Source organism: Kogia breviceps, chromosome 2 (assembly GCF_026419965.1).
Source record: "Kogia breviceps isolate mKogBre1 chromosome 2, mKogBre1 haplotype 1, whole genome shotgun sequence".
In the NCBI taxonomy this organism is placed as follows: Eukaryota; Metazoa; Chordata; class Mammalia; order Artiodactyla; family Physeteridae; genus Kogia; species Kogia breviceps.
The window spans coordinates 172,788,528-172,932,706 of record NC_081311.1 but is presented as its reverse complement, the minus strand read 5'-3'; the positions used below and the strand labels follow the sequence as shown (position 1 = coordinate 172,932,706).

Genomic DNA, 144,179 nt, shown 5'->3' with positions numbered 1-144,179 from the left:
CCTCCCGACCCTGTAGATTCTTGGAAAGAATATCAAGGTTGTTCTTTCTTTATTATACCACATTGTCTTACTCTTGATAAGTAAAAGCCCTCTGCCACAGTTGCTAAGAGATCAAGAAATACGATGAACACTATTTTAATTATAGTAGTCTTCTTAATAGCTTCCTTTTGTGGTTTTCTACCAGGAACAGTGCTGTTCTCCACTACGGGGCACTTAGAGATGTGTAGGCACATTGTTTGGTTGTCATAGTGACAGAGTAGCACTACTAGCATCTCATAGTTGGGGACCAGAGATACTAAATATCCTGCAATGAACAGAAGAGTCCTGTGTAGCAAAGGATTATTCCAACCGATGTCAGTAGTGCCCTGTCTTAGTCTTTTCAGGCTGACATAACAAAATACCATAAAATGGATGGTTTAAATAACACGAATTTATTTTCTCATAGTTCTGGAATCTATAAGTCTGAGAACAGAGTGCCAGCATGGTTGGGTTCTGGCAGCCTTCTTCCTGGCTTGCAGATGGCTACCTTCTCACAGTGTCCTTAACATGATGGAGTGAGAGAGAGGCAGAGAGAGAAACAGAGAGACAGAAACAGAGAGACAGAGAGAGGGAAGAAGCTCTCTTGTTCTCTTCTTATAAGAACACCAATGCTCTCAGATTGGGATCCCACCCTTATGACCTCATTTAACTTTAATTACTTCCTTACTACAAATGCAATCACATTGGTGGTTAGGGCTTCAACATATAATTTGGGGGAGAATACAATTCAGTCTATAGCACACCCCTATTGAGGACAGACATTAAAACTAACATTATTCCCTTAGGTTAAAATGAAATTGACACCTTCAAGATAAATCTTAACTCCTGATCATGGTGGTCAAGGCCCTTTCTATCCTGCCCCCAAACTCTTTTTCCAGCCTCATTTCTGGCCATTTCCCCAAATTTCTCAATATTTCCCAAATTCCTTTCTCACTTCCACACCTCTGCTTTTGCCCATGTTGTTCTCTCAGCCTGGAATGCTTTTCTCTTTTTAGTCTGCTTAGGAAGTACCTACTCATCTTTAAAAGGCTTAACCCACATGACCCCCTCTTTGCAACTTTTTCTCACCACCATCACCACTATAAGAATTAATTTCTTCTTTAGATTGTATTGAAATTACTTACAGCCTGTCTCTTTTGACAGAGTTTGATCTTTATAGCTGCAGCATCTAACAATACAAGGTATACGCTCAACAAATATTTCTTGAATCACATTCAAATTTAATTGATGTCAATTGTGACATCACAATTTTTTGTGAAAATAAGTGTGACATCACTTATATTTTTCTTGTAGATAGACAGATAGGTAGGTGATAGATAATTTTGCTCTACCAACTGAGCTAGCTGGGCAATTTTTTTCTTGTCTTGGACAAGTTATGTCATGTTGCTCAAAACCCCTCACCACTAAAATTTAAACAATGTTGGTAAATCCTCTCTGAATACCACTTTTGACATTCTCAAAATCTACAGTGATCCTTTTGTTGAAGGATGATATTCTCAATCACTTATATGTGAAACAAAGAAGCCAAATTTATTGCTTATTAAGCAACAGAGAGCTCTTCTTATGTCTTAATCTCTCTGTACAAAGCAAGACTTGATATCATAAAGGGTTTTAGGAACCACGGAGTTTGAGGATTGGCAGACTTTCTGAAGCAGCAGTGTTTAGAGATTGGCTGACTTTCAGCTGTGGAGTTTAGGGATTAGCTGACTTTCAGAAGCAGTTCCTGGAGTGATGCTGTGGCTGGCTGGCTGAACTTCAAAAGCGTGAGACTATCACTAATTGATTAGTATGGGTTTAATACTTGTTCTATGGTTACTTGTTTATTACTTTGGACTAGGACCAAAGAACAGTCTTTCAGTCCTCAATTTCAAATTAAGAGGCAAGATTTTTCCAGTTAGGGCATGCACCAGGATCACCTGGAGTGCCTGTTAAAACACAGACTGCTAGGCACCACCCCAGAATTTATTATTCACTAAGTTTGGAGTTGCACCCAACAATGTACATTCCTGACAAGTTTCCAGGTGATGTTTCTGCTCCTGAGGCAGAGACCACACTTTGAGAACCACCAAGTTAGAGAATGGAAATGTTCCAAGGGTAAACAGTAACTAGAGTTAGCCAGGTTGAAAGAACTGTTTGGTGGTGGTAACCTACAAGATGAACGGGGCTGTGGTTGGACGGAGGAATGTCAAGGCAATGGCTAGAGGCACGGACAGTGCAAAGGCTAACTGTGGGAGCTTTCTCAGGGGCTCATAGAACTATTGGTGTGGAATATCGGCAAGAAAGACATCAAAATGATAGCTTTGGGACTTCCCTGGTGGTCCAGTGGTAAAGAATCCACCTTCCAATGCAGGGGACACGGGTTCCATCCCTGGTCAGGGAAGTAAGATCCCACATGCTGTGGGGCAACTAAGACCTGATGCAGCAAAAAAAGAGGAAAAAAAAAAAAAAAACGATAGCTTTGACTTTCCTCCTTCCACAGGATATATGAATGTCTTTCATTTCTAAATTGTCAGTTAGACAAAGGAAGTCACTTTACCATAATTTATTTTTCTTTTTTGTAAACATAAAATACCTAAATAAAATAGAATTTTAATTTCCCCTTTCTTCTCAATGTATGCACATAAGTGTTGCCCTTGATAATTAGCAAATCCATTCCAGGCAATGGATACTTTATACATCTCAGCAGGCAATTTAGTGCCTTAAGAAAAGGAAGATCCCAAGGGGGAAATATGTGCATCATCAGTTCCTACCACATGAAAGATGTATGTTGAAAAATCAAGGTCCATGCCCAAATGTGCAATATATTTTTGTCTCAAATCCATTTCCAGCACAAGAAATATGGTTCCAACTAGACTGAAGATTTTTCTTTTCTTAAGAAATGTGATAGTTGCCAACTAGTGATGGAGTTTCCAGAATTCCTCTCCCAATGCTTAACAGATGAATTTATTGGATGGAAAAGTAAGAGCAAAACCGAGCCTCTTTGGAAGCATGCCCAAACTCAGCAACAGCGATATCAGTAAGTGTCACACAGAGGCATGTACAAAAGACAGGAAAAGAGTGGAGCAAGCATGAAACCACCAAAAAGGCAGCAAAGTAGAGCATCTCTAACCTTGATGGAGTGCTGGAGTCAGGGTATGGGCCTCTCAAGTCATCAGCATTGCTTGCTGGCTCATCAGGGTAACCATAAGGAATAACAGTGTCCTTACTGAAGTAATGAATGCTCAAGAACATGGCATGTTGTCCTCTCTATTCTCTACAAAGCCTATGACAGCTCTTACCTTCCACAATACAAGTTTCCTCTACCCAGTGTTACAGACCAATCATTTTTGAAAGCACCAACAGATTCAAGAGAAGTTCCCCCAAATCAGTGACTATAAATCTCTACATTTTGAAATGACAGAATCTTTTGTAATGGTGGGAGAATGAAAGGAATTGGGCACAGAAATTCATAACCCTCCCTACTTTCAATTCTAAGCATTCGATCAATAGTTGATGGCTTGCCCCAATGTGCACATTTTCAGCCAGAGTGACATCTATTTTAACAACATTTTATTTTCAGTTTTTTTCACGGAGAGTGAGCGAGCACTCTATCAGTAGGATGTGTTTTTTTAAAGTTTCTCAAATGAGTCTTCCAGACAATTCCAGAAGGTTCACAATGACACAGATTTTCTGTGCACATGCAATTTATATTCTTTCTTTTCACGGAGGGATATACTGTTCTGAGTTCATTCATTCAACAAACATGTCTGTGTACCTACCTTGTGCTGGGCACCATTCCTGATGCTGAACTTCCTAAGTGAGTCAAGTCTGTGGTCACCTCCAACTATGGTCTCCTGTTTCCCTACTAGTTTCTTAAACCTGGCAACGCACAATTAGAGTTCTGTTCTTTTGATTCAAAATAAACAGAGGATATGTTCTTTGTTAAAAAAAATGCTAGAAATATTTAACAAGTAACATGGTCATTTAAACATTTCTATCATTTAGCGCAGGAGCGTGAATGCTCCCCGAGGAAGATTTTGGTTGGGGGAAGATGAAGAGCCCGGAATCTAAAGGGTAGGAAGAAAAGCAGGCAGGTCTGGAAGAATGGGGCCATGTAAGCCTCATTTCACTTCTACCCTATTCAGGGCTTTAGCTGCAGTGCTCCATTTTTTGTGCATTGTTCAAATGTCTAGCCTTTCTTCTCAAAGTGTGGTCCTTTAGCAAATGCTATCAAAATCACCTGGGAGCACTGGTTTAGATACGCAGAATGCAAAGAATAACAGACATGTGGGAAATCTATGTGTGATTAACTGCCATCACAACCTCTATAAACCTAGCTCTTTGTTAGTTCTGCCACTAAACATTTGCAGAATGCCTACTACGTCTGCTAAGTGCCAGGTGCTAGACACACAGTAGAATAAAACACACATGTCCCTCATTCAGAGTTTATATTTTAGTGGTGAAGGTAGATGTGAAAAGTCGTCACTTCACTATTTTGTGATGAGTGTTTTTTAAAAATAAGAATATGCCTGTATAATAGGACATAATTGGGGCACCTAAACTAGTCTAGGGAGGGCTGTGAGGGAAGACAAGTAGGAATTAGCCTGGAGGCAGGGATTTAAGGTCAAGAGTGAAAATATCATTTGAGGCCGAGGGAACAACACTATAAAGGTCTAGAGTGAGAATGGGTGTGAAATAATAAGAATATATTTGTCTCTGCCCCGGGTTCTTGCTAATGTTTGCTCTTTGACCCTGGTTCCTAACACAAAGATCCTAAAGTCTTAGTAATTTCCCAAGTATTGGGGGTGATCGGAGAATCTTACACAGGACTCCTAAATCCCTAAAAATTTCCCGGCTGCTAGGAGCATCTTTTGTTCTAATAGAGCAATTCTTAATAAGCTCCTGGATGGCAGCTCATCACCAGAAAGACCAATCATGACTAGAAGCTTGGAACTTTCAACCCCACCTTCCAACCTCTGGGGAGGGAAGAAGGGCTAAAGACTGAGCTAATAATGGATCATGCCTACATGATGAAGCCTCCATAAGAATCCCTAAAGTACAAGATGGGCCATATTCCAACCCATCTAGAATATACCGATTGTATGCACAGAGAGATGTTTAGAACTTGATCATCATAATAAACCCACTTTGTAAAAAATCTACTTACCTTATAATTTTGAGGTCTCAGAGAAGAAATTAAAAGCTATTTTATTATTTTTGGAGGGGAGGCTGTTACCTCTTTGCTCTCTAGCCCACATGACTTTCCCATCTCCTTGGCCATCTAACAAGTCTTTAGAATTTCTAATGGAAACTAATCTGCATTTCTAGAAAACTGCAATAAAAACCCAGCTGAGTTCTGCCAACCTGGCCCCAACCATGGACTGTTCTTCCTCCTACGTTTCTTCTTCTTTCCGGCAATGTGTGTTTTCCCTAAAAATGAAGGTGAATAATACTAGGTAAAAGTAAAGTCTAAGAAAAAGTATCTCCTCTTATCGGTAGGGTCCAGTTAGAAGACAGCAATCTCAACAGTTATTTTAAAAGGAGTTTACTATTAACAATTGTACATTAGATAAAAGAATTGTTAAGTGAAAGATCAGAAAGGTGAGATAAAGTAACAACTGCAGGAAGCAGCTATCACTCCTTCTTGTTTAAAAATAAACATAAATAGGGACTTCCCTGGTGGTCCAGTGGTTAAGATTCCCCACTTCCAACGCAGGGGGCACAGGTTTGGTCCCTGATGGGGAAACTAAGATCCCACATGCCACACAGCGTGGCCAAAAATAAATAAATAAATACACATAGTATACATTTTTTTATTTTAAAATTGAAAGAAGTTGGAATTATTAAAGCATAGGTGCTTGAAGCAGGGGCTCTTCTGAGGTCGCGGTGCTACTCAGCTAGTGCTGGGGGTGTTGGAAGCACTACAAACTAGATTCAGCTGCAGCTACTGGGATGGACTGCTAGCGCTGAGGTAAAAAAGCTTTGCTGGGTAACTCTCACAGGAGAGGGAGCTGAAAGGAAACCCACAAGAAGCAAACAGCAAAAAGAAAGACCATACTTCCTGCTCTAGCCTTACAGGCCACTCTAGCACCCCCTACTGGCAAAGCCAAGCAGGGACTCAGCGGGCAAAGCACAAATGTGATCTGCAGAGTCCGAGTCTCAGCAAGAGAAAGAAGCATGTAGAAGAGTGAGTTTAAAGTTGAGAACAGATGACTCCTCTAGTCCTTAAAAAAAAAAAGGAAGTCTTTAGCGAAAAATGGACTGTAACTGAATTCCAAATCAACATCTGTGTCCAAAAGCACAGAAAAAAGTGAAACATCAACTCTAAGTACAACAGATTCTATGTGTTAGTCACCCCTTGTACAGGCCCAATAAATGATGATATAGCTCAATTTTCTTAGAGATGGTGACTATTTAAGCCAAACGTGGTAAATTTATTTAATTAGTGTTTCCTCCCGTGTAATAAAATCATTCAGCCACATTCCTGCCTGGCTTTATGGTGGGCAGATAAGCTCCTGATTTTGTGCTCTGACATGTGACTTGCTTTAATCAGTGAGATGTTAGGGAATGTGACCAGGCTGGAAATGAACTTGCATAGCTGAGCTTCTGTGCTTTGGTGATCTACCGTGAGAGTAACCTGCCCCCAGTGTAGCTGCTGCCCTTTCAACCTTGACCCCAGAATAAGATGCATGGTTCTTATCCTATGCTCTGAGTAGCCACAGGTCCTAGGAAGAGGAGAGACACATGGGACAAACCTGAACTCAGCCAGAAGCCAGGAGTTCAGTCTAACCCAGCCAGGTGACATGCAACCTGCACATCCATCAACGTCAGAAGAAAATCTGTGACGTTAAGCTCTTGAGTTTTGGAGCTTGTTATGCAGCATTGTTGTGGCAATAGCTGACTAAAACTTTAGGTTTCCCAGGCTTCACTGATGTATCACTAGATCTAATCAGGAAGCAGAAAACTCTCTGATTATTTAATAAAGAGAATTGTTATATGGTTGTTAGAAAAGGCCAAGAGGTCCACTAGAGGACATTGAAACAAGCCAGAGACTGAGAACAATAAGAAACTGCTTCTACCCCTAGGCTGCAGGGGAAAAGGGGAGAGGTGGGGATCACTCAGTGGCAACTGAAACCTTGACAGGCTTCCTGGTGCTAACTGGAGACAGAGAAGATACATGGCTAACTGCCAGAGATGCCACCTAAGGCACAGAGAAGATAACAAGAAATAGACAACCCGGTCTTATAACACTTTGAGATGATAATCATTCCCCCCTCTCTCCTCTAAGCCTAAAACAAATCTGTTGATACAAAGGTTTAAAAAATCTGATTAGGAAAACTGTATTAAAGAATAGAGTTTGGGGCTTCCCTGGTGGCGCGGTGGTTGAGAGTCCGCCTGCCGATGCAGGGGACACGGGTTCGTGCCCCGGTCCGGGAAGATCCCACGTGCCGCGGAGCGGCTGGGCCCGTGAGCCATGGCCGCTGGGCCTGCGCGTCCGGAGCCTGTGCTCCGCAACGGGAGGGGCCACAACAGTGAGAGGCCCGCGTACCGCAAAAAAAAAAAAAAAAAAAAAAGAATAGAGCTTGGTCTTGAGGCCAATGTAGGCTTCCAAATAGTCCTCCCTCCGCAAGACGTCAGGCCTACAGAGCAGACACTCACCTCTCCAGCTCCAGCTGTGTGGAAGATCCTGGCCTGCCTCGCCCCCTTTGAACGCAGATGTCCTACTAACAGAGACAAAGCAAATGAGGCCACCAGTGCACGCAACGCTTCACACGTTAACTCCGCCCAACAGCCGACCGTGGACCGGCCGACCCGCACCACCACACTGCACAGGTACATACCACCCCTCCTTTTGTGAGAAGGGGCCAGAAGAGGGGAAAAAAATACACACACAGAAACCCTTCTTCCTCTTACCTCAGACAGGCTGGAAATGTCTATTTTATTGGCCAGGGAGAATAAGGAGGGAAGGAGAGGTTTCCTCCATAGGTTCCCCCCTCCGAAACAGTCCTCCCAGGAACCCCGGCTACAAGGAGGCTCCGGCTGTGGGTGTAGCGTGTGCTACTTTTAGCTGTGCTCACTGCAGCTGCTCCGACAAGGCACCCGAGTGCAGAGTGGAGCTGAGGCAATGGAAATGATGCTAGTGGCTGCCTGAGCCTAGGCTGACCCCGCCAAGGGAAGACGGGGCAGTAAAACCGAGAGGGAAAAAAACAGCTGACCAAATAGCAGATGTCTAGGGACTCTAGTCATTTCCTCTGTGGTTAACTGGAATTTGGGGTTTGGAAATAAAGGCTTTTTTCCCCCCTTTTTTAATAGATAAGAGAGTGGATCTTCACGTTATTCAGAAGGGAGCAGCTGCATGTTTTGGCAACCATCTAGAGGAAAAGAGTGAATATGTGAAGTATTACTGCAAGAATATAAGGGAGAAATTTGAGTAGACAGCCAAGAAAGAGTGAAGAGTGGAGAACAGTAAATTTAGGAGATCTCCATATGATGTGGTTTCTCCAACACAGTGTGTTTAAAACAAAAAAACAGGGAGCAGGGAGAGACGGGTAGAAGCAAAAGGCTTGAAACAGTGAACACCAAATTGAGGAAAAAATTTCCTGCAAGACACTTAAAAAGTAATCAGAGAAACAAGTTAATGACCCAGAAAGGGCAGTTTATATGGAGCTTGAAATGGAAAGAATCACAAAGAGATTCTCCTACTATATCAAACTCAATGGATGGAGAAATCTGCTGTGCTAATAGCTCTGAACCAATTGCTTTGCATGAGATCCGGGCTACTCCAAATGACTGTCAAACTTCAGTTTCCCACTCTAAACACAGACCAAATAATTTCAAGGTGTATATAGCCTATTAGGCTGACTCATTGCCAAGAAGCCAAGTGAGTTTAGACACGCAAGAGTTTTCTCCTATGATTCTGAGAAAGGCTGGATTAGCCACCTCGCCACATGCTTTTCTGACTTTGCCCTTCTCACCTTCAGGGTGCGCTTTTCCTCATCTCATAGCTCATTGCTGGAGAATGCTGTGTCACCACTTCACTGTTCTTCTCCCGTATCTGGCGTATCCACCGATAGATCTGACATGGCTACAGAAAATTAATTGTTGATATAAATTTAAAAGCTTCTGTGGCTTTAGATAACTCTCTGTTCTAGACGTAAGCCGACTACTTATCACATTTGGATAAAAGCTGTGCCAATCCTTAAATAATCAAGTGGTATATTTTGCTGAAAGCAACCCTTAAAACTGTCATTGGGACCTGAAATTAAAACCAAATCAAATCGCAGCTGATAAAAGCAACAATTATTAAAAGGTATTACCACTGAACTATGACTAGGGGATCATTTAATCAAGCCTTAAATATCTGAATTTCTAAACGACAACATCTGAAATAGATTGTCCTCTGCTGCTCAGCCAGGTGGAGGGATGGAGAGGCAGACTGGTCAAAATATTCTGGACTGTCTTCTGGAAGCAATGGAAAGAAACTACAATTTAATGTGAGTCTTCCAAATACCATACACTTTGCCAACTGATTTTGTACTCTTTATCTCATTGTGGCATTGGTGTCACTACTTTTACTTTAAAGATTCATAAACTTAAAATCAAAGAGTTATAGGGAGGGTGGGAGGGAGGGAGACACAAGAGGGAAGAGATATGGGAAAATATGTATACGTATAACTGATTTACTTTGTTATAAAGCAGAAACTAACACACCATTGTAAAGCAATTATACTCCAATAAAGATGTTTTAAAAAATTAAAATAAATAAAAATAAAATCAAAGAGTTTATGTCACTCATTTAAGTTTACACAGCAAGATTTTTGTTTGTTTTTTTTTTCACAGCAAGATTTTAAACTCTAAATTCACTTCCATTTCATTTTTCAGAAGTTAGTTCTTAAAAGTTGTCCTCTTTAAGCCACAACTCCTGGTCTCATCTTATTGGACCTCTGAGAAAGAAGTCACCACCCACTGAAAGAAGAGACACCTCTCACAGATGTAAAAAAAAACCTTATGGTTACGTGGGGGGAAAGGGATAAATTGGGAGATTGGGATTGATATATATACACTACTATATATAAAATAGATAACTAATAAGGACCTACTGTATAGCACAGGGAACTCTACTCAATACTCTGTAGTGACCTATATGGGAAAAGAATCTAGAATGGAGTGGATACATATATATGTGTAACTGATTCACTTTGCTGCTCAGCAGAAGCTAACACAACATTGTAAATCAACTCTAATCCAATAAAAATTTTTAAAAAAGGAAAGAAGAGACACCTCTGTGAACCAAAAAGAATTCAATTAAGTCCAATGGGCAACATATCTAAGACTTTATAATAGGTGTTGGGGGCAGGGAGCAGAGAATTAGGAACAGAAATACAAATATGACATGGCTCTAGCCCTTTGTCACAATTTTTCTTCCTTTGAAGTCTTCTCTGCCCCTCCCTTCCTAGAATTGACTTCTCTCACTTGGGGTCCTCACTGTACCAGGGACATCTTCTCCCATAGCACCTATAATGTTTCATTAGACTTTGACCTTATTTAACAAAGGAGAATTCAGCAGTTGATCCTCCTTACGCTGGAGGAAAGGAAAAATTTGTAAATGAAGTTAACACATTTTCTCCCTGTATTTCAGTGCCAGCTTCTTCAGGACAGGAAACACATCTGTACCGAGAGTCTAGTACAGGGTCTGGAGCATGGTCAGGGTTCAGCCTGAACCAGAATGAACCAAACTGAATGACTTAAGTTAATTAAGTAATCCAATCTAGTAGTCTCAAGAAATAAACAACTAAGAAAGAAACAGGGCAGATTAAACTAAGGGTCAGCTCAATGGATAAGATTTTTCCAAATAGGTGTGTGCTGCTGAAAAAAAATAATAATGCTAAAACAAACCCCCCAAAGGTGAAATATCACAGAGAAGAATCCATAAAGCATGCAATATAATATTATCTTTTGCCCTTTTCAGGCTGCCTTCTAAAAGCATCCTGTAGATAGCACAGTTTATTCTGCCCAGTGTTCCACAATCACAGACTGCAGGCAAGGTACGCAATGTTCACTGTAACAAATTTGTATTCTAATCTCTTTCCTTCAGCTCATCTTCTGTTATCCTGCTTCACATCCTCTGATGCTGCACACGGGAATGCCACCTGAAAGGAATTAAACACCTTATTTTATTCATAGCAATATTAATGGCCTCTGTTTATTGAGTACGTACTGTTGGTCAGGCACCCAACAGGCCCCTGACAGATTTTTCTTGTTTAGTCTTCACAACAACCCTAAAGAAGTGGGCATCAGGTTTCCACCTTTTACAGATGAGAGTTCTGAGACCAGGTTAAGAAATTTCCCCCCAAACTCCATAGTAAGAGGAAGCAGAGAGAAGATGCAAATTTGGGTTTTTCTGACTTCAGGGCCAGGACCCTTAAACACCCACCTAAGCTCAGTGGCCTTAGAATTATTTGGTAGGAAATAAAGGATATCAAGCACTGACTCAAATTCTTCATTCCCAGAGAAAAGAGATCCTCCTCCTAGCGTGTGATGCTGCTCTATCCGCCCTTATGGGGTAAAGCTGCAACTTCGGTACACAATTTCAGCCCAAGTCAGCTACCTTCGGAAACAGCATTTGCCCACACATACAGCTGGGAAGATGGGGCTGAAATGAAGTCTCACTTTATTTTGGAGGGTCATATTCTGTGTCAGAGAAAGGGGGCTTACGCTTTGCACCAGCAACACAGTAGGTAATACTGAATCCATGGCAGCCTCAGGAGGAAGTGTTTTCCCCTTTCACCGTTGCAAATGCTCTACCCAAATGCAGGCATCTAAATAACCAGAATAACTAGAGTCAAACTCAAAGTCTCCAGGGAGGGAATTCATAAGCACTGTGCAAAGTGGTTTATAAACGTCATATTATTATTTCTTAAAATGGGTTAGGCAGGTGTTTATCCACGCTTTCTTATAGACCAAAATGATTTTGCATTCTCGAATCTTTCTGCTGTAGACTGGATATGGTTACAGGCTGTCTCCAAAGAAGAAAATGAATGCGTGAAAGCACATGGCATGTTAGAGCTGGCAGGAGCCTCAGAGTGCAGCTCGCCCAGTCATCATCATGCTATGGCCAGGAGAGCTGGTGACTTGCCTCGGGACACATCCTGGACGCATCAGTAGATGAGCTTGGCTGGAAACCCAGCTCTGCCCGCTCTCAGTCCAGGATGATATTTTTAACGCCCCGAGGGAAGCAATGTCAATTCAGGGAAGCAAGAGCCAGCGTGTCATATACTGACTTGGAACGCAAATGCCAAGTCAATATGCTACAATATTTTTTTAAAGTAAATATAAAGATTTTTACTTAAACAGTACAGGTTGATTTTTTAATTTAAAAATATAGATAAGGAAAAAAAATGAACGGATGCAGAAAACCCAAAATAACCATCTTATCACCAAGAGATAGTCACTAATCAGTAAACCTTGGTATCTATGCGTCTGGACATTTCTATGCTTACGTGTGCTTATAAAGTGACTCTCTTACACACATGGGACCATGCTATAAACATTCTTTGATAATCAGCTTAGTAGCATATTTCAGACATCTTTCCAAGCGGATGTATCTTCATTTATGTCATTTTTTATGGCTGACTAGCATTCCATGGCATGGCTGCTACATAATTTATTAAGCCAGTTCCCTAAGGTGAGACTCTGACATTTTCTTCCCTACCAAAAGCAACAAAAACATGATGCAATAACTAAATGAGCTCAGCCCCCTGCCAGTGCTGTTCCCTTAGAGCTGTGTCAGCATGGACAAGTTACTAACCTCTCAGCCACTTCCTCAGCCAGCCATCATGCCTCTCTTGCAGGGGTTGTGTGGTATCTTAGTGGAAGGAACACAGCCAACACATGATAGTTGCTTTAGTTGTTATTATTTAGTTGTATGGCATGTTATTACTATTAACAATTCCACAAACATCTTTTTTTAAATTGAAGTATAATTGATTTACAATGTTGTGTTAATTTCTGCTGTACAGCAAAGTGATTCAGTTATACATATATATATATATTCTTTTTCATATTCTTTTCCATTATGGTTTGTCACAGATATTGAATATAGCTCTCTGTGCTCTACAGTAGGATCTATTGTTTATCCATTCTATATATAATAGTTTGCATCTGCTAATCCCAAACTCCCAGTCCTTCCCACCTCCACCTCACCTCCCCTTGGCAACCACAAGTCTGTTCTCTATGTCTGTAGGTCTGTTTTTGTTTCATAGAAATATTCGTGTTGTATTTTAGCTTCCATATGTAAGTGATATCATATGGTATTTGTCCTTCTCTTTCTGACTTACTTCACTTAGTATGATAATCTCTAGGTCCATCCATGGTGCTGCAAATGGCATTATTTCATTCTTTTTTATGGCTGAGTAGTATTCCATTGTGTACCACATCTTCTTTGTCCATTCATCTGTCAATGGACATTTAGGTTGTTTCCATGTCTTCACGATCGTGAATAGTGCTGCCATGAACATAGGGTGCATGTATCTATTTGAATCATAGTTTTGTCTGGATATATGCCCAGGGATGGGATTGCTGGATCATATGGCAACTCTATTTTTAGTTTTTTGAAGAACCTCCATACTGTTTTCCATAGTGGCTACACCAATTTACATTCCCACCAACAATGTAAGAGCTTTACAAAAATCTTTTTAGCTAAATTTTTGTGGACACTCTCAGTTATTTCCTGAGAATAAGCCTTAGAAATTGCATGACTAAATCAAAAAATGTTCATGTATTTTCACATTTATTGCCAATTGCCCTCTTAAAAAACTGTGCCCACTTACTTTTCCATTAAAAAAAACAAAACAAACAAAAAAAACAAGAGTGCTCATTACCTCACACCTTCTCCGTAACTGGCATTATGATTCTTTTTAAATAATCGTTGCCAAGTTGAGTAGGTATAAAGATAGATCATTACTGTTTTAATTTTATTTCTTTGTGGGTTGAGAAATTAACCAGTTTCCATCTATATTTGGGGCATTTACATCTCTCCTCCTTGCACTTGCTTTCCCCTTCCTTTTCCTTCTTCTTCATTTTTTAACTTGTCTCTGGCACAGTTTGATCTCTCTGAAATTGGTCATGAAGTTTGCTTAGCAGCTGCCTTTATCTGTTGAATTTTAAAAGTGTCCACTAGACTATTAAAAACACCATGAGAACAGAGACATGGACGGTTTCCCTCCCTGTTATCACTCTCCATAATGCCTGGTTGTGAAATGTTCCCAGTAAACCCTGATGGAATGGCTGACTGACTGACTGAATGAATGGATGGATGCATGGATGATACGTGGAAGACCAGAAGAATTGTTCCCTCGAGCAGCCTGCAGTAGCTGCCATGGCATAGGCCCCCAGGTTTGCCAAGCCTTCCCTTCAATCCATTTAAAGAAGGATACCCAAGCTGGGGCCACACCTCTGGTGAAGCTCTCACTACCAGAAACTCCTTCCCAGCCCATCGGGTGAGTTTTCTTGTTATGAGGCCACGTACATCACCAGGCATGCAAGTAACTCAGATTCACTTGATCTGAGGAGGAGAGCCTGAGTAAGCAGTAAGTATTCATCAGCTAGATGATATTACCTTTGATTTTCATCAATAAATCTATATTGTGAGCCTATCAAGTGAAGAAGTGAGGGCCCTGGGAGAAACAAGTACGGGAGGAACAGGAGGGAGGGACAGGATGTGATGCTGTCCCCATCCTCAAGGACAGGAGTACTTCCAGATGTTGCAGGAGCCAGGCAGGTGAGTAATTGTGGTAATGCAGCCGCAACTGATGGAATATGAACTTGATCTAAAGAGGACAGTTACTCCACAGCTCTAGCCAATTGCTGCTGTAATAAGAGTGTGGGTGAAGAGTTGCCAGAATCTGGAATGTTATGTGAAATACCCTGATTCAATGCTGGTTTAGTTTTGCAACCATTATGCAGGTCCAAAAAAAGGTTAGATCTGTGGCTCATTTGCAACCTCTGCCCAGGAAGCTGACAACTCAGAAAATAAAGCAGCCATGCTGCAAATGAGGGGTGCAGGTGGTAAAGAGCAGGGAACGCCAGGGAGGGAACAGTGTTTGTGGGGCAGACAGCTGCAGACAGAAATAAGGCAGGAACCTCATTTTGTAGGTCGACGTTCAGAGAGGTCGAAAGGACCACTGAATGAATCCCTCAATCTTTCAAAAGCTATAACCAGCAAAGAATTGGTGTGCAGGGCATGGAGGCAGAGTTAGCAGAGTTGCATTAAGCCAGGTGGATATATAACCATTGTGAATATAGGACCTGGCGGATTCAGTAAGACACTAGAGAGCTACGGCTGGGGAAAGATGGCAAGCCCAAGTCTCCGCAGAACAGAAGGACCTCTGCAACCTCCACGGCATCACAGATGCACATCTTACCCTATTTTTTCACCTGAAAGTCACCCAGGATACCACCAATTTTGGACACCCACAAACAGGCGTGCCATGGCAACTTCAACCAGCATCACAAAAATCAGAAGACTCATGAGCCTGACATTGCAGAATTTATACTGCAGACTCCCATTTTCCAAGCTGCTGCCCATCCTCTTTCTCTTTAAAGAGCAAACTCGTGTATGATGCTCTATTTTTCCGTTTGAAAATGCCCCAGCCGAACACTTGCATGGTTACCATGGCAACTATCAGGTAGCATCATCTTGTGTTTGAAGCTGAGACTGCCAGCAAGAAGGCCAATACAGTAGTATATTGTTTCTTCCTGGACTAATCTTTTAACCTATAGCCTATAGAGTTCCCATAATATATTCAATCAGAAGCTTGGGTGGTTTATTGAATTTAATGTGCCATGGCTCTCCTCTGATGGAGCCATCCATTCAGTAGTGGGCCTTTATTTTGAATTTTCTCCTTGGCAATGAAAAGTGCAGAGTCTACTGTGGGGCACGTTTTGTGATTTCTACGAGTTTAAGAAAGAAAATGGATTTGTATACACCAACAGACTCTGTCTTTTTAATCTCACCCCAGTTGAGGAATTATTCATCTTATTTTGACTGGACCCAGGTGGGCTATTTCCCAAACATCTGATTTCTAGATACTGTATATATCACCAGGGGAGAGCTAATATATTTCTGTGATTGGTGAACACTATAAGGAGGCAAGAAGTAAAAGCCAGCTGGTTCAGCCAAACAGTGGCTATCAATTCCAAGCCCTCTGAGGTGCCCCCTCCATCTGTGTTCTCAAGGAGTGGTCATATCCCCCACCTCCCTACCCCAGCCTCCTGGCTGAGAGGGAGATAAGATTAGCAGAGGATGGTGGCATATTTTACTGTGGAAAGGGCCAACGCAGTGGTTCATCATGCATGGAAGTGTTCTTTGGGGTTAGTAAAATGAGAGGCTCCATTGTTTCAGAAGCTTGCAGCATAGATGAGAGATTAGAATAGGGGATTTAATGAGCGGTTGTCCACTTGCGCTTGGACCTTTAAATGTTTGAGAGAACAATGCTCTGTAATGGCCTATGTGGGAAAAGAGTCTAAAAAAGAGTGGATTTATGTATATGTATAACAGATTCATTTTGCTGTACACCTGAAACTAACACAACATTGTAAATCAACTACACTCCAATAAAATTTTTTTATTAGAATATCTGCAAGAAGTGTGGGTAATCACTGGAATCCCTTCGTGGGCTATGCTTCTTTGAGTGTGAAACCACTCAGGATGGGATTGGACTGCACAGACGTAGCTTTGTACACATGAGAATTTTTTTAATTGAAAATTAAATTTTTCTAATAATTTAATAGTTTTATCAAACTACTGACTAGTTATAAAATCTTTAATATTAGGCTTTTCATTCAATGGATGTTACCTGAACACCCCCTCTGTTTTGATTTTTTTCTAATTGGACCTAAGGCACACACACTCTCGTCATTGGTCCAAGCATGAACCTTTTTGGTAATTTACTTATTTACTTACTTATTAATAACTCATGAACCCCCATGAGCCCATCCCCCTCTTTTCACAGCTCTAGATGTTGTGGGCAGTACAGAGATGCAGGAAACAGATTACTCCTTTCAAGAAGCCTCTAATTTGGTGCGATAGGCTGATAGAGGCTCCCAAAGACATGTCCAAATCCTACGACTTGGAACCTGTGACTGTCACTTTACTTAGAAAAAGCGTCTTTGCAGATGTGATTATGGTAAGGATCTAGAAATGAGTAGATGGCTGAATTCACTGGGTGGACCCTAAATGTCATCACACGTGTCCTTATAAGAGAGAGATAGAGCTCTGACTCACCTCGACAGAAAACAAGGCAACGTGAAGACAAGAGGCAGAGATTTAAGTGATGTGGTCACTAGCCAATGAACACCAAGCAATTCCAACAGACATCAGAGGCTGGAAGAGAGAGGGAGCAGTTTCTCTTCTGGAGACTCACCTTGGCTTCAGACTTCTGGTCTCCAGAACTGTGGGAGAATACATTTCTGTTGTGTTAAGCCAGCAAGATGGTGGCTTAAAACGACAGAAAGCCACAGGAGACATACGTTTGGTAGGACAGTAGGCACGCATATGAGCAGCTGCCACAGCAACAGCTATAGTAACTAGCATTTACCAAACACCTCTATGATAAGCATTTTATGTGCATTATTTCTTTAGTTCTCCAAACAATACTATCAAACAGGGACCATAATCACCTCCATTTTATATATGAAGTAGTTGAGTCTCAGTGTGTTAGAAAACCTTCCCAAAGTCTTAGATCTAATTAGGGGCATTCAAGGGATTCAAGCACTATATACTGAAAAGTACACCCTCTAACTCATCCCTTACATAGTGAAAACATACACACACACCCTGACCTCTAATGCACAGATCATTCATGTGTGCTGAAATCAAGACAGTTTCTTTCTAGATTTTCTAATAGAAAAATTCTCGATAGTTTAATTGAAGCTTCACTTTTCTCTGTCCTTTGGGCCTTTATTATACTGGTACTCTAAGCCATACTTCACCTGCCTAATAAGAAAACTGCTATGTCTGCCTAACACAAAAATGTGTAAAATGCCTTCAGGAAACATGGAGTCAACCAGTTTTGCTGTTTACATCAGAGTCACCAGAGAGGAAAGCAGAACTTTGGTCCAAGCCCAAAGATGGTGGAGAACAAGGGAAATTGGATCTGGACTTGATCCTGTAATCAGGGGTTGGTGGAGGTGACTAAGAAAGGATAATTGGACTAGCCACTGGAGGTCATTGGTGACTTTGAACTTACAGGGTTTGCGGTGAGGATAATGGTGCGTTGAGGGAATTAAGGAAGAATTGGGCTGTGTGGAAATGGAAGCAGCTGGAATAAGCATCTCCCTGGAGGTGCCTGGCAGCAGAAGAAAGGAGACAATCAGAATGAGGGTCTGGGGACATGTGGGTGGTGGGTGGGCATTGGAGGGTCAAGCCTCTCGCCTGCAGGAGAGAACTGGTGAGGGTGGGGACAAAGGAGACTGGAAAGGAAGCCAGTGTTTTCTTTCAGCCCCAGGGTGAAAGCACAGGCTCTTCCTAGACTCCAGAGCAAATGGATTAAACTCAGGGCAGTAATTCTCAAAGAGTGTTCCAGGGAGGCATTGGAGGGCCCTTTGGAGAGCCTACAATCAAATATCAGAAACACTAATGCTTTGATGATGTCTGTTCTTTAGTTTTTGCATAAGTCAACACCTTCATTCAAAAAATATCTTACTAATATTTAAAGTAGCTGAGAACAGAAAATACGTATTTCCTTCTCACCCTGGCCCAGCACAGAGGCCGTGTTTCATAAACATGAGCTGAATGAACGAATGGTGTCTAATAGCACATGACTCTGCCATGTGAGCTCTGCGACCTTGAGAAAGTTACCCAGGCCAGTTCCCTGATCTCCAAAGTGTAGATAATAATATCCCAGTCACAGAGTAGTTAGAACATTAATAGAGATAACAATGTAAATCATGTAGTCTAACTGCCGGCATGTAATACCTAATGGTCCTATCAAGTTGGCGAGACCATGTTTTGAGAAGCCGTGCAGTAGATGGTCAGGACAGAAATTGTGAGGCAAGTACACCTTACCTCCAATCCAGGTCAGCTGCTCACTGCCTTCATGACCACAGACCATTGACTTCACCTCCCTAAAGATATCTGGTCTTTCATTGATAAAATGTGGATTAATAATATTTACTCTATTAAGGGTGTTGTGAGGAGTGGATGAGATCTCATATGGAGAGCTGGCCTCTCTCTCCTTTGACATTAATATGCAATTTTTAAAATACTGTTTCACTTTTAAATGGAAAAAGAAAAGTGAGATCTCTAGTAAAAGCTGTTTGGATGTGTTCTCATATTTTTTTAAATAAAGATTGCTCTGACTTCTTTCTGTAGTTTAAAAGATAAACAGTTACGTACTGATAAATTTAATATCACCCCCCCGCCCCGCCAGATTAAAAAGTATTCCCAACGTCTCAATTCTGAACGGGGTGGAACTTGATAGGTTTTCATGCATCTGTGACAACATGCATCTGTGACAACATGTGACAACATAATGCTCCTTAATCTAGTCTCTCTGGTTGGTTTCAGTACCTGAAGGTGAGTAAAACGAAAAAGGTTCACACTTTCTATGCCCCTGATGACGTGAGACGAATGGGAAGGATAGCAAGTAAGATTTGAGATGATTTGAGAATGTAGATTCTCACAGTTCACACAGCCCTTGAGTGCCAGTCCATAATATCACTTCTGGATGATTATTGAAGACATGAAAAAGAAAATATAACAATTAGATCTGACATTTCAGGGTCTAAAATCCCACGAGATTCTGCTTGATTAAAAATGGTCCATGCAGAAACTTTCAAAACCTGAAATTAGTTTGAATGTATGAAAAACTCTTCTCAAAAAAAAAAAAAACTCTTCTCACACATACTAATAACAGACAAATGAACTTGATACCAGACCATGAAGATAGTCACAGAAAATGTGTTGATTCAATGCTCTAAGTAATAAATTGGAAACAGCCATGTGTCCTAACTTCCACTCCATGAACATAGAGAGTACATAGTGGTTGAGTGTTCATGAGACTTGGAAATGTTTAAAACAAGATCCCTGACATACAGAGGCTTAAGGAGCAATGGTGGAGACAAATACGTAGGCATTCAAGTGCTGTAACAGAGAGATGGATAATGGGTGATGGGAATACACAGTTTATGGAGAATGACGATCTTAAACTGGATTGACAGGTTTAGCAAAATATTTAATTATTTGGCTCTTAATTCACTAGCTACAGACTGGAAAAAGACAGTTGATGGAGCTCGATTTTTAGCTAAATATTAAGCTCTAATTCCCCACTTTTCCTTTTTAAGATATCCATCTCTTCTGCCTGTGATCAGATATTGAGTTCTTTCTTTCTTTCTTTTTTTTTTCTGGCTTATGGGATCTTAGTTCCCTGACCAGAGATTGAACTTGGGCCCTTAGCAGTGAAAGTGCTGAGTCCTAACCACAGGACCGCCAAGAAACTCTTGGAAGTTGAGGTCTTGATGCTACAATGTATTGAAAAATCTATTGAAAAATAGATTTGAAAAATAAATCTGTCAAAAAATAAGAAACTCAGACAACCTATTGTTTATTTGTTCTACACTGCACCAAAATATTAATTTAAGTGATATAATGTTGCTATGTTTGTTTCTCATTAACTTGGCAAGTAGGTCACATTAGTTACAAAATGTAGAGACAGCAAAAGGCTGCAAGAAAATAAATCTCTCAAGAATTACAAGAAAAGTGATGTTATTGGTACAGAGGAAATAGTTAAATGGAAATTTCAAAGAAGTCAGTAACTTATTTTTTTTTTTAATTCAAGGTTTAGATGTATTTTTAAAGTCTTTGAACTGGTAAGCTCAGAAGCTGGTTCTAGTTCTGCCTCTGACTTTATCTAGGTTTGGACAAGTCACCACACTTGGTGTCAGTTTCCAAAGCCTATAAAATGAGTGGTTGGTATTAATCAGAACTCTTTTGGATGCCGGTAAAAGAAATCTAATTCAAACTGGCTTAATTTACAAGAGGGGAGGCTTTATGATTTAGATAATTGAAAAGGGTATACCAGCTTCAGGCACAGCTGGATCTGGGAGCTTTAAATTATGTCACCAGGGCACTATAGCTCTCCATCTGTTAGCTCTGATTTGTATTGTGTTGGCTTCATCCTCAGGGCTGTTCTCCCAGTGATGACAAGATTTCTCCTCGCAGCTCCAGGTTTACTTCCTAAAACTTAAAGCCCAAGAGAAAAAAGTTTTTCCTTTACACTGCAGTTCCAGAAAAATTCCCAGAATTGAATTTCATTGAATTTGATTGACTTGAGTTGCATCCCTAAACCACTCACTGTGTGAATAGGGAATGCAGTGTTCCAATTGGCCAGACTTAGGTAAAATGTCCTGCCCTGGAGCCAGAGGTGGAGTCAGTACATATATAGCCCGAGAGTGAAGGAAGATTGATTTCCAAAGGAAAGCCAAGAGTCAGCTAACACAATAAAGGGGAAATGGAGTTTAGAAGTCCAAAACAACAGATGTCCACGGTAGGACAGAACACATTGCCTCTAAGTCCCCTTTTAACCCTGAAAATTGGCCTCTTGAAACTTTTTCTTCATTAGATAAGGAAATTGTTACCCAGAAAGTTTCAGTGATTTGCCCAGGTCTCACAGCTAGTTAATGACAGAAACTGAATCCTGATCCTTTAACACGCTATACTGTGTTCCACAGCTTTTCAAGGGTTCTAACTCCAGGGATCACAGTGGATTCAACAGTAAATGGCTCACAAAGTGTGAACCCTACCACTTCAGTTGAGTATTATAATGAAGAATATTTTCTATATTTCTTCTGAAGATGCTATCAGGAACATCTGATAACTTATCATAGGTATAGTGGAAAGCCTCAGCATTGCCTAATTTGGCTGGCTGAGCCTACTTTGAACATGTTTACAGTTACCATAGCAACTGTCTAGAGGTGACTCCTGTGTGGACTTGAGAATGCCAACCACAACACCTTTCTTTTTCTTGATCTAGACTAGTGCTGTGATGGACCCAGGCAAGGGTGAATTTCTTTTTTAAGCCTTTTAGATGATAATGTATGGCCAGCGTTACGAGCCCTGACCTAGCCCTTTAAATTCTTATTAAAGCAGGTTTAGCTGAGAATTCTAATAGTTCATTCAATCCCACACCTCATGTTTCCCTTCAGAGCTTCCCATAGTGCATATCTGGTGACCTATTTTAAATTGCATTTTTTTCCTCTCTTCTCAAAGGAAAGGATATTGTCCACTCTGGGACATTACATGATTTCTGGCTTTCCAAGGTACAAACTCATGAATATTCTTAATTAGAACTGTGGTTTCTCCATCTCTTTCAAATTGGGCTATGTTGGAACTTAATTGCAGCAAGGGACTAGGAACATCTGGCTGGTCTAAAACAGCCATGATCTGTGGTTCAGAATATACCATACGAATTACCAGCAGAGTGCTGCGTCACTGTGATTGCTGATACACTGTGGAGACGTGGAGGAAGAAGGAAGCAAAGCAAGTAATGGCTTCTCAATTAAGTTTTCCAAAGGGCTCAGATGATTAACTTGCTACAGGCAAAGTTTACTCCTCAACTGAAAACATAAGCAACAATATCAAACAGGCACACCTGCCATCTCAACAATTTAGGGATAGTGAAAAGAAACATCTCATTTTTTTACATTAGCAGACTGTCCAGTGTTTGGCAGCTCTTTTCCAAATGATTTTTATTTTCCTTCCTTCCTTCATTAGTGTGAAGCTTGAAATAAGTTCTATTCAATCTCATGTTACTGACTTGATCTGTGTCCAAACATTGTACTGGTGATGACCTAAGCAGTGATAGACATCTTCAAGGGAATATGTCTTGCTATTTAAGATGTGATCCTTGGAAACTGAGAAATATTTAGTAGAGAAATTCCACCTGATTTTTGAGACTTTAATGGAATAAATTTAAATGTTTATGATTGAAAAGCATGTAGAGCGTTTTGGTAAAAAATAATGGAGAATTTATTTAATAAATATGGAGCATACACTATCTGCAAACTCTTTAGATGCTACAAGGGATATAAAGATACATGTTCTTGGGATGTTTACAATCTACAAGAGGAGAGGAGAGAGTCGTTAATAACTAGAATGTTAGGCCAGATGTGATAAAGTATGGTAGTATTTCAAAGTAGGTAGACTTTGAACTTGGCAAGGGAGAGCAAGTCAGGTGAAAGGACCAGTAGAAGCAAAAATTCACAAGAGATAAAGGGGGTTGGAGATGAAACTCATTGAGTGTCTACAGTGTGAGAAGCAGGTTACAGATTTTTTTTTTTTTTTTTTTCGGTACGCGGGCCTCTCACTGTTGAGGCCTCTCCCGTTGCGGAGCACAGGCTCTGGACGCGCAGGCTCAGCGGCCATGGCTCATGGGCCCAGCCGCTCCGTGGCATGTGGGATCTTCCCGGACCGGGGCACGAACCCGTGTCCCCTGCATCGGCAGGCGGACTCTCAACCACTGCGCCCCCAGGGAAGCCCCACGGATTTTTTTTGTAACGCATTATCCCATTTAATTCCTGGAAAACCTTATGAGATTATTCCCAGATAATTTCCAGATAAATAGAGTGAAATTCTGAAATGCTAAATAATATCCCCTCCATCTCTCAGGCAGTAACTGATGGTACTACTGGAATTTAATATTCACGTTCATGGAAAGATGACCAGCACAGTTGGGCTAAATTGAAAGTAGTTCTGGGAAAAGGAGGCTGGAATGCAGTCAGTCAAGGCAAGATCAGCCAGGACTGGAATGTCAGGCTGACAAGTGCAAAGTCAACTCCACAGGTAATGTGAACCATTCACGGTTTAACCTAAAACTCAGCCAGCTTACCCATGCCCTGAGAGCTTTGAGAAGCCCAGCGCCACAAGCTGAGACTGTTAAAAATCCCTCCCCACATTGTCCAGGCTTTCTTATGTTTACTTCCCAACATCTCCATGCCCCTGTGCCATACATATCCATGTAGATGGGATACACAGCTCCATCCTAGGTTTCCACAAAAATCCACCACCTTCAAGTATTGTATGAGCTTGGTAACTTCTTTCTAAAGATGAATGGGGGGGTCAAGGGGAAAGATTATGTCAAGGAGAGAGATTTCTTCCTTTTGCCATCACCTGGGCCCATTCCTTCTATTTCCCATTCCCAGGTTTTTGTTTTCTACTCCCTTTCTTTCTGACATAGGCAAGAAGCTGCTCTTATTTGTCTTTCTCATGGAAGTTCCACCCATGCCCTTGGGTGGGTCCTTGGTGTTTGTCTTCTTCCCCAATACCTTGTAAGATATCTCTCCTAAACAAATGCAGGGTTCTCCTTGGAAGGAGTTCTAGTAGGATAGATGGATGGGATTGGGGTGAGCCTGGAAGCAGGGAGTTATGAGCTGAGGCCATGGCCCAGGTGCAGCATAAGCTGATAATGCCGACCCAGATCTTGGCAGTAAAGGTGGGAGAACAAAGGGTAAACATGAGACATTAAGTAGAAACTTTTTTTTCAAATGACAGGAAGGAGAGCTTTTCTATTTTGTAGATTTGTTTGCTCCACGAAAAACACTTACACTCTTAATGAGGGTTAGGGTATTTTTTTGCTTTCTCTTCAAAAAGCTGTAGTTCTATCTAAGTTTTGGCCATAAGGCTGTATTCTCTCCAGTTATAAAATAGACTATCAGCAGGTGGTCTCAGAAAAGAATTTTCCTAACATGCTGTACACTTTGTCAGGAAAATTTTTTCATACTGCTAGATTTTTTCTTTCTTAAATCATGATTTCATTTCCAGATATTTAAACCTTTATTTCTATTTAGTTTGCTTTGAAAAGCAGCAGATTAGCTGGAGCCCAAGATTGTCTATGATCAGCTGAACGTCAGAGAACATGGCCACAGTGAGAGAGCAGGGAACGAGAATCATTTGTCTTTTCAGCAAGCACACACAAATGATCCTTTCCCTGCCATATGTTCCAGAGAATTCTTTTATTTCCCTTCAGGTATTTGACCCTCTATTGAATAGAGGCATTGATCAAAGTTGAAGCTGCAGAGTGACTGATAGAATAGCTTCAGTTTTCAGTAAATCAAATGTTAAAAAAGAATCAAAAGCAGAATTCTTGATGTTTAATTCCTATTCCTGAGTCCCTGGCTTATGTGAACATGAGGATATTGCTTAACAATCTTGTGTTTCTGGTTCCTTCCCTTTCTTTCTTTCTTTCTTTCTTTCTTTCTTTCTTTCTTTCTTTCTTTCTTTCTTTCTTTCTTTCTTTCTCTCTTTCTTTTTTTCCTTTTTAAAAAATATACACAGCCAAGAAATTCTACAATGAGAAATTGTTTTGACTTCCACTGACCTTGGAGATGGAACTCCTTAAGTAAAAATGGTGATTTGAAATAAAACTCCTTGTGTCTATTTCTAAAGAATTATGATTTGGAAGGTTCATGTGAGGTGAAGGAGAACGAGAAGAAATAGACATCAAGTTGAGATGCTGTGCCAAACATCTGGAGGAGAGAATGAGAGCATTATGGGAAAACAGATGGAGGGAAGCTTGGCCAGATAAAATTAAAGGCAACACCACTCGGCATCTGATTAGCTAAGAGAACTCTCTTTAAAAGGAAAATATCTGTAAAACCTGTACTTTGAATAGTCTCTTGACACGAAAATGCTTTAAAAAAAATTAGAGTTCTTATCAGGCCTTGAGGTTTACTTTGAAGGTTTTCATTTATTAATTACTGTGGGCATTGTTTTGTTTTATTTTTTAATTAGAAACAAGACCCTAATTGGTAACCAAAAGGCTTATAGATAAAGACCTACACTAAAAATTATTTCTATGCTATTTTAATTAACCTACTGAAATCCAATTTGGAAAATCAGGGTCTAAGTCATTTGTGGGTGTGAGTTAAATATCCGTGTTTGTCAGAGGAAGCTGATAACGCTTCTTTGGGAATTGGCTTTATGTCTTCAAGAAAGAGCTTACTTTCATGTATGAACATTTTATCTATTAGCTATATTAAGCACAGGGCTAAAGGTTCACAAGCCTTGCAGAGGTACATGAAAATGTTTAAAATCTGCTCTTAAAAAATGTGTTGGGTCCAAAATAAAACACTCTAAAATGGAAATTATATCAAGAATATATAATAATATCAAAAGCAAGTTTATACAAATGATTTCACATTTATACAACAAAATACTGTGTTGTATTTAATGTGACAAATGTGACATGAGCCCTCTAAAGTCAAGATGCCCAGGTCTTAGAGAGGTCCTAAAATAGCCCTACTAGTGGGGAGAAGCGTCTCCTGCTAGGAAGAAGCATCTCCTTTGGGCTAAGAAGCCCAAAAGGAAAGAGGAGCCCTTTCCTTTAATAACCAAGTTAAAAGGTTGGAGTCTCCAATCCATGAACTGGGAGATGTACAGCACACTCCTCAAGATTCCATGTTATCCCCCAGAGATCTGTTGACATCCTAGTTACCTCTTACCCAGACTTCCTGCTTCTTCTGAATTCTTTTTTTTTTTTAATTTATTTAATTTATTTATTTTTGGCTGCGTTGGGTCTTCATTGCTACGTGTGGGCTTTCTATAATTGCAGTGAGTGGGGTCTACTCTTCGTTGTGGTGTGCAGGCTTCTCATTGTGGAGGCTTCTCCTGTTGCGGAGCACGGGATCTAGGTGCTCAGGCTTCAGTAGTTGCAGCACACGGCCTTCAGTAGTTCTGGCTCGCGGGCTCTAGAGCACAGGCTCAGTAGTTGTGGCACAGTCCTTCAGTAGTTGTGGTGCATGGGCTTAGTTGCTCCGCGGCATGTGGGCTTTTCCCGGACCAGGGATCGGACCCGTGTCCCCTGATAGGGCAGGCAGATTCTTAACCACTGTGCCACCAGGGAAGCCCCTTCTGAATTCTTGATGCCTGCTTACTTGTCCTTCTCCTGTGACTACTCTCCTCTTCCCATGCTATGTGCAACCACCTTTGTCTTCATTTCTTCCAAAATACACCACCAACAAAAAAGCCATTGTGTTCAAAAGACTTATCTGATTGTTTGGAAAGAGTGAAGAGGGACTAGCGTCTCAGTGGGATAATAAACAACTGAATATTGAATGCAAGAGGATAGTGTACTTGCAGTGCCTCAGCCAGCCCCCCAGGGGAAATTTTTTACCAGCACTTTCTTGTCTTGGGGCTCTGCCTGCCCCCAAATCGCTGGGGCACACCATCCCTATCAAGATTCCCATTATCCAACTCTCCTTCTCTTCCAGCTCCCAGTACTCTGCAGAGAAAACTGAACATTCCTGTTACAGACCACCTGGCTCATCTCACCTGGTGCTTTCTTTTGCACACCTAATGATGCCCATTATTGGACTCTCCCAACAAAGACATCTTTTGCCCTTCATTAAATTCTGCTACATCCTTGAAATGTGGAAAATGCTAAGTAATCTTCCTTTTTTTGGATAGTAATCTTTACCTTCCTGTAAGACTTCTAAAGAAGACCCACGTGCTCAAATTAACAAATGACATATGTTCCAGCAAGCCTTCTTCCTCAGAATTTTTTTTTTTTTGGCTGAGGTTGAAAAAAAGTCCTTGGAGATTCAAGTCCTTTGTTGCTTAACAGAGAAGACAGAGTGAAAAAACCACCAGACCCGCTTTTCTACCCTGGATCAACATATTTCAACTCAAAATACTGATTGAGTCCAGGGTAAGGAATTAAGGAACGGATTCTACAGTAGAGCCAATCGTCATTAGAAGAGTTAAATAAAAGAGACAAACATGGGAATGAGAAGCCAACAAAAGCCCCAGGGAGAAGATACTGTATGAATTGGACCTTGAAGGAGAAGTAGGTTCATTTCCCAGAAATGCTAGGGAACCATTTTCTTCCGTTTCATTTGACTCTGGACATCTTGACTGAAAATATACCCTAAAAATGTCCATTTTGTCTCGATGTAGTTTAAAGGACAAAACCACAATGTTAGTTTACTCCACAAAGAATGAAGAAAATGTTCACTGATTTTCACCAAATTTGCTCAACTATCAGTGACTCAAGATACTCTTTGATTCTGACTTGGGCTCAGTGCACTAATTTTTCCCAGTTAATCAATGATGATCATTTACAACCTGCCAAGGACAAGCACTGGGCTAGGAGATAGGACCAGACATGAGGGAACATACTCTATAAGACATGGCCTTTCCGACAGCTGAGTGAAGGACGATACAGATGCAAATTAAAAATTGTAAGGACTTCCCTGGTGGCGCAGTGGTTACAAATCCGCCTTCCAGTGCAGGGGACACAGGTTTGATCCCTGGTCGGGAAGATCCCACATGCTGCGGAGCAACATGAACCCGAGCGCCGCAACTACTGAAGCCCGTGCATCTAGAGCCCGTGCTCCGCAACAAGAGAAGCCATCGCGATGAGAAGCCCGCGCACCACAACAAAGAGAGTAGCCCTGCTAGCCGCAACTAGAGAAAGCCCATGCGCAGCAACAAAGACCCAATGCAGTCAAAAAAATAAATAAATAAAAAACATTGTAAAACAATGTAGTAAATGGTAAATTAGAGATGGGCAGGGAGAGCCATGGACACAGAGGGTGACCAGCTCTCCCCAGGGATGTTGCAGATGGTTCTAAGAGGAGGTGACATCTGAGTTCCTTCTCAAAGGATCAGAGGAGATCATTGGAGAGAGAGGAGGAGGAGAGCATTCCAGAAAGAAGAGGTAGCCTGTGCAAAGGTGGAGAGCACAGTGAGTGCTCTGGAGTTGAAGCTGCACAGAAGGAGAACTGAGGAGGAGGCTGGAGAAGCTGGGCCATATGCTTTAGGATGCTTGTGCCCAAAATGGGTTCTAAAGGATCCTGTGGATGCCACTGAGAGGACTGAGACTGGTCAAGGTTAAGGGGGCAAAAAACACTATGAGACAGGGTGAGCATGCAAGGACTCTGCCTGCACCCAGACCCACTTCCACAGGGCAGGTCTGCTTCAATGTTTTATGTAACATTCCATATTACATTTCATTGGGGAGAAAAAAGAAGTCAAAGCATACCCAAAAAATCTGGTGACAATGATGATTGTAGATGTGTGATTGAGAAAGACAATTCTAGCATCAGTTACAAAGTAGAGGGGAAGCCATAAAGATTAACAAGGTGCTTTTTGCAGTGGTGCAGGTGAGAGATGATGAAACCTTGAACAAAGGCATAACAGAGATCAGAAACAGAATGTAATCACTACAAGATTGTCAAATGTACTTCAGGGCCATTTTGCAAGGTAGGAAAATGTTCTAGAGGTCTAAGACTGTGCTGGGTGAGGAGGGAGAAATGCATAGTGCACATTTCACTTAGACCTGTGTCCCTTACCATAGCAGGAGGGGCCACATGGCCTCAGGGTCAATGGGTTAGAGGGGTCCATTTAGGTCGGTCTTGATGACCCAGGCTTCATTATTGGTGGAATCCAGCTGATGGCTGGTAATTGGGGAGGGAACAACCAAAAAGTATCCAACACGGACTGGGAATCCCAAACAGGTTTAGTCGCTTCTCTACCTCAGATGCAAATAACGTTCTCCATGCAGAACCAGGGAATAACGTGCTTTGGTGAGTGGCTTCCCAAGTCGATTTAGGAGCCCCTGAGTTCACAGGAGTGGCTGTCCTCTGCCCTGCTCCAGGTGCACCAAGTGCCTACCCATAGCCTGCCCCATGCCTGCACTCTCTCTCCCACGGTCCCTTGACCTTGCTCATGCCTGCTTCCCTTGCCTCCCCTTCACCACGTCCCTAGTCTTTTGTGTATTACCAGTCATCCTCTCCCACACAGTCTGTTAAAGACTCCAGAACTTGAGGATAGAGAAGGAAAAGGAGAGTGAGCCCATCGTTGTAGGTGAGCCTAAGATTAGAAATGTGAACTATAATTAGACACTCAGTGAACTACAAAGATGAAACTCCCGCTAACTAGTCTCCTGTAACTCATAATGCTAAAGAGTGCTTCCCAAACTACCATTATATTTCAATATAGATATAGATTCAGATATATAGATATAGAAATTGATACACATATACAGGTACATACAGTCGCTCTAGTCCCTTAACTTTGAAAGGATCCCAGTTCTCCCAAGAAGAATAGAGGTAGTACACCCTTCCTTCCACATTGATAACTACGGTTCTAACTTAAATAAAATATTTACATAATTAAGTGCTAGCATGTCAAATTTTCTTTCTTAAAGTCACATGCACATGAACAAGTAAAATCTAAACTAGAGCAAGAGAAATCTGAAAACAAAATCGCTATGCTATACACCTGAAACTAACACAATATTGTAAATCAATTATACTTCAATAAATATATATGCATATAATCAGAAAAAAAAATTTTAAGTAAAATACAGTCAAAGAAACCAAGACCCAGGGTACTATAGGAGATTCATGGAGGGGCAGGGAACATTTTTGACCTTCAGAGCACCTTTAGTGGTGGGTATTTCAGCTGCTATGTCTCCTTCAGTGGAAGGAGAGTGAGTCTGGCTGGCAAGAAAGAAAACCCAGAGGTGGGATTTGGTAAAGAGGGACATTTTGTTAACTTAAGAGATCTTCCTCCATCAAAGCCAAGAGGCTCTATTTCTTTTACAATAATTTCTTCTCCATCCTTCAGATGTTCTCACATTCTCTGTAAATCTTCCCCCTTTTCACACTAATCCATAATGATTTACTGCTCTCTGAACTACCATTATGCTGGAGTGGTTAAGATCTGCGGGTCTTGGGATCAGTCAGGTTTGAGTTTGAATTCTCGTCCTGATATAAATTTATTGAGTGAATGCTGGCAAGTTATTTAACCTCTCAGAGCCTCAGGATCATAAAACCTAATAATCATAGGCCATTGACTCCACATCAGGCACTGTTTCAAGCACGATACTTACATTTTCTCATTTAATATCAACTCTATAAGGTAAGTTTTTCTGTGATGATTTTTTTAATTAAAAATATTTTAATTTAATATTGAATCTTTGAATTTATAGACATATGGAAAAAGGCTAATATACTGGAGTGAAAATAAGCCAGTATCTCAAAGATTACTTGACTTTTTAATTTTTTAAAAATGCAAAAAGTCACTGATACATACAAGGAAAAAACATGGAACACTTCACGAATTTGCGTGTCATCCTTGCGCAGGGGCCATGCTAATCTCCTCCGTATCGTTCCAATTTTAGTATATGTGCTGCCGAAGCAAGCACTCCATAATGATTCTTATTTCATAGATGAGGAAATGGAAACAAAGAGAGGATCATCAATGCTCAAAAGTCCTATGGCTGGTAGCAGAGGCTGGACACACCGTCTCCACACACCTGTGCACTTGTGGGTTGTAGTTCGGATTGATGACATCCTTTGCATGGTGCCCGGCACAGAGCAAACACTTTATACATGGAAATTATAACTACTAAGGGTCTATGTAGATTTTATTATCAACTGCTTAACACTTAGATGTTCCCTTAGCTCTGTATATGTCCCCTCTTCTACTGTCTTATAGTGTCCCTGGAGAAGGAGCCAGTCTCTTATCTAATTCCTCATAGCACGATGCTGGGAACCTATGTGCCAGTGTACATGGACTAGTGATAATTCTACATTGAAGCAGTGGCAGTGGCTGTGGGTTTTCCCCAGTGTAAGCCAAAGGGACCAGCAGCATGGCGGAGCATGTGCTTATACACATTCTTGTCTTGTCATAATATGTGCTAGCTTGAAAATATGGATGAGTCACTGACCCTGCCATAAACCAGGGAAGGAAAGAAGGAAAAAGAGAAAGACAGAGAACAAGAAAGGAGGCAGGAGTGGGGGAGGGAGGAAGAGAGGGAGGTAAAGACAAAGAGAAAATCTGTCTCTTTTCGGAGCACCTTTAAACATCCTTAAGAGAAACTGGGATATTCATCTACTTGATGACATTTCCTCTATCTGTGCCAAACCCCACCTTCCAAGGGTGATTGCAGTTTGTATTAAGCACCGTGTAGGGAAAACTTGTATCGCTTTTAAACGTCAGACAGTGACAAAACAACCAAGACTGTGGCAGTCATGAAACTCCCATTCTGCTCTAACAGTTGGTATTGCCACGTCAGGAATCGGAGATGGAAGTCCTCTGGGAAGTTGTCAAGGAGGTTCTATTTTTGGCCCCCAGTCTGTTTCCACAGTGATTAGAAAAAGCTGTCCAGAACACAAGAAATGGTTGAGGGCATCTGAAATACCCATGAAAGGGACATGGAAGGCACTCGCATGTGTCAGATGGAGAAGACAATTTGAAACAAAAGGAAAATCTGGAGGCAGATTATTTAACATTCATTTATGCATTCATTCAACAAATATTTGCTGAGTGGCTATTTGGTGCAAAGCCCTGCACGGGGTGATCCTATGGAGGATATAAATATTTAACAGGCTCAACTCCTGCCCTTATCTTACAGTCAAGTGGGGGAGATAAGACATGCACATATTTATTATTTAGTGGTGTCATGTAAACGTCTGAGGTGGAAATCTGTGGGCTAAAAGGTTATATTAGTCATTCCACAGAGACTGAAGACACAAATCAATCTGGCCCACAGCACATGGCATCAGCCTTCTGGCCTTTGCATAAACCAATAGCACACAGGTCCTGTGCTGCAGACCCAGACTCTCAGGAAATGCAGTTACTCAAGTCCTCTCTCCTTCAAAGGGAGCAATGGCTGCATAAATTACACTGAAAAGCCTGCATTCAATGGCAGAGGATTTCAAAACCCTAAAATGGGCAGATTCAGAATTTCAGGGAGGCAGTGTCCCAAGGTGGTTTAGCACAGAGGCTTTGGATGTGCAGTCCTGGATTTGCTTCTCAACCCTGCCTGCTGGCTCCTTGACAATGAACCTCTCTAAACCTGTTTCCTCCTCTTTAAAATGTCAGTAGAGAAGATTCTCTCATACAACGTGCTCTGAAATAGAGTACACAGGAAGAGACTTTGGTAATAAATAGAGTGCTCAAAAGACAGACATTAAAGTTGACAAGGTCATTCGGGGTTCACAGCATTCTGTACTACCATACTAGGCTCTAGTCCTGCAGCCTGTCCTCGATTCTTCCTTTTGTGATGTGTGATACTTGGTTAGCCATTTAATTGTTCTCTTCCTCACTTTTTTTTGTTGTTGTGGTGGTAAAATACACCTAACATAAAAGTTACCATTTTTACTATGTTTAAGTGCATAGTTCGGTGGCATTAAGTACATTCACATTGTTAATGCAACCGTCACCACCATCCATCTCCAGAAACTTTTCACCTTCCCAAACTGATACTCCATACCCATTAAACATTAACTTCCCATTCCCCTCTTCTTCCAACCTATAGCAACCACTATTCTACTTTATGTCTCTATGAATGAGACTGTTCTAGATACCACATATAAATAGAAGTATACAATATTGGTCATTTTGTGCCCAGCATATTTCACTTAGCATAATGTCTTCAAGGTTTATCCATGTTGTAGCATGTATCATAATTTCTATCCTTTTTAAAGACTGAATAATATTCCATTGAATGTGTGTATCACATTTTGTTTATCCATTCATCCACTGATGGATCCTTGGGTTATTTCCACCTTTTGGCTACTGTGAATAATGCTGCTGTGAACATCAGTGTATAAATATGTCCAACCCTTTTTCATTTTTAAAAACAATGTCTTAAAAATATTATGCTGTATTTTTAAAACATCTTCTTATCCCTCAGACTGACAATATATTGACTGATAAGTTAGTTTCTCTTTAAGCTATTCTGTGATCATGGTGGGAATATCAAGAAAGTTATTTTATTTTGGTCCTATAGAGTGTTCTTCAGCAAATCTTTATCATTGTAAAGCAAACACCCTTATAACCAGCATAAGTTTTGTTAATACAGATTGGCTATATTTTAAAAGAAGTTACTAAATATAGAAAAAATTGGCACATATAGTATTGTTGAACTTTAAAAAATATTACATTTTTCCTATAAGTAAATAAGACATATAGAAAGAGGAGTTGGCTAACAATGGCCCATGGGCCAAAATTCAACCCACTGTCTAGTTTCTTTATGGCCTGCAAACTAAGAATGGGTTTCATATTTTTTTAATGGTTGAAAAAAATCATAAGAAGTCTAAAATGTCATAACATATGAAAATTATACAAAATTCAAATTTCAGTGTTCGTAAATAAAGTTTTATTGGGACACAGCCACACCCACTTATTTATGTATTGTCTGTGGCTGCTTTTTTTTTTTTTAAACATCTTTATTGGAGTATAATTGCTTTACAATCATGTGTTAGTTTCTGCTTTACAACAAAGTGAATCAGTTATACATATATATATGTTCCCATATCTCTTCCCTCTTGCGTCTTCCTCCCTCCCACCCTCCCTATTCCACCCCTCTAGGTGGTCACAAAGCACTGAGCTGATCTCCATGTGCCATGCAGCTGCTTCCCACTAGCTATCCACCCTACGTTTGGTAGTGTATATATGTCCATGTCTGTGGCTGCTTTTGAGCTACAGTGACAGAGCTGAACAGTTGTGATAGAGACTGCATAGCCCTCAAGTCCTAAATATTTATGACCTAGCCCTTTAGAGAAAAAAATTTGCCAACAGCTGATATAAATCATTGATCTAATTTCACTTCCTCATCTATAGTTGAGAAGACCAAGGCCCAATAAGCATCCTGTCAGACTGGAGATCACAAAGCATAGAGTCACTAAAAGAAACCCAGCTGTCCCAACAGGCCACCCTGAGTCCCTAAACCATATCCCAGTGTATTCCTGGGTTAAAGCACAGTGGCTTACCTTCCAGCTGTACATCATGAACTAAAACCATCATTGCTTCACATTAATAATGCAAAAAAGTCTGTCTCTGTTCTTAATTTCCTCTGCTGAATGCTAGGGGAAAAAAAGAGATGTATGCTTAGTTGTTAACTTCTTTGTGAGGGTCACATTGGTTCATATCTTTTTTTCTTCTGCTTTTTAAAATTTTTATTTTATGTTATTTTTATACAGCAGGTTCTTACTAGTTATCCATTTTATACATATTAGTGTATATATGTCAATCCCAATCTCCCAATTCATCACACCACCACCCCCACTTTCCCCCCTTGGTGTCCTTATATTTGTTCTCTACATCTGTGTCTCCGTTTCTGCCTTGCAAACCAGTTCATCTGTACCATTTTTCTAGATTCCACATATATGCGTTAATACACAATATTTGTTCTTCTCTTTCTGAATTATTTCACTCTATTGACAGTCTCTAGGGCCATCCACATCTCTGCAAATGACCCAGTTTCGTTCCTTTTTATGGCTGAGTAATATTCCATTGTATATATGTACCACATCTTTATCCATTCATCTCTCGATGGGCATTTAGGTTGCTTCTATGCTCTGACTATTGTAAATAGTGCTGCAATGAACATTGGGGTGCATGTGTCTTTTTGAATTATGGTTTTCTCTAGGTATATGTCCAGTAGTGGGATTGCTGGGTCATATGGTAATTCTATTTTCAGTTTTTTAAGGAACCTCCGTACTGTTCTTCATAGTGGTTGTATCAGTTTACATTCCCACCAACAGTGCAAGAGGGTTCCCTTTTCTCCACACCCTCTCCAGCATTTGTTGTTTGTAGATTTTCTGATGATGCCCATTCTAACTGGTGTGAGGTGATACCTCATTGTAGTTTTGATTTGCATTTCTCTAATAATTAGTGATGATGAACAGCTTTTCATGTGCCTCTTGGCCATCTGTATGTCTTCTTGGAGAAATGTCTATTTAGGTCTTCTGCCCATTTTTTTTTTTTTTTTTTTGTGGTACGCGGGCCTCTCACCGCTGTGGCCTCTCCCATTGCAGAGCACAGGCTCCGGACGCGCAGGCTCAGCAGCCATGGCCCACGGGCCCAGCCGCTCCGCGGCACGTGGGACCCTCCCGGACCCGGGCACGAACCCGCGCTCCCTGCATCGGCAGGCGGACTCCCAACCACTGCGCCACCAGGGAAGCCCCTGCCCATTTTTTAATTGGGTTTTTTAATATTGAGCTGCATGAGCTGTTTATATATTTTGGAGATTAATCCTTGTCTGCTGATTCATTTACAAATATTTTCTCCCATTCTGAGGGTTGTCTTTTCATCTTCTTTACAGTTTCCTTTGCTGTGTAAAAGCCTTTAAGTTTCATTAGGTCCAATTTGCTTATTTTTGGTTTTATTTCCATTACTCTAGGAGGTGGGTCAAAAAAGATTTTGCTGTGACTTATGTCAAGGAGTGTTCTTCCTGTGTTTTCCTCTAAGAGTTTTACAGTGTCCAGTCTTACACTTAGGTCTTTAATCCATTTTGAGTTTACTTTTGTGTATGGTGTTAGGGAATGTTCTAATTTCATTCTTTTACATGTAGCTGTCCAGTTTTCCCAGCACCACTTATTGAAGAGACTGTCCTTTCTCCATTGTATATACTTTCTTCCTTTATCATAGATTAGTTGACCATAGGTGCGTGAGTTTATCCCTGGGCTTTCTATCTTGTTCCATTGATCTATATTTTTCTTTTTGTGGCAGTACCATATTGTCTTGATTACTTTAGCTTTGTAGTATAGTCTGAAGCCAGGGAGTCTGATTCCTCCAGCTCCATTTTTTTCCCTCAATATAACTTTGGCCATTCGGGGTCTTCTTTTGTCTCCATGCAAATTTTAAGATATTTTATTCTAGTTCTGTAAAAAATGCCATTGGTAATTTGATAGGGATTGCATTGAACCTGTAGATAGCTTTGGGTAGTATAGACATTTTCACAATCTTGATTCTTACAATCCAAGAACATGGTATATCTCTCCATCTGTTTGTGTCATCTTTGGTTTCTTTCATCAGTGTCTTATAGTTTTCTGAGTACAGGTCTTTACCTACATAGGTAGGTTTATTCCTAGGTATTTTATTATTTTTGTTGCAATGGTGAATGGGATTGTTTCCTTAATTTCTCTTTCTGATCTTTAGTTGTTAGTGTATAGGAATGCAAGAGATTTCTGTGCATTAATTTTGTATCCTGCAACTTTACCAAATTCATTGGTTAGCTCTAGTAGTTTTCTGGTAGCATCTTTAGGATTCTCTATGTATAGTATCATGTCATCTGCAGTGACAGTTTTATTTCTTCTCTGCCAGTTTGTATTCCTTTCATTTCTTTTCCTTCTCTGATGGCTGTGGCTAGGACTTCCAGAACTAAGTTGAATAACAGTGGTGAGAGTGGACATCCTTGTCTTGTTCCTGATCTTAGAGGAAATACTTTCAGCTTTTCACCAGTGAGAATGATGTTTGCTGTGGGTTTTTCATATATGGCTTTTATTATGTTGAGGTAGGTTCCCTGTATGTGCACTTTCTGGAAAGTTTTTATCATAAATGGGTGTTGAATTTTGTCAAAAGATTTTCTGCATCTATTGAGATCATCATATGGTTTTTATTCTTCAGTTTGTTAATATTGTGTATCACATTGATTGATTGGCATATATTGAAGAATACTTGCATCCCTGGGATAAATCCCACTTGATCATGATGTATGATCCTTTTAATGTGTTGTTGGATTCTGTTTGCTAGTATTTTGTTGAGGATTTTTGCATCTATATTCATCAGTGATATTGGTCTGTAATTTTCTTTTTTTGTAGTAACTTTGTCTGGTTTTGGTATCAGGGTGATGGTGGCCTCGCAGAATGAGTTTGAGAGTGTTCCTTTCTCTGCAAATTTTTGGAAGAGTTTGAGAAGGATGGGTGTTAGCTCTTTTCTAAATGTTTGGTAGAATTCACCTGTGAAGCCATCTGGTCCTGGACTTTTGTTTGTTGGAATATTTTTAATCACAGGTTCAATTTCATTACTTGTGATCAGTCTGTTCATATTTTCTATTTCTTCCTGGTTCAGTCTTGGAAGGTCATACTTTTCTGAGAATTTGTCCATTTCTTCCAGGTTGTCCATTTTACTTGCATAGAGTTGCTTGTAGTAGTCTCTTATGATGCTTTATACTTCTGTGGTGTCTGTTGTAACTTCTCCTTTTTCATTCTAATCTTATTGAATTTAGTGCTTTCCCTCTTTTTCTTGATGAGTCTGGCTAAAGGTTTATCAATTTTGTTTATCTTCTCAAAGAAGCAGCTTTTAGTTTTATTGGTCATTGCTATTGTTTTCTTTGTTCCTATTTATTTCTACTCTGAGGTTTATGATTTCTTTCCTTCTACTAACTTTGGGTTTTGTTTGTTCTTCTTTCTCTAGTTCCTTTAGGTGTAAGGTTAGATTGTTTATTTGAGATTTTTCTTGTTTCTTGAGGTAAGATTGTATTGCTATAAACTTCTCTCTTAGAACTGCTTTTGCTGCATCCCATAGGTTTTGGATCATTGTTTTCATTTGTCTCTAGGTATTTTTTTGTTTCTTCAGTGATCTCTTGGTTATTTCATAGTGTATTGTTTAGCCTCTATGTGTTTATGTTTTTTACGTTTTTTTTCCCCCTCTGACTTCTAATCTCACAGCGTTGTGGTCGGAAAAGATGCTTGATATGATTTCAATTTTCTTAAATTTGCTGAGGCTTGATTTGTGACCCAAGATGTGGTTTATCCTGGAGAATATTCCATGTGCACTTAAGAAGAAAGTGTAATCTGATGCTTTCAGATGGAATGTCCTATAAATATCAATTAAATCTATCTGATCTATTGTGTCATTTAAAGCTTGTATTTCCTTATCAATTTTCTGTCTGGATGATCTGTTCAGTGGTGCAAGTGAGGTGTTAAAGTCCCCCACTATTATTGTGTTACTGTCAATTTCCTCTTTTATAGCTTTTAATATTTGCCTTATGTATTGAGGTGCTCCTATATTGGGTGCATATATATTTATAATTGTTATATCTTCTTGTTGGATTGATCCCTTGATCATTATGTAGTGTCCTTGATCATTATGTAGTGTCCTTCCTTGTCTCTTGTAACATTCTTTTTAAAGTCTATTTTTTCTGATATGAGAATTGCTACTCCAGCTTTCTTTTGATTTCCATTTACATGGAATATCTTTTTGTGTGTGTGTGGTACGCGGGCCTCACTGTTGTGGCCTCTCCCGTTGCGGAGCACAGGCTCCGGACGCGCAGGCTCAGCGGCCATGGCTCACGGGCCCAGCCGCTCCACGGCATGTGGGATCTTCCCAGACCAGGGCACGAACCCATGTCCCCTGCATCGGCAGGCGGATTCTCAACCACTGTGCCACCAGGGAAGCCCTACATGGAATATCTTTTTTGATACCCTCACTTTCATTCTGTATGTGTCCCTAGGTGTGAAGTGGGTCTCTTGTAGACAGCATATATACGGGTCTTGTTTTTGTAACCACTCAGCAAGCCTGTGTCTTTTTCTTTTTTAAATAAATTTATTTATTTATTGGCTTTGTTGGGTCTTCATTGCTGTGCACAGGTTTTCTCTAGTTGCGGCGAGTGGGGGTTACTCTTTGTTGCGGTGTGCTGGCTTCTCATTGAGGTGGCTTCTCTTTGTTGTGGAGCACAGGATCTAAGCCCACGGGCTGCAGTAGTTGTGGCACGTGGGCTCAGTAGTTGTGGCACATGGGCTTAGTTGCTCCACGGCATGTGGGATCTTCCCAGACCAGGGCTCAAACCTGTGTCCCTGCATTGGTAGGCTGCTTCTTAACCACTGTGCCACTTGGGAAGTCCCAAGCCTGTGTCTTTTGGTTGGAGCATTTAATCCATTCACATTTAAGGTAATTATTGATATGTATGTTCCTATTACCATTCTCTTAATTTTGGGGGGTTTGTTTTTGTAGGTCTTTTTCTTCTCTTCTGTTTCCCACTTAGAGAAGTTCCTTTCGTATTTGTTATAAAGCTGGTTTGGTGGTGCTGAATTCTCTTAGCTTTTGCTTGTCTGTAGAGCTTTTGATTTCTCTGTCAAATCTGAATTAGACCCTTGCCGGATAGAGTAATCTTGGTTGTAAGTTCTTCCCTTTCATCACTTTAAATATATCGTGACACTCCCTTCTGGCTTGTAGAGTTTCTGCTGAGAAATCAGCTGTTAACCTTATGGGAGTTCCCTTTTAGGTTATTTGTTGTTTTTCCCTTGTTGCTTTTAATAATTTTCTTTGCATTTAACTTTTGTCAATTTGATTACTATGTATCTTGGCAGGTTTCTCCTTGGGTTTATCCTGCCTGGGATTCTCTGCACTTCCTGGACTTGGGTGGCTATTTCCTTTCCCATGTTAGGGAAGTTTCAACTATCAATCTCTTCAAATATTTTCTCAGGTCCTTTCTCTCTCTCTCTTCTCCTTCTGAGACACCTATATGTTGGTGCATTTAATGTTGTCCCAGTGGTCTCTTAAGCTGTCTTCATTTCTTTTCAGTCTTTTTTCTTTATTCTGTTCCATAGTGGTGAATTCCACCATTCTGTCTTCAAGGTCACTTACCCATTCTTCTGCCTCAGTTATTCTGCTATTGCTTCCTTCTAGCGTATTTTTCATTTCAGTTATAGTATTGTTCATCTCTGTTTGTTTGTTCTTTAATCCTTCTAGGTGTTTGTTCTTTAATTCTTCTAGGTCTTTGTTAAACATTTCTTGCATCTTCTCAATCTTTGCCTCCATTCTTTTTCCAAGGTCCTGGATCATCTTCACTAGCATTATTCTGAATTCTTTTTCTGGAATGTTGCCTACATCCACTTCATTTAGTTGTTTTTCTGGGGTTTTATCTTGTTCCTTCATCTGTTACATAGTTCTCTGCCTTTTCATTTTGTCTTTCTTTCTGTGAATGTGGTTTTTGTTCCACAGGCTGCAGGATTGTAGATCTTCTTGCTTCTGTTGTCTGCCCTCTGGTGGATGAAGCTAACTAAGAGGCTTGTGCATGTTTCCTGATGGGAGGGACTGGTGGTGGGTAGAACTGGGTGTTGCTCTGGTGGGCAGAACTCAGTAAAACTTTAATCCACTTGTCTGCTGATGGGTGGGGCTGAGTTCCCTCCCTGTTGGTTGTTTGGCCTGAGGCAACTCAGCACTGGAGGCTACAGACTCTTTGGTGGGTCTAATGGTGGACTCCGGGAAGGCTCATGCCAAGGAGTACTGCCCAGAGCTTCTGCTGCCTGTGTCTTTGTCCCCACGGTGAGCCACAGCCACCCCCCACCTCTGCAGGAGACCCTCCAACACTAGCTGGTAGGTCTGGTTCAGTCTCGTATGGGGTCACTGCTCCTTCCCCCGGGTCCTGATGTGCACACTACTTTGTGTGTGCCCTCCAAGAGTGGAGTCTCTGCTTCCCCCAGTCCTGTCAAAGTCCTGCAATCAAATGCCACTGGGCTTCAAAGTCTGATTCTCTAGGAATTCCTCCTCCCGTTTCCAGACCCCCAGCTTGGGAAGCCTGACGTGGGGCTCAGAACCTTCACTCCAGTGGGTGGACTTCTGGGTCTAAGTGTTCTCCAGTTTGTGAGTCACCCACCGAGTGGTTATGGGATTTGATTTTATTGTGATTGTGCCCCTCCTACCGTCTCATTGCAGCTTCTCCTTTGTCTTTGGATGTGGGGTATCTTTTTTGGTGAGTTCCAGTGTCTTCCTGACAATGATTGTTCAGGACTTAGTTGTGGTTCCAGTGCTCTCACAAGAGGGAGTGAGTGTATATCCTTCTACTCCACCATCTTGAACCAATTTCCCTGACTCATTCTTTATATGTGGACCTTTGTCTCTAATTTCTTAAGCACCATTTCATATGATGAAATAATTCCCAAATTGCTTTCAGCATAAAGCCTAAATGACTGAATATGTTATAAAGCTCTTCTTGACTTGGCTTCAACTTACCTCCCCGGTCTTACTTCCCCATCCTTGCCTTCCTCCCTTCTTTCTTTGTCCTCCTTGCTCACAGGAATTCTGTAAACTCTCAGTACCCACTGCAGATGAATCTTACCTTTAAGTCTTTGTTCATGCTGTCCCCTGACCAGGAAGTGTTAGTCTCCTCATCCATCCAACAAGGTCCTCTTCATCCTCCAAGATCCACCCCAAATGCCTCACCCTTTGAGTAGTCTCCCCATTCCTGCCACAGGCAGAAGTAATAACTCCTTCTTTCACTGTAGATTTTGGCTAAAATCATTTGAGGAATTCTGTATTAAAACATCTGAATTTATTATGGGACTAGACAAGAAGTTATTTCTATAAATTAGCAGACAATATGACATCAAAGGGGAAGGTCCATAGACATTTCCCAAGCTTTTAATTCACAGAGATAAGAATCAATGCCATTTGGTCATCATAAGTCACAGAAGCTTATACTGTCTTCATGTGCTTTTACAGCAGGTTTTGCCATAATGTGTAGACATGGTAACTACAATTTCTGAGTTATGGTGCTTTTCACTAACATGTACAAAGCATTATGTTATGAAAACAAAATATTTTGTAGTGTTTATTTTGAGCAGACGTTCTAAAAACTAGAATAATAAACTCAGAGCCTCATTTTGATTGGTTGTCACCCAATAAAAAAATCTTGACAGAAATGAATTCTGCATTTGAGTTTTCTTCACTCTTGTTGGACTGATAAGACTTCAATGTCAACACCAACTCAGCTCATAAAAATCTTCCTGAAGATGACATGATGTATAAGTGAGACTACAGGGAGTTTATTTTTTTTGGTGTAAACTAGGGATTTAGGTCTCAATGTATTACGATAAATTAGATCACTATAGTGACTTGAAGGTAAACATAAGTAGCATGTTCAATAGGCCCTTTGGATCATTTCTACCATCATTTCATTGTCTCCTTGTTGATTTTCTTTCTTTTTCTTAGTGTGCATTGACCACAGGGACAATTTCCACCAGGGTAAACTTCAGAACAGCCATCAATATTTTAGCACTCCTGAAATTTTCTCTAAAGATAATTGTAGAGGTAAAAAATTGACTTCCTGTCAGAATACCTTGGGTCCAAGCCTTTATTCCTACCATTTACTGTTATTTTGTCGAGTCAATCTTTCTTTGGGCTATTTTCTTACCAGTAAAATAGTCATAGCCATTCCTACCTCTCAGTTTGTTTTTTGAGAATTAACTTATGTGACTTTTTTTCAGAGTTGGGCACACCAATTAAAAGTATGACATTTATTCAGAGGGTGATTCATCTCAAACACATCCTGCCAAATAGTCACCAAGTGCCAACGAAGTGCCATACTGCATTGTGCCTAGTGAAGAGAAAGGGACTGTCTCACATCCAGCTTGCAGAAAGGCAGAAAAGAAATAAGTATATAAGTAAAAACTGTGCTGGATGACACAAAGGAATGGACATGCTCTCCTGAGAGAGAAAACACCTTCACGGAACTTGCCATCCTTGTACAGCACTATCTAAGAATCACATGTGAAGAATGATCTTATGCATTTTCTATAGCATAAATGTTGAGAGTAGAGAGTCTGTCTTTCCGAGGAAACCCAAGTTATACCTCTGTTTCAGACAGCAGCGCTAGACTTTGTAGATTCATTCAATACACATTTATTGTGGGCCACACATTATGTATGTCTGGTGCTATGATTGGCACTGGAGAAAGATAGAGTCCCTGCCTTCTGGAAGCTCAGAGCCAAGCCTAGAATAGAAGAGTAAAAACAGAAGAGTCCAGTGGAACATATGACAACATGAAGGAGGAAGTGAGCTCAAAGCGAGATGAAGGCACAGAGGAGGAGACTAGCTCAAGCTAAAGAGGCAGCAGTTGGAACGAGGCTTCTCAGAGCAGCCATGTATAAACACAGTACAAGGCATGAGAGAGCACAACCATTTGGGATACTGTAGGTGGTTCCATACAGTTGGAGCAGAAACTTTGCATTTTAGGAGACAAAGAAGAAAAACCAGCCCATAGAGATGGGCTCCATGTGCCCATCTAAAGATGTGGGATTATGTCCTAAAGGTTATGGGGTTACTAAAAAAGGATTCTCAACAGAGTGATGCACCTCTTTTGCATCCATAAGAAAATGTTACTATATGTTACATTTAACTTTTAGAATGTCTATATACATATAAATATATAAACCGTAAGTGTTCAGCTCGATAATTTAGAAATTATATATTAGGAGGGGGCTTTGTTATTCTATAGTAATTTACAGTCATTTGGGCTGTTATCTCCTAATTTGGTACTATAGGAGTTTCCTTCTTCCTCCGAAGGCAAGTCTAAATCTAAAATTAAAGTTTCAACTGAAAATGAAGACATATTTATTCTGCCCTAAATTATGATAGAGTTCTACATCTGAAGGGTGTAAGGGAATTCAGTCAACATGATATTCTAAGTGCAATGTGACTGTCAGGCTTCATTCTGGCAAAGGGCTTGGATAATGGAGGCACCGCTCTGTATGGTGGGACGGGTGGGACAAATGTAGAAATGAGACCGTCAAGGCAGAGAACCCGGGAAGAACCCTGCATCTAGGCCTTCCTGAAATGGATTACCCTGGAGGACCCTGCTCTCCCGTAGAAACCAGGTCCTTTGGGTTTCCGTCTATTCCACTTCCCAGCGGCACAAATTAATTGACTCCATTGACAAAGATCAGCGTCTTTTTGCCTTGACTCCCCCACTGCTCCGGGCATCTTCCTCGGCCTTTAATGCTTACCAGTAATTTCTGCTCATTTCTAACTGCGCTCAACGGCGTTGCTCTGTATGTGAGCTCCTCCTCCCACCGCCATCTGCTGCTGCTTCTGCTACAAAACACAGGCCCTTTGGAGTGGTTTGCTCGCTACCAGTGGTTTGCTGGGCTAGGTGGGCCACTTCCCGAAGTGTTAAACAGCCTGTATTTGGGCTTTGCTGGTGTCTCTCCTGGTCCAGTCACTGGGGCCAGGGCCATAGGACAAGTGAGGCAGAATATGATCCCTCCACATGAGGAATTTCCTGGGCTGTTCCCTAAGCAGGGCCTGTGAGCTGGAGATTTCCCTCCAGATTTGGGACTGAGGCAGACATGTATCTATCTGTTTTCCACAATGGCAACAACCCGCCTTAAAGTAGTTCTATGGCAGCTTTAGAGTCCAAAAAATGCTGCAGGAGAACAGTAGCAATGATTGCTTCAGAGGAAGAGGAAGAATGCATTTTTTACCCACTTCCGAGACTCTCTGAGTGTTCGTTTAAAACTATGTGAACCGGGTCAGGTTTCTCCCCTGTTTAAAGCTTCCCAAAGCTTTCCCACTGCACTCAGAATAAATCTACTCTCCTCTGCAAGGCCACTCAGGTGCTGCCTGACCCAGTCCCTGCTTCCTCTTCAACATTGGCCTGGAATTCTTTTCCACTCCCCGACCACCCTTCAGCCATACCAGCTTCCCTTCTGTTACTCAAACACTAAAGCTCTTTCCTCAGCTCAGAGTATTTGTACCTGCTGTTCCCGCTACCTGGAACTCTTCCTTCAGCTCCCAGGTGATTGAATCCTTTATGTCCCAACTTGGATGTCATCTCCCCAAAGAGATCTTCCCTGACCAACTGAATCAGAAACTCTGAGGATGTGTGTGAAATGAAATTCATGTTTTCTGGCAAGACAAGAACAATTTAAACATAAAATAATTTTCTCTGCCCTTTGGCCTCCTCTCTCCCCTCTACTATGTACTGTGTATCTGCATTAGGCATTGACCAAACCTTCCTCATCGGCAGAAATTCCTGCTCACCCATAAAGAGCAACTTTTCTTAAGACAACTCCTTAAAGATAACATTCCTTCTTGATAAGGGGTGGCATGGCACTCAGATCCGGATTATGTAAACTGTCACTAATAAGTCATTTGATGTACAGTCCTCTGTCTCAAAGAAGATTATATAACTGTGTCTTGACTTCTAACAGGCAGAGAGCCGTTCTCTGAGCTTTCTGAGTTGCTCTTCCTGGGTTATAATCCTCAAATTTGGCTCAAATAAAATTTCCAATTCTTTTGTAGATTGACTATTCATTTTCCTCGACAGTGGGCACAGCACACACTGAACTTTGAGAACCCTGTCTAAGAGAGCATATGAAAGCAATTCTAGTTTGACTCGGTGAGAGTCTGAGTTCTAAAGGACTTACGTGCCACTACAAATTTATGAGATAAGTAAATATTCCATATCTATATCCTTATGCACTGTTTATGTGAGAAGTGCTATAAAGAAAACAGGATAAAACAGGGACCAATGATGATAGTGTGCTATGAACCCCGAGGTTCCCCAAAATCTATTCATTTATTCATTAAACAGGGCAGTGGCCTTGGCCGAGTGTAATTGAGGTAGGTTGGTCAGAGAAGGCATCCTGTGCTCCTGAATCTCCTCTGAGTTGGGATGTGAGTCAGGAGGTGTCTATGGATCTGTGAGGAGGGAGGTCCAGGCAAAGACCTTAAAGCAGAAAAGAGCTTGGTGTATTCGAGAAACAGAAAGGAGACCAGCACAGAGCACAGAGCTGGGATGCGGAGAGAAGGATAAGAGTGTAGAACGAGGCACGAGCCATACTGTACATGGCCACGGTGGATGGTTTGCATTTCATTCCTCTTGCAATGGGCAGTCTTCAGAGTATTTTAAGCAGGCAGGTGGCATGAAGGGATTCTTGGTTTTAAAAGATCACTCTGGATGCTCTGCGGAGAATGGATCATGAGGGTAGAGATGTAAGTGATAATTTTTGTTTAAATATTTAATTGTTTATTTTGAACTTTGTTTTATTGAAGTATAGTTGATTTACAATGTTTCACGTATTCAGCAAAGTGATTCAGTTATATATATACAAGTACATATATTCTTTTTCGGATTCCTTTCCATTATAGGTTATTACAAGATATTGAATATAGTTCCCTGTGCTCTACAGTAGGTCCTTGTTGTTTATCTATTTTATATATAGTGGTGTGTGTCCGTTAATCTGAAATCCCCAATTTATCCTTCCCTCCCCCTCTTTCCTTTTTTTTTTTTTAATTTTTTTAATTTATTTTTATTTTTTATTTTTTAGTGATACGCGGGCCTCTCACTGCTGTGGCCTCTCCCATTGCGGAGCACAGGCTCCGGACGCGCAGGCGCAGCGGCCACGGCTCACGGGCCCAGCCGCTCCGCGGCACATGGGATCCTCCCGGACCGGGGCACGAACCCGAGTCCCCTGCATCGGCAGGCGGACTCCCAACCACTGCGCCACCAGGGAAGCCCCCCCTCTTTCCTTTTTGATAACCATAAGTTTGTTTTCTCTGTCGGTGAGTCTGTTTCTGTTTTGTAAATAAGTTCACTTGTATCATATTTTTAGATTCCACATATACGTGATATCCTTTGCTATTTTTAATAACATACTTATGAGGCTTACAGTGTACTCAGCACTGCTTTAAATGCTTTGTAAGCTATTACCAAATCCTGTAACATCCCATGAGGTAGATACTATATCACTCCACTCTTTGAACGAGACAACTGAGATTCAGAGCGATCAATACATTTTCTGAGATCGGACAGCTGGTAAGTGTCCAGGACTCAGACCCAGGCCGCAGGAATTCAGCGTCTGAGCTCATAACCACCATGCTAAAATAGGTATACTATTCCTGCCCTCCCTCCTGACAAAGGATGGCTTTGAGCTTAAAATAGTACGCTCTCGTAAAGTGCTTTGAATATTAAGAAGGGTACTATGTGAATTTAACAATGCCATTATATTGTATAAATATAAACTCATTAAACAAAGCATAATGAATTGGCTGCTAATCTGTATATTGTGGTTAAAAGCAGCACTAATATTTGCAACAAGAAAAACAATTAGCACATTCATTAAGTAGAGTCCTGCTTACACTTCACTCATTAACTTTAATCATCTACGAGATGCTTGAACTAAACTAACCTGTCAGTCCCAGAGTCATTAGTGCCTGTCTGCCAAAGATGATGCTGTAATTTTTAGGGTATGTTTTAATTTTACAGACTAACAAAGAACCCAGCTCAGTCACTAATTTCCCTAATGGTACTCATGATCAAGATATTAAAAATTATTTAAGCTAAGAAGTTATTATCCTTCACAACAACACCATTAACTGGATCCTAATTGTTACATTTATTTCCCTTCACTTTTTGAAATATTATAGCTCCTATTTGGCCTTTCAATAGCAATATACATTCTTAAACCGAACATATCAATATTTCTAAGATGGTGTCATTCTTAGGTCTAAGTCAGCACAGAGAACTCCATATGTGACACTGGATAACCAAGAAAATTTAGGAGAATTGTTCTTAATTTTTTGAGGTATGACAGATACCTTTGAGAATCTGAGTATACTATGGACCTCCTCCCAAGAAAAATGTACTTGTAGACAATTTCAAGAGATTCACAAAACTCCTGAAGTGTATCCTTGGATCACTAGGAATCCCAGCGTAAGAATCTGCGCTTTAATTTAACTTGACTGTTTAGAAGCAACTGAAGTTTATCCCTAGTTTATGATAAAAGCCCATCTTAAAAAATGAATACTAATAGGTATAGAAGGGAGAAGTAGAAAACTCACTGCTGAGAAAATTTGAATATGGAGTTGATACTCGATGGTTTTAGTATATTATTGTTTCTTTTCTTAGATGATACAATGGTACTTGTTATTCAGGAGAACGCTCTTATTTTTAGGAGATGTTTGTTAAAATATTTAAGGATAAAGGGTCATGAAGACTTGTATTTACATTGAAAAGTTTCAACAAAGAGGTGATAGATGGATAGACAGATACATACATACAAACATATATACATTTATGGACTGAACTGTGATTCCGCCCCCCTTCAAATTCATATGTTGAAACCCTAATCACCAATGTGACTGTATTCGGAGATAGTTTTTAAAGAAGCAGCTAAGGTTAGATAATGTCACAAGAGCAGGGTCTTTATCGTATAAGACTGGTGTCCTTACGAACAGAGAAAGAGACAGGAGGAGTACACATGCACAGAGAAATGATCATGTGAGGACACAACTGGATGGCAATAAACTTCACAATTGGAGAAAATAAAATTCTTTTGTTTAGGCCACCCATTTTATAGTATTTTGTCATGGCAGTTCTAGCTGCATAAGATAGATGGCATGGATAGATAAATAGGTAGAGAGAGAGAGATTAAATATGGGGAAATATTAATAACTGAAGAAACTAGGTTGTGGGTATGTGGTTGCTACTTTATTATTCTTGCAAATTTTCTGTTTGAAATTTTTATAATAAAAATTAGGAGGGGAAGCCTCCTTGCTTTTGAGCATTTGGGGTATTGGAAAAGAAAGCATTAACGTCATTTTAAGGTCCAGGGGGAAAAGCAGAATTTACGTGGATATTATTGAACAGAAGCTAATATTAGAAGATTCCAATGGAATAGAAGTTTCAGAGTTGTTCTAGAAATAAGATTGGGGAAGAGGTTAACGAAAAAGGAATGCCTTGGGTTAGGATTATAATTTTCTTAGCCCATTTTAATTTCAAGTAAACTGAAACTTCTTACAGGTTTTCTTTATTTAATATTTTCTATGTACAGCTATAACTAACAGACTTGATCACTGGAGCATTAAATTTTGAAGAACCTGTTTAAAAATACTGATCTGATTTATGTCTTGCCAGAGTTTGAAGATAGTACCAGTAGATATGGCAGGAGGAGCTGATGTGGAATAAGGCCCTCCCACTGCAAATGTAGGATCACTGGATACAAGGAATTTTAATGCATTGCTAGGACACATAAAAAAAGAAAAATGCATAAATGAAGAGATGTACTACCGTCCTGGGTGGAAAAACTATTAAAGATATCAGTTTTTTCCAAATCTATATATAGAGTCAATGTAATTCCAATCAAAATCTCAATCAGATTTTATGTATCTTGATTCTAAAATTTGTATTGAAGACCAAGGTTGCCAATCGTAGAAAACAAAAACAATCTATATAAAAAGAAAAAAAATGTTGGGTGACTTGTCCTGGCAGATGTTAAGTTCTGGTTATGAAGATAACATGATAGTATGTTATTGGTGTGGGAAATATAAATAAATAAACAAAATAGTCCAGAAACTGAACTACACATATATTTGATATATCATAGAAGGGACTTTGCATATTAGTGAAGAAAGGATGGATTTTAAAATAACTTGTGCTCAGACAATTGGCTATGTATATTGAAAATAGAGAGCTAAATCCCTCACTATATAGCCAAAAATATCTTAATATTTCAAATAAAACTTTTCTTGATAAACTTAGGCTAAGTAAAGAACTTACTTCAATATGACCAAATAAACAAACAAACTATAAAGGAAAATATTGATATTTTTGAGTCCTGTACTTTACAGGACCTCATTTAACAGGTGCAAATAATCCACTCATTGGTAGAAGATATTGGCAATACATATAGTAAACAAAGGCTTAGTATGCAGAATACTTTGAACTCCTCAAAGTAAAAAAAGCAACTAAGTTGATGGGCAAAGGCATGAACAGACATTTCCCTGAAGAGGAAAACGAAGAGTCAAAAACATATGAAAATGTTGTTCCCTTATCAGAAATCAAGGAAATACAGATTGAAACCACAAATAGATGCCATTTATACTCACCAGATTGACAGAAAATGTAAAGTCATACAGTCCCACGTGTCGGCAAGGATGTGGAACAGCAACAGCACGTCACACACACTGATGGGAATGCACATTGGCTCATCCACATTTTCCAATAAAGTTAAAAAATCCATACACCCTGAGGTTCAGCAGTTTAATTTCAAGCAAATACCATAAAGAGAAGTTTTCATGCAGGCACCAAAAGAGACCTGCAAGAACATCCATACAGTGTGGCTCATAATAGCAGACAACTGGAAACAACCTAAAGGGTCATAATGACACTGAATAAATATCTATATCTAGATAGATAGATAGGTAGATAGATAGATAAGCCCCTTAATATTTTAGTTTGTATTTCCTATGAAAGCTTTTATCTTTTTTTTTTCAAAAAAAAAATAACTATTTTGTGGTACAGAAAATTTTTTCTATAGAAGGTGATTTCTAATTCCTTGCTTTTTTTTTAAAAAAATAGATGTTTATTAGAGTATAATTGCTTCACAATACTGTGTTAGTTTCTGTTGTACACCAAAGTGAATCAGCCATATGCATACATATGTCCCCGTTCTCTTATAACCACTGTATAGCACCATTATCAGCATCAGGAAATTTAACAAGGATACAGTATTTTTACCTAATTTTCCATCCATAGTCAATAATCTTAGTCAATAAAAATCCATAGGGGCTTCCCTGGTGGCGCAGTGGTTGAGAGTCCGCCTGCCGATGCAGGGGATGTGGGTTCGTGCCCCGGTCCGGGAAGATCCCACGTGCCGCGGAGCGGCTGGGCCCGTGAGCCATGGCCGCTGGGCCTGCGCGTCCGGAGCCTGTGCTCCGCAACGGGAGAGGCCACAACAGTGAGAGGCCCGCGTACTACACACACACACACACACAAAAATCCATAGTCAACAATCTTCTTATGTTTCAATAATGTATCTTTATCCTCCAGTAGAGGATCCAATCCAGTAATCATGCACTACACTAAGTTATCATGTTGCTTTACTCCCCTTTAATTTGTAAAAATTTCTCAAATTTTCCTTTTTTTCTTTCATGATATTGACAGTTCATAAGAATATTGGCCAGACTTCCCTGGTGGTGCAGTGGTTAAGAATCCACCTACCAATGCAGGGGACACAGGTTCGATCCCTGGTTCAGCTGAAGATCCCTCATGCCCCGGCCCTCAAGCCACAGCTACTGAAACCTGAGCACCGCAATTACTGAAGCCCACGCACCTAGAGCCCGTGCTCCATAACAAGAGAGGTCACCGCAATGAGAAGCATGTGCACCGCAACAAAGAGTAGCCCCCGCTCACCACAACTGGAGAAAGCCCTCACCCAGCAACAAGGACCCAACGTAACCAAAAGTAAATAAAATAAGACAAAAAAAAAGAATAGTGACCAATTATTAAACAGAAAATTCTCAGTTTTTCTTTATTACATATTTTCAGTTTGAAAAATTTTTATGTTTAGATCTTCAATTAATGTGGAATTTATTCTTGTATGTAGTGTGAGCAATGAATCTAATTTTATCTTTTTCCAAGTGGTTATCCAGTTGCCATGGCTCAACACCATTTGGTTAAAAACAAAAAAAAGAAGCCAATCTTTGCCCCAATAACTTGAGATACCTTTGTCATGTACTAGAATTCTCCATGTAGGTAGTTTATGTATGAACTTTCTATTCTGTTCCATTGTTCTGCTTATTCATACTACTTTAATCATAGAGGCTTTGGAGTGTGCTCTGTTATCTGGTATAGTTAGTCTTCTCTCATATTTCTTCCATTTCAGTGTTTTTCTAAATACTCTTATGTGTTTATTTCCTCATGTTAAGTTTAGAAACTTACCCAGCTGTGAAAAAGAGCTTGTTGGTATTGGTGTTTTTATTAGGATTGCATTAAATTTATAAATTAATTTAGGGACAAGAAACATCTTGATTATGTTGAGATGATCTAAGCAAACCAAGAGATATCATTCCATTTGCTCAAGTCTACTTTTGTTTTTTGAACATTTTTGATCTATAAAAATGGCATTTTAATACAGTTAACTCTAATGAATGGAGAAGATTTATCATGCCTTTGGATAGGAGACTCAATATAATGAGGATGTCATTTCTTCCCAACTTAAAGCACAAATTTAATAAAATTCTCATCTTAGCCTCAGCAGCAATTTCATTACCTTTGATAATAATTCCAAAATTCATTTGGGAAAGTAAAACGCCAAAGAAGGTAAGAAAGAGAAGGGTGATGGAAACTTGCTCTATTAGAAACCAAGACTTCCTGTAAAGTCAAAATAATAAAGAAAGTGTGGTATGGGTGCTTAGACAGACAGAGGGACCAATGGAAGAAAGGAGAGAACCCAAAATTTGAACCATGGTGTATTAATCAGGATAAGCTAATAACAAATACACCCTGAAATCTCAGAGGTTTAGCACTTACAGTTTACTTCTTGCTCATACAGGGGCAAGAAGTTAGTACAGATGACCCCGAGGTGATTTAACAATCCAGGCAGCTCTATCTTGTGGCTCTGCCATCTCAACATTCTTCAGGGAAGCTGAGAGATTGATCAACAAATTTTCAGTCTCATCCCAGAATTGATAGAGGACACTGCTCACAAGTCACTGGTCATTGCTAGTTACATGGCCCTGCAGAGCTGGAGAGCAGCTGGGAGGTTGTGTCTCTGGAGTATCCAGGAAGGACAGGATAACCACATATTGGTGAGTGCTAGCAATGTCTACCTTATACAGGAACTTGGCATTTGAAAAAGGTGACATTACAGATCAGTAAGAAAAAATGGAATATGCAAAAACTGGTAATGGGTAAATTGGTTTTCATATAGAAAAAAAAATAAATTAGATTCCTATCTCACACTAGGCCCAAGTATCCCAAATGAGTTGAAGATTTAAATGTGAAAAACAAAACTCTAACAGTTTTAGTAGAAATTAGAAGTTACTATCTTTACTAAATCTAATAAGAAAGGATTTCTTTAACAAGACACAAAGCACCAATTATAAAGGAAAGGATTGATAAATTTGACTAGGAACAAAAGAAAGCACAAACAATGTTTAAAAATAAACTGTATACTTTAAGGAGATACTTGCCCTATATAAAAAGAACAACAGATTGTATTAAGAAATTTAAGTAACTCCCTCAAATAAGTATGAAAAATAAAATTTTTTAAGAACACAAAAAAGATGAATTATATGGAAGGGCAATTCTACTTCTAGGTGCAAAGGTATTGTTGGTATTAAAGAAAAATTAGAAACAACAAAAATGTTCAAGGATAGAGAAATGGATAAATAAAGTATGGTATATCTCATACAATGGAATTCTAAACCAGAGTTAAAGTAAAAATCTAGATCCACTCATATGAATATGGAAAGGGGTTAGAAAACATAATATTGAATAAAAAAGCAAGTTGTAGAACATGTATAGAAATGATGCCATTTATTCTGTACATTCTGAGTAGCTCTATGTATGTATTCTGTGGATTGTTCATGCATATACATGCAACTAGTTGAATATAAAATTGTGAAAAGGAAGAACACACATGAACTTCAAGATAGGGGTTTCCTTTGAGGGGGGAGAAGAATGGGCTTGGAAAAATCCTTCCCTACTCTGTTTAGAGTGTTTCATTCTTACCGTCACTTCCCCATAAAAAATCTGAAGTAAACATGACAAAATACCAGCGTTTATTAAATCATGGTAGTTGGTAACAATGTTTGTTGTATTGCTCTCTACACTTTCCTGTATGTTAGATACATTTCTTAATAATAGGGAAAATAAAGGAAAGCAGAAAGCACTTAGAAGACCTGATTTGTTAAATGTACTCTATGTGATCAAAACAGAGCTCCCTCATTAGTCAGAATGAATGCACAAACACTATATGGGTAGGTTTTCACAGACTCTATATTCATCCATCAGAGACCAAACTAAATTGGAAGTTAAGAAGCCTGAGTTCACCTCTCTGAGACCAGGTCTTACTTTTCCCACTGGCTTCCTTTTAAGGATACAGTAAACGTTGCAGTGTTTATCAGAACAGATCCTGCCTGGGTGCTGGAAACCTTCAGAGGTGCATTTATGTTTGCAGGTCACAGGGATACAATTTAGTCCACAGAAGCAATAATTTAAATAAAGGCACCCCAATGACCTATGCAGAGTAAGCAATCTCACAAATAGTCCTATTTTATGGTTACTAATAGGCATGTGCCATGTTACTGCTGGTATGATGCTTTGAATTCCTAAGGGGAAAAAATGATTATAAAATATTATTTACCATACTTTTTCCCCCTATTTTTGGAATCAGTGGCATTTTAATAGCTGCCATAATTTTGGTTACGCTGTAAAGTCACCCATAAATCATTTATGAAGCTACCCGGACATCTGTCTCCTGCATTAGGTAATTAGTTTAGACCAAGTTATGGTGAATGACGTATATTTGTTTGACCATCTGCCTCCATAATGTAGCTCACTTTCAGGACTTGGCTCTTGTTCTGTCATATCATCAGTATTCACTGCATAGGTATATTACCCAAAGTTCCACTACTATTCTCTGATCATTTGTATCTTAACTCCTTCCATTAAGATTTACAGAGTAGACCCACAACTAACACAAGGGAGATTTAGTTTTAGAGAGATTTAGGGGATGTAATCAAATCCCTTTAAAGATAGACTGGTCAAATAGTTACAAATGGATGTTTTTATATGTGATGTGGTTTTCCTAAATCAACAAATCTTATTATGACGTTATACACCACAATAACAATGACAACTAAGATCAGGGCTCTGAAACAACTCTGAAGTTCAGGGCCAATGTCAGACATTTCTTCTGGGGAAGAACAATAGTTCTCAGGATAGTGCCGTGAGACCAGCTTTGAAATCATCTTGAATTTCCTGTTATATTCAAAACTGCTTCACACATGTTGGTATAGCAGCCTTTCTTGCTCCTTGTTCTATAAGCCTAGTAAACATGGATTATCATGTTATTCACAAGGGGTTAGTTTGTTGAAAAAAAACAAAAGAGAAAGGAGGAGGGGGGAGTGAGTCTTATTTTCCAGAAGACTTGAGCTATAGAATACAATGTGTGTGTGTGTGTGTGTGTGTGTGTGTGTGTTTTAATCTGAGACTTGGTTTTCCATAATAACATTCAAATGTCACTTTGTTAAGACATTATTTCTATTTTCAATTGCCATATTGCTGTTCCTACTTTACCAAGAATTATGGGTGAATAATTCATCCTAATTTTCACTTCTCTCCATTTTCTACATTTTTAAATAAGAAGCACATATTAATTCTATAAGTAGAATAAAGAGGCACTTTAATTCAAGAATGTTTTAGGATTTGCCAAAATATTGTGGTTTCATCATATAATTTTATTTCTTCCTTAGCTGGTTCTATCACTCACAGAGGTAATGTGATAGAAACTGGGAATTCCTTTATATCCACTGCTTTGCTGCAAATTTTAGAAAACTCTGTCATACTAGCTACAAATTCATTATTTTGCCCCTGTTGTTACTAGATTACAACACTATGGCGAATGTTAACAAGTAGCAAAGCGAATGTAAACACCATTTGCTCTGCTGATATTTTAATAGGCTTCCTTTGCTGTAAGGTCTCTTGACACCATAACATGATAGATATGTAAATATCACTTAAATAGCAAATAACAATATAATGCAAGTGGATCAATAATTAGATCCCCACAAATTTAATATACTATAGATTCAGCTAAAATAAAGAGTGGAACAGTAAAGTCTGATTTCATCTACTAGATTAGACCAAGATGAATAGATAAATACACATTTTAAAAGTCAACAACCATAGAATAACAGGCATTCTTAAGTGTGCTATATTTTTTTCTTCAAGGCCTTATTCAAATTTTACCTCTCCCTTGAGGCTTTTCCTGTTATTTCTAGAATGGTCTCTCCTTCCCTGGCTTTTTCCGTAGTTGCATCATTTTATTATAGCACTCACCACGCCTCATACTGTATTGTCCCCTCACTGAGGGACGTCATAATTATGCATATTTTGCCATTTCTGAAACTGAGATGACTCTTAGAATTTGTACGTATCTAATGTGGTGCTGTTTTCCCTTCTTCTTTCCCTCCTGCACCCTCCAATCAGCTCTCATTAAATCAGTGGAACGATTTACAATCGACCAAGTCTGGGAATAGCCTTACAATCCACTTACCTGGAGGACAGGTAGCACATCTGTTGATTCTTGTATTCTCTAAGAATATACAGTGCTTACAGGATAGTGACCTGGGGAAACTGAAACTAATAACCTCAGGCTCTCTTAGACTAAGAGAAGAGGAGAGTTTTAAAGAGGTGACCACCATCAGGAGGAATTTTGGGATTTATATAATTCGAGTCTTATCCAACAAATTCTCCTTCATCTCTCCAAATCTACATTAGTGTTCTAAGTTTCAATCTCAAATGATTCTATGATATTGTATTAGTCTATATGGCAGCAAACAAATCAGACTTCACCTATTTTATGTAAGTGCCAAAGTTCAAAGCCCCAACTTGCTTTTCTTTCTCTAATGGACACTGAACCATCCAGAGGCCTCCACAATCTCAGGACTGAAGCACTTATATCCCAGCTGCTAGGAGTGTTAGTTGCTGCCAACTCAATATTGAATCCTGCTGCAGAGATTGTTTTTTGTTAAAGAAAACTGCTTAACCTAAATTTGCATCACCTTCCTGGGAGCAGCCCACATCGAATGACGGTCAGAGATATAAAGGCCATGCCCCCTGACCTAATTTGGGACCATATTGCAGAAGCACCCCAGCTCCAGAGCAAGCCATGGGATTGGCTGGGGTCTTGGTCATAAATGCATCACAGTTCAATTTCTTCCTCTACTCACTCCTGATTCCTTCTCTTTCCCAGAAGAGTCTAGCCAGAGATTACTATCACCCAAGGAACCTGATCTGTGACAGTTGGTGCATTAGGAGTGGTCAAAAAAAGTGAGTCAAAGATAAGATTTTGGAGCTGGACCATCCATGAACCAGTTAATAATAATAACCCCTGTCATTGGTGGTAGGTAAGGCGTGGATACAACCTAGCATGTGGCAAAACTTCCACTGGTGGTGAACTGGGATGGCATGCTAGCAAAATGGAATGTTTAGCCTGTCTAGTAAATGATGTATTTGCCAAACACAGAGGAAAGAGTAATAATAAGGGTAATTCATCACCAATTAAAGACTAAGTGTGAAAGCCAAAGCCTGCTTTGCAAAGTGACTCTAATCTCCTGCCACTGGAGGACAGACAAAGCTGAGAATCAAGCCCAAGACCTATAAGAACAAGAGTGGCATTAACTCCCAATAATTCAATATCTCTTGTGGCTCTGATTCACCAAGATCAAGACTCTGATTAGCAAAGGATGGGACCCTGAGACTTGAGATGGAGATATCAGAGTTGATGCACTCAACAATCTTGAGTCCCCAGATGCCCTGAACCCCTCTGTGGAAGTGACTTGCTCCTCCCTGTTAAAGGCTTATGTCCCCTCCTGATGGAAGACAAAGCAGAGGGAACCTGCCCTTGCAAGACAACATGGACTCTATTCAGCATCTTCCCTCATCTCTCCTTCTGGGCACTCAAATAACTAGAATTAAGTCACAACAAAATTTGGCATGGGAAGAGCTGGGCATGCTAAGGGAGGAATAGGGTCATAGGCCAAAGGAGCTATGGTGTCGGGACAATGTGTACTGACAGGGACCAGGAGAGTATGTGTGAGACTGAATGCTAAGAATTAAGGGGGTGGGTGGAATATAATGGCAGATAAGGGAGAATTTATAGGTACAAGAGTAGTATAGAATTTAACACTTGGCAAGGACCCAACTGGACAGTGATAATATGTTACTAGGAGGGTTCTCAGGAGCTTAGAGGAAGCAATGGCCCACACTAAGTCATGTAGAAATACTGTGCCATATGGTTGAAGGAAGGATTAAGAGCATCAGAAAAGTAAGCAATAATGCGTATACCAGGTAAACTTGGAAGATCCACCAGATGACTCTGATCCACAAGAAGGCCCAGAAAGCATACTACTTAACAAAACAAGAAGGAATTCACTAGCACAAAGGGCAGCAGCATTGTTGAGACTCTATGCGGCGGCCAACCTCTGTAGATCCTACCTGACTGTAGGGGATAGCATCACAAAATTGAGCTCCCTGGTAGTTATGGAGATCATTGGATCCCCCAAAAATAAAGATGAGGGAGCGAGTGGCACTTAGTCATCTGTAGCAAAGTGGGTGCAATTATTGCAACGAGCAGCAAGGACAGAGTGGCAGCCAAGAGGGGCTGGCCCTTGGAAAGCTGTAAGGATTCTTAGAAGAATAAGACATCCCTAGAGATGACAGACAGAAGTAGGGGCTACAATTTACTCCACTAAACTTCCCCTTATAATTGTCTCCTGGAGAAAGAGGGCCACTAGAACATCAGATGAGCTGCTCCCAGGACATACATGAAGCAGGTAGATCTGAATGTCTCGAGAGGAAGACTGCAGTAGATGCTGTGTGGTGCCCCCCAGCTCCTCGTTTTCAGGACTGAAGTACTCACTCCCGCAGCTGTTAAGAGCATTGGCAACTGACAGCTCATAACGGAGTCCCTGCCTAGGGATTGTCCTCTGCGGAGAGAGCCACTGCACCCAACTTCACACCCCGCCCTCACCCCGGGTGCAGCCACATTCCATGACTGGTCAGTGAGGAAATAGAAAGGCCCATCTTCTTTACCCTAATTGGACAAATATGCAGAGCTATTCTAGATCCAAATCTCTCCTTGGAATCATCCGAGGCCTTTTTTTTGTGACTGTCTCACAGCCCAACTTTTCTCTCTGCCGTATCTTTCCTCCTTCACCTATCACAGATGCTGATCCCAAGAGCATCTCCCAGTAAGTTTCTGCATGCAAATGTCTGCTCCAGGTCTGCTTCATGGAGAGCCTGACATGTCACATTTTCTCCTCACCACAACCGACATCAGCACTTTCTAAATATATGTCTTTGGACTTGCTGGAGCAGAAACACCTTGAGAAAAAAAAAAAGTATATTTCTCAATTTCGACCCCTTACCTACAAGATCACTACCTTCATGGATGAGCCCCAAGAGTGTGTATTTTTTTTTAACATCTTTATTTGAGTGTAACTGTTTTACAATAGTGTGTTAGTTTCTCCTTTACAACAAAGTGAATCAGTTATACATATACATATGTTCCCATATCTCTTCCCTCTTGCATCACCCTCTCTCTCACCCTCCCTATCCCACCCCTCAAGGTGGTCACAAAGCACAGAGGTGAGCTCCCTGTGCTATGCGACAGCTTCCCACTAGATATCTAATTTACATTTGGTAGTGTGTATATGTCCCTGCCACCCCCTCACTTCGTCACAGCTTACCCTTCCCCCTCCCCATATCCTCAAGTCCATGCTCTAGGTCTGTGTTTTATTCCCGTCCTACCACTAATCTCTTCATGACATTTTTTTTTCTTAGATTCCATATATATGTGTTAGCATACGGTATTTGTTTTTCTCCTTCTGATTTACTTCACTCTGTATGACAGACTCCAGGTCTACCCACCTCATTACATATAACTCAGTTTCATTTCTTTTTATGGCTGAGTAATATTCCATTGTATATACATGCCACATCTTCTTTATCCATTCATCTGTTGATGGACACTTAGGTTGCTTCCATGTCCTGGCTATCGTAAATCGAGCTGCAATAAACATTTTGGTACATGACTCTTTTTGAATTATGGTTTTCTCAGGGTATATGCCCAGTAGTGGAATTGCGGGGGTCGTATGGTAGTTCTATTTGTAGTTTTTTAAGGAACCTCCATACTGTTCTCCATAGTGGCTGTATCAATTTACATTCCCACCAGCAGTGCAAGACTGTTCCCTTTCAAGAGTGTGTATTTTTTAAAGCTCTCTAGATGAATTCTGTTTTGTAGCTTAATTGGGGAATGACTACTACATCAAGAAGTCAGACTCATATCAGCCTGTGATGTATATCTTACCTCATCTTCCTGTTGCAGCGTACTACAGAATGGAGAAGCGACAATGGTCAAAAGTTGGATACCAGCTAAATAAAACATGGGAAGCTAATGTCAGTTCTCAGGAGCAGCTAGTATGTTTTTGACTATTGGACACTGTGACTATTGCAACTCATCACATTTCCTCCTTTACTCAGAAAGCCAAAGCAGGGTTTGTAGCCAACCTCTGGCTTTTAAGAGAACATTCTCATTTGTGTTTCCAAATGTTAACTTCATCCCTGGCTGTCTCTCATTTTTGCAATCCAATTTCCCTTTCACCCCAATTTCCGCCTCTCTTTCTTGTCATAGTTTACATTTCACAAATTACTGTTGGCAACGTAAAACCCATTTTTGGCTCTTGTGAGGAACAAGTGGAGAATCGATTAAATGGGGGAGAAAGAGAAAAAGGGATCAAGTTCGTGCTACAAGCAGAGGCACTAGTGGATGTACAGGACTTGAATTATTATAGATTATCACGAGCTGCTTTTATCAGACTGTTATTGTAGAATGAGAATTTACCACTGAGCGTTTTTCTTAACATTGGACAGTTAAATTTGCAATAGGTATACCAAGGTGAAAGGGTGAGGAGGAATGGGAGGACCTTGGTTGGTGTGTACTCGTTGCCCTAACTGAAGGTTTGAGTTTCACTGTTTGTCCTCAGGCATGACCAGGTCCCCCTGCCTGGCATCGGTCCTTCAGACCCAGGACATTACAACATCTGTACACAGGCAGCCAGTCAGGTAGAGACGGTGGCAAGGGCAGGGCTGAGGGATATGTTTAGCAGTCATCCTTGCCTTGTCCACAGAGTGATATTTGTTGTAATTGTAGATCCCTAAATTCCCAGCTGATTCTGTTCTTTTTCTACCCAGTAGCCCCTGTGTGTTACATTAAGATTCCATGTCATGGGAGGGAAAGTGAAAAGCTTTCTCTGGAACAAATCTGGAATGGAAACCTAATCATGTTTTTTTTAAGGCTGAATAAATGTCCTAAATGAAAGTGCCCAAAAGTCTGACATTACATCCCTAATTATGAGTTTTTTTCTCTTCTTCTGTAGTTGGTAATTACTTGGAAGAATAAAGCTACGGTTTCCAAATGTATCAGAATTTTAGACATACAGCTTGCACAGGTTGAACTATATTTTTTTCCTCTCTAGAAGGCAAATGATCATGATTAATAGCAGTTCCACTGGGGGACTCCTGGGCCACTTGACCCACTAAGGAAAAATGAGAAAATAAAATCAAGCTAAAATGCATTTATCTTCATTTCAAGAGTATGTGTTATTCGGCTCTATTTATTTAATGGTATGTTCTATCGGTCTTTGGCTGGGCTTACCTAATATTCTTGTGCCTCTTAGAAGATTTGCAATGGCCCAGCTTCATTTTAGAGCTTTCTCTGGACTAAGCTTATCATTCAACCTGACTTCCCACCCTCAGGTGCCCTCTGGTCCTTTAGAGACATCTGCCTATGGCAGGGAAGCAAGCGTGGGCCCTGTGGTCCATTCCAAAGTGTGGGGCAGAACCTCAAGGCTTCTTGCTTAAGCCCACAGAAGGGCTTGGCCATGTGTTAGTGCTACCCTAGTCAGCTTGCAAGAGCTGAGAAATCGGAACCCAGAGGAGTATTATTAGGGCACAGGATAAACTCCTTCCTTAAGCACAAGGAATTTTTGAGAATATGGGCCAATATTTACCTGGTTAATCTGGAGAAAAAAATATAGCCTCACCTTCACGTGGCATGTTATTGTTCATAACAAACTTTCACAATATCATTCATGGGGTCTAATGATAAAACTGTGAAGGAGGCGGAACTGGTGCTGTCATTCTCTTTACACGACCACATTCCCTGCCTCAACCCCTGGACACTAGTGCCTCTTGGGCCCTGCTATTTACGGATTTATATTTAAGATACACAAAATAATTAACTAGTTTTATTGATCAGCCTAGTAAGGTTGCTAAAATATCGTCTTCACATCCTTCTGGATAGGATGACCACTTCAAGGCCTCAGCTTTCTCATCTTAAAAATAAGGGGTTGGGGGGCTTCCCTGGTGGCACAGTGGTTGAGGGTCCGCCTGCCAATACAGGGGGCGCGGGTTCGTGCTCCAGTCCGGGAGGATCCCACATGCCGCGGAGCGGCTGGGCCCGTGAGCCATGGCCGCTGAGCCTGCGCGTCCGGAGCCTGTGCTCCGCAACGGGAGAGGCCACAACAGTGGGAGGCCCGCGTACCGCAAAAAAAAAAAAAAAAGGGGGGGAGGGGTTTGGCATATGATAACACTTTTAGGTGGAATCTAGAATATGACACAAATGAACTTATTTATGACACAGACTCACAGACATAGAGAACAGACTTTCAGTTGCCAAGGAGGAGGAGTGGTGGGGGAGGGATGAATTGGGAGTTTGGGATCAGTCTCTAATTTTTTAATAAATTTAAAAAAATAAAGTATATACCCTTGGGAAACTCTCAGACACGTGCACAAAGGAATATGAAAAAAGATGCCTATGAAAGCATTGCCAGTAGTAATGGAAAAGTCAGAACAACACAAATGTTCATTAACAGGGTAATTGATAAATAAGTTGTTATATTATGTTTTTAAAAAAGGGTTGGTATTGTAGGATGGCTTAGCATCCATCTAGCTCTAATACTCTATTGACCTATAAAAAGTCCTAACCAGAGTATAGACGTGGGCAGTCAACAGTGGAAAGCACGTGCCCACAACGGGAATAAGATGTAGGAAATTCTCCCATAAACACAGAAGAGCTGTATTAACTGGACAGGTTATAGCCTGTAAAAGAAAATAAGAAATAAGGGCCTTGAAGCAGAGAGACAGCATGTGGTCGAGTCTGTTAGTGATGCCACACAGACCATCTGGTCTGGGTGACCTGTCCATAAAATTTGTAATAGTGATGGGTTAAATTGGGTATATTAGGATATATAGGGAAAGCATGAGTGAATCCAACTGGGGGGGTGACTAAAGCAGATTATGCATTTCAAGATTGAACAGACACCCATACAGGAGAAGACCTGTTTACTGACCATAAGATCTGGCCTCTGTGAGAATGGTGGAAAATTCCATTTTTCCATTTACCTTGCTGGCCTCCCTTCTCAGCCTCCTTTGCTGGCTCTTCCTCCTCTGTTACAAACTCTAAGCACAGCTGTGCCACAGGGCTCAGTCCTGGGGCCTTCACTCATCTCTACCTGCCATCTATCCATAAGTTATCACATCTAGACTCATGACTTTCAATAGCATCTACATGATGAAGACTCCCATATTTTTATCTTTAGGTCTGACTGCTCCACTGAGCTTCAGTTTCATATCCAATGGCTGATTAAGCATCTCAAACTTATCATGACCAAAATAGACTCATGATCTCCTCTCTAACTCCAGACCCTACCAACCCAAATCTCCTGCCTCCCCCCTCTTCCAGTCTTAGCACCACCTTCCATTAGATGCTTAAACCTAAAAATCTATGCATCATCTATGATTCTTTTTCCCTCCACCTTGACAACCAGTTCACAAAACATCAGTCTCTGCCTAGCAACATATCCTGAATCTATCCATTTTTCTCCATTTCCACTGCTATCATAATGCAAATTACCATCATCTCTTGTCTAGAATACCTTAACTGTGGTTATAGTACCTCTGTGTCTGGTTGCCAGACACAGTATCTAGTCTGTAGTTGTAGATACTTGACCACAGCTAGGTCAATCAGATTCCTCCCCCAGGAATTTGAATCTTAATCAGGAGGATACATAGAAGTCACCCTCTGTCATATTCCTATTTTAGGAAGCTAGTTGGAAATGAGTCACAACAATACTAGCACCATCAGGAACCACCACAAGGGTTCCTGAAGCTGAGATTCTGGAGCTCTCTTGGCATTGTTCCCCTGAAGCCTCATCATTTAGCTTTTCTTTTGGTTTGGTGAGCCACCCAGTATCCTTCCCTAGGGAAAAATGAAGTGGAAAGTTTCCCTTGGGGGGTCCCTGAAGATTCCACAAATGAGCTCTAGTTGGATGCCTGCCATGACAGATGATTAAAAAAAAAAAAAAAAAAAAAAAACCCTGATTAGAACAGCACCAGTCCTGTTGTCAGTGAACAGGGGCTTCTGTGTTTTATTCACTGCCATACCATTAGTGCCTGGTACTGTACCTCACCAATACTATACCGCATTAACAAAGTGCATGTTAAGTGAATGATTGAATGAATGTTATCCAGGCAAAGAAGGAGAGTAGAGAGTTCCAGACAGAAAAAGCATCACATTGAGATGAAAGAGAACATCAAATATTAAAGAAACTAAAAAGAGGTCAGCCTCGATGTGGCCTAGAGAGCCAGAGGGGGATGGTTAAAAACAAAGTGGGAGAGAATACCAGTCAGTAGTCATGTACGATTATAAGCCTGGTAAAAGTGTGAACTTCATGGAGAAGGAAAAGGGTACATCTTTTTAAAATTTTAGGCAGGGGAGAAAATGATTAAAAAATTGCATTCAGAAAGGACACTCTGGATGCAATTTGGAGGTTTGGGTTGGAGAGGTGTTGGACTGCAAATAAAGAGACCAGTTTAGAGTATGCTGAGGTCATCTAGGCAAGAGGTCTTGGTGGCTAGCCGAGGGTGGTAGTAGTGTATAGCGGTATTTGAGAGAGATTTTTAAGAGATAAAACGATGGATGGAGAGCTAGCAGGTAGGGATGATGTCCTGATATCTGACTTGTCTGCCAAATGTGTAGAGATGCCATTGACTAAACTGGGGAACGTTGGGGAAGGAGCAGGTATCAAGGGAATGGCGATGAGTTGAATTGTGGACATGATGAGTTTAGGTTTCTATAGAATAAGCAAATGTAGAGTCCAGGAAGTATCTGGGGATATATGGGTCTGCAGCTAAGGGGATATATGTGAGTTGAAGATGTGGGTTAGGTAGTCATCAGCATAAAGATGTAATGAAGACATGGGAGTGAGTAAGATTAAGCAGCAAGGTAAGGTAAAGAATAGAAGGCCCAGGACAAAACCCTGGGGAGAGGAACACCAACACTTATTAACAGGTAGAAGAAGAGGATACTGGAAAGGAGTGGCTGCAAAGAATATTGGAAAAGAGTGGCTAGAAAAGTAAGAGACACAGAAACGTTTTAAAAGCCAAGAAAGGGGAATATTTCAAGAAGGAAGGAGTGGTTAAAAGCTGCTCTGAAATCAAGTGAGATAAGGACCTCGAGTCTGCATTGCATTTAGCAACAAGGGTATCTCTAGGACTACTTGATAATGACTCCAATGAAGGAAATGAAAAGGAGTCGGTAGGAGTGGGTAAAAGGGAGGTGGTGGGCTGGGGGTAGAGTAGAGAAGTGAGGGCAGCACCTCACCTAGGAGTTTGTCCTGGAAGGGAGTGGAAGGAAGGCAATTGTTGGAGAGGGATTTGGGGTTGTGGGAGGGTTCTGTATGTTTAAGATGCAGGTGTGGATTCTAAATGCTGACAGGCAACCCCCTCTGCTTCCCCATAAACCATCTCTCATGGTTTCCAAGTAACCATTTCACAGTTTCCTACTCTCCCAAAACGCTTGACCTCCCTGCCCCCAGCCACTATCAACTGAAGATAGATAGCTTCTCAGAATTCATAGAGAAGACAGAGCCTTCAGACAGGAGCTCCCTGGACTTTTTGTATCCAGGCCCATCTTCTCCTCCCTTCGCCCGGATGTGCTGAGAGAGGTTTTCCAACTCCTGTTTAGGGCTGTTGCCCCACTTGCCTTCTCCCTCATCTTCACTCTACCTTTCAAACAGCCCCTACTTTGGACCAAGTATGCACTAGGCTCAGGAGACACAAAGCTGGAGAAGATAAAGTTCTTCCCCCAAGGAGTTCAGAGCCTACTGGAGTAAAAGATAGGTAGCAATACCATAAAGTGGATAATATTGTCAGTGCTGTGGTAAAAGTTTGAATAACCCCAAATGGTTCTTTTTGGACTCTCAGATAAGAAATCCTCCTAAACTTCCCAAGACTAGGCCCTCTCAATTCATCAGCCCCGACTCATCAAGGATCATCATGCTAGCCCAACAGAAAAATGCCATTTTAACATTGCAGAAGAAAACAAAAACCCAAATTCTCTCAGGTGTATTTCACAAAATAGAAACAAACCTTCCTATTTTGAAATACAAATATACTCCTAGTATATTTTCTTTAGATAGTAAGTAAACAAAGCACCCCAATCAATTTCAAATGTTGCCATTTATTTCTTGGTAGCAGATCTTAAGTGCCATGTTCCAGTGACAGGTTTGTGGAACAATACAGGAAAATCCTCAGCATATATTCAGGCTTCCCTTGGATTTAGTTTGAGAGAGCATGGTAAATATGATAGACAATGTAATTACCACCATGTGAGCTTGCTACATTAAGAATGAAGTGTATTCAGGTAACTGAAATAACTGAAATGTATGAAATATTCAAATTGTATCAGCTTGAACATGACATTTGAAGTATGTAGTTTCCAATGGCTTCTCTCTCAGCAATGAACAGTCACCATCTGGGCATCATCAATAAGATACAAGGGTCCCTGCCCAAATACCCCATAAAATGAAACTGATTCCAGAGAAAGAGAGCAGCCACTAAAGCAGATCCAAAAGACTGTGTGGCGGAGACTACCATATGCCCTCTCCAACCTCACTATTTTCCCCATCTTCCTTTTAGTACTAGAAAAATCTGAGTTTTAGCTGAGCACTTGGCCACCCAACTAGACACTTTATTTTCCAGATTCCCTTGAAGGTAGGTGTGGTCATGTGATGATATTCTGACCAATGGGATGAGCAATTTTTGGGTTAAATCTTTTAAAAGGAAGCTGGTTGCCCTCAATTCCCTTTTTCCCTCTTCCCTTGGTCTGGAAAGAGGATGTGATGCTTACAGCCTGGCTTTGACCATGCAGCTGAAGACATTAGTCCAAAGGAAGGCAAAGCAACAAGTTAGAAGAAAAACTAGACCCTACATAAGCTGGTGGAGCAGAATCATATACCTACCCCAGACTTCTCATCCTCACCTCTGGACTGTTATGTGAAAGAGAAGTAAACTTCTAGCTTACATGGGTCATTGTATATTGGTGTCTCTTTGTTACAGCAGCTTATTCTGACCCTGACTAATACAGCCTGGTTCTAGATAACTATCTCTAAAAAGAGGAACCCCTGCTGGTGCATATTCACAGCCAATGGAAGAGAACCACATATTCCATTGGAGCCCAGGGACCACCAAGACCTCTAGAGGATCACCAAGACCTAACCTGAGTCTAGAGAAAGCACCTGAGACAAGAACAACTGCTGAGTGTGACATACCCATATATAGCATACTGGTCTTGTAAGTTTCTGTTATATCCAATACCAGCGAATCAGTTAATTATTTTTCATCGAGGTGTTTAAGGCAGAAAAAGAACCAGGTAGACAGGTAAAAGTGTACTTCACCCATTGCTGCCACATTCCAGCAGCCCGCCAATACAGAAAGCAATCTTTCAATGCAGGATTTTACAACCAAAAATTTCACAGAACAATTAGAAAAAACAGCCCTTTGGGTACACTGAATGGTCAGCAATATGCTATTATTTGTTCTGAGAGCTGTTAGCACTGCATTCCCACACATGGTCACAGTTTGCTATTTTTGCCAGTGGTGTCCTCCACATTTTTTTTTCCTGTTATCCATTGAATGTTATACTAAATACATATTAAAATATAATTTTTTTCTGAAACAGAAGCTTCCATTGCTGAATTGGTACACCAAAACATTTTCATTTTCATAAGAATTAGGGTTCATCGTTGGTTATAAACCCTATAAACAAGCATCCTTTTATTGCCTCATTGACAATTACATATATCTCTACCTTTTTACCTACTGAGTTTTATGGAAACTATTTCAACCGAGTAGACATTTATTTATCAACACAGGAGAAACTCCCATTTAGACATTAACGACCTTAGCTTTATTAGAAACCCATTTTCCACAGATGTCCAGGCATGATTTGCTCCTTTTTATCAGGAAATAAATAATATCAGGTAATAGCTTCATGTGGCAAGAGGTTACATCTTTATTACACTCAGGGATAGAGATATCAACCAGTCCGAGAACAGCCAGATGGCTTACCCTTCTTATCAAGAAAATTTACTTTTCACTAAGTCAATTGTAACCAAGCCCATTTTTAAATAGGAAGCAGACATTTAGGATTCTTATAAGAAGCAGCAAATATGCCATCCATGAGAGTTTCAAATCTGCACTAACACAGATCCCGAACCAGAAACCTGGGCATCTTCCTTGGTACTAAGCCACTCATTCATTCAGGTCCTATTGGTTCTAACCCATGTGATTTTCTGAATCTGTCTACTCTCTGTATTTCTAATACCACCTCTTAGTGTAACTATCATCTCGTACCCGGTTCACTGAAACAACCGACTCACACCTGCCTCATCCTCCCCCCTCCTTTGTGTCACAACGATCTTTCAGAAATAGAAGCTCATTCCATTTAGGATAGAGCAAAATGCCTAAATGTAGTTTTAAATGTCCACCTGATCTGCTCCCCTGCCTAGTTTCCTGCCTCATCTGCTACCTCCCTCCACTCCCTCTCCCTTACCTCTGAGACTATGTTTCATTTATATACTAACTACTTGCACTTCCCTCAAATAGACCAAGTTCCCTTCTGCTTCTGTGCCCTTGCAAACACTGTTCCCTTTTCCTCTCCCCCCTCCCTTCCACCTCAACCTCAGTACTTAACTGCTGCTTTCCTTGCATTTTCAGCACCCACATCATCTTCCTAATGGAGACATTCCTGGTCCTTTAAGACTAGACTAGGTACCCTTCCTATATGCTTCCACAGCATCTAAGTGAATGTGTGTTGAGTTTTACTGACAAGCAATAGCACTGTTAGCATCAACTGCTTAGTCTTGTAAGATCTTGCACAGATGATTAGCTTGTGGGGGTGCTCAAGTATGATTATTACTCACTTATGATTCTGACACCACCACCCTCCGCCCTTTGAACTTGACAACATTACCAATATTACTAGGTGTCTCAGTTAGAATCTACAGTAAACAACTGCTCATATCAGAGAACAGAACAAACAGAAGCTTGAACAAAATAGGAGGTTACTGTGCTCTCACAGAAAGGAAAGCCTAAAGCTGGACAATCAATGCAGGGTGCATTGCAGCAGTGCCACAGAGTCATCAGGCTCTGCAGCTCCTACTTCTGGCTGCTCCGCTATCTTTAGCATAATGACTTCCATTCTCAAAGCCACAGAATGTCTCTGGGTCTCTAGACACCCAACCTTCATCTCAAACAAGGAAAAGGGAAAAGTGAAGGGTAAAGACGGATTCTTCCTGATGCCTTACCTATTGTCTTCAGCTTATATCACATTGGCCACCCCTGTATGCAAGAAGTATTATGAAATGACATCTCTCAGTGTAGCACACTGACGTCTCAGATAGCATATTAAGAAAGAAGGAAAATGTGAACAGTGGGTAGGCAACTAGCAGTTTATTCCGCATTCAGTCTAGTTTTGGAATCCACTCCTGAAAAAAATAATTATCCTGTTTTATACATTCAAATTTCTTGTAATCTAAGAAACAATTGTTTAGCAAAAAGAGCCACAGCAGGGACTTTTTAAATAGCACACTTCAAATATGAAGGAGGTCTAAAAAATTTTGAATCATGTACAGTCTTTCAGGAACACCTCTTGTGTATAGGGAGGGATACCCTCCCCCAGAGATCTCACTTATTCATTCCTATATTATCCACAATGATGAATGTATTACCTTCTTTACTCCTTACATTATGAAGCAGAATTATTATTCCCACTTTGTAGAGGAGAACACTGAGATAGAGAGAAGATAAGTGACTTGTGCAGAGTTACATTGCTGGCTACAGCACCGGTATTTGAAGCCAGGTTGGTCCGATGCAACCTCTCCACAAACTCCCCCTGCCGCGCCTTCACTTTGACTAATGATTCTGTCGCTCCAAGGATAGAATTTCCACCATGTTGTTTGCTACATTAAGACTGAAGTGTATTCATGTATGAATAACTGAAATGTATTAAATATTCAAATTGTATCAGTTTAAACATGACGCGCAATAACCAATTAATTGAACTGCTCAGGAGAGCACTCAGGCCTCTAGACTCTAATTTTTTCTAGGTTGTCTTCTTCTGTAGCATCCCTCAGCTTTCTCTTTCCCAAATCTTTCAGTCAGTGATCTAAACTCTCTGTCACACCTCAATATTCTTTATTTTATAGAAGTATTTGTATTTGGGTATATATAAATCAGAGTTTTTCAAAGTCCAGCTCAAATTCCATGGTACCCTTAAGGCACTCCATGATTTTCCTAATGAGGATTAATTATTCCTTGTTCTTCACTTAAATTATACTTTGAACTTCAGTTTGAGCCCTTAATTCCTTCTGATTTGTATTAATTTTGTGAACTGGTGTCCTGTTCTAGATTATAAACCCTTTAAGAACTTGCTTTTTTATAACATCTCACCATCTGGCCTACTGTTTTGTCTATACTAGGTATTCAACATGTGTTTATTGAATGAATGAATAATCTAATACATATCTTAGTATCTAGTATCTTAGTATCTAGAGTGTCTTCCATTAGAGCAAGAGGTGTGCACAAATAGGCTTATTTACATTTCTCCCTTCCATTCCCCAGTGCCCATCTCCATTCCTGATATAGAGCCAGCATCCAAACATCTGAAAAATGACAAATAAGTGACTGAATCTCCTCCTCTGTTTTACAGACATTCATAAGATCTCTGCAGTTTCAATCCAAGTCTTTCAGAAGCATGCACCCACCGGAAGCAAATACCTCAAAACAGCTATTGCTTTCTTGCAAAGAAATTATTGTAGAATGTGTGAGAACATCAAGTGGGCAGTTATGCAACGTGTCTTAGGGAAAATGGAAGTGTGGTTGTCAAGGAGAAAAGATATGAGAACAAAAGTCTTTGAAGCCATGTCATTCACTTTTCCAAAGGAATGCTAACAACCAACCACCACACTTCAATGGCATACAACAATAAGCGATTCTTACTCATGCCTCTGAGATGGTTGATTTGGCAGCTCTGCTAATCTTGGCTGAACTTGACTGGGTGGCTCTTCTGGTGTCAGCTGGACAATCTCACAGATAATGGGAGATGTGCTGTTGTATGGGGGTCAGCTTGCTTTCAGCCAGTATAGGATGTTCTTGGCTGGAATGATTGGGCTAAGTCATCTCTGTCTCAAGTGTCTCTAACAGGCTAGCAAAGACATTATTACAGTGATGAAGAAGGTAAGAATGAGGACAAGCCTGATTGCACAAGTGCTTTCAAGTCCTTGCTTATGTTATGCTTACTAACAACTCATTGGCCAAAGCAAATTTCATGGCTGGGATCAGAGTCAATGTGAAAAGGAACTATAAAGTTATGTAGCTAAGAAGGAAGGGTGGAGAATTGGATCCATTTTTGCAAATCTACCATAAAAGTAAAGACTGAATATTGCTTTCTTCAATCTTTTGACCCTAGCACATAATAGTAGGTTCAATGAATATTTGTTGAACAGATGCACAGATCAATGGATGAATTAATGAAGCTAGTTTATGGAGCTCTTAACAGAGACTAGTCATCAATAATTCAACTATTAACTTGATGATGCCAGCAAGAAAACATTTGTCCAGAGATTTCTACAAGATCCAATATAATATCTTACAAAAATAGAAACAAGCACACACTTATTGGATCCATCAAGCAACTCTGGGGACAGGCTCTCAGAATCTTTCCCTAATGAACAAGAAGTACTTTCCAAGGCATCTATCCTTCCTTAGTTATCACAAATCTTTCCATACAACTAAGCTGAGTTTTTATCACAGTTGTATTAAAAACATTCTAATATCATCAATTCTTATTTTCTTGCTAAACAAAGCTAAAGCATCAGAGAAGTAGCTTTGATCTTAAATATAAGCTCTTTTATTGCAAGACTCCTGAACCATAGCTAACTACTGACAAGGCCATGCAAAATTTTCTGGGGTTTCTAGGCAGATTTCTACTCAGGCACCTTTAATGGAGGGGAAACTTTTCCATTGGTGTTTATATTGCAGTAGAAAATTCTGAACTGCAACTCATAACTGCTATACCTTCCTCTGTATCCCTTTTATCTAATCCAAGAACGGTAAGTAGCATTTTAGTGAAATGGATTTAATAAAAAATTTATTCACCCAAGCCAAGGGGTTAGGATGGTGAGACTTCTATATTGTACTTACAGGAAAGAGGAAAAGAGCACCCTTGCTCCATGAAATAAACCCAGAATCTTTTAGTGAGTTCCATATGGTAAACAAGTGATAAATATTAATCATTGATAGTATTTAACTTTCCAGATTGCCTGAGGAACATGAAAATTTGTATATGTATAGTTAGTTCAATAACTAACATTTATTGACTTTTAGTATGTTCCAGGTTCTGTGTAAGCACTCTTCATTCATTGTCTCATTGAATCCTTACAACATCCTATAAGATGGGTATTTTTCAAATTCTTATATTTTTCCTACACATTTTACAGAGGAAAGAACTTAAACTGCTACCAGTAGGATGACTATGCATCCAGGTTTGGCCAAGACTGTCTTGATTTACACTTGTCCTGGCATAATTATTGATAACACTCTCCTTCACTCTTAAAAGTGCCCTGGTTTGGAGGATTGTTACGGTCACCCTGTTAAGAAACTTGCCCACATCGCTAATAAATGGCAGAGCTAAGACTAGAAGGTAGGTTAGTCCGACACCAGAGGCAGCAATTTCATGCTAATATCCTCACTGTCTTACACGTTCAACCATAATGATTATGGACACAAGTCCATTCCTCTAGTCTCTGACACCTTAAGTTTGGAAACTGGAAGCGTGAAGATGCTCAAATGTAATAAGACTAGAAAGTAGAACTTGAGTAAATTCTAGCTGTATTTCAAGAAGAATGGAAAAAAGCAAACTGCCCAAATGGCTGGAAAAGGAGGAGGGAATAGAGGCTTTTAAAAGCAAAGTCAATGGAATGAGTCCTTTGGATAGAAATTAAAATATCATTTTTATATATTTAAATATCAACGTATTTATTGAATTGCCACTGCTTATTGAATATGCACACTGGAGAGACCAAGGTTCTGTCCCTGCTCTCAAGGAGAAGAGAGGACAACTTTATAGTTGGAATATCCTTCCCCTTTCTTGTTTATCTTGTAACCAGTAAACCAACAACAATTACCTCCTATTGTGCAACAGGACGGATATTTTGTATTTCCAAAGAGGGTCAACTTGGCTAAAATGTAAATCAACAACATCATAAATTTCTTCTTTCAACCCTCCGCTCTCCACCATCAATAGTAGGAATTAGCAGCACAGAAACGCAGAGGAACTAAGGAAGAAAGTTGTGGGAAAATGTAAACAAGAACAGTTCTTTTATTTTACTCATGAGTAGATTTCTTGAGAAAAGAGACAACCACCCGGGTTTTTTAGATCACATTGACTGCCCTTTGCTACCTGCCTTATGCAGAATTCAAGCACTTCCTCCTTATGCAAATCAAATTGGAAAAAAATTAACCTGGAGGGGTGGTTGTTTACTCATAAAAGAATTGCCATTAAATTATTTTGAGAATATATATTGACTAAATCAAAGGAGGAAGAAATAAGCAGTCCAGAACAATGACAGTTGTAGAAGTCAGTCCAAATTATAAGAACAGAGACCAAAAAAGGGTGAGGGGGTGGGGAAAAAAGCAATAAGAATGAACACATATAGATATGAAAGGAAAGAAGTTGAAATAAGGCTTTCCTTACAGAATAATTAGAAAGAGTGCTGGTGACATTAAGAAATTGCTTTCCCAAACTACTATACGAAGCCAGAGCACCTCTGGTTCATGGGGGATAAATCAGTTTTAGACAGTGAAAACAGACGTTTTCAAGTCGCTTGATTGCTCTGGAGAAAACTGTGGGAGCAATAATGCAAACCCCATCTAGGAAACAGAGAGAGACAGAGACAGAGCCAGAGAGGAAACTCACTGACTCATAAAGGAAGAAAGGAACTGGGTGGACACTCAGCCATCTGCCTGTCATTACCCAGAGCCACTCCTAACCCATCCCAAGCCGATGAGACCTCCAGAGAGGTATCTGCACCATCTCCTTGGTCACAGTGTTCTGGGGCAGAACATTGGTCAGAATGCTTTCCTTCTTACTAATCAACACCCTACGCATAAGATTAGTCTCTTTTATTCTGTTTGCAGTGGAGACAGAGGGCAGACAAGCCCCTCACCTCTTTGTTTTCTTATAGGGCTAATGGGCACTTGCATTACTTTATAGTGTGGAGATACCATCTTCAGGAAGACCACTACCAAGAACTCCCATTGGCATCTTTGGGCACATTCATCCGGATCCTTGAAGCCTTTTCTCCTGAGAAGGAACTCTTGGGCTTTAGGAATTAGTGCATTTTGAGAAGACAGTTTTTAAAAATCATGCTAATGAAATAAAGCTTCTCTTAATTAAAAACACTTAAAAGCAAGACACTTGGGAAATGAAATGCAGTCCCAGTGGTGGCTCTCAGGATATGGGTTCTAACTATTAGGACCCACCCAAATCCCTTAGAGTGTGATCGTTGGAAAACAGAGAGGCAACAAAGAACTCCAGGCAACCCAACATTTGGTTCAGGCAGCTCTGGATTTTGATAGCTCTCTCAGTTCTATCAACTCCTGTTTGAGCCCTCTTTTAGACTGGGTAAGTACTACTATTACTAATACTACAAATAATAGTGATAGAAATTATATAGTTAGCATTTATTTGTGCTTATTGTGTATGGTGAGCAGGATAATGATCCCCAACCCCGCCTCCAAAAATGTCCTCATCCTCAGAAATCCTAAATATGTTATGTTACGCAGCCAGGGAAAATTAAAGCTGTAGAAGGAATTCAGGTTGCTAATCAACTGATGTTAAAATAGGGATGTTAACATAGGGAGAACACTCTATGACATAAATCACAGCAAGATCCTTTTTGACCCACCTCCTAGAGAAATGGAAATAAAAACAAAAACAAACAAATGGGACCTAATGAAACTTAAAAACTTTTGCACAGCAAAGGCTACCATAAACAAGACCAAAAGACAACCCTCAGAATGGGAGAAAATAGTTGCAAATGAAGCAAGTGACAAAGGATTAATCTCCAAAATTTATAAGCAGCTCATGCAGCTCAATAACAAAAAAACAAACAACCCAATCCAAAAATGGGCAGAAGAACTAAATAGACATTTCTCCAAAGAAGATATACAGATTGCCAACAAACACATGAAAGAATGCTCAACATCATTAATCATTAGAGAAATGCAGATCAAAACTACAATGAGATATCATCTCACACCAGCCAGAATGGCCATCATCAAAAAATCTAGAAACAATAAATGCTGGAGAGGGTGTGGAGAAAAGGGAACACTCTTGCACTGTTGGTGGGAATGTAAATTGATACAGCCACTATGGAGAACAGTATGGAGGTTCCTTAAAAAACTCCAAATAGAACTACCATACGACCCAGCAATCCCACTACTGGGCATATACCCTGAGAAAACCATAATTCAAAAAGAGTCATGTACCACAATGTTCACTGCAGCTCTGTTTACAGTAGCCAGGACATGGAAGCAACCTAATTGTCCATCAACAGATGAATGGATAAAGAACATGTGGTACATATATACAATGGAATATTACTCAGCCATAAAAAGAAATGAAACTGAGTTATTTGTAATAAGGTGGATGGACCTGGAGTCTGTCATACAGAGTGAAGTAAGTCAGAAGGAGAAAAACAAATACCGTATGCTAACACATATATATGGAATCTAAGAAAAAAAAAATGTCATGAAGATCCTAGGGGTAGAACGGCAATAAAACACAGACCTACTAGAGCATGGACTTGAGGATATGGGGAGGGGGAAGGGTAAGCTGTGACGAAGTGAGAGAGTGGCATGGACATATACACACTACCAAATGTAAAATAGATAGCTCTGGGAAGCAGCTGCATAGCACAGGGAGATCAGCTAGGTGGTTTGTGACCACCTAGAGGGATGGGATAGGGAGGGTGGGAGGGAGGGAGACGCAAGAGGGAGGAGATATGGGGATATATGTATATGTATAACTGATTCACTTTGTTGTAAAGCAGAAACTAACACACCATTGTAAAGCAATTATACTCCAATAGAGATGTTTAAAAAAAATAGGGATATTATCCTAGATTATCTGAGTGGGCACAATGCAATCACAAAGATCCTGAGGCAGAAGAAGGGGGTAGAAAAGTAGCAGTATCACCCAGCCATGGCCTGCTTTGAAGATGGAGGAAGAGGTCAGGAGCCAAGGAATGCAGGCAGCCTCTAGAAGCTGAAGAAAGCAAAACCACAAAACAAACCCCAAATCCCCAGATTCTCTTCTACAGACCCCAGAAAGGAAGGCAGCCCCGCTGACACATTTATTTTATCCCAGTAAGACCTAGTTTGGACTTTTGTCACAAACTCCAGCACTATAAGATAATAAATATATGTTGGTTTAAGCCACTAAGTTTGTGGTAGTTTGTTACAACAGCAAAAGGCAACTAATACACTGTGCAAACTATATCACGTCCGATTATCTCCAATTCTTCCAAACACTCTAAAAGGCATGATCATCTCATTCATACAAATGAAGAAACTGAGGTTCCAGATGTTAAGTGACTCGCCTAAGGCCTCAGCTAGTAAAATGCAGAGCTGGAGTGCAATCCAGGGGTGTTTGACTCCAAAGCCCATAGTTCTTCTCTATGTGACGCTAACCCATGTGAAATTAAACCCTAAAGGACCTCAGCTCCATGTCCAGACATGCACAGCTCCGCCTCAGCTGTCAGACGGGCTCCATGGAAGCTGAACAAAGCACACACACAAAAAAGTCAGCTACCATTTAAAAATAGCTCCCTATCCAAATGGCCAAATGAAAGTATTATTTTGGTCTACTTGGTCCTCATTTTTTCACTATGTAGGACTCCTCTGAGGAAAAGGGTAGAGGAGGCACGGGGTGACTTGTGAATGTAGCCTAAGAGCGTGGCTGAGAGCACTTTGAATCAATAAGCAAGCTGATGCTTTGGTCTGGGAAATTTACTGTAGTCAGATTTGAAATTCCTTCCTGTTTTGGGCTTCCCTGGTGGCGCAGTGGTTGAGAATCCGCCTGCTGATGCAGGGGTCATGGGTTCGTGCCCCGGTCCGGGAGGATCCCACATGCCGCCGAGCGGCTGGGCCCGTGAGCCATGGCCGGTGAACCTGCGCGTCCGGAGCCTGTGCTCCGCAACGGGAGAGGCCACAACAGTGAGAGGCCCGCGTACCACAAAAAAAAAAAAAAAAAAAAAATCCTTCCTGTTTTGACTTTTATAATTAATTACTGTGGATAATGCTTTTTGTCAATATTTTAATAATAAATTACCAAGTGTTGCTAGTAGCCAGCAACTTTTCATACATTGCTTAAACATACAGAGATAGGAAATCAGAACCATAACTAGAGTGCATGTTCATGGATTACTAAAATACTCACATAAGAATTACACACTAATTCAACTACAATAAAAAAAAATTACAATTGAAGAGCTTATTATATACTATTCCTTCCCCTTCTGAGAAACATTTGAGCAGAAGCCTAGCATGGTTACCATGGCAACTATAATGCAAAATTGGCAGTAACTTTATGAATTGCAAATTCCTCCAAGGGTGTTAGGGATTTTTTTTCTACTTCCATTTTTAACCATCTCATATGCACTATTCCAGCAATATGTTAAACAAGGTTTTTGGGAACTCATGCATCATTTTGAAACAAGCTATGTTTTAAACCCTCAAATTCCATTATTCTAACAAGTGCAGGCTAAACAGGGAACACCCAATTTACCGAATTTTAAATTGTCCGTTGTTTTTAACTGAGTGTTTAACACCTTTACCACCCTCACCTTTTCCTTAAGAGTTAGTCAACTAAATGGAACCCCGATCGTCTTTAGTGTTGTCTAAACCTCTCTGAGAATGGAGAAAGGGGATACTCCTAGTTTAAAAAACAAAACAATACAAAAGAAAAACTCACGCTCTCACAATCTGTTTTTCCCTCCAGGTAATTTCCATTACATTTTGTCAAACCTTTAACCAAACGAATGGTCGATGTTCATTATTTTCCTTTCTCAACCCCATTTTCTCTCATAGATGCTTCTCTCATTAGACCATGAAAATGCCTCAGAGAAGTTCCATGAGTAACCAGTTACCCAACATGGATCATTTGCCTTGGAAGGTTAAAGACTTACAAAGGTCGCCAGAAATATTGTGCTACAGTGTGTGTACCTTCTCATTTGTAAATCCTTGTAATGAGAGGTAGTATTACCCCGTAATCATAGCGGGTTCAGCTATTAGCGTGGCAATCCCCCAGCTGTGTGACTTTGGACAAGTCACTCACACTCCCTGAGCTTCAGCTTCCGCATCTATAAAACATGCATTTTCATTTTTGCCTGGTCCATTTCACAAGACTGTTGTAAGGATCATATTAAAAAAGTATTCAAAAGCTACCACATCCTATTAAAATACTACTATCAATTCTTCTGAATTTTAATTTCAGATGACCAATGTTAGGACTCTCCAAAATATGAATATTCTTTATCTTCAGAATCTGATGTTAAGAAGATAGGTGCTGATTCATGGTTTGGGTGTCTTGGGATTTAGGAGATAAATTGAAACAAAGGTAAGAACAAAAAAACCAGAATTAAATCCTATTTTATAAAGGAAGACCTAAATGACTGCCTGGCCAGTTTCTAATTTGGGATACCCATTGGTTTGCAAGACTGTCCACAGGAAATGACTGCATTCAAAGCACATCTCTAAGACCAGTGTCCATCCACATGCTTCACGAGCTCAGGGAGCAATGGTATTCTGTGCAGATAAGCGAGTCTACTGGTATTGTTCCTTTCTGTGCTGTTCCATAGAAACTTCCCAAGGTCAGAGGAGCATTCATTGTTTTCCTATCCTGGAACAGTAGCCTTCAAAAAGGATGTTAGTATGGCATGAAAGCCTAATATATCATAAACAAGATAATCAAGAGAAATATGATGGAGAAGCTTCAAAAGACTGAGACTCCGCTTGGTTTCCGAGGACTTTCTGTTCATTCTTTCATTTGTTCACTCCATAAACACTTACTGAGAGCCAATTATACTCTACTCTGGAAAATGAAGGGACTAATCAGATATATTTTCACTCATGAAGAGCTCTCCAATGTATGGAGGGCAATAATACACCCCTTCTTTCTCACCCTAACTGCATCTAAGGGTTAGGGGAACACAGAAATGGCAAAGGTTAATCACAAATGGGGAGGCAATGAGTGATCACTGACCTATCCAACAAGAGAGCCTGGGTAGACCTAAACCCCCAGGGCCTCAGGGGCACAAGAAGCCTGGGAGAGCTGCAGGAAGGAAGTCCTGGGAAATGAGGACAAGTTTGGAAATCTGTCAGCGTGATCTCAGCAGGTGAGCACACCGATTACACAGTATTTCTACCTTCCCAAGCTTGGCAATCATACAAAAATGTGGTCGATTCCCTTCACTCTGAGTAACTCACACCAGATGCTGATGCCCTTAGACTCTTCCAGTTCCAGCTACAGTTCCCCAAATCATTTGTCCCCAGAGGTCAGGCACATGGAGCTCCTTAAGTCCCATTCGCCAACATTTCAACTGTGTACAACTTTTTGTTTGCAGTGCAGTTGAAAGTTGAATTTGATTTACGAAGCATTGCGTATTCTTAGTCCTAGATGACAGCGAGCTCTTCTAGGAGCTTAAATCATGGCTGGAGACAATGGGGAGGTCCTTGGACCAAAAGCTGGAATTGGAAGTCTGGGCTTATGCTAATGATTTGTAAAGAAGAGAGAGCTGCACGTCTTAGAGATGTTCTATCTGACCTCCTTGTCATACAGACAAGGAACCCAAGCCCCAGAGAAGTCTGACGATGGAGCTGGAGGCTGGAACCCAGGCCTCTTGATCCTCAGTCCAGTGGCCTTTCCTCCCACTCCCACCCTGCCTCCCTACAGTTCAAAATACAAGAAAAGGAAAAAAGGGCGGGGAGAGGGTCTTTTCAAACCGTGATAAAATTCATTCAAAAGTGAAAAAAAATTCCCCATGATAATGAATTGGTATCTTCAAATCCTAGTATAAAATGAGAGACATTTGTTTGAAAATGACTTGCCTTTTGTTTGATTGGTACAAAGTTATGTAATGTGTCATATATGGCTCTGGAATCAAATCTAGGGTTCTTCATCTGTGAAATGGGCATAATAATATATAACTCAATGCTGGAGGCTTTAATTTAATTAACCTTTGAGAAAAATGTGAAGAGACAGTGGCTATTATTATACTTGATATATATGTGGGTCTGGGCTTAAAATAGTTTCCCTGGGAGACTCACCCTATACTCTTTCCCATGATGCTGCCATCATTCAAAATATCTGGTGCATTTTCCTTTCAGAATTGCTTCCAGAGCTAGAGTTTATATCTTAGGAGGAGATTATCTCTTTATGCTTACATTTGACCAAAAAGAGTTTAATTCAGTTTTATCAACCTCATTCACCAATGTTAGCTGTGAGGTACTTTTAACCATTTATGAAAACCACAGCCAAATGCAAAGGATTAAGATTTGAAGATTTGCCATGACTGAAGATATTCAAAAGAATTTGCTTCCTCAAGTGGAGGGCATACATTTTCTGTTTGCTGGACCAGGCCCAGAAACCTTGGGAAAGTCATATAAGTCATGGAACCAAACACTCTTCCAGAGTTGAGAATGTGGGAACAGGGGTGTTGATGACTCAAGGTCAGCCCTGGAGAAGCTAGAATTTTCTGGAACTTCTGAGAGAGAACTACGGCCTCTCTGAAACAATTACATGTGGATTTTCACAAGCAGGAATGATCATTGTAGCTCTGGTAATGATTAATTTTCATTCTGTGTGAGGGATTAAAGGAAGGAAAAGGCTTGTGGGAGCCTTAAGCACTCCTGACCTTGAATGCAAAGCAGCCTTTGGAAGACAGAAGAGGAGCACCTGGGTCACTCCTGCCCCATCCATAGTCATGTATTCAGGGTAATCTTATCCCCTTCTTCCCCCCCTTTCCCCCAAGAAGCGTACACACACACACACACACACACACACACACACACACACACACACACACACACACAGCTCCCTGCCTCTGAAACTTTCAAGTTCTAGCATTAGCATCTTGCCTGAAATTTACACCCCAAACATTTTCATCTGTCATGTTGTTATCATTATAACCTTATCATTACAGAGCAGGTTAATCGTGAATAAAACAATAACCAAAAAAATCCTTTCCCTAGCGAGCATAAATAATTGCAGATGAATTCCTCTTGTTTGGGCCTTGTACCGCATAAAGTGATATGCTATTATAAGCAACAGTAGAGGATATTTTATTGCAATAAATAATTTTTTCTAATTGTAGTGTTTATTCCCTTCAGAGTCCCTCACCCTGAAGGCCCAACAAAGTCACCTAGAGGGAGTTAGCAGCTGTTGCCTGCAATTTATGGAAAAAGTATTCTCTCTCCTTGGTGTTAACTCTAAAGTGAAAAACGTGAAACCAAGCAGAAGAGGGTGAGGGATGCTTCTTTAACCAGAAGTTAAGAGAGAAAAAAAAAAAACACACATAGGATATGAATTCTAGAAAGATCCTAGCTGCTGGGAGTGAAGGAGCAAGGGAAGGAAAGCCAGTGGTTCCTCTGAAAATATTTCATGCACTTGGAAGGCTTTTATGAAGGGAACCAGCCTACGGGCTTGATCAGTACTTAGACTGGATACAGCTCAATTTTCTCCCATCCCTTACCCATCACGCCGGCTCTGCCAGGTTTCTTTCCTCCCCCAGTAAGGAGATCTCAAGCAGATAGTGGGGCATTTGGGGCCACACTTGAATATTAGAATAGTCTCCTTTTCAGGTATTAAAAAGTCCATCTACTGATTGATCCTCAAAATACTAATCTCTCACCCAATTTAAGGTTCCCTCCTTAAAGGTTCCCAATTTAAGGAGCAGCATCTCTTCTTTTGCTGTTTGTCCATTTGTCCTTTCCTTCACTCCTGCCCCCCTCACTGTGCTGCCTCTGGCTCCTGCAGGGTCAGGACGGAAAAGAGAGACAAGAGGTACAGGGGCAAGTCTTAATATTAACCCGTGACCTTGTGTTCTGTGAAGATGCCTTTTCTGTGTGTTAGGTGCACAAACGCTGGTTCCTCCACGTTGGGGGGTTCTTAAGAGACACCCGACCACCAATACCCCCCTTTCCGTTGTCTGCAGCCCTCTGACACCACAGCGTCACTGCCCTGACCCTCACAACGCGCTCTCAAGCTGGCCGTGAAGACCTCACTCACATGGCCTGTTTTTGCTGGGTTTGCTGTGCCTCGGCAGGAAGTCCTCTAGGGTGCTGCTTTTCAGGGTGACTCAATCCTGCCATCTTTCTTGGCATCTGCTTAATCCATGGAAAAGGTTATGCATCCGTGCCTTCCCCCTCCCCACTGAAGCCTGGAAACCTATAGCCCTCTCCTGCTGCTCTTTTCTTTTGCTCTGCCATCAAGCAACTCCAGGCAACCTCCTGCCTTTGGAATGTTCCAGGCAAGAGTCAGGATCCTATCTCCAAGCCCCACAATGTCCAAAGAACTCACATCAAGCTCTCAAAAGAATTCTGAGTCAAGGTTTCTGAGTGTCACTCTGAGTCGTGGCTCTACCTCACTGAGTAAACAATGGGTCCAAGCCAGCAGATGAGCCCTCCAGGACAGGGACCATCCGCCCCCCGCCCCGCCCCGCCCCGACCCCGCTTCCTCTCCACACTCTGGGCTCCCCGCATGGCAGGTAGCTCTACCTCAGATTACAGATCATGTTGCTTTTGAGACTATATCAGCCTTTGACTTAACTAAAAATGTTAAGCATAGCATCCTTCCCTGTGGTCATTTTAAGCAATTTATAGAGATAAACTTATGATATCATATCTATAGCATATATAGCATGTATTTTTTAGATTAATTAGAATATATAATTCCTGCATATAAAAGTTTATACTGATAAATAGTATTTCCACAACACGCAAGTCAAAGATGGTCCCATTATATATAGTATAGTAAGATTCATCACTGATGAATTAAACTTAATCCTGAAAACCTTGTCAACCACACATAATATATGGTGCCTAATACATTCATAAATTCTTATGAAATGGATGAATAGGTGGATGGATGAAATATTTTTAAAGCACCAAATCTAGGAAGGTAGCATGAAATGAGAGATGGATTTGGTTTCTTTTCTTCAATATAGTAATTGTGACCTTGGGGAATGTCATTTAACCTCTCAATGTCTCAATTCCCTCATCTGTAAGTAGATAAAACAATCACAAAGACCAACTGTGGGCATCAGATGAGATCATCCGGGGAGCCTTCTAAAGCTGTATACAACAGAAAGGTGTTGGTGGGATGGGGACTGAGGTCCTGCAGCTCTGCTGCTGCCTTGAACAATTTCCATGCCTCTGTGACTCATTCTTACCATCTGCAAAATGGACAATAAAAGACCTCTCTATCTTTCCTTAGAAGGCAGTGCATTTACATCATATAGGAAGCCCTTTGATTTCAGCGTCCAGCAGATCTAACTAGCTGTACAACAGCTAGTTGGACAGTCATCAAAAATCTCTGTGATCCAGTCTTCTCAACTGTTTAAAAGGATAATAATGACTACTACATAGCATGGTTGCAAGAATCAGTGTCTTACAGTCATACAGTGCCATGTTCATAGATAAGAGTACTCAGCCTATACAATTATTAGAATCAACAGTGTCCTGTGAGTTTCCAGTAAAAGATACCACGGGGTTACCTCTCCCTTTATTGCCTAGGTTCAGTCATTTCTGAATAAGCTTAGTTGCTATGGTTACCTTCCAAAGACACCACATGTGAAAATGTGTTGGGAGATGGGGATTGAAGGCAGAAGGCTTTAGTGGGGGACACAGAGCAACTTCAGCAATTGAGACATTTTAATACACGTGAACTCTTTCCCTTGGAAACCAAAGTCACATTTTGCCGAAATGGAAAAGATCTCAGGAAGTGGAGTTTCAGAAGCTCTGCATCACATTTGGCCAGTCTCCTTCCCCCATCACTGGGACCTCAAGGACAGGTATTTCTGGCCCTGAACCAACTTCTGAGCACCTCAGTTTCCTCCCCCAGGATCTGGCAGTCTGAAAGATGTTGGTTGCCAGACAGAATTCATCAGATTCACTTCCCAGATGCTATCGCTTCTGATGCCGAAAGAAAAATAGGTTCCCCAGAAATTGAGGTTGGAAAGGACGAGTGCAGCTGAGAAATGCACAGTGATGCAAAACAGTAAAGGGCTATTCTTGTTAACATTCATTAGCGTATTCTATCTGAATATTCCAGGGGTCCTCACATCCCTCAAATCCCAAACTTAGTCCCCGGGGGGGCAAGCACTACATCCCAGGCTAAACTATCCCCCAAAGCAGAGTTATAAATGGTTCTCGATCTGTCAAAATCAGCCAGGGCTCCAACACCGAATGAATAAAAGTTGGCCTGACCCCGCTTCCTGTTTCCAACTACAGCAAACCCAACGCCTGGTGGGGCCTCACCAGCAAGAGTACTGTATATTCAATCCTTTTAGACTCTTTCTTCCTGGTCATTTTTTTCCCAGACGTCTCAGGGAGCTGTCCTGCTCTTATTTGAAATTCAGACGAGAAGAAAGTCACCTCTAAAAATATCGTTTCCGACTTGCATTTTCACGATGATGCAGCACCACCTAGGGGACATTTTTATTCATTTCTTACTATTTCCACTATAACATTTCTTCTAAAATATCGCAGCACCCTGCCCCCCCCATATATACATGAGATAGGTATAGAAGCTTCTCTGCACATATTTTTCAAGATTTCAGCTCCAGACTTAATTCAGCTGGAAACCCTGGTTGACTAGCTCATTACATAAGGATCACTGCCAAGGGTTGCTGTTCACATTTACAGTCACTATAGAAAATTTGCTATATTAAAATATTGTTATTAATATAATGCTATATTATATTAATATATTATAATAATATATTATGTTATATTATTATATATAACAGAATATGTTTTATATTATGTAATATATTTATTACATATAAAATATATAACGGTTACATATTTTATATATAAATATTATCAATTCATATTATAAAATATAGTTAATATTTTATATTCTAATATAATTAAATAAATATTATTTATTATTATAAGAACCACCAATTAAGCATCTGCTACATGACAGGGTATATATATATTTATTTCTAATATATACAATAGTCCTTCAAACTGGGTATTAGCATCCCCATTTTACAGATGAAGAAACCAAGGCTCTGAGAAGTAAAAGACTTACCCAGAATCCCAGATCAGGGCTGTCTTACTCTTTCCACAATAAAATACCATGATTTGTGCCTACACAGCAGTGACGCTGTTCATTTTAATGACAATAAAGCAGAACATTCAAATATGCTTTCCAAAGAAGTCACTTTGAAGCCTGTATTATCATTCCAATAACTAACGGTCATAACATTTTGAGTACCTGTTGTGGGAAGTGCCTCAGAGCTGTGAGCTGCATGACACAATCTCTTTGCCTTAAATGTTTATCACATGTTTAACAAAAATACGGTGGAGATACCATGGTCAAGTGATGTGATTTCTCTCAGACCCCTCCTCTGCAGATTTTGATTAAGTATATCTGGGCTAGGGCCCAGGAATTTGTATTTTCATCAAGTATGCAAGTGATTGTAATCATCAGGAAAGTTTTAGAAAATAATAGTGTAATGATATATGTATGAGCTTTGGGTTCAGAAGGACTGGGGTTGCAGATCCAGCTCTGTCTTTTTTCTAATTGTGCACTCCTGGGAAAGGCATTTAAAGCTTAAAGTCCCTGAGCATCAGTTTCCTCATCTATAAAATGAATATTAATATTTATTAATAGCCATCAAACAGGGTGGTGATAAGGACTGAAAGAGACTATGGGTGTGAAATGCTAGTACAGTGCCTGGCATATAGTAGTCATTACTATTATTACCTAATCACCCACCCTCAATTCATCAAATTTGCCCTCTGTGGCTTTTTACTATTTCCAAAAATTAAGTCCCCGGTAAAAGAATATGAAGATGCACAAAATATAATACAGTAACATGTACTTAATTTAAAAATAAACAACAAAAGATTCTTAGGAGAGATGGTAGATAATAGATAGATAGATACAGAGATGTGTAATCTTTGGGATAAGAAAATGCTCTAGAAATAAGAAACCAACATTTAAAACAGTTTAACACTCAAGAGAATAACAAGTTTCTTGGGGGGAAAAAAACACAACACATTGATACAAAAAGTAGAAGCAACCCAAGTGTTCATGGATGGATGAATAAACAAAATGTGGTATGTACATACAATAGGATATTATTTAGCCTTAAAAAGGAAGGAGATGGGGCTTCCCTGGTGGCGCAGTGGTTGAGCATCCGCCTGCTCATGCAGGGGACACGGGTTCGTGCCCCGGTCCAGGAAGATCCCACATGCCGCGGAGCGGCTAGGCCTGTGAGCCATGGTCGCTGAGCCTGCGCGTCTGGAGCCTGTGCTCTGCAACGGGAGAGGCCACAACAGTAAGAGGCCCGCGTACCGCAAAAAAAAAAAAAAAAAAAAAAAAAAAAGAATTTAAGAAAAAAGGAAGGAGATTCTGATACATGCTCCAACATGAATGAACATGGTGGACATGATGCTAAATGAAATAAGCCATCACACAAAAGGACAAATATTGTATGAATCCACTTACAGGCGGTACCTAGAGTAATTAAATTCATAGAGACAAAGTAAATGGTGATTGCCAGCGGCTAGAGAAAGGGGCAATGTGAGTTATTGTTTAATGGGTACAGTTTCAGTTTTACAAGGTGAATGGAGTTCTAGAGATCGATGGTGGTGATGACTGCAGAATAATATGAATAGACAATGCCATTGAGCTGTACACTTAAAAATGGTTGACAGATGGTAAATTTTATGTGTATTTTACCACGATTTTTTAAAAAATTAAAATACCCAGATTGACAGTAAAATCACAGTTTACATGAGTTTGAGAAATGTCTTGCTTGGTTTGTATTTCTAAGACAGAGTGAGTTTAAGAAATGTCTTGCTTGGTTTGTATTTCTAAGACAAAGACTGCCATGTGAGATACTGTGGCTTAGAAAAGCATATAGTACAGCCTCTTTGTAAATGGGCAAGTAAATTCTCAAAAGTGTGACCAGCATTTCTTTGGTTGCCTCTGTTTTTCCTTAAAGCTACATGTTTACCCAAGATCACCCAAGATATGTTATTGGGCAAAATAGGAGGCTAAGACTGGAAAACTTGTTCTGATTTTACTACCCCAGCCTGGGAGAGTGCTTTGAGAAAAATGGCTGTGGATCATAGCGCACCCTAAGGAAAACTTGGAGGGAGCCCGGATCGTGCGCTCTTAAAACACGGTGCCCTGTGCGGAGCTCTGCACGGAGGCAGCAGAGTACAGAGCAGGTACAGCAGGGGCACACCCTGTGGACTGGGCTGTGCAGGACCCCGTTTGAACTACCGCCTGCAGTAGCAGGAGCGACAGCAGTGGATGCAACGTTATGTGAACCTCAAGCTGGCGAAGAGGGCATTGCCCTTCCATTTCAATTATCTTTAATTGATTTTCTTCCAGACTAGCATTTAATCAGGTAGATGGACTATGTTCTGATGAGTGTGACACTGAAGCACTTCAAAGGTCCTAAAATATGATAGCATTTGCCTTTTTGTCTAATTTAAAAGTCATGACAAAAGTCTTTATCTATTTAGTAAATTCCATGTCTTTCTCCCTCTACTGTATTTTTTTTTTTTAGTAAAATAGGAAGGAATTTCCTGAGACAATTGGGCAAAAGTTTGATGCTATTCTCCTTTCTCTTTTTCAGGATTGTGGGTCCTAATGTAAAGAAATTGCCCAAGATGGAACTAGCAGATTTGCAGAGTTGCAAAATCGGGAAGTATGGGGATAATTGGGTACAAGGAGAAAAAGTAGAAAATAAAGGCAGGTGGGCTGATTTTGCCATTCACCTGCCAGTGAAATTTTATTGCTGCCTAGAGAAACCTCCTGAGGGTGAGGTACCTGTAAAACCAACTGACAGTATATGTGGATATTTCTAGTGGGTCTTAGTCACGTGGTATATGTCTTACCTTGACTGAAATTCTTTAGAGAATTCAGGAAGTTTTAAAGAAAGGTATCCTATTATGTGTGTGTACATATACTATAATACATATATACACATTCTATACACACACATATATACTGTAGTATATATGGGTATGTATATATAGAATGTATATATATGTATATACTGTAATATATTATGGTATCTTTATCAGTGTTTATTGCTGATAACAGAAACCTCTCTATTTCAAACACAGTGCACTTAGTTGTCAACTTCTGGGCATTCACAGAAGCCCCCTTCTGCGTACAAGATGACTGGAAGGGCTGAAGCAGCAGCCTTCAACCTGACTTCCAGGAATCCCTCTGAGAACACCACCACAGAACTGGCTGTCCAGAAGAGCTGCTATCTCTGCTCACAGCCCAGAAGCTAGGCAATCAGGACCATGCTGCCTCGTTGCTAGCTCTAGATCCGTATTACCTTAGCGACACTGCCCCCAGCAAAACAGAAGCCCCATATCCTGCTGCACCAAACCCTGGGACCTCTGCTATTGCTATTCCAGAAAAATCCAATGTACCTGACTGTTGGCAGAAATAGCAGAAATACGACCTCCATTCATCTGGCTTTCTTAATCTCAAACAGGCACATCTGTTTGGGGGAAGTTAGGTCACATCTGGAATTCAAGCTGTAAGGGAATTCGGGAAATGTACAGATTTTAGTTTTCTGGGCCCACCAGTGAGCCTAGCACACACATGTGCCACAAATGGGTTACAAGTGTGTCTTGTAACAAGAGGTATCTAATTCCTCAGCCTTCTGGGTAGCCACAAAGGGATGGACAGCCAAAGGCCTCCTGGCCAGTAACCTCCTCACCTAATGCTCCCTAGAAGGTAGCCTGAACAGTGTGGGGTCTGATGGTTCACTCCTCAGAGCCTACGGATAAATAATATGGGAGGTATCAGGCCCTCGCTGCTCTGCTGTGATGCTGTGTGAAGCTGAGAATGCATCCAGTCACCCAGACAGCTTCTAAGAAGCCTGCTGCTGGGCTTCCCTCGTGGCGCAGTGGTTGAGAGTCCGCCTGCCGATGCAGGGGACACGGGTTCATGCCCCGGTCCGGGAAGATCCCACATGACGCAGAGCGGCTGGGCCCGTGAGCCATGGCTGCTGAGCCTGCGCGTCCGGAGCCTATGCTCCGCAACGGGAGAGGCCACAACAATGAGAGGCCCCCGTACCACAAAAAAAGAAAAAAAAAAAGAAGCCTGCTGCTGAGTGAGCCGCTGACCATCATGGACAAGAAACACACTAGCTGCTGGGTCATTTCATGGTAAGGTGCAGTCAGGGTTTGGGAAAGGCCAGCTCCTCGTAAGTACAGCTCCAGGTAGATGCCTCAAAACTCTGTCTTATGTTTACTTAGGTCTATTTGCTAGTTGCAGGGTGACTGCTCTGTCAACACACACACACACACACACACACACACACACACACACACTCTATAAATTAGGACTTCACTGTTATTTGTAAATACTTGATATGAAAAAATTCAATTGCATTTGAGATCCACTTGTATTATCACAAAAAATATCAACATCACATTTGTCAATGACAGAACAAGAAAGCTGTTGGGCTCTAAACATAATTTTTAATTTTTGAATGTTTTTTTTTAGTTTTTATTATTATTATTATTTTTTAACATCTTTGAGTATAACTGTTTTACAATAGTGTGTTAGTTTCTCCTTTACAACAAAGTGAATCAGTTATACATATACATATGTTCCCATATCTCTTCCCTCTTGCGTCTCCCTCCCTCCCACCCTCCCTATCCCACCCCTCTAGATGGTCACAAAGCACAGAGGTGAACTCCCTGTGCTATGCGGCTGCTTCCCACTAGCTATCTATTTTACATTTGGTAGTGTGTATTTGTCCCTGCCACTCTCTCACTTCGTCACAGCTTACCCTTCCCCCTCCCCATAATCCTCAAGTCCATGCTCTAGTAGGTCTGTGTTTTATTCCCGTCCTACCACTAATCTCTTCATGACAGTTTTTTTTCTTAGATTCCATATATATGTGTTAGCATACGGTATTTGTTTTTCTCCTTCTGACTTACTTCACTCTGTATGACAGACTCCAGGTCTATCCACCTCATTACATTGAATGGTTTTTAAAATAGTTTAAAATTGTTCCATCGGTTACTTATGTAAAGCTTCCTGCCAATGACGACAAGAATTTGAAAAAATATTTTGATCAAGAATTGCATATAGCCATTTCAAGCATACAACTTGATATTTAATGGTTATGTCTAGAAAGCAAGATCAAGCTTCTCATTAAGGAATTTGGAAAAAATTAATGTGTTTGGGAATTTAACACAAAGTCAATATTTAAAATCTTCCTTAATACTTAGAATTTTACTGATTTTAGCTCTTATTACATCATATAAAGAAAATATATTTTTTTCTACTCAGCTCCAAATAGACACCAAAATACACTCCCACTTAGTGTTATGAAAGCTGTCATTTTCTTTGTGCGCCATGACATAAAAAAGATAAGGCTTGGAATGGAGTAGAATGCGTCAATTTGCAACGTATGCCGCAGTGTCACATACACAAGATTTCACAGTAAATGTTAGAAAGTTATTTACTTGCAACATTAACATTCTCAGCAAAGGATAATTCTCCTGGCTGTTTTCCCTTTTAAAATTCAGATAGCAAAATTTATCACATGTACCTCCATCAATATCGTTCCATCTCAAAAACCTGGGGGAAACAATTTTCAGATCATATATGGTCTCCCTTTGTATGTTGCCAAATCTTGTTCACCCTCCTCTGTTCAGCTCTGTACAGCTCTGAAAACCCAACCCAGTGACCCCTTTCCCCTCTGACTTCCTCTTATCTTCTGCTTTGTCATACATCAGATTATCCTTCAGCATACAATAATGGTGTCTTATAAACAACTTGAGAGGACCTCTGTGTTAATTTCTTTATCTCCCCCATAGTTCTTGGCATATATTAAACTCTTAGTGGTTATCATTCATTTCTAAAATGCTGTTTGGGAAATCAAACAATAGAAATGGATTGAGATCAGCTAATGATTTGCTTTCTGATTTTAAGTGTAATACATATTCATTCTTGAAGTATGAAAAATAAAGTATAAAGAAAATTAAAATTACAATTCTATCAATACTATTCAGAAATACCACTTTCCACATTTTTATCCCTTTTCTTCCTCTTATGTACCTCTTGCCATCATTTAAAACAAAATTTGAATCCTCGTATATAGAGTCAGTGTTTGCTTCTCCATTTAATCGAATCGTAAAGTTTTTCCCACATCATTAAGTAACTTATGGCACGTCCAGATAATATTTTACAAATATTAAAACGATGTCTTAGAACAGCACTTCTCAAATTTTCATGAGCATACAAATCACCTGGGATATTGTTAAAATACAGATTCTGGTTCAGTGGGTCTGAGATGGGTTCCAAGAGTCTGCATTCCTAACAACCTCCCATCTGCTGATACTGCTAGTCTGTGGACCACCTTCTGAGTACCAAGTGCTTAGAAGATATATATTCCATTAATGATGAATGCTTAAATAGTTTCCAGTGTTTGGCTCATACACGGTGAAATATCAAATCAATGGAGTGATAAGAATCCTTACACATATTGTGGGAATAATACAAATATTTATCAAGTGAATACTAAGGGTGCATACAGGCGCAAAGATAATTAAAAATCCAACTCCTGGTCAATGTCAATAGATATCAATATTTTCAAGACTCTGCTTGCATACAGCTGAAGGGCATTCCACAGTGACAGAAAGCCCATCAGTGGTTTCTAGGGAACAAAGGGAAAGGCAAAAAGGGAGGAAACTTTTAGGGGTGGTGGATGTACATTGATTGTGGTGATGTTTTCATGGATATTATATATATATATATTTATCTATATATATAATCTGTTAAAGCTTATCAAATTGTACACTTTTAATATATGGAGTTTGTTGTTTGTCAATTACACCTCAATAAACCTATTTTTTTAAATATGGGGGGAAAAAAGCCACAAAATGTGTTCCAGAAAGGTTGTATTAATTTACATCCCGGGCTTCCCTGCTGGCGCAGTGGTTGAGAGTCCGCCTGCCGATGCAGGGAAAATGGGTTCGTGCCCCAGTCCGGGAAGATCCCACATGCCGCGGAGCGGCTGGGCCCGTGAGCCATGGCTGCTGAGCCTGCGCGTCCGGAGCCTGTGCTCCGCAACGGGAGAGGCCACAACAGTTAAGGGGCCCGCGTACCGCAAAAAAAAAAAAAAAAAATTTACATCGCATCAGCAGCATATGCAAGTGCCTGACTCATTTCCTTTGTCAGCACTATAATTCTTAAAGAAAACCCATGATGCTAATTTAGAAAGGCAAAATCTCTCACTTGTTTGAATGTGTCTTTACTAGTAGACTGAAATTTTTTCATGTTGATCAGCTCTTCACTCGTTTTTTTGTAATGTGTGTTTATCAACTTATAGGAACTCTTTATTTAAATATGTCGAATACATCGCCTATTTGTTTTTTCTTGGCTAGATGTTTACATTTGTGTATGTGATGTAATTATAACATAGACATTTTAAATAAGTTCAAGAATCAAAAAACTAAAAACAAAAACAAAAGCCAATCTTAACACTGCTCAAAACACAAACAAAAAAAGCTCAAAGTCAGGACATAGAATTAAACATAAAAAAAATCAAAAATCTTTTACACCTATTTCTTCCACAAGGTGGCTGACTTATTAGCATAAAACTACATCAGAAGAAAGCCATATACATAAACATATCAACCTTATACCTGTCATATTCACTCTTTTAGTTGGTTAATACAGTAAAGTAGGTTAGTTTTATCCTCTTTAAAATGAAGAGTTTGGTACTGATGTGTAACATATTTTGTGATGTAATCAGGAATAGTCAGAATTTGGATTTATAAACTCCCACTTTTTATTTATTGATCCTAATTGTGTTAGAAATGGGTCCATGAAATCAACCTTGGGTTGAGTAGTTCTTGTTTTGAATCAACTGAATAAATACCAGTAAAGGAGAATATTTACATATTCTCCTGGAGAGGAGAGTAAATCTTTATATTAACAATCCTGAGAAGACATATTTTTCAACTGTTTTCCTTCACTCTATACCTGAGTCTCACAAGATCTTTTTGGGCAACACAGCAATGAAGAATGCTAATACTAGTAATGCTGGTAAAAGAGGACTGCTTCTTTATCTGACATGCCAATTGGTACAAATTCAAGAAAACTAGTTCCTCCAAAAGGTAGTTACAAGTATTCACAAATTTGTCCAATCCTTTGAAAATGAGTCATAATTAGCCACCAGAAGAAACAGATATGCACTTACCATCTAAAGAATGAAAATTTTAGTGTCCTTAATAGAATATTTTCAACTCTTGTTCTGAAGCCTTCTAAGGTTAAATCATTTGGTCAGGTACGCAAAACTAGATGATGTCCAATCTGGAACAAAAGTTCAGATTTCCTGAGGTACAAGCTGAAGAGCAGTAGGAGATGAAACGTGGAAATAACGTGGAAGATAATGTGGAGATAACGTGGAAATCAATGATGTGGCTGAGGCTCCAGAAAAATCCAATTCTTTGAACTTTTACTTTCTCATCCATAAAATGAGGGAGGTGGATTAAATGACTGATACACTTCCTTTCAGCTCTAACCTTCTCTAAATGTAGGCAAGATAAGTTGATAAAACCTGTGACAGATGCAGTCATATTGCTAGAGACCTTTTACTGCCAACCTGGGGTTTCTTGACTACTTTTTTTGTAAGTCCATGTCAGCTCAGGTTCAAACTCTAGCCCTATCCTATTTATGTAGCTTTGATAGTTTATCCTCTTATTAGATAAAAGGAAATAAGGATCCCAAGAGATTAATAGCAGCTACACCTCAAAGAGTTAAGATAATGAAAAGAGAGAATACATCCCAATACTTAGCAGTGCCTGGCACAGAGTAAGACGTCTAGGAATTGCACGTCTGCGTATTTGGGGTACCTTAGTCCATCCAGGCTGATAGTAACAGAATACCATAGATTGAGTAGCTTATAAACAACAGAAATTTACTTCCCACAAATAACTGTGGGAAAGGCTCGGAAGTTCAAGGTCAAGGCTCTGGCAGATTCTGTGTCTGGTGAGGGCCCCCCTCCTGGTTCGGAGATGGTCATCTTCTCACTGTCCTCACATGGAGAAGTGACAAGGGAGCTCTCTGAGGCCTGTTTTGTAAGAGCACTAATCCAATGCATGAGGCCTCCACCCTCATGACCTAATCATCTCCCAAAGCTCTGCCTCCAAATACCATCACACTAGGGGTTAGGTTCCAACACAGGACTTGTGGGGATGGGGTGGAGGGGCGGTACAAGCGCTCAGTCTTTCATACGGGGCTAAAACAATACCAACTTACGTGGCACTCAGGTTTCACAAGCGGAACCTGCTGTAACCCCAGCGAGTCAAACACTAGGTAGACAGGCATATGACAAACATGAACAAGTATTTCCACAAAAGGATGAACAAATGTAACTGAAAAACAGCCCTCAGTTCTGGCTCACAAAACAGTTCAGCTATATATTTACTTGAAAAGACTTTGTGAAATGGTGGGAGAGGAAAGGGGAAAAGGGAGAAAGGAATGACCGCACCAATGGCAAAACTGTGGTGTTAGCAACCCACAACCTATCGATCTTAAGAAATTAGGACTCCTTGCCATCTCTGTACTATCTCATCTGTGTTTCTCTTAGTAAGGTCCACAAACCACTTCTACCTAGAATGCTTGTTGCAATTGCAGATGCCTGATCCTCACCCATTTTTAACACGCTACCTCATTAATTCTTATACATTCTACAATTTGAGACCCTAGCCCAACTGCTTTGTGGCCAGTGCTTGAATGTGGTCCATACCCGAGTCCTAAAACAGCTTAGATTCCAAACCTGAGGACTGCCCACAGCAACTTACCTGCAACCCATCACAACTAAGAAACCAGTTTTGAATGCATCAAAGCTAATGAGAAACAGTAAAACTCATGAATTTATGAAGTATCTGGGCATTAGAAGGAACAGGTACGACTGCAAAAATGACCCTTCTGGAATTTTCTCAGCATATCCTAAAGTGCCAGTAACAATATTTCTTTCATTCTCAACTTTAATTTTAGCAATGAACTGAAATAACACTTTTTATTATGGTGAACAGTCAGGTAAGTTCCATCGACAACTGAATTGTAGTCTTTATTAAAGTTATTTTTATAAATTTATGTCTAATAACATTAAAAGGTTGCTTTTTACTTTAACATGTGCTTTGCAAATCTATATCAGTAGTAGAAAGTGCTTCCAGTGAATAGATTTTAGTCTTCAAAAATGTGACTGCATCCTTCATCTCTAGTTTTTCCATCTCCCAATTATTGACCTTACCAAAGAAAGAGGAAAATAATCAGTTTGCAAGAAGATGACGACATATAAAATAAAAGCTAGTTTCGAGATCCAAGGATATTAAAATAACATCAGCCAACCACTTATAATTACGCACATTTTAGAAATTTAGTAAGATTATGTGCTAGGGTCGAAGAAAGCTCTCACAGTGAAAATTATTAAAAAACTTTAAATGTCCTCTAAAGGGTGCAACAATTCCTTTCTTGGGATAATCTTCCTTAGAATATAAATAATAGGCAATATGAAAAAAGAAAAGTGTTATAGATTAGCCCATTAAGAGAAATGGGCCATCTTAACCTTGGTAATCCGGGCATGATCCAGTTTGGGATATTAAAGTACCATAATGAAGATTCAAATATTTACATTTCACATTACATGCAAGACCAAATGAGTGGCATTTAGATAGAGCCTAACATTAACATAAATGTACATTTATTCGTATGGTTCTTGCTCCATACAGAGACATCTAGAGAGGCCGGTTCAAGAAAAGTTGTGCTCAGAATCAAACAAAGCATAAGGAGGGAAGAGGAGGAAGCATCCTCTTACAATCATCCAGCATTTTCTAGTGACAAACATCCTTAACAGCCTCACAATGGCCCATGAAAACAAAGCTTTTAATTAACATCTTTTCTTCTCCTGTTCAAGATAACCTAGAAACTGAATATGGTTTCATGTGTCTTAAATTTAAAAAGTACACATATTATTTACATTTTTCACTTAACAAAAATGATTAAAGTTGACCAAATGTAGCACTTATAAAACCCCAAGTAAATAATAGTAATCAGCTGAGAAGGAGCCAAATCATGTACCAGAAATGTTCTTTTTCAAAGAAAACAATAACTAAAACACTTATTCCAATACTGCTGACAATTCATCTAGTCCCAGTAACCAACTTCAACCACAACATTCCCAGCAGAATGACCATCAGTAATTGAAGACTATTTCATTTGCATTTTTTTCTTACCAAGATCACATGAAAACCCATTACTTTCAAATGCCGCATTTTCATAGCAAGGAATCCTCTGGGGTGGGTTGAATCCAAACAGTACGTAGATCTAGGAACACAGAGTACAGCTACTCTGAAAACAAAAACACAAAACATGAGACTAGTTACTAACGAGATGACCATGTACAATCTTGCTGCATCCTTGTTCTTTGGAGATTTCAAAGCTGAGCTCTCCACTTACCACATTCCTCACCATTCCCTTCTGCGTTAGTCCTTCACTTCCTCATTACCTAGACTATGTAGATATTCCAGTATATGAAGACTATTTTAGGAACCACAAGCTTATAAAAATGCTTTATACAAACAGTATCCCTTAACCATCTTTAAGAATGGCTACATTCTCGATGAGGAAAATTTTCAGATATGACAGCACCCATTTTAGGGCTTTCCTTTGCAGAGCTAATCTCTGATCTAAACATAATTATTTATGCTACTAGAAGCACTGATGTAGATAATACCAAATGGAAAATGCTCTGCTTGTACATATTTTCTCCCAGAGACAGACACATTTAAAAACCAGAATGGGGAGAACAAATACAAAAAAGAAAACACTAAGAGATAGGCAAGACTGTTGAAAAGATAAAATGTATACGTGTAACAAAAATGTGGAAGGTGTAATTTGTTTTTCATTGTTCATGGCCTTTTGGAAAGATTAAGTTCACTGGGGGAGAAAAAGACATTTGTATCCTTACTGTCTTCTGTTATACTCTGGCTGTTATCTGAGATAAAGTAAGAGAAATTTCATATCTTTAAAGGAACACTGATTCCTCATTTTTTCTCGGTACTTTAGGCTGAGAGCTACTACATTATATTATTATGCCAGAACAGATAAATACCTGAAAATGAAAAATGATCTTTCAACTTGGTCAGAGAGAAAGCCTCTTTTTGAGGGAGGATGGGAAATATGTAGAAGGAAGATAGTGGCTGAAAAAGATGGCCAAGGGGCTTCCCTGGTGGCGCAGTGGTTGAGAATCCGCCTGCCGATGCAGGAGACATGGGTTCGTGCCCGGGTCCGGGAAGATCCCACATGCCGCGGAGCGGCTGGGCCCGTGAGCCATGGCCTCTGAGCCTGCGCATCGGGAGCCTGTGCTCCGCAACGGGAGAGGCCACAACAGTGAGAGGCCCGCGTACCACAAAAAAAAATAAAAATAAAAAAATAAAAAATAAAAAGATGGCCAAGGAACAAGCTAGATGGATTTAGAAAGCCGCAAAAGTTACAGAGCTGTGTATGAGTGGAGAGGGATGAGGAGATAAGAGTTTGAATCCCTATAGACTTTTTTTCTGTACCTCTCTCTACCCTACTTATGTGCATGAGCTACAAAGCAGTAGGGGATGTAGGTCGCTTGGGGTCAGGATCCACGTCTGACTCATCTTTGTGTACCCCACAGGCCCTAGCAGAGCCTTTCCACAAAGAATGACTGAACACAGGGTGTGTGCATTATGACCTGATCCAGATGCTTACAAGGCAGAATATTCTCTGAAGGAGTAGCATCAATTTCTCCCAGAAACACCCTCTGTACTGTGTGAGTCAAGGAAACTACTTCTAATTAACTTCAGTATGGTTTGATCCATATACAATACAGTTTAATTAAAAAGCTAAAGTTTCTCTACCTTTAGAAAGGTTTGGTGGTAGAGAAAAATATTTTTGGGGTATTTGATTTTAGTAGAAGCCTTCATTCTTTATGATCACTACTGCATTATCTTGTCAAAAGTTTACACTGCACTGATGGTTTCAATTATATTAGCATTGTTTTATTGAACTGTTTAGCTTTAAGACCTGATTTTTAAAAATTGCCTGTTTCGGGCTTCCCTGGTGGCGCAGTGGTTGAGAGTCCGCCTGCCGATGCAGGGGACATGGGTTCGTGCCCTGGTCCGGGAAGATCCCACATGCCACGGAGCGGCTGGGCCCATGAGCCGTGGCCACTGGGCGTGCACGTCCGGAGCCTGTGCTCCGCAACGGGAGAGGCCACAACAGTGAGAGGCCCGCGTACCGCAAATTAAAAAAAAAAAAAAAAAATTGCCTGTTTCATTAAATGGACGACTCCAATCCACTGTCTTCAATCACCGTGTCCCACATTTATACCTAAGGGGTAGATTAACGGATGAGAAGTCCCTTGGTGCATTACAAGCTCTATACAAATATAAGGTCTTTGTACTGTTACTGCTATGTAATATGAAGTCTTTGAGAATTAAGATATAAATTTAGAAAGCTCAGCAAATGCGTATGTGTAAACAACCTTTGAATATTTGTAGCAGAAGAAGTTACCACATCCACATCAGAAAATGGAAGCACTTGGCTCCTGTTAGCATCCATTCTGATTTCAAAATCTGAAAGAAAAAAATTGATACTAAGTTTTCAAACATTGCTCAAGGTGATTTTTTGTTTGAAAAGGTATACTACCACTACCAATAACTATTAATGGCAGCAGGTAAGCTATACTGAGCTTATTTACCATGTGCCAAATACTAGTCTGGATTTTATATGTATAATCTCATTTGTTGGCCACAGGAACCCTGTGAGGTGGGTACTATTATTATTGCCATTTTACAGATAAGGAAAGAGGCTGGTGAGTGCCTAACGCATAGCACTAGTAAGTAGTAGAGTGAAAATCCACACCCAGCAGTCCAGCTCCAGAGCCAATGCTGCGCCACACTAGACTGCTGCAGTAAACTCCTTATCTTATGTCAGAGAAAAAGTAAAATAGAGGAAAATCATATAAAGTCCCATACCAATATAATAATTATGTGGCAACCATACACTTCTTGAGAAGCACCCTTCTCCCAGAAGGCTACTCAGCGCCTCGGCAACCTTTGCATGTGGGCGTAATGGCACGGAGGGCAGCTGTGGCAGCACTAAGTGCGTGTCCCTGTGACAAGGAGCATCGTCAAGTTTTAGACAGGCAGCCAAAACATGAAGCTTGTGAACATTCCTCTCCACATCACCTAAACAAAAAAGAGAGGAAGAGAATATATAGTTAAGAAAAATATGAATGCTACATTTAAGAAATTGTATTAATGCACCTATAATTCTGATGATTTGCTTCTTATCAGGAGGAATCTCTCTGTGTCGCCCTAGGTCCCACAGGGTGTGTAGGTCAGTGCCCTGATAATGTTTTAAACTTTAAAATTATCTTTCAAGGTGCTTTAGCCTCAACTCTTCACTGAACAGATGGGAAAATGCTCAGGAATGTTAAAATGCCTCCTGATTAACTAAAGGCAAAGTTGGGATTAGATTCCAGGTCTCCTGGGTTCACGGCTGTTTCCTCCATGTTACACTGCTTGAAAAATCAGCACATGGTGCTCTTTCTCCACTCTTCAACTTTGGAATTTCATACTGTTGTTTTTGTTTGTTTGTTTTGTTTTTTGTGGGTTTTTTTTTCGTTTTTTTTGCAGTATGCGGGCCTCTCACTGTTGTGGCGTCTCCCGTTGCGGAGCACAGGCTCCGGACGTGCAGGCCTAGCGGCCATGGCTCACGGGCTTAGTTGCTCCACGGCATGTGGGATCCTCCCGGACCAGGGCACGAACCCATGTCTCCTGCATCGGCAGGCGGATTCTCAACCACTGCGCCACCAGGGAAGCCCCATACTGTTGTTTTTAAAAGGATTTAAAATACTCTATTCCCAGATACATCATCAAATTTTACACATCTAGCCTGATATTGCTTTTCCTTATTTAATAGTAAAGACTGAACGACAACAATAATTTGGTTCCAAGAGCAAATAAATTCACTACTTTGGTAACTATTTGGTTTCTTGATCTAACGGCTGTGCCCTCATTACAGGCCATGAGTGGCAAAGTGTTTATAGCTGCAAAAGTTGACTTAACTTGGCTTCAAACGTGACACACAAGGATTAGAAGTAAAAACACCTCTGATCAAGGCATAAAGAACAACCTGAACATTTAGCCTTTGCACAGGTGCATGAAGTGTAAATAAAGAGAACAGTGACGCTGGGTTTCTTATTCTTGCTGTCTATAGGCAGGATCTGTCATGAAAGGAGCCTCCACCGGTTTGCTGGTTTGAAGCATGGCCCTTTGACTTCATCATCATTGGTCCTTTCATCAGGAGCACCCGCTCCACACGTTTTAACTAACACTGCTGCAACTGAGACCCCAATCAGAATCACCTGGTAGCCTGGGGGGGTACTGCTTTATTTTAGTCACCACTGTGCACTGACATCCTACCTGACGTCAGCAGATCATGGATGATGTCCTTTTGAAGAAGCTGATTAATAGGGGCCGGGGGAAAATGGTTCATCAAGCAAAACGAACATACAGCATTCAACAGGTTTTCAGCAGAGATGTGGTGAAGGCTATCAGTCAGAGCACTAGCCATAACTTCTAGGAACCTACAGGGGCAGAAAGGAAAGTCAGCTTTCAAATATGAAGAGTAGACAAGGTCATGGTAGAGCTAGTGAGGCGTCACAGAACTGACAGCTTTAAGGGGATAAAACAATCAGGCTTGCAGTTAAGTCTTCACACATCTTTCAGGTCAGTGACTATTTCATAATAAATACATACACTCAATAAATGTTAGCTACTGCTATATGTCTTACACAGGGCAAACGTTTGTAAGCTTTAACTCATTTAATTCCTATTCAAACTCTACGGGATAGGTATCATTATTTTCTTCATAATAAAGACGAGTAAACAGGCTAAGCAGGGTCAAATAACTTGTCCAAGAACACACAGCCAGGAAGTAGCAGAGACAGCACTGGAATACAAGTTGTCAGGGTCCAGAGGCTTTTAACCACTGTGCTAAATTTTTTATCATGAGTAAGTCTTTAAGACCTGGAACTCCACTACAGTTATAATCAATTAAAATTATCTGGCTATTAATACTCTGAGTTAAAAGAACTGCTAGCCTAATCCTACCACCCGAGCTAATGTTATGCAGTATAACAAAGCAGCTAAGCACAGAGGAAGAAAGGAAAGGTCAAAATTAGGTAAGGTCACGTGTGCGGGGTGGCACTGCTAATAAACGGCACAGATACGCTTTGAACCCAGGTCAACTTGACTCTTAGGGCATAAGCTATATACCATTATATAAGAAAAAAGGAAGTACTGATACTTGCAAAGTACTGTGATAGCGTACAGGAAAGAAAGTAGACAGGGTAGCATTGGGGAGAAGGAGAATTTCAGTTAAGTGGAAAAGATGGCAAAAGGGAAGACCACTTGAAACTAACCCCTGAAAGTACATGCTATTCACGCTGTAATACGTAGCGAGGCTGGAGCACAGGCAGGGACGCTCACAGCAGGGCAAGTACGCCCTGAAGTAAGCCCTTAGTACCAATGAGCCATATGGGGAAATGTCTGAGATCAGCTGGGAGGTGCCGTGAGGAGCAGGCGGACGAGTGCGGATGGCTGTGACAGGCTGAGCAGGACTGATAACAGGTCCCAGAGACAACAGAGAGGCAACGCTGATTAAAGGGAGAACTGACGGAGTCTGAGTATGCAGCAAGAAACAGCGGGGCTGCAGAGGACTGATCTGGAGCCCAGCGGTAATCACCTCTCCAGTCTCCTCGCATCCCACTTCTGACGCTGTTACCTCATGCTTCGGTGACCCCAAAATCTGTCGTTCCCTGCATGTACTCTGCTGTTTCTTTCCTTCCTGACTTGAGTACGGAGCCCCTTCTACTCAGAATGGTCTTTCCATTGTTAACTCCTATCTATCCATCTTTCAAGATCTGCTCAGGTACCAACTCCTCCAGGCAGGATGCTTGGCACCCACCCTGACCCTCCACTTCACCAGACTAGCATCCTGGTACATCCCTCCTCTATTCCTATAGACACTGCATAAAACTCTATCACTTCAATGCTCATGCTGTATTTAACTGCAGAAAGGATTATGTCTTATTCACTTTTGTCTTAAGTACCTGAGTGCTTGGTACAAGTTTTCCGACTAAATGAACAAATAAACTTAGATGAGGAGGAGGAGAATGTTAGTGGAAAAGGAAGAATCAAGAATAATGAGCTAAAAACTCACCAAGCTGTATACATTGAATATGCACAGCATTTTACATGTTGTTATTCGTACCTCGATAAAGTGGTTTAAAAAGCTCTAGAGCGCTTTCCAATTATGGAGCAGAGACGGGCTTATTGACAAGTAATTGCAGCTATGTGTCAAGGCTCCACCAAAGAGTTATATAAGACATGACAAGCACAGGGGTTCTGATGGAGACAATTAAGGGAAGGCACATGGCATGCAGTATGAACTGAGTCTTTCACAACAGTGGAGAGCACAGTAGGAAGCTGCTTTTCCTGGCCCAAAGAAATGGGCATGTGACCCAAACTCGTTCAATCAGATTTTCTCTTTTGGAAATCTGAATCTTGAGGGAAAACCACAGGGACAAAAAGCTGTTGGAGTCAAGTTACTCGATGGCAAAGAGACGGCCGTGAACCTTGCCACTGAGACCCTCAGAACTGTCCTAGTTTATTCCTCCAAGGCCTCCGTGACTGACACTCTAGTTTTTAAAAAAAATCTAACAATTACTGTGTGTCTGGCATTGCCTTAAGAACCTGACACAGGTTAACTCATTTAATCCTCATAACAACCCAATACGATTAGAAATAACTCTTTATTTCTCATCCCCATTTTAACAGATGAAGAAACTGAGGCACAGATAAGTAACTTGCCAACGTTAAGTAGCTAATGAATCGCAGAGCTAGGATTCAAACCTAAGCAAGGTGTCTCCAGGGTCTGCGCTTTTAATCACTCTTCTAACAAATGACAAATGACATGTTATATGCGTTTCTGGTTTTTAATGAAACTTAGAACTGACCTAGAGAGGAAGGAAAGATGTTCTGGGTAGAAAGAAGATGAAAGAGCACAGCATGTTTGAGGAATTGCTGTGTTTAATACTAGAAATGCACGGTTGTGGTTAAAATGAAAAGAATAGAAAGCAGTAGTTTGGGACCAAATGAAGAGTTAGGGTCAAAACTAAACTATAAACTCAGGAGCTGAGAGAATAAGCTGGGGGAGAGTTTGAAATGAACACTCCTATGCTGAATTACCAAATATACTGCAAAGAACAAAGAAACTGGCAAAAGCAAAGCACGTATCTTTAGCAAAGATAAAATAAAACTCTGTTTAACTTCATAAATAAGGACTATTATGTTTTATTTCTGGACATGGATGAAGGCCATGGATGGGTTCGCATGTAAGAATTCATTGAGCTTCGAAATCTTTTCTATAAATACGATATGTGGCAATAAAAAAGTAAAAAAAGAACAAGTACATACTCGTGAGTCCAGCATTTGTGTAAGTGATTGAGAGAAGAATACACATGAAGAATAGAGACAAGGCTTTTCACATTTAGGAAGCCAGGTTCATCTGTTGCTTTCTTCATAAACAAGTCCATCAAACTAATAGGTCGAAAGCCAAAGTTTTCAAATAAGATGAGGAGAAAAAGAACCTAAAAAAAAGAAAGAATTGAGGGAAAACTTCTTAAGAATTACAGTATGCTATTAGCAATCTTTTAGATCTCAAAAAATTTAAACTGCAATAGAATTGTCCTGACTGACCAGATATTCTCTTAAAAGGAACAATTATCTTTTCCTTACAAAATGTGTTCCAGTTATTCTTGAATCAGAGTATCGAGTTAACAAGCAACCTCTTTTTATACGCTGAGAACCACAGCACACAACGGTTTCCATATCTCCATCTCATTTAAAATAAATTTTTTCCTATACGCTTTTCATAAAAGAGCTCTGAAAATTACCTTTAAATACACCTCTTCTGAAGTTCTTCAAAATGACCAAGCCAATTTTGAACTGCTCTCCCTTCCAAACCTAGACACTTCCTAGATTCTAACAGATAAGAGATAATTCCAAAATTTCTATGTTCAATACTAATTTCTATAACTCAGAATAGAGCTGAAACACGATGATTAAATGTTCCAGTTCACCTCTCATTTCCCTCTTAGTCTTTCTCACAATAAGTACTTCTCTTTCCAAAATCAATTTCCATACTAAACTCAACCTCACCCTCCAACGTGAACTACACCAGTGACCTAACATGACCTAACATGGTTACCACTACTTCACTACAAAAATAAGTTTTTACCAGCTGCTTCATTTAGATGTTTAATTATTAACACATGCCCTGAATTTAAAGGCTCTTACTCTGGAAGAAACAAGCAAACTTTCCATAAATAGAAAACGGACATGATCATTAAGTAATGACAGTTTATTCTTCAAAAAGTGTAAGCCTCTCACATCACCTATCTCAATTATTCTAAATCTAATAAAGGAAAAGTAGAAAGACAGAAATAATCCTTAATATCCAACCAAAGTACCATACAACCTTTTGAAAAACAAACAGAAAAACTTTGGACAATATAATTTATTTTTGTTTTGGATAGAAAGATAATATAATAATAGGTAACCCCCAGACAAAAATTATAAGGAGCTAATTTTTCAAGCCGATTTAGCACTGGAATATTTTGGAATCTAAACCACTTTAAAATGATAGAGAAATTGTTTCGAATGCTAAATAAATTAATACGTTTCTTGAAAGTTTCTGAGGCTTATTCTAAACTGTTAACATACTTACTTTTTTCAATTTCCAGATGTCAAAAGTTGTAGCCACATAATCTGCTATTCCCTTAAAAAGATCTATGTTAAAGTATTGGAGGTCTCTGCAAGACTGCAATATGCTGATCAATATTTTAAAAGGACACCCATGGATATTACCTTTAAGTATGAGTTAGAGAAACAAGAATTACCAGATGGTTTTGACTGTAAGATTCTAGATACTATATACACAGTATTTTTGTTTCTTTAGAAAAAATAGCACTATATTTTGTTAAAAAAAAAAAAAACCACTATAGGCAAAAATAAAGTTTAGATCTAACCATATCATCAGATATTTTTCATATAACAGCAAAGTTGTTAAAACAAACAAAACAAATATAGTCCAGAACAGATCAGATGCTACAAATCATACAAGAAAAATCCCCCTTACTTGTGACTATCTTACTGCACTCGTTCAAAAGGATCACGGAGCGGTAGTTCATGGCGGCCAGCACTGCAAACATGTGCTGGCTATTCAAAATGGAGAATTGGTCTAATTCTTTCAAGGCTTTCATCTAAAGAAAAGTACACTTAAATTTAATTTATCATTTGTGGCAAAATAAATTAAACTCCTATATTTAAATAAAAAAGGATAAAGTTTGAGCAAAATGACTCGGACAAACAGATATATAGATAAATATATGTAAACATATATACAGATAAAAATAAATCTATCTCTATTATTTCACTTTAGCAAAGTTACATCCAAAAGCATAATGTCCTCCTAATAAACTGACTTGAGGAGGTGATAGCAAATCACAAGAAATATTTTTTTCAAATTTTACCCAACAGAGAAAATTCAGAAGGTATTTACCTCCAATTTCCTTTTAAGACCAATCGGTGCATCTTTTCCAATACATCTCATTACAGTTTGTAATGTGAAGACACGTTCTATTTTCCAAACTTGCTGATCAACTAGCATCCTGTCATCAAACACAATAAATACCACAGTCCTAGGATCTTAAAACCAGGAGAGAAATCGTAAAAGTTGTTTGGTTCAGCTTCTACTTCTAGGCAAGGAATATGAAACCCAAAGAAATGATCTACCTGCCCAAGAGAGTGCAAATAGTGAAAGCTCCAGGACCAGCCTAGTATTGTTTTCTCTCACATTATTTTGCTGTCTTTATGCATGAACAAATATCAGGAGATTATATTAAGACATCCCAATGCATAGTCAATGAAAAAGGGAATTAAAAATTATTCTCATCAACCTATGACATTAGATTAGGTGCATCAATTTTATAAATTGTAAAACTTAACCTCCTTTTCAAGCTGGGCCAGTGTCATGTGACCTCTACAGAGTACCCAATTAACCATTATGAACTGAGTACATAGCAGTTATCCCCCAGCCCACATCAGTACTATGTTTTAAGATAATTTTAGATTTTAATGTTACCCACACCTTTTATTTTATGGTGGACCCTGAAAGAAGCATTATTTCCAGAGTCACTATTTTAAGTTTAATAAGGTATTAAAGACCATAACTACGAACAAAGTCTTCCATGCCCCCACTCCAAAAAACGGAGCTCAACTTTCATCTTCGTTTTTGATTTAAGAGAAACAGAGAAAGGCACTTGAAGAAAGCGTAAGAGAGTTCTCACCGCAATCCTGCTCGAAGAACATCCACATTCTTGCATGGCTCCATTGCCTCTAAGATAGTTGACAAAACTGAAAGACATGTCTCATCACACTCATTGATACGTTCCTATTGAAATATAATTGCAAAAATACCACAGGTGATGAGCTCATAGTAGACTATCTCACCCAAGCAAAACCACTGAACTGATGCTTTCAACTAAAGGATTAAGTATCAAACCAGTAACTCACAGAGTCAGTCCACAATAAACAGCATCTTTGGAAAACAAGATGTCATATGTAAGTGAATTTTCCAAATAATTGATACACATTCTTTTATGCATCAACCCTTTTTTTACATTCTCCATTACCACTGAAAATGATTTGATATTGATTACCTTCCTCCCCTTCTGAAATAACTTTTATCAAACATTATTTTTACCTCTTCTTGAGACCCAAAGCCATCATGATGACAAGTGTAGTAATATTAGAGCTACAGGACAATTTTCCTACCCCTAAAGAATCTTACACAGCTGCGCTTACAATTTCCCTACATCCTTTCCTGGCTATCGAACTGCAACCTCAGTTGTGAAGCTTCTGATTCACATCTGCTGTCACATTTTACCATCACTATCTGGATCTCAAGAGGAGCCCAGGCTCCATGGATCCTTCTTTCAAATCCTCCGAATTAGGGTACTAATTTAGGTTCTAGAAATGGCCTAATTTAGAAAGCGAATAGTAACAACACAGCTTACCTAGTGCTCTACAATTTAATCACAACTAGCTTATACACCTCACAAGAGTACTTGTGATCACATCTGAAAAATGTAAGCTCTTTTGCTAAAATTACAATGTGCGACTAACTAGTCACAAAGTCTCAAGTCAGACCAGATAATGATAAGAAATGGATACTGCTGGAAGGAAAAAAAAGGTCTCATTCCCATGAGAGGGTTTCCATTAACAATTTATAGCATTCCATCAATACCTACTGTGAAAGAAAAGACCACTTGGCTATGCGTTTGAAGGGCAAACTTCACTGATGACATATTTCATCCCTAGCTAAATGTCTTCACAACATTCCAACATGTTAGTGAGATACAATTATACGTACAGATAACCTGACCCCAAATATCCACTGTTCATTCCTTACCAATGCAGATACTATGCTGATGTGAATACCTGTCCAAAATTCATTTAGAGCATCACTGACCAGGTAGAGTGACTTACCGTAATCACTCTAAAATAACTATATAGGGAACACAGTCTACCAAAAAACACACATATTCTGCACACAACACACAAATTAGCTCCTGGGCAAGAACATGGAAATCACAGTAATGTAAAAAGTTAAAGTTAAAAACTCTCAAATACCTACGAACCCAATTCTTGAATTCTATAGTAGGACAGGATATATATCAGATCATCCTCAGGAAACTTCTGTCTTCAAAAAAAATTATTTAATTATGATCACTGAGTTCAGAAGTCTGAAGAATCCACTCTTAAAAGGTAAATGATTACTTTAATGAACTCATCTTTTCCTCAGCCAATCTGGCGTCATTTCAGTGACATCAAAAGGACACTGACTCCTTTGTTTGAAACTAAAAGTGGTCCTTCCTCCATTCCATTTCCCACTCCCACAGTAATCTAAATACAAATTGGAGCATGTTGATGACCTCTGCTTAGAATATTTCACTGGATCCCCACTGCCTACAGGATAAATCCGAACTCCTTAGCCAGGCAGAAAAGGCTCTTCATGATTCATCCCCTTTTTCCCCAACCTCATGCCTTGCCACGACACCCAACCCCTCCGCCTTGACAACCACAGACACAATTTCCTCTCCATTCCCTCAAACTCACAACCCCAGTATTCTGTACTTCAGCCACAATGAACTACTTTCAGCTCCGCAAACTATTCTCCAGGATTTGAACACACAGTCGTCTCTGCTTGAAATACCATCCCCTTCGCTATCCATCTACTAAGTGCTGGCCATTTCTTGGACTCAGCTTAGACATCATCTCCTACTGGGCTTGAATTTTAGCTCTACTATGTCGAGATATTTGTTCATTCACGCAGCAAATATTTATCAAGTACCTACAGATAGTGACACTAACAGGTATGTGACCTTGAGCAAGTTATTTAACCTCTCTAAGCCTAAATTTCCTAATCGGTAAGATGAAAGTAACAATACCTACTTTTAAAAACTACACTGAGAATTACATGAGACAATCCTCTTTTCAAACTTTGTACCTATCACTGCTTCAAACAGTAATCCTGTATCCTCCTTCCTTATCACCTTTTCCCATCATGAAGGCATACTCCTGACTAGGTTTGAAGCCCTTGTAATATACTCTCTATATTTTTCTTTTATTGCACTGAAAGCTCTATGTGGCCGTTATTTTGTAACTGTATTCCCTATGCTCAGCACCATGCCTACAACATAGTAAATGTATGATTCATCAGATGAACATTGGTTATTTTTGTAATTACCTACAAAATATCTGTTGTCCCCTCTAGGTTATAAGAGTAGGGATCATGTCTTCTGTATCTTTACATCCCTAGTGACAAGTCTAGTAACTGATACATAGTTGACACCCAAAAAATGTTTACTGTATGAATAAATCAATCCAGTAGCTGTGTGACTTTAGCCAAGTTAACATCACTAAACCTCTTTCTTCATCTGCTAAACTGAGGTAACATCAACCTTACAGGGCTATTGTGAAGATTAAATAAGACAACACAAGAAAAAGGTATAGGTAGTCAATAAATACTAGTTCCCTTCCCTTCTCTCCTTCTTTCAACTACCCAACCTTTCCTTGTATATTTTGTACCTCTTCCCATTTTAGCTTATTCACTATTACTCAACTCCAGAGAAGAAAAATGGGGCAAGCTTTCATAAATTTCTACAGCAAAAAGATCTGGCTAACTTAAGGTCTCTAAATCATATAATATCTATGCAGAAACAAATATAAACTACCATTCCAAAGATAAGTTTCTTTCAAGGAGGCTACATGTCTATGTCCCATCATTCTTTCAAGATATGCTAAACCAAGTAAAAGTATATTTAAGGCTCCTTTTGATTTTACCTGGACCACCCTCAGCAAAGTCTGTATGAGTAGCGTATTCTGAGGAATCTCGAGCTTCACCATAGCATGAAGACTAAACAGCAGGCTGTCGTAGTGCATGATCTTGGCTTCTCTCATAATTTGTTCACACAGCTGGCTAAACACAGGGTGGTTAAACATCAATTGTTTTTCAAAGCGCTTCTGGTCATCGGACATCCGTTTGGCAATTGTCCACATGGCTGAGAAATAGTTACTACTAGGAAATGTAGGTGCTTTGGAAAATATATCTAACACATCACTCAGGGAATTACACTCCTGAGACAGTTTTCTACAGTTGATCGGGGTTGGTTTTGTTCTCTTGGTGAGAACATCTTCATTGGAAGGCTCATGATGAAAGTTTTTCTTCAATCCATTATCAAAGACAAAGTGTTTTGAGTTAAAGGACAGTCTTCTAGGACAAAGTAGTCTGTCAACTGTAAGGACTGTTGCAGTGCTTATGCCCTTTGTTTGAAAGCCATCACCTCCTGATTTAAAAATTAAGGCATCCTGAAAGAGGTATCTAACAAATGACTGCATTCTATTATCAAAGTTACTTAAGAGCTTTCTTGGGTTCCCGTTTGAATAAACCATTTTTGGTCTGCAAAATCCTGAAGGATACAGCCTCACAGTTCTGCTTGTTGGAACTAAAGTACTGAATTGTCTGAGGTTCCATAAAAAGGAACCTGCTCTGTTATTCATCTTCCTAGCCACTGAAACACTTTCAAATGGCTTTAAAGTTGTCAAGATCACACACACGTCGCTTCTAAATATGAAAGAAAAAACATGCCATCGCTTTCCTGTAGGGGAAGGGGTTATAAGAGAAATAAAAATTAGAGTAAAACTTCTACTTAAAAATATCAAATGCATTTAACAGAGACTAAAGTGAGAACCTAGGGAGACATTAAGATTTCCGTTAAAAAGGTAAAACCATGTTAGCAATGTGGGCTTTCTCCATTTCTACCACAATGTGTACATACACAGTCTTAAAGGTGCAAGGTTACTTTGGGAGTAGTCGTTGTACAAATAAGGTTTTAAACAAATAAAAAAGGAAGTGGATTTCTAACGGAAAAGGTTTCCTACAAAGCTTTCTTTGCAGTAAGGCATTTTATGTTACCACTGCCTTGAAAATGTCGTCAATGAAAAATAAGGGTTTAACCTTGATGGATACTTTTTAACACAAGGATTTAACTACAGCTAAACACGAACTGCTAAGAATAAGGATTTGGACATGCAGAACGGCTCAGAAGAAGAAGCAGCAAACTAAAGTGATGCTTGCACGTGGCCTGCGCTTGTCTGGATATACAACCAGTCTCACCAGGTCTCAGAACCGGTGTCAGGGGTCCGTCCTTCCAGAGCTGGACCTCTTCGTATTAACCCACCTGCCTAAACTTACTTCCCGGGCAACTCCTGAGACCTTTCTCTGAAAGGCAAGAAGTCTAAGGTGTAGTACGACCACCTGTTCCACCTATGCCCGTCGTCCACTCACCTTAGTTCAGAGCACCATGGTTATGCAGACGCGCAGCCATAACAGCTTCCCCGCGAGCTGAGCGTATCGCGAGATTTTACGGATCCTTCATAGGTCCAAAAGTGTTAGGTTCGCGGGAGGTTGGAAATAGTTTACTTGGAGTGAAGAAAGCCTACTGAAAAAATGACTAGTTTTTCTTAGCTGCAGGGAATAGGAACGGGGGAGACCACAGACCTTTTACTGACAGTGTATAACTGAGTACCCCAACACGCAACCTCTCCAGCTGGGCGCCAGAGTCCGAGCTCAGCTTCAGAGTGCGCCTGCGCCAAGTCCTGAGCGGCGCGGTTGCCTGGAAACGGTGGAGCAGAGGTTCAAGACCCCGGGTCCTGGCTTCACCATGGCCAAATTCGTACTCGCTGGTGAGTGATCCCCGCGTCCGCCTGCAGATCGCGCAAAACACCGACAGCTACTCTCCTCCTATGACCGCTTGCCAGTGATCTTAACTGGCTTATGTTCTAGCAACTCCAGCCTCTATATGGACCACCCAGGCTTTATTATGCTTTCATTCAGAACTGTATGTTGGGCAGTGACTGTGTACAAAGCACTGCTGGACACGGGATACAGTGAGGGGAAAGACACATCCCTGCCTTTAAGGAGCTTTCAGTCTCCTGGGATACAGAAGCATGTAAACAAGTACTTTTGATACATGTAATTAATGCAATGAGGGGTATGTGCACAGGGCTCTGGGGGGGTGTTACAAGAGCTGATTTGTGGTTTGGAATAGGGAGGACATTCCAGAAAAAGGCACAGAGGCTAGAAGTGTCATGGCCTCTGGATGTGGAGGAAGTGACTGGACCTGGGGCAAGAATGGGAGCAGAAGCCAGATCCTAGCACTTCAAGAACACCAAGCAAGGGGCTTCCCTGGTGGTGCAGTGGTTGGGAGTCCGCCTGCCAATGCAGGGGACACGGGTTCGTGCCCCAGTCCGGGAAGATCCCCCATGCCGCGGAGCGGCTGGGCCCGTGAGCCATGGCCACTGAGCCTGCGCGTCCGGAGCCTGTGCTCGGCAACGGGAGAGGCCACAACAGTGAGAGGTCCGCGTACCGGAAAAAAAAAAAAAAAACAAAACACCAAGCAAAGGTGTTTGAACTGTATGCTGAAAGCAATGAGGAGTCATTTAAAATTTAAGCAGAAGGGTATCTTACTGAGCTTGCATTTTAGGAAACCCTTCTTGTCAGCAATGGAAGGGACGGACTGGAAATGTCGACTGGCATCCAGAAAACCACCAAAGAGGCTTTTACTTCAGCAGGCTATTGTACCTGCCTCCTTTCCTCTCAGCAAGTTTCTCAAAATGGTAGACTGCTCTTCTATCTCCAGGTCCTCCTTCCACTCAACCTGGTTTCTACTTCTGCCTCCTTTCAGAAATGGCCCTCACCGAAGTCACCAATGACTTTACAGAAGCTGTCCGGTCCTTGTCTTATTTGACCTCTCTGATGCCTTAACACAATTGTCATCTCCCATCTGCCTGAAAACCTATTTCATTTGCTCCTTTATTCATTCAGAAGAGTATTTTTGAGAATGTTGCATTTGTGGCAGTGGCAGGGCTGGGTTCTATAGGAGCAGTGGCAGGGGACCTTTCTTAGGCAAAGACTTCCCAGAAGAAGTGATTTTTTAATCAGTGTCCTGAAAGATGAGTGTTACCTATCAGAGAGGAAATAAGTAGGGAGGAGGAAAGTAAATTAGGCACGGGTAGCAGGGGGTGGGGCTGCAATGAGGAAAGCTAGTTTGGTGATTTTTGAGAGTATACAATAAGCAGAAAATTCAAAAAGATTTAGTAGGGTTGGAGCATAGAGTACAAGGAAGAGACTATCATATGTTAAGGCCAGAGTTAGATAACGTATATTCTTATGAGCCACGTTCAGTATTTATTTTAGATGTATTTATTTTTATTTATATTTATTTTTGGCTGTATTGGGTCTTCGTTGCCGTGCGCCGGCTTTCTCTAGTTGCAGCGAGTGGGGGCTACTCTTCATTGCAGTGCACAGGCCTCTCAATGTGGTGTCTTCTCTTGTTGCAGAGCACGGGATCTAGGCGCATGCGGGCTTCAGTAGTTGTGGCACGCAGGCTCAGTAGTTGTGGTGCACAGGCTTAGTTGCTCTGCGGCATGTGGGATCTTCCCGGACTGGGGCTTGAACCCGTGTCCCCTGCACTGGCAGGCGGATTCTAAACCACTGCGCCACCAGGGAAGCCCTCAATATTTTAAACTTTATCTAAAGTACATGGAAGGTTTTTGGAAGGAGATACATAATCAAATTTGCATTTTATCTGAGTGTTATTGCTACAATGTGAGAAGAAAAAGACTGGATGCCCAGAGCCCAGTTAGGTACTGTAGTCCAGGAAGGAGATACTGGTGGCCTGGTCTAGGAAGGTGGGCAATGGAAATGGAAAGAAGTGAATGGATTGGAGAGATGTTAGGGAGCAGAATCTATAGAACTAGACATTTAACTAGGTGGAGGAAGAAAGGAAGGGAGAAGAAATAGTTAAAATTATTCCCAAGCAGTAGTTTGCATAACTGGGTAAATGGGAAATCACTGAAAAAAAGCAGAAGAGTAGGCTTTATACTCTGGGTACTGTTAATACTCTTAAATAACTGGGTAGATGAACATAAAGAACATACGAGAAGGAGCAAATTTAGTAGGGGAGTGGTGGCAAAATCTGTCATAGACATGCTGAGTGCCTATGAGACATTTAGAAGGAGTTGAAAAAATACAGGAGGGTGTAGACATCTAGATAAGGAGATAGTTCTGAACTGGAAATACAGATTTCTACTTGAAACCAAAGGAATGGAGGAGATTATCCAGGAAGGATCATAGAGTATGAAGATACGATGCCTTGTAGAATGCTAACCTTTTAATGCATTAGTAAAGGAATAGGAAGCTAAAAGTGTAATGAGGAGTGGCCAGAGAAGTAGGAAGAAAACCTGAAGAACGCCCCCACCATAGTGGGTATTTCAAGAGTTTGAAGGGAGACCAATGCTACCAAGGGTCAACAAGAAAAGGATCAAAAAGTATCCATTGGATTTAGTGACATGGAAGTCCATGGTGACCTTCTAGAGAATTATGGGAAAAGCCAGATTGCAGTGGCATGAGAAATCAATGGAAGTGAGGAACTGGGGATGGCAAGTGTAGAGAACTATTTCAAGAACTATTTCAAGTTTTAATAGAAAAGGGCAGGTAGAAGGCAATGACTGAAGGGGGTCATGGGCTTTTTGTTTCTCAGGACAGGAGAAGCTTAAATATAATGAGTATATTTTAATTATGGTAGAAACAGGCCATTAGAAACAGAGCTAAAATGCTAGAAAAAGGAGATAACCAATGGAGGTGAAAGAGGGTGGTGTTCAGAACATAAGTGGTGAGATAGGATCTGGATAAGAGGTAGGACCCCTCGTCCACTGAATAGAAGAAAGAAGGAAAGGCTGAGTCCAAATGCAGATAGGCTAGTAGGTTTGATGGCAGAAGGTTGGGGGATTTCCCAGCGGATGCCTTTTTGTACGATTTGGTTTCATTTGCGTAAAGTAGAAAGCAGAGTTTTCTGTTGTCTTCTGATAGTACAGAAAAATATTGGAGAGAAGGAAGAGGCTTGAAGGAAGTAGACAGTTTGGAATGGTAATTGTAGAGACCAGAAGAGAGTGCTGCCAAGGGAAACAGAGGGATCTCCAGGAAGAGTTGAGGGCCAGCTGAGACTGGTGACCATGAATTTATAATGGTGCTGCTCTGCTTGGTTCTACCATGTTTATCCAGGGGTGCCAAGTACATGAAACCAGGCACAGAAAAGGCAAGTTACTGGGTTCATTCAGGGTGAGGGGCTTTTACCAGGCTTACTTGCCAGAAGCACAGTGAGGCAAGAGAATTGAAGACACGAACCAGAAGAGTGGTCTGAATTCATGAGCCATGGATTTGAACTAAACAGGGAGGCTAATAGCCAGGGGGAGTTTGAGAGGGGTCGATGACTTAGAAGTCACCAGGAGGTTGAAGAACTGGTGATTGGGAGTAATCGGGGAAGAATGCGATGGAGAGGGTTCTGCCCTTGGCCCCTGCCCCTCCTACCCTACCGGACATCCAGTCCCACCAACTTTAATGGCTGTCACTTTCTCTGTTTATGCCTGCAATATCTGTATCCTAAGCTATTACATAAGACCTGCTCTTCAGATTTGCAGATGCAGCTGCCTGCTGGTCATATCCACTTAGATATACTACAGATACTTCCAGCTGCACTTTATAATTTAAACTTCTCACCCATGACTTCTCTCTAGTAAGGTCAGGATCACCTAGCCATGCCAGAAAAAAGAAGTTAAGCCAGACCCTTCTCTCTCCCACCACTTCTCCTTCCCCCAATACTCTCTGCACACATATCAAGTCCACAGGTGATTTTTTTTTTTTTTTTTTTTTGTGTGTGTGTGTGTGATACACGGGCCTCTCACTGTTGTGGCCTCTCCCGTTGCGGAGCACAGGCTCCGGACATGCAGGCTCAGTGGCCATGGCTCACGGACCCAGCCGCTCGGCGGCATGTGGGATCTTCCCGGACCGGGGCACGAACCCGTGTCCCCTGCATCGGCAGGCGGATTCTCAACCACTGCGCTACCAGGGAAGCCCCCACAGGTGATTTTTACCACCACTCTTCACTTCACACTTTGCCTTTTAGTAGCTACTAATGAGTAGTTCATTATGAGTAGTTCATGCTTAATTAGTAGCCTGGCAGCCTTTTAGAGGAAGTGAGGTCTAATATAGCACTGGAGGAGAATAAATATTCAATAGTCTTTTTTCCTTTCCACATTTTATTACTAATGATTCTGATCTCCTATGAAATTCATTTTATTTTGCCAATATAATAAAAATCAAAAGTTTGTTATGGCAGTTTATGCTATAACTCTATATAAATTATATTGTAACTGTGTGATTAATTCTGTAATTATATGACAGACACTTGTAACTACATGATAATTTCCATGTGATAAAAGAAAATATTGCTAATTTGAATTTTTTAGGTAGAGCAGATTGCCCATATTATGCTAAAGCAGAACTTCTGGCAGATTATTTACAAAAGAATCTTCCTGATTTTCGGATACATAAAATTACACAACATCCTGATGTTTGGGAGGTAAGAGGCCTCTACAGTTTGTTAAACACACACACAGAAAAATGTGTTCTGATTTAATTAAATATTAGCTAGTGTATCAGATAGCTTTCCAGTAATGAATGTTCATGTACTATTGATATTTTAATATTAGTAAAATAAGTCCTGACTTATCAGCCTCAAAACATTATTTATATCATTTTCCTAGTACCTAATAGAACAAATGAGGCCCTAACCAGTAAGTAGAATAAATTTGGCTGGCATTTTCCCCCCAAGAATATTGCACTTTTAAACTTTCAATTCTCCTTCATATTGATTTCTAATGACATGAGGGACTTGTTTATTTGACACACCCTTCTTTGGGACTGAAATGGAAATTTGGGTGAAGGAGTTTCCTTTACTGGGGAGTGCTCTTGGGAAAAACATCCTTAGAAAGAATGAGGGCAGCAGGACTGGGCAATGGAGGAAGTTGACCTGCCATACAGCTCTAACAAAGGGCTCAGCCAGCCCTACAGGGAACTGTGAAGCTGGGATGGCCCTTCAGAGATACCGCCCCCAAACAGGCAAGGAGGCCAGCCTTTTGTTCTCCTACAGCTAACAGTCACAGGATGTGGGCTGCCCTGGGGAAGAGACTTAACCTTAGGCAAGGGAACATCCTTTGGCTGAGGTCAATTTCCAGAGAGAGACTCAGCACTGAGCCATCAACAGACAATACACCTCGTGGCTCGGGGAATGAGTGCCTTGGTCACAAAGGAGGAATAGGGACTACACGTGACAGGATCTGCTAGTTCACCAGTTGTGCCTTTTGTATCCACATGCTGCATATAATACGTTCACACCATCTGGGAACAGCTCTTCCAGAATTCTGGTTGGCATCTCTCCCCGGGGAAACTTTATAAGAGGAAGTTTTAGTCAAACGAACAATAGTCTCCGCTGCACATCATTTCAGCACTACACATCATTCAGCACCATAACTGACTCATCACCTTTCTTCTCTTCTATCCATTGTAGGTTCCCCTCACCCTCTGCTGATTCAGGTGACTTATTAGGTGTCGTGGTGACTTACACCTGTACCCTTAGGGGTCTGAGCCCTCGTCTCTATTCCCTTTTCAGGATATGACTGTTGCACCTGTCCATTTGCTGTCAAAATTGAGCAAGGCACTACCAAGGGTGCCCCAATGGATTACCTAGATGCCAACCATTCTTTTCCTGCCCACATTGGGTAATAGCTGCCCTACGTGCTCCTGATCAACAGGGGGCAATTACCCCTCCCACGATGGTACCTCCTTTCCTTACTGGCTGCTCTCTTGGCGCAGGAGCTCTAAGTGACCATGTGGCAGCCACAGATTAAAGTTTAATGGGACTCTTCCTGATAGAAGCACCCCTCACCCTGGGTGGGTCACTGGGAGTGATTGTAAGCAGGGTCACTCTTAATTCCATCCTTGGTTCCTGGATTCATGTATTCGACCTATTGGGGCAAAACTCTATTGATTTGTGGTATATATTGCATCCTGAAAGATGGTACCCCCATCCTTGCAAAGTATCAGTCTCTAAGCTGGTGCCTGCATCTTCAGTGTGTGTTCCATCCCTCTATCGTGCTGCTAGATGTTGCCATATATGATAGGGCCAGTGGGTCCCTGGTTTCATGCCCAATGTCACACATCCTTTACTTTAAAATGGGTTTCTTGGCTCAAAGTGATGTTATGCAGGATCCCATGTTGGTAGGTTACATATTTTGAAAAGTCTTGAACAGGGTGCTGGCCAAAGTCCTACAAGCAATAAAGGCAATTATTTATCCAGAATATATGTTGATTAAAATCAAGGTGAATCACTGCTCTTTCCAGGGTAGATGGGGTCCAGTGTAATCAGACTGCCACCAAGAGGCTGGTTGTTGTCTTTGAGGGACAGTGCCATTATCAGGAGGTCAGCGTTGATCTCTGTTAATGGCAGCAGCAATGGCTAGATCAGCTTTGATGAGTGATAGCTTGTTTTCTCAGACCATTGCATAAGCTCTAACTTTTTCATGTCCCCATTGTGACTTCAGCTGTCTAAGTTATCTTACTGCTGGGTTGCTTAGTGCTTCTGTCATAATAGATGTTCTCTGGTGGGCACTGCCCCCTGTCCTCTTTTATTTCAGAATTCTATCATCTCAACTGCATGGGGCCCAGCTCTATAACAGCATGTCATTTAACAGCCATGGCCCAGAACTGACAGCCACACCAGGCTTCTCAGTGATGCTGAGACCCCTCTCATCAGTGCATTCCTTGTCACTTTGGTGAATGTAGTGTCCTCCGGGCCCTTCCAGAGAACATAGGTGACCAATAGTTTTCCAGCCTTCCGTCATAGCATATCCACTCTAGCGAGCCCATTTTTTCTAAGCTTTTTCATCCCTTTGAAGAGCCATCCTAGCAACATGTTAGCACTCTCTCCTGAGGTCTTTGTCAGGGTGTACACTCTCGAATAGCAGAAGAGTGCTTCATTTTGATACATTCTCTCATGTCCAGCTTTATGTTCCACTCTTGATTCAGCACCCTCAGGGTCCAGTCCTGTACATATTCTTCCAGCTCCTGCCAGGACATCACCATGCCCTGCTTGCTGCTGAAGGTCCTTTGAGGTAGAGTCCCTTTCTTCTAGATTCCCAGTGTTTCACTGGTCAGGCTACGTTGTGACTAGAGGGGCCATAGGGGAATCATCATGGTGGAAACATCAACAAGGGAAATTCATTTGTAAGGTAGCTTCATGATACATTCCTCCAAAGACAAGAATGTTGCCATGACTTTACCCATAGAAATGTTGCATTCTGTCTCTATGCAGATATCGTCATTGGAAGACCTGGTGTACACAAACCAGATAATGATGATTTAAACTTTTTCTAGTAAATATTATCAGAAATGCCCAGATAATTTTTAGCTCATCAATTCAATCTAAAAAGTATAAACTCTACTCACATATTTGGAAAGCAATATCAAATTTATATGGCCCTAAGACCAGAGACATCTCATACAGAAGGCCATCTGAGTTGGAAAACTCAGCTTCTTTTTTAAGCCAAACCCTTGCACTTCAGGTCTACTCAGGAAAGAGAGCAACATTCAGTACCTTTATTTGGTCGATGAATTCGAAGAATATTCTTTCTTACTTGATTAATTTGTTACTCAGCTCATCACTATTTCTATATTTATATCTTACAGTTTAAAGATATCTAAATTTTATTATGTATACACAGAGGTAGTAAAAAAAAAAAACTAGTATTTTAATGTTTGAACTCTAAAGCATTGAATTGAATTCCAAGGCAGATTCAATGTGTGACTTCTCATGGACTATATCATTCAATAGGAGTGGCTGAAAGAGTTGTGTAAAAAGAATAAGTGGAGTCACAAAAATTCCCCCATCATCTGGAGAGAGCTGTTGGATCGTGGAGGAAAGGGTTTGCTTTTGGGAGGATACAACGAGTTCCTAGAACATGCCCAGGTATACAAATTAAGTTGATTTATCTGTCTAAAACATTATTGTTCTCTCCTATTATTATATTTTTCAGATGTCTTGCTTTCTAAGGTATTCTCTCAGCTCTCTTTTTACTCTATTTGGGCTTTAAACAAGAACTTTCCATTATAGCCATTGTCAGCTATTCTGGTGTTGATGTTTTTCTTTCCCAATATTTAGCTTTACTATGGTGTCACCTCTAGCATGACGACTGAGCTGATGAAGACAGTTGCTCAAGAGAACCTGGGGGCACACATAGAAAAAGAGCTGGAGAAAGAAGCCCTGAAAGGTCTCATCAACCCCTTGCAGGTCTGGATCACCAGGTGGGACCGTCCAATCCCAGGATTCGTGAGGTTGGCTTTTTATGTTTAGAAGGACAATGATGTAGGATTAATTACATGATGGAAGAATATCTGAGTGTCAAGTTTGAGATTTGTATGTATGTATACGAATATTGTAGATATGTAATACATGTATATGCATATATATTCCCTAGTGTAGCCCCATGTATGAGCTTTAGACTATATATAGATTTAATGTGTATGTAATATGCATATAATGCACATACATACTAAAGCTAAGAGCACCTTTATAGCGAAGACACTTACTTTGCGTAAGTGTCTCCAGCTCTCCTGCCCTCATTCTGTGTGTCTCGTGCTGTCTGGTGCTCATACCATCTTGCTCCTGGCCTCACTGTCCTTCCTTCCCTCCCCCATCTTCCTGACTGTTGCCCTCTTCCTCTTTACCACTTGCTAGAGTTGTCCTCATCCTTAGCTCTTCCATGTGCACTCGTTCTCTGTAACCTCACCCCCCTCACTCTTACCCCTTCTCACTTGTTCTCCCCGTCACTCTTACTCCCAGTGGTGGGTGGACACATTCGATGTTGGTCATCGCTTTTGCTCTCTACCTCTGTGCTCTGTCTCTCTCTTTGTCCTTTTGCCGTCCGTCGTGCTCTCTCTCTCCCTCCCCCTCTCCTTTCCCCACCTCTCAATCTGTCTCTCACACTGCCCTTCTTGCTACCTACGTGTGTATCCTCATATACAGGCTCATCTGAAAAATTATTTGTTATTATGAAAGATTTCAAATGCAGAAAAGAACTGAGAATGATGTAATAACCGTACATGAACTTTACACCCTGATTTAATACTATTACATCTGCTTTAGAATTTTTTAAATTACTTATTTATTTATTTGGCTGTGCTGGGTCTTAGCCGCAGCACGCGGGATCTTTATTTGCGGCATCGGGCTCTTATTTGCGGCATGCGGGCTCCTCCTTGTGGCCTGCGGGACCCAGCTCCCAGACCAGGGATTGAACCCGGGCCTATTGCATTGGGAGCACAGAGTCCTAACCACTGGACCACCAGGGAAGCCCCTAGCTATTTTTTTTTTTTTTTTTTGCGGTATGCGGGCCTCTCACTGTTGTGGCCTCTCCCGTTGCGGAGCACAGGCTCCGGACGCGCAGGCCCAGCGGCGATGGCTCACGGGCTTAGTTGCTCCGCGGCACGTGGGATCTTCCCGGACCAGGGCACGAACCCGTGTCTCCTGCATCGGCAGGCGGACTCTCAACCACTGTGCCACCAGGGAAGCCCTCCTAGCTATTTTTAAAGGATTAAAATGGTACAGATGCTCTTGAAAACACCACTGCACCACTCTCCATACCCACTGTGAAAAAATGCCCGGATGCATTTCTAAACTCAGCCTCAGGGGTCATTAAGCCTCTCAGTTATCAGCCAAGCTATAGAGTACTCAAATACTGGCTGAATTGTGGGTGCAGATACATGATACCTAGCCTGTGTTGATCCTAGGCTTCTTTATAAGGATTTGGAAAAATAGGCCTTTCTAAAAGATGTCATTACTTTGCAGATAAGGGTACAAAATAGAAAAGAGTTATGGTTAAATGAAACTGATTTCCTTATCTTTTTTTAAAAAGAATGTAAACAAGTAATTACAGTAATATGACATAGTTCTTTTAAATTTTGCTTTCTGCCTATTCTATTTAATTTGAAAAGCCTTAAAAACAGGTACATTTCTTACTTTGGTATTGTTTTCAGATGGCCAAAGCAAGAAGTTAGCAGTGAGAATTATTTCTCACTGTTCTACTTTTGATTTCTAGCCTTAAAAATGTCTGTGCAGCTGTGTATGCCAATTTAATATATTAAATCACCCTATGAATGCACGTGCAGAAGAATATCCATTAAGAATAAAGCCTGGGGACTTCCTTGGGGGCGCAGTGGTTAAGAATCCGCCTGCCAGTGCAGGGGACACGGGTTCAAGTCCTGGTCCGGGAAGATCCCACATGCCGCGGGGCAGCTAAGCCCTTGCGCCACGACTACTGAGCCTGTGCTCTAGAGCCCGTGAGCCACAGCTACTGAGCCCGCGTGCCACAACTTCTGAAGCCCGCGAGCCTAGAGCCCGTGCTCCACAACAAGAGAAGCCACCGCAATGAGAAGCCCACGCACCACAAAGAAGAGCAGCCCCTGCTCGCCGCGACTAGAGAAAGCCCGCGCACAGCAATGAAGACCCAACACAGCCGAAAATAAATAAATAAATAATTTTTTTTTTTTTTTAAAGACTTCTATACATGGTTGGTACTTTTAAAAAAAAAAAAGGAAAAAAGAATAAAGCCTGAAAAGGAGCAAAAGATTTAACCATTCATAATCGGCTTTGCATTTTTATTAGTGCATCGGCTCCTGCCTGCTACAACCTAATTCCCATCTTGACAAGTGGTGAAGTGTTTGGACCGCATATGGAAATTAGCATAAACCTATTTGACAACAAGCAGGCAGAAGAAAAACTCACAAGCCTTGTGAAAGAGGCTCAGGACCTGGCGTCGCCCTTCCTGCAGAGTGTGTCCCTCTGCACCCAAGCAGAGGAGGCCTTCCGCCAGGCCCACGTGATCATCTTCCTCGACGACCACGTGGACAAGGAGGTGTACAGTTTGGAAGACTGCATCCGAAGCAGGGCTACTCTGTGCCACCTCTACGGATCCCTGATTGAGAAAAATGCTCATGATTCCGTCAGAATTATTGTGGGAGGAAAAACCTTTGTGAATCTCAAAACGTCTTTGCTTATGAGATACGCCCCAAACTTCGCCCACAATATTATCGCTGTGGCCTTGGGCGTAGAAGGCAAAGCGAAGGCGGCGCTGGCCAGAAAACTGAAAACGACTCCCTCATGTGAGTGAGCTCCGGTTTCCGTGTCTGGTTTTAAACAGCGTGATTTCACAGCAGCTAGGAAGAACACTGTCCCCTCTAAAATCAGTCGGGATATCTGGACCAGAAAGTATGCAGCAGAGGCCAAGAACTTCTGATTGTGTGATTTTACTACTGTGCATTTTCTTTCTACTAGCTTTTATGACTAGCTGATCTTTTCCCATCATTATAAAAATTAAGGAACAAATATTTAAATAATAAGATTTCAATTTTTAAAGTAGTAATTTGAAACTTAATATTTCTTTCTTTTTTTTTTTTTTTTTTGGTGATAGTAGTCAACGGATGTAATCGGTGTTTTTTAAAAAAATACTCAGGGGGCTTCCCTGGGGCTTCCCTGGTGGCTCAGTGATTGAGAATCCGCCTGCCGATGCAGGGAACACGGGTTCGTGCCCCGGTCCGGGAAGATCCCACATGCGGCGGAGCGGCTGGGCCCGTGAGCCATGGCCGCTGAGCCTGCGCGTCCGGAGCCTGTGCTCCGCAACGGGAGAGGCCACAACAGTGAGAGGCCCTCGTACCACACACACACACAAAATAAATAAATAAATAAAAATAAAAAATACTCAGGGCTCTGTTAAAGTGACCCCACCCCACTTCCCACCTCTGTGACTTGGGGCAAATCACTTAACCTTGCTGTGCCTCGCTTCCTCACCTGTAAAATGAGGATGTAAATAGCACCTACATCCTAGAACTGATGCAAGGATTTAAAGAGATAATATTTCTAAAGTGCTTGGAGGAGTGCCTGACACATGGTAAACATTTGCAGGGATAGTAAACTTGTTAAGGTGATTATGCTATCTGATCAGTTTCTGCTCCTAGTAATCTTTGTACTTATAGAGGTCAAAATCATAGGAGGATGAGACAGAATCAGAAAATGGATTTTTGTATCTAAAGGGGGAGTGCTGTATCTGAAAATATTTGTCATGTTTGACAGACTTTAGCTATTTGTGCCCTTAGATGGAGCAGGTGCAACGAAGTCCATTTAGAATGCCAGGAAGTGCAAGGCATGACATCAAGCAAAATTGGGAAGACAGTGAAATGTGAGCCTAGAATGCTCTCAGTCAGAGCTATAAAGGACTTTGGTGAGCCCCTAACACATTAGGGCAAGATCCGTATTGTCCTTTTCTTAACAACAAAGCCCTAGGACCATAACTTCTGGTATTCTTGCATACAAATCATTAGTGTTTTACCCCCAGGGTCAGTGCATACCTCAGCCAAATGGATACTAAAATTATTCAGTCGGAAAACATTTCCTATTCATTTTTATCTCTGTTATCAACCTTATATGTATATGTGTAGATACTGATTTCTCACAAAAGATCTATGATAACACTGATGAAAGGGTCAAGAAGAGGCAGTGTTACAAAATTTAAAACAGGGCAGGCACTTCCAACCAGAAAGCTGCTCTCTTGTGGGTCTGGTGGTACCATAAATTCTAAACCCTGCTGTATTCAAAGCCAATAAGCACAGGAGCAGCAGAAAAAATAAAAGTGGAGACAAGTTGGGACAAAAAAGGGAAATGTTAGAGGGACGGCTGTTAAAGTGGAATTGTCGGTGGAGTAGTAAGGAGGAAGTTGGCAACGACAAAGACAGAGTTAAACAAAGTAACATGAACTAGAAAAACCATCAGGGAGAATTATTCCAGGAGAATTCCAGTTGCCAAGAGGGGAGCACACCTTTTCAGGATATCCCTGGAGTTCAGTTCACACATAAACCTGTTTCTCAGACTATGTACATTGGCTTAGTTGGAACTCTTTCTGTGCAAGTGACAGAAAGTGCACTCAAAGCGACCAAAGTCAGAGCTTTTTTTCCGCGTAACTGAAGAGTGCAGGAGTAGTTCTTATTTGGGGCATAGCCAGATGCTGGGGTTCAAATGATGATGTCAAGCCTGGTTTGTGCTCTCACTTGGCTCATCACTCAGCTCTGTTTTCCTCAGCTTTGATCTGATTCTCGGATAGGCTTTCTCTAAAAAGTGGCAAAGTGGCTACCGGCATCATAGCTTAACTACCCCAACAGAAAAAGGGTGTTCTCTCTCGATTCTTTGTATAAAAGTAGCAGAATAATATCTCATTGACTGGGCTTGGACCACATGCCCTTCTCCAAGTCAATCATTGTGGCCAGAGATCTAGAATCTAGGTCTGATGCCTATTGATAGTCCTGAGGGGTGAGGACAGCTTCATCCAAACCAAATGGACTGAAATTGGAGAAGGTACCTATTTAAAGAAAAACCAGTATGCTGTTAAAGAAAAAAAAGTAGGAAGAGATGTCAGGACAAAAAAAAAAAAAAGCAGATGTCTGCTATAATTTTCTCTAGCTTGATTTAAGGCATTTAGAGCTATAAAGGGCCTTAAAGCTTTAAGAAAAATTCTTTTCCCTCCTGCCTGCCTTTGAACACAACTCGGTAAGAGTGTGATACTTGGAGCTGCTGCAGTCATTTTAGGACCATGAGGGGAGGGCCAAGAGAGTAACATCTTTGAGCTGCTTAACAAGTACCAGTGTCACTGCGTACCTTGACTTGTTATCTGAGAAAAGTAAACTCCTTCTATTTAATCCAAGTCAGAAGGATATTCTGTTACTTGAAGCCAACAGCAATCTTATCTCATACAGAACAGGAAAGAATTTAATCTCCGTAATAGAAAGTGGTGTGACCTTTTAAGAGAATTAAGTTTTTAAACAAATAAGTTTCTAAATAAATCAATAAAATCCCCTATTTTCACTTCAGATACATTCCCAGAAAATCCACAATTATTAGAGAGAATTATTGGAGAGAATTTCATATATTAGAATCTTATGAAATACCAATTCCTATTTCTCTCTACCCCCATCCTCTTCTTTTTCTTGGTAGTATGTATCACGTTGTATAGTAGTTGTTTTCTCACCCACTCCCCTCTACCCCCAGAATATTGCAAGGATTTGTTTTCTTCTGAGCCTCCCACCTAAAAGTGCCTCACATGTACAAGCTAATTCAATATCTCTTTGTTCCTTGGGGTCCTCTTATTCCAGCACCTCCATTCTGCAGGAAACGAAAGCCACCCAGGGAGTCAAGTGACTTGCCCAAATTTTTATTCCAGTCTAAAATCAGGGACTCTCTGTCAGAATCAAAGCAGATAAAAAAATCCTCTTCATGGCAAGCAGAGTGGTGAAGTTAGGACCAGAGCCAGGGTATAATTTTCAGTAGCAATTTCTTTCAGGGAGCATTTCATTGTTCCCTAAAGTCAGTCCTATGCTCACACCATCCACGTGCATTATTAGGAATGGCCAGACTCTGATGATTAAGGAGATGATCCACATTGTTTGCACATTTTTAGGGAGCATAAACCTAAGTCTGTTTTATAGCAAAAGGACCAATCGTAAAACAAACACACAAACAGAAAGTAGACTACAGTCAATTTTTTATATTATGTTATTTTTTAAAATTTCTTTTCTTCACAGGCATCAAAGATGTGATAATTTGGGGTAATATTAGTGGAAATAACTACGTCGATCTGAGAAAAGCCAAGGTTTATAGATATGAGAGTGCTGTTTGGGGACCTCCTCACTATTCACGCCCTGTTTTAAGCCTGATTTTTGACAGGTACAGTATCTTTTTAAGTGAAGTAGTCTAACAATATTGAATAACAAAACGTGTAATGTTATTATAATCATTTAAAAATTGTCTTAGAAATCTGTGTGCAGAAGTAACTTTGTTCACACTCATCCTCACTTATGCTTTCTATTGAAGAAATGTAGAGAATTCCACAGAATTTCAACTAGTCAGTCCCCACCCCCAATTTATTTGATTTTGGAATTTTAAATTTTTATATTTCAGATTATCCTTAAAGTGGCTCACAGATTCCATTAATGTTATCACTAAAGCACACATATGTAAAGTGAATCTTATTTAATGTAAAGACCTCTGTCCAAGTTGAAATTAGTTGAAAAAGCTTCGAGAACAAGGAATTACGATGGTGAGCAGGCCCAGGCCATGCTGGGTGTTGGGTCCCAGGAAAGGCAGAATTGAGATGTGGTAAGGAGCACCATCTCTGGAGCCAAGCCACCTGGGTTGGAATTCTCATTCAGCCACTCATTAACTGTGTGACTTTAGAGAAGTTACTTAACGTCTCTGTGCCTCGGTTTTTCCATCTGCCAAGTGGAAGTGGTAACAGAGTACGGGTCTTATAGGGTCATTGGGAAGATGAAATGGGTTAAGACAGGCAAAGCACTTAGAAACTGTGCCTGTCACAGTCAACACCACCATTACGAAAAGGGCATGGAAGGAGGAAGGGGGAGGAACGTCTTTGGAACAAATTTCGAAACTTTGCAGCACTTTCCCAGTGGTAACGTGTCCTTTCCATCACGCCTTTCTTCCCTTCCCTTCCTTTACCCACGCCTAGAAATCCCTGGGCTCATTGTCTTGGAGCGAGGTGCCTCTGCATTGCTGCGTGGGTGCGGGCAGCATCTCCTGGAGCTGTATCGTGCCGGCTTAGCAAGGGCAGCCGTTTCATGCTTGTTCTAGTCTAGCTGGACTGTTCCCCGAGTTTAAACTTCAGATTAGAAAACTTAATTATTTCCTTAGTTCTCAATGTGAATAATTCAACATTTCATGATACTACTTTATTTAAAATGAAGGATACCACTGGTTCCAAGATAGCCTCTATGGAGAATAAGTTCTTTGTGATGAAATGAATTGTTCTTGCACCCTTTGGCCACTTTTCTGTGTTCCATATTTATGGTATCAAGTTTTTAGTTTGAAACTTCAGGACTCCTTTCTGCTCTGTTTCATTACTTTGCAGTTGACTCTTCATGGGATTAAAGAAGCTTGAAGAAGGGGCACAGGAAGTCATATTTCTATTTTGTGGAGGTGATTTCTTGTACTCAGATCCATTGACCCAGGGAACATTCTTATTCATTCCTATTCCTTCCTCCATTGTAAAATTGTTTCTTTCTCTCCTTACAGTGAGTGGGTAAACAGAGAATTTGTGGTAAGTCTTAAAGAGTTCACCGCCACAGGAAGACGATTTGGAGGCATCTTAGCTGCACACAGTATAGCCACTACGTTGAAATACTGGTACCATGGCTCACCCCCTGGGGAGATTGTGTCTTTAGGGGTACTGAGTGAAGGTAAATCTGGGTTTTTCATATCTTATTTTTTGTTGTTGTTGTTTTGCGGTACGCTGGCCTCTCACTGTTGTGGCCTCTCCCATTGCGGACGCGCAGGCTCAGCAGCCATGGCTCACGGGCCCAGCCGCTCCTCAGCATGTGGGATCTTCCCGGACCGGGGCACGAACCCGTGTCCCCTGCATCGGCAGGCAAACTCTCAACCACTGCGCCAACAGGGAAGCCCATATCTTATGATATTTTAAAACCTCCATGTATGCCTTGTGCTCCTACTTTTGTGTCCTTACCTAGACAGGCTCCTACCTCTTTAAAGGCTCTGTAAGCTCTCTGGATTTTCACAATTCCATAATCATTCATTCATGCATGCACTCCTTCAGTTATCCATTCAGCAGTGCAACAGTATTTTCTGTGCATGCACTGGGAACACACATAGGGAGTAGGCCTAGCTTTTGCCTTCCAGGAAGCTCACAGCAGAGTAAAGGAGAGCCACACACATAAATGAAATAATTCTGTTAAGTTTTGCTCACTGTATGCCTACTGAGGAAGGGAAAGCAAGGTCAATTTTCAGCAGGCAGCAGGAAGAAACAGGACCAGCATCATAAAGGAGGTGACACTTCAGGAAGTGTCACCTGCACGTTTGAGTAGTTGTTTACCTGACAGACAAGTATGGGAAGAACATCTGGGCACAGGAGCTGCAGGAGCAAAGACATAGACACACGATACAAAGGGCACGGCAAGACCCAGATCTCGGAGTACCAGGCAGCAGCCGGAATGTGGAAAGCTTGCTCTCCATCCACAAGTACTGTGGATATATTTTTATATCCTTACTATTTGATCTGCTAAAACATATTCGGAGCACTTCTACTGTTTTTTGAAAAATAAGAAAGAGAGAATGGCTGATGCTCTCTGTGCACTGTAGGTTCTACCTAGAGCATGTGTTCCCTTTGTGCTTTATATTCTCCCTGAACAAGCCCATCCATTCCCAAAGCTCCAGGCCTGGGCCTTGCTGCTGAGCCCTACCTTGTCAAACATTGCCTGGATGTCATGCTGTCACTTCAAACCAACGCACACCAAACCGAACCTGTTGTCGTCCTCCCCAGTCTGATTCACCTCTTGTATCCTTTATGTTATTAATGGAACCACGATCCTTCCCATTATTTCGGTGACTATGGTGCAGCTCACGGAAATCTCCCTAAATCCCCCAAATCAGAATTAATCTCTGTCTCTCCTCTGTACTCGCATAGCATTTGTTCCTCTATCAGAGAGCACATCACAGCCTGCCTTTATGGATGGGGTGGTTAGTTGCATATGCCCTCTGCATTAGAGTTCACCCACCCTGAGGGCAGGGCTTTGTCTGGGTCTATTTGTTGCTCCTCCATGGGTAGACTCTCAGTGCATCTTGTTCAATTAAAGTTAAGGTGCACGAACATCCGCACCTGTGAATTCAAATCACTGTGTTACCTTTTTAGTGAAATAGACATTTAAAACCTCATCTTTATCTGTAAAAGTTTAATTAGGGAATTCCCTGGCAGTCCAGTGGTTAGTATTCCCCCCTTCTACTGTTCGATTCCTGGTCAGGGAACTAAGATCCTGCAAGCCACGCGGTGCAGCCAAAACAAAGTTGAATTAGTCTCTGTAGGAATTCATCAATAAGCAGTTCAGTGTTGGAGGCAAGTGAGGTGAAGAGCAAGTGATCATTATGTCCCTGAAATGGTACCACATATGTAAACCCTCATCTGTTGTTCACTCATAAGGCTGGCTCTCAAATAGAGAGTGAACAGAGGGCCGGGACATCCTCTACGGAAAAGTCTTTTAGATCCTGGTTTCTTGACTTTCCTCAATATTTTGCCCTATGACAACATTTTTTTTTAAATTGAAGTATAGTTGATTTACAATGTCATGTTAGTTTCAGGTGTACAGTTCAGTGATTCAGTTATATATATATATTCTTTTTCAGATTCTTTTCCCTTATAGGTTATTACAAAATATTAAGTATAGTTCCCTGTGTTATACAGTAGGTCCTTGTTGGTTATCTATTTTACATATTTTACAGTATATATGTTAATCCCGTCCTCCTAATTTAGCCCCCCCTTTCCCTTTGGTAACCATGAGTTTGTTTTCTATGTCTGTGCATCTATTTCTGTTTCATAAATAAGTTCATCTGTATCTTTTTGTTTTCAGATTCCACATATAAGTGATATCATATGGTATTTGTCTTTGTCTTATTTCACTTAGTATGATCATCTCTAGGTCCATCCATGTTGCTGCAAGTGGCGTTATTTCATTCTTTTTTATGGCTGAGTAATATTCCATTGTATAAAAGTAACACATGTTCTTTATCCGTTCATCTGTCAATGGACATTTAGAGGTTGCTTCCACATCTTGGCTATTGTAAATAGTGCTACAGTGAATATTAGGGTGCATATATCTTTTCAAATTAGAATTTTCTTCAGATATATGCCCAGGAGTGGGATTGCAGGATTCATATGGTAACTATTTTTTTGTTTTTTAAGGACCCTCCATACTGACAACATTTTTGATGACTCGAATGGCAAGAATAATTTTCTTATTTGATTGAGACACAGAAAACGGGAGGCATTTTATCTGAAGGTTGCTCAGTTAGTAATAAGCATTATCAATTTCTTTTATTTGGAGCACATTTAAACTGGGAACTAGGAACTGGGAGGAGATCACGGCCCTTCCCTTCGCAGTGCTGCCCCTTGGCTCTGTGACTGCAGTAGTAGGCTGGAAGAGCAAAGGCAAGATGGGACAAGTGCTCGGGCTCAGGGGCTACCTAGGGGGGCAAGGAAAAGCCGAGGAAGCAGACGAAAGGAATCCAGACAAGGTGGAAGAGAAGGACTGCATTAGTTCCCAAGGCAGAGGCGGGGCATCCGAACCCAGCAGGGACAAAAGGGATAAAGAGGGAACAATGGTTCTTCCTTCTGAGAGAAACACAAAAGGGCAAGTTGTCAGAACTTGGAGAGGTGCTCAATCAATACTTCTCCAGTAATCGTTTCAATCTTCCCTGGGGAGGAATTCGCAGAAATTCCTCCATTATCATTAAATCCACCATTAGATCCACCATTATCATTAAAAAGCATGTACTATGTCTGTCCTTTTCTACAGTGTTGCCAGGAAGGCTTATTTATCTGAGTGCTTTTGTTTTGCTTTGCTTTGTGTTTGCTCCCTGCAGGCCAGTTTGGTATTCCTGAAGGGATTGTCTTCTCTATGCCTGTAAAATTTGAGAATGGAACTTGGGTGGTTCTTACAGATCTCGAAGATATTGAAATAAGTGAACAAATAATGACCAGAATGACAAGTGATCTAATTCAGGTAATGTCAGAATAGCTCCAAGGGAACTGACTTCAAAAAACAAATACCGTATGCTAACACATATATATGGAATCTAAGAAAAAAAAAAAAAAAGTCATGAAGAGCCTAGGGGTAGGACGGGAATAAAATACAGCCCTACTAGAGCATGGCCTTGAGGATATGGGGTGTGGGGGGTGGGTGTGGGTAAGCTGTGACGAAGTGAGAGAGTGGCATGGACATATATACACTACCCAATGTAAAATAGATAGCTAGTGGGAAGCAGCCGCACAGCACAGGGAGATCAGCTCGGTGCTTTGTGACCACCTAGAGGGGTGGGATAGGGACGGTGGGAGGGAGGGTGACGCAAGAGGGAAGAGATATGGGAACATATGTATATGTATAACTGATTCACTTTGTTGTAAAGCAGAAACTAACACACCATTGTAAAGCAATTATACTCCAATAAAGATGTTAAAAATAATAATAATAATAATAATAATAATAGCCTGAAACCGATTCCCCTAGATCAAGGCATACACTGGTTTTCTGTGGGTTTGATTTGCATCTTATTCCTAAGAACAATAAGGAGGCAATAAAGGTTTGAAGAAATCAGCAGAAGAACACTACTCATTTGGTTATGTAATTTCTAGTATGTTAAAAACAGTTGTTGGTTACTTAAACATCAAGAATCAAAGTGTTTTTCTATTAAGGAATGATTGTTAGTAATTGTGGTCATTTAATTCTCTGATTACAAAATATTTCCACAGGAAAAACTTGTTGCACTTGGAGAGTTGATAAATTTTCAGCCATATCAATCAGGTAATCTTTTAGATATGATGTTTTACTGGGCTGCTATTAAAAGAGTATTAAAATATATGTCAAAACGGAATCACTATTTAATATAAATAAGTATAATTCATACTTCATCACTTTTAAGGTAAATTATTGACAAAATAAACTACCAGGTTTAGTGTGTCCTTTGAAATAAAGTTTCTTAAAAGAATGCTAAAGGAATCACATCTTAAAGACACTATTGCCTTATAAAGTTCATGTATACCATATGTATTAGTTTCCTAGGGCTGCCATAACAAATTACCGCAAAGTGGGTGGCTTAAAACAACAGAAATGTATTGTCTCACAGTCCTGGAGACCAGAAGACCTAGATCAATGTGTCAGCAAGGCCATGCTCCCTCTGAAGGCTCTAGGGAAGAGTCCCTTCCGTGCCTCTTCTAGCTTCTGGTGCAGTGATTGGCATTCTTGGCCTGTAGCCACTTCATTCCAGTCTCAACCCCGGTCTTCCCAAGTCTGTCTTCCCTCTGTGTGTGTCTATGTCGCCAAATCTCTCTCTCTTTATAAGAACACCAGTAATTGCATTGGGGGCCCACCTTAATCCAGTCTGACCCCATCCTCACTTGATTATATCTGCTGAAACTGATTTCAAGTAAGGTCACATTTACTGGTACCAGGGAGCAGGACTTCAGCATATCTTTTTGGGGACACAATACAACCCACAACACTACAGTTACTTTTAGGTAACTTAAAAAAAATAAATTTCAATACGCTTATTTTTCCTATTGGTATTTTCTCTAGTTGTAAACTTACAAGGAAGTGGCCTCATCTTTCTTTCTTTCGCCTCAAAGAAAATCTCATCTGAAATAGGAAAATACAAACATAAATAAAGTAATTCACTTACAGAAAGACACTCAAGTGCCTTTTGAGAGCCCAACATACCTTCCATGTACCAGTGTTTATGGACTGTCAACTGTAAGCCAGTGCTAAGAGCTAGAAATATGGGGGTGGAGAAGATAGACCTGTTCTTGCCTTTTGAAACCTACAGTCCATCAGGGGATCGTAATTTACACAAATGTCTGCAGCTGTGGTGAATCTTAGGCATGAGAAGTACAGGGTGCTGTGCTATGAGAGCTTATACCTGGGGATGTGAGCAAAGACCTTGAGGCAGGAAATCATGTCACCTTGTTTGAAAAACCACCAAAAATAGTTTGTGTGGCCAAAGCCTAACGAGATGAAGCTGAGAGAGACATGAAGGGTAGATGAGAGTTGCAGAGGCTTCTGGATGGAGAATGACCCAATCGGGTTGTGATTAGTTTGGAAAATAAATTGTAACAAGGCTAGACTGTTTGCAGGGAGACCAGTATCAGGAGGGTAGCAGAGTGACACAAGGAAGCGGTGATTACAGCTGAGGCTGGAGGCTGTAGAATTTTGAGAGATATTTAAGAGGTGGAATTATCAAAGACTTGATGACGGACTGGCTCTGGGGAATGTCAGAGGACTCAGACTTCGTTTGCTTGAGCAATGGGGTGGGTTTACCAATATGGGAAAAAATGGTAGAGGAAATTATCTGAGAAAGAGAGAGAGAGAGAGAGAGAAAGAGAGTGTGTGTGTTTGCCTATGTGTGTGTCTGTTGGGTGGCAGAGGACGGGTGCAGTGCCAGAGTAGAGGAAGGATGAGTTTAGTTTCTTACATTTTGATTCTGAAATACCTACGGGATATCTCACGTGGATACATTACATAGAGAACTGCATACTTTCTGGAGCTCAGCAAGATCTGGACTGCAGTTATCAAATTGGGGGTTGTTGCCTATAAATAGGAATGAGGCCATGAGCATGATGGAGATTGGAGAGAGTGGGGGTGCCTGGAGGAACTTAGCCTTTAATGGTTAAGTAGAACAGGAACAGCTGACAGAGGACTGTGAAAAAGGGGTGGTCAGTCAGGACAGCCCCTGAAATCTGACACCATGGAAGACCTAAAGGCGGAGAGTGTTTCAGGAATGAGGGCTGGTCTACACTGTCAGATGCGGCGAGGGGGTCAAATAAAAAGAGGCCTGAAAAGTACCCAATGGATGTAGGACACAGAGGTCATTTGTGACTTTGATTAGAGCAATTTTGTGGAATGAGGAAAGCAGAAGTGAGACCAGAGTGGGAGGGCAGGACCCCAGCTCCCTGTGGAGCTGGGGTGCTTAGTGCTGCGGGCCTGCGGAACATGCTGGGTGCTGAGAACAGTGGGAAGGGCCCCCATCAGGATTTTCACGCAATAGAAGGGTTTTCTGAAGGAGGTGACATCTAAACCAAGTCAAGAGAGGAAAGAAGGCATTAGCTAAGGTGGGGATAAATGGGAGGGTTGGTTCATTCAGAGGGAGCAACAAGGTGTAGAAAGGTAAAAACATAAAGCAGAACTTGCTGTGAACCGCCAATTCATTTTATCTGGAAAATAAAATTTGAAGTGAGAAATGTCAGGAGGTGGAGAGGTTACTTATCTTTTTAAAACCAGTGAAGGATTTTAGGCAGGGGAGGGACAGGAGCAAGTTCAAATTCTGAAATGATCATTCCGTTCTTAATGAGAAGAATGAATTGGGTGGGAGAGACCAAAAGTAGTAAGACCAATCTTTTTGCAGGTAGAGAAATGATGAGGGCCCTAACCAAGAAGTGGCCAGGAAGATGTAGAGAAGGGGCTAGATTTGAAGATATAAAGTTGACAGGACTTGACCAATCTGAGATAGAGGCTAAGAGAGAGCTCCGGAGGGTCAAGAACGTCCCAATGTTTTTGGCATCTAGACATATGGTGGTGTCATTCCCTAAGACAGCAGTTCCCAAACCATCAGCCACAAATGGGTTGGGGGTGTGGAGCTAATGGTCCCCTTACCTCCACAGACTGAGTATGGGGCAGCTGGAGTCCCCAGGCTGGTTCCCTCTATTGTCCTTGGCATTTGCTGTGTGTGCTAAGTCATGAAAATGCTTGGGAAGCTGTGGGTAAGGTAAGGAATATAGAAGGAGCCAATTTCCAAGAGGAATTTATGTCCAGCGGGTGAGGGACACATAGTTCTGGAAGCCAACAGAGAGATTTGGGCTGGAGATGAGGCTACGGAGTCATCAGCAGCTAGGTGGTAGTTTTTTAGAAGAAGCTGATAACCATGGTGATCCTGTGCGGAAGGGCCTGAGTGGCTGGGGAGGGAAGACTTCTTCACTGCATTGTCTCTCGTGGCTTTTGAATTTCGTTCCAGGTGCATGTTTGACACATTCAAAAATATAAATAAGTGGAGAGATAGATATCTGGATGGATGGGTTTAACTACCATTGGAGAGTGAGAGGGTGAAGATGGAGTGGTGGGAGGAGAAAGATCATCAAGACACCAATAGAAAACCAGCTTCAGAGCACAGGGTCAGCTTCACACAGGAAGCATCTCTGCTGCTGAGACCTAAGAGAAGGGAAGAGGTGATGGATGGTATGCAGGGAATTATGTAGGATGGGGAGATTCAGAACAAAATAGGTAGCAAGGCCAGGTCCCAAAGATTAAAAACTAGGGGAAGGGCTAGGGTTATAAGGGAAGAGGTGAAGATTTGATATAATTTGTTAAGAGGAAAGGAAAGAAGAACAATGGAAAAAGCCAGATTTTTTTTTTTTTCGGAGCTGAGGGCTCAGTGGAATTTAGAGACCATGAAATTTGTAGTAACTCCAATGTACAGTTGCATGATTCCCTGCAAAGGTGCTCGGCTGCCTGGATGCAGGAGAGGAAACCTAGATGTATGATTTGTAGTAAGCCCTGAAATATTAGAGAGTACTGCCACCCCTGCAATTAGAATAAATGCAATTAGAATAAAACTAACACTGTACAGTATTCCAACAAAATTCTGAGTATTTTCATGACGACTTCATTTGGAATATCAAGTTATTTTCCCAAAGTTTTAATTTTTCTCATATTTTTTTGTGTCCTTGTTTTACTGGTGCCCTAAATGAGTGCTCGGGTGATTTGCTCATTGGCTTTGAATATGGGAATGGAAAATGAGTACAGTTTTGTTACTTTACTTAGCATTTGGGAAGGAAGCAGGTGAGGCAGTGAAGATGAGGACAATTGCAAGAAAGCCGATGAAGTGATGGACTACAGGGGTCTCCATTGGACAAAGAAGGACGTAATAAATGGAAATAAAATTTAAAAGCTCCAGGCAGGGGTGATATTGAAAATATTTAACAATCAGTATGGCGCAGATTACAACCAATTAAAGCAGTTGCTGCCTCTCAGAATGGATCAACTAAAAAGAAGCTGGCAGGGGACAGAGGACTGTCCTTGGTCAGACCCAAGAGGCGTTAGTGAGGTCACAGTACCAGAAGTGGGAGGAAGGGCAGAGAGACCACGAGGAAAAGAGGTTCTGGGCAGAGCGTGGGGTTTGGGAATTGAAAGCAGGTTGTGGCTGGTGGTCAAGCCACCAGGAGTGGGCCAAGCCAGACAAAGCCCCAAGGCAGCATGGAGGTGGAGCGGGTGGGCACAGAAGTCCAATGACCAGTTAGTTTTACCTCGAACTCTTTTATTCTCAGAATTTAAGGCCCTCTCCTCCTGCCTAGCGGACTAGAGTTGCAAATTCCTCTTACGATAATGAGCTATAAGGCAGTCACTCTAAATTTGACTCCATTGACTGGTAGGTAGTCCTAAATTTCCCATAACGCTTGCACTGTAGATGGTTTTGTGAAAGAAAATGACCTGATTTTATGCTGTGTTTTTATTAACAAAAGTCAAGGCATATATATATATATATATATATATATATATATATATATATATTCATTCATTGATCTTAACTCACCATTGGACCTCGCCCAAAACACTGTTCCAGAGATTCCAAGCTCAGAGCATTGAAAATAATCAGAACTTTGTAGAGTTTGGAGATCTCTGCTTATTAGTATATCAATGAGATGATTCATGTATGAGGTTTGTTTAATCTTTTCAATTAATTTAATACCTAATTTCCTGACTTTTAGAAACCGACTTAACCAAAGGAGATGAAAAGACCACCTTACCCACCACAGATGACAACCAGGAACATTGGAAAGTCTCAGATGGTAGGTATATCACTTGAACAAAAATAGTACCCTTTTTATCCAAGGCTTAACACTAAATTTCAAAGAAAGGAGTCTGATCATTTATTAGCCATAAAAAATGAGAGTTGTCTTTCATCACCTTCATCCTATACTCAAAAAAGAAAAATCATTGTTAAAAATCTATTGAAATCTTTGAAGGAAGGGACCAGACATTCACTGAGCACCTTCTAGATGCTGGTCACTGTGAGAGACACCGGGGCCCACAGTAAGGAAGTTGTGGCCACACAATCACATCTGGGGGAAAGGAGCCATGAGAATATGAGAAAGTAAATGCGAAGATACACAATGAGTTAAAAAGCTTGATGAAACAGGGCAAGGTAGTACACAAGGAAAGAAAGGATATAATCTAGAAACTCACAAGGAAAGAAAAGATCCTTGTAATGTATGAAGGGAAACATTTAATAATATCTTGAAATCTAGTTGAGACTTAAGATGGCTAAAAATAATCCAATAGCATATATTTATTTATTCAGAAGCTGTGCTGGTTCAGTCACACAAGATGAAAAAATTCTAGAGATCTGCTGTACAATGATGTGCGTATGGTTAACAGTTCTGTACTGTAAATGTAAAATTTTGTGAAGAAGGTAGATTTCATGTTATATGTTTTTACCACCATTGAAAGAAGAAACTGTGAGAGGTGCTAGGGACATAAACATACATTGAACGTTGTCCTTGCCCTCAAAGTGCTCACCATCTAGCGTGGGTGACTGCAAAGCAAAGCGAAAACTACCTTACGGAGAGCTAAGTGTTATGATAGAGGGTATAGTGGGACCACATAGGGGGTCTCCTGACATAGAGAGTGTCAAGAAAGGCTTTTGGGAAGAGATGAAATGGAAGCTGAGGCTAGGAGGAGTAGGAATTACTCGTGTAATTTGGTGAAGAGGAGGTGTGCAAGTAGAGGGCCAGGTAGGGAAGAGGTTGTGAAGGGTGTCCCACCAGAAGGAAAAACCGGGGCAAAGCAGGCATTTCAGGGGATCGAGGCATGGCCAGAAGTGTGAACCGGAGGCAGCCTCAAATTATATTCAGGAGATGATAAGTAGGGCAGCTGGGCCAGAGTAGGGGATCCAAAAAGGATGAAGAAAGCTGGAAAAGGTAGGGAGACGCCATCTGTTGTTTGGCTGAATAGTTGCTGGAGGGCTCAGCAACATAGCTGGTGGCTGGACAAAACATGAAATCGATGGGGGCATGCTTAGAGAACTAATCTAGCTTCATCACTGACCCTCTGGAAGATACTCAAGCAGCCCAAATCACTATCCAAAGGAGCGTGGCGAATTCAGTTCCAGCCAGAATACATATCTTCAAGAGGCCCAGTCAGACAGTGTATCTGGGTGCCTGGGTGGCAGCACCGTGATTCTAGTCGGCCCAGCTGGTGATAAGCAACCCTCATGGAAAGGAGGGAGGGCACTGTGGCCCCCGTGAGAGAACTGAGAAAAAGCTATGCGGCCTCTCATGAAGGGGATGACCGGTGCTTCCCAGGATGGAGGAAGAAAAGCCAAATTGTCGAGTATGTATTCTCAAGTCTTTGCAGCAGAACGATTTAAGTTGGTCATTCAAATCTTAAGGCTCTTAGGCTGAACTAATTCATAACCTTAACGTTAGTGGTAATTAAGTGAAGAAAATGGGGTTGATTTCAGGTTGTTGTGAGGGCTGTTTATTCAATGAGCATTGGAATCAACTATAACGAGATCCAGTGCTTTCCATAGTGTGGGTTAGGTGAGTTGTGAAAAAACTTCAGTGGGTCATGAAATGGATTTAATAGCTGGCGTTTTTCCTTGAACTAGAATAAAATTGATGCTAAATGGGTAAGTAAGGAGAGCAGAATTTTCTTCCAATGAATTAGAATAGGATAGAAAGAAAAAGATAAGTATTAGAAAAGATAAGAGAAGGATGAGAATAGATTAGAAAAGGGTGAGTATTTTTTTCATTTAACTTTTTGTTTCATTATAGGCACACAAGTGAAGGTACTGGACTGGAATGTAAAATGTATTTTCTTTTTTACACTGGGTTTTGATCAACAACGTTTGAAAAGTATTCACAAAGAACACCTCATGGGCTGTTAGTTATATTCTAAACCACCAGGTTTTATCTAATGTTGGTTTCAGAATATAAAGATTTGTTTTCTGATCTAATGCCAGATGATGAAAAAGATCTAATTTTGTCAGGTGGTAAGTCTGTCAAGTGATAAGCAATCTGTGTGGTGCTAATGGTCAGAGAACACAGTCCAGCAACCGAAGTAATTTTGAAATAACTGTTTCTTTTATTCATAAACACTTTGAAGGTGGGATAAAAGATAGAAGCAAATTTTTTTTAATGCTGAAATTGCTTCCATGTCATACTCACCTCAAACTCTCCCCAAATACTCTAACTTCAGCTCCAGCCTCTACGTCTCATCCTTCTCACCTTTTCTTCTCAATTCTTCATTACAAAGCTCAAAATAGCTGACATGGCAAGTCAAGATCCTCCTCAGAATGTGGGTGAAAGGAAGACCCTGACAAGTCCAAGTTAGACTTCTCTTTAACAGGGAAAACCTGGGAATTTTTATACATGCATACATATATGTATCTTGTATATATTTGTATAGAGGCTTATATATTTTCTAAATCTACCTATATGACTTGTATATCCAGAAGATAATAATAATCTAGTCTGTTTCCATCTTTACTGCTTCTTTACTTAAAACTCTGTGTACAGGAGGGAGCTGGCAAACACTGAAACATCACCAGTGATTTACTTTGTGGGGACCAAGTTTTCACAGGGAAGTTGGTAGAAAGATGCTACACTGAGCTGTTTGGCTAGACACCCATTTGCCCCTGACAGTGGCTTAGCCATGATGCCATATAGAAGTGATCTGGCATCTTGCAACTTTCAAAGAGGACAAGGCATTCAGAGAAACTTGGAGTAGAAGGAAAAAGGAGAAAATGAGAATAACTGCAAAACTCAATGTCTTTAAATACTAAAAAACTCCGTTCTTTTAATTCTCTGTGTACTGCAGTAGACTTTTTAGATCTGATTCCTCAAACCAGCTCTGAAAATCCACACAGTCAAGAACACACACATGGTAGGTGGTAGACAAACATGAATGTTAAAAGGTGGTCTTTCCTTTTATAAATGGAACTGGGTAGAAGAGGCCAAGTGTCCCTGTGATATGGTTCTTCTCAAACCCTCCGCGTTCCCACATCCCCAGAAATTCAGCCATGTTTGCTGATTCTCTAGAGCCTAGCTTCCTACTTTTATAACCAGCACTATGACAGTGACAACTGAATCCTTCCCTCAGAATGAGTAGGTGAGGAAATCGACACAAATGTATCTGCAGGTCCAGATTTTCAAAGATTGTAACTGAGTTGTCATGATATTTTACGCAAACAAGGCAGATGTAGGATTCTTTGTGGTTGACCAGTCAGGATATTCACCCATGGCTCCACACTTTCATTTAAATATCCAATAAGATTAATAGATCCATTGCACCTTGCAATCTGAAAATGTGCGGTGTGATGGGCTTTGGCGTGGGGCTAGCTACGGGGAATTTGAATTGGTGCATAGAGGAAAAGCAGGGCCAAAAGAGGAAACGGAACTGACAGTATAGCTGCTAAAAAAAATTCAAAATGAGAAGCAAAGGAGCCAAGAGAGATGGCACATAGAAATAGATTAAGGTCAGGAAAGTGGCCAGAATTTAGTTTCGTTATGAAACTGTCTAATGATGATCATGTTTGATTCCCCTCATAGGATCCTTCTCAAACATGCACTCCTTCAGCTATTGAATCAGATTGAATACAGGAATTCAGTAAACAGAAGGAAAAGGGTAGCCAAAGAAAAATTAATAAAAACATGTTACTAACATATTTTTTAAATAGTTACATTGTTTCATTTCCTTCCTTTTACAGATTCTGAAGGCAAAACTATGGAACAGTAGCAGATCAAATTAGATCAACTATAGAATTATTTGATAGTGTAATAAATATGGAAAGACCCATGAATGTCTGTATTTAGAGAAGAATAATTTGAAAGATTTACTTCAGTCTTGGATAATATTATGTGAGACAATTAAATAACAGTGACAGCACACACATAAAAAGTCAGAGTTCAATCATTTTCTGTTACTTGTATTCATTTATACGTTTGCTTATTACTGCACTTTCTCTAAATAATTTGGTGTCAACGGCTGTTTTTTAAACTACACTAAAATAGAATTGTCAGTCATTGCATCCTTGCCCACACATCCTTCTGAGAGAACCTGTTTCTCCTGCAGGCCATACCTAAGACATGGGCCTAGGTGGCCATGTTTGCTCAGATGTCCTTACCACATTGGCCTCAGCTGATTGGGCCAGAATGGATATACCTGACTCAAGGAGAACCAATCAGAGTTTTCTCTTGCTCTCTCAAAAAATTTGAACTGAGAAAAAATGAGTAAGTTGGTGTCTGAGTGATGGTAATGGTAGCGAACAAGAGAAGGCCACCAAGTTCTGCCTGTGAGGTCTTCAGAGCCCGTCAGGTTTACTGCCTTCATAGGAACCGGCTGTGTATTGTTTTTCCTTGGATTTGCTTTTATTTTAGTCTATATTGAATAGATTTCTGTTTCTTGACACCATATGTAGCCTGAGTAAATGGAATTTTAAAAGAAAAGTGTAATACTTTCCCTTACAATTGCATGGTTTAAGAAGGAAATTACAGTATTTTATTAAAGTAGTAGGAGTCATACCCATCCGCTCATATATTTCAAACTAATAAGACTGTTTACAAAGGCCATTTAGGAACTTTTGAAAGACCAGGAGTGATGTTAAAAATTGCTGATACCTGTGCTTTCTCTGTAGTTTTTGTTTTTGTTTTTTTAAATAATTCTTTATTTTATTTATTTATTTTTACTGTGTTGGGTCTTCGTTTCTGTGCGAGGGCTTTCTCCAGTGGGGGCCACTCTTCATCGCGGTGCACGGGCCTCTCACTATCACGGCCTCTCTTGTTGCGGAGCACAGGCTCCAGCCGCGCAGGCTCAGTAGTTGCGGCTCACGAGCCTAGTTGCTCCGCGGCATGTGGGGTCTTCCCGGACCAGGGCTCAAACCCGTGTCCCCTGCATCGGCAGGCGGATGCTCAACCACCACGCCAGCAGGGGAGGCCCTCTCTGTAGTTTTAAATGGTGTTTCAGGTACAAGTTACTTTCTGAAAATTCAGGGAGCTTTCAGATGTTTCTGCATTGCTTCTATACCATCATAATAAAATGGATGATTTTAAAACCATGACTAACATTGGCTTATTTCTGAAGTCGGCACCTCATTTATTATGAAGAAAACCTAAGGACTTCAGGACTTCAGGTGAGGTTTTGTGCCCTAATCCTACCACTTCGTCTGCCCCTTCTTGTGGGGTTCTCAACCAAAGGGGTGAGACCACAAAGAACAGTAACTGGAGGGGAAATCCCCTGGTGCTCTACAACACACAGTGGGGCATGTGGCAGTTTCCCCTCAGCTCACAGGGCTTCTTCACGGTAAAATTGAACTCGATTGGAACATGTGACTCAGACGGAGAAACTCGAGCAAAGCTTCCTGTTCCATTCCCCTGGAGTCAGCTATGCTCATCAGTTATTAGCCAGAACCAAGAGGAAAAGTCAGAACAGAGAATACAACCATGAACACAATCACCTTTCAATCCAGTAGCCCTGCCCTTTAGTGAGACTCTTCCCAGTGGGTGTCAAGCCCTGACCAATCAGATAATCGCTGCTTCTCCAATAGCTGGACATCTAGGAAGGGGTTAGAGAGAGACATGGGCAGAGTTTCCCCTCTCTAGGGACACTGTAGGAAATATTCAGCCCCATCCCCAGCAGGCTGTACTTCCCAGTATGAATCTGAACAATGGCTTGTTTGAACCACTATGGGATGACCAGGATGGTCCAGTATAGACTCCCAGAGGAGAAGAGAACAAAGTGATTTTAACCACTATACCTACTACCATACATTTGTCCAAAATTAATACAAGATATGGAATTATACATGCTTGCTATTTGTTTAAAAATAATGAGGGTGCCATTTCAAAAATAATACCTTTCAGAGAATTACTATTTTGTTTTTGTTTGTTCATTTTTCAGCTGATGCACTAGCTCTCACAGTAGCTTATTATTTGTAATGACCCAACTTGGGAAATCTCAAGTCTGGTCTTCCCATTAGGAGTAACTTTAATGTGAGATTATTAAAAAATAATTTCTCCATATTACTAAAACTGTCATGATAAAGGCATGAGGGAAGAATATTCAGTAGAACTTTTAGAATATGACTCAGAGAAAGGTAT

General features: G+C 40.7%; 2 protein-coding genes and 1 non-coding gene across 11 annotated transcripts; 1 reads left to right on the top strand and 2 right to left on the bottom strand.

Moving 5' to 3' along the window:
* Window positions 1-31,116: 31,116 nt before the first annotated feature.
* On the bottom strand, window positions 31,117-31,223 carry LOC131751755 (U6 spliceosomal RNA). The gene has a single exon (XR_009334313.1). It is a non-coding gene; the product is annotated as a U6 spliceosomal RNA (small nuclear RNA).
* A 61,876-nt stretch (window positions 31,224-93,099) lies between these two features.
* On the bottom strand, window positions 93,100-112,048 carry FASTKD2 (FAST kinase domains 2). 6 transcript variants are annotated; one of them, XM_067026676.1, is made up of 13 exons: window positions 111,814-111,876; window positions 110,947-111,124; window positions 110,310-110,690; window positions 107,252-107,355; window positions 106,465-106,573; window positions 106,042-106,165; window positions 105,631-105,770; window positions 104,319-104,491; window positions 101,262-101,425; window positions 99,810-100,022; window positions 99,317-99,407; window positions 97,038-97,152; window positions 95,779-96,050 (listed from the first exon to the last, which is right to left on the bottom strand). In XM_067026676.1, exons 2-13 carry the CDS (start codon window positions 110,998-111,000, stop codon window positions 95,931-95,933), a joined length of 1,788 nt encoding a protein of 595 aa, XP_066882777.1. In that variant the 5' UTR covers window positions 111,001-111,124; window positions 111,814-111,876; the 3' UTR covers window positions 95,779-95,930. The 6 variants fall into 6 exon arrangements, with proteins under 6 accessions (XP_066882778.1, XP_066882781.1, XP_066882777.1 ...); XM_067026677.1 differs by lacking the exon at window positions 110,947-111,124 and having other exon boundaries at window positions 93,100-96,050; window positions 110,310-110,445; window positions 111,814-112,048; XM_067026679.1 differs by lacking the exon at window positions 110,947-111,124 and having other exon boundaries at window positions 106,465-106,610; window positions 110,310-110,445; window positions 111,814-111,902.
* A 24-nt stretch (window positions 112,049-112,072) lies between these two features.
* MDH1B (malate dehydrogenase 1B) lies at window positions 112,073-143,130 on the top strand. Of its 4 annotated transcripts, XM_067026683.1 has the most exons (11): window positions 112,073-112,211; window positions 116,835-116,947; window positions 120,257-120,391; window positions 120,584-120,756; window positions 123,083-123,579; window positions 127,045-127,186; window positions 128,549-128,712; window positions 131,903-132,042; window positions 132,789-132,840; window positions 137,790-137,870; window positions 141,791-143,130. In XM_067026683.1, exons 1-11 carry the CDS (start codon window positions 112,190-112,192, stop codon window positions 141,817-141,819), a joined length of 1,548 nt encoding a protein of 515 aa, XP_066882784.1. In that variant the 5' UTR covers window positions 112,073-112,189; the 3' UTR covers window positions 141,820-143,130. The 4 variants fall into 4 exon arrangements, with proteins under 4 accessions (XP_066882784.1, XP_066882786.1, XP_066882783.1 ...); XM_067026685.1 differs by lacking the exon at window positions 116,835-116,947 and having other exon boundaries at window positions 112,075-112,211; XM_067026682.1 differs by lacking the exons at window positions 116,835-116,947; window positions 120,257-120,391 and having other exon boundaries at window positions 112,151-112,211.
* The last annotated feature ends 1,049 nt before the right edge of the window (window positions 143,131-144,179 follow it).

Excerpts from the sequence above, each read along its gene's own strand:
- FASTKD2 (XM_059052981.2), bottom strand. The coding sequence starts at position 111,026 with ATGAATAACAGAGCAGGTTCCTTTTTATGGAACCTCAGACAATTCAGT. Across the intron at positions 105,771-106,041 it reads GTGCAGTAAGATAGTCACAA|GTAATATCCATGGGTGTCCT; the intron begins GTAAGGGGGATT and ends TCATACTTAAAG. Across the intron at positions 96,051-97,037 it reads TGGGTTTTCATGTGATCTTG|GTCAATAATTGGGAGATGGA; the intron begins GTAAGAAAAAAA and ends TTCTTTGGTAAG.
- MDH1B (XM_067026683.1), top strand. The coding sequence starts at position 112,190 with ATGGCCAAATTCGTACTCGCTG. Across the intron at positions 112,212-116,834 it reads GGCCAAATTCGTACTCGCTG|GTAGAGCAGATTGCCCATAT; the intron begins GTGAGTGATCCC and ends TGAATTTTTTAG. Across the intron at positions 120,392-120,583 it reads AGTTCCTAGAACATGCCCAG|CTTTACTATGGTGTCACCTC; the intron begins GTATACAAATTA and ends CCCAATATTTAG.